The 144,179-nt window shown below is 46.8% G+C and overlaps 1 long non-coding RNA gene across 1 annotated transcript; it reads left to right on the top strand.

Moving 5' to 3' along the window:
• Positions 1-23,895: 23,895 nt before the first annotated feature.
• Positions 23,896-136,815, top strand: LOC146859563 (uncharacterized). Its single transcript, XR_014979036.1, has 3 exons — positions 23,896-23,921; positions 42,634-42,651; positions 136,797-136,815. It is a non-coding gene; the product is annotated as an uncharacterized LOC146859563 (long non-coding RNA).
• Positions 136,816-144,179: the final 7,364 nt, after the last annotated feature.

The raw sequence follows: 144,179 nt of genomic DNA, 5'->3' as shown, positions 1-144,179 counted from the left end.
AATTACCTAAATATTCGGAAAACCAAGTTTAAGAACAGTTGTTAATGTTGATAATTAATAATTTATCTGCTAAAGAAATCAGTCATTTTGCAATAATTTCCACCTATACAATAAATAGCCTAATTTAAAAACAAGTCAACTTTTGGGGCCACCACTTACAAGAATGAGCTTACTAAAGCAAACTTTAAAAAGGAAATCCTGTCAGATATTTTCTCATTACCCTAAATACCGAGCCTCATTTGTCACTCTGTGGTGGCAGTCCTTATTTAAAACAGGCCTTTCAAGAGTTAAGATGCGAGTGCACAGATCATAATCGTTCCTTAATGTCCAATCTGGAAACATATGACCGAGGCTGCCTGTCTATAAGAGAAAGGCAGTTATGTGAAAAATATTTTAGTCTTGCATAGCCTTTTTCTTTTGTTTCATTCATCTCCAACACCAATTAGACATACACTGATAACGTGTTGTCTGCTATTTTGACAGCATGATAATGGTAATATCATGTCTGTGAAATTTAGTAATTGTGAACAAGTTCCAGCCAAGCGCTGTGCAAAGATTGCCGTCGTCACGACCATCTCTGTACTTGCACAGGAGAACTTTGTATTAAACGCTAAACAGACTGGTCAATACAACACAAAAACAAAACATATATAAAATACATATGCCAAGCCATCAGTATACCAAGCACAGAAAGCATAGACAATTGCACTAACATATATAAATGAGCAGCGATGCGCAATTACAGTACCTACAGCTCAAAGGCGAACATTCTGGCCTGCTTAATTTGTCAGGCTTATAATCAATAATTGATTTACCTGCCCTATACAACCCCATCTGGCAGTGGGTCATCCCAATGATGACCGTGACAAGTCTGACACACAGGATCAGCAACAATAATCAAAAATGAAGAACACACGAACCTGTTTGTTTTCTTTTATAAAAATGAGCTATGCATCTTTGTACACAATGTACCCTCATGTCCTAGTCGAAGATGCATCTCCCATCTTTCCTCACAGACCCGTAACCACTGGATCATTTATCCAATGCAACTGGTGGCAGCTTGTGGCCACAATTCAAAAATGTCTGAATTTGAAAATCGTTTTTATATAGGCACATAGCCCTTAAAATTCCAAGCAAGAGCAACATTTTACTTTCTGGCCAGAAGCAATATAACATTTGCTAAAAAATAAAACAAATCTTCTCCATAGACATTTCCTCGGGGCACTTGTTTTGCACAGAATAGAACAAGGGAATCTTTCTCGACTTACATTTCTCAGCTGCCCTGTCTTATCAGAGAAGCTAAAAATAGCCCCTCAGCGCGGCCTGAGCCTGGGCTGCCAGCCATCTTTTTTTGTTTTTCCTACTCCTGGCCCCCAAGGCTCTCCGGCTGCAGGCATTACACAGATGCGATGTCAGAGAAGCTTTCTAAGCAGTGCCTCTGTTCTGCTCCTCTCACCGGCCCCCACCTACACTGGCTACAAGGTCAGAATCTGTCTCCGATTTCTGTATCACATTCTGCTCTACACAGCCCCCACCTTCTCCTCACTCTGAAGCTGTCAAAGACAAAAAGACTACTCAATTCCATAAAAACTGCAATAATTCGCCAAATTGAAAAATTATTTTTACATACAATTTGCACTCAGGGGGTCATAATCTTACCGACTTGACCCAGCACATTGGCTCACTGGACCACCAAGAACACAAACCTGTATTCTTGAACAATTTGCAAATTCGAAATACCCACTATTCTTTTTTCAAGCTAAACTTTTCACTAATTCTTTTTTCGTTAACACTTTGTACATTAGGGGTGTCATCAAATCACAGGTGTTGCTCCTTCTCTAGCTACACCCCTCTCAATTTCCTATTGACAACGTAGTCAAATGTTGGACCATGTAAACACCAGCTATGCGCTGTTCATTTGGTGGGTGGCTCAAGAACCTTTGGGCTACTATATCATTATTATATGTATCGTGGTACTTGCGGCGGCACTCTAACTGGTCTTTCTACTGGGGCCACTCTTGCTAGGTCCTCTGAAAGGACGGGATAAATACCAGCAACGTCGGTATTTCTTTTTCTGTCAGCCTGCGCTCATTTTACCAGCTCCACTTCCTCCTGTAACATCTTTTCCTTGGCTTTTCCAGACTCCAGTCTACTTCTCTCTGCTTCGTGAAACACTTACTCTGTCCTCCTATGTGACTCCTTGCGCCAAAACTCAATGGCATCCTTCCAAGCTGGTCTACATTTTCTCGTTCATAAGAGTGTTTCGTTGTCTGTCTACTTGTTCTGCTTTTACTCGGATACCTTCCTCAACTAATACGTTTTCTCGGGCTTTCTCTGAATCCTCCCTACTTTTCTCTTCTTTTCTGAGCGCTTTCACTGTGCGTCTATGCTATTCTTTACGCCATAATTCAATGGGATCTTTCTGTGGCTGTCTGGCTGTCTTTTTCCATAACTCTTCTTCTACTCTCATGATGCAATCTGCATCCCAGGTCCCAGCTGCGGGCCACCTCTGACTTTCTGGTAAATCCTTGGTGTAGTCCACCCATAAATCAAGAAATAATACGGCATCTAGGCCATGCTTATGATACATAAAGTACCCTGGAGTGTCCCTAGGTGGAATGGGAACAGCTTCTTCGAGTACCCCTTTTCTGGTTTTGATCTGTCTTAATTTTGAAAAGAGCGGCATTTTTAGACCTTATTACTTGAACATACTTAATACAATAAACACAATAATGAACAGTCATTCACACCACAATATGTAGAACGTATTTAAAACATTTAACATTTAACATTTAACGAACAACAATGGCCATTAGGGAACTAATTACTTAGCATAATACTCGACACTAACTAGGTGATTCTGAATTATATACTAGACATACTAGATATACTGCTAAACAGTACAGATACACTGCTGAAACAGTGCAGACCGGATTTGTGTACCCAAACCCGTCTTGACCGGCACAACCTATGTGCACGTCAGAACGCCTCCCCGGCAATGGTACTCACCGGGTAGCTCGGAACGGAAGGCCTCGGAACTGAACTGGACTGGACTGGACCGGACTGGACTGGACAGGACTCGACTCGTGACTTGGATACTTCGGAACTTCGGAATCTGGTGGGCCTCTGTATACCTCGGACACAGCTCTCTCGCAGGTGGGCTCTGGGTAGGACAATCTGCATTCCTCACCGCCTCGTATGGATGCCTGGTCGCAGTCTGTCCCCTTCGTTGGCCTGAGGGAGTTGGCGGGAAGACCCGCGACGTGCGCGCTTGAAGTCCGTCACGGCTGTGGAAGGGGGCAAAACTGGACCTTCATCTCCGGCGTGTGGGGAAAGAGATTAAACTGTTCGGGCGCCATTATGTGGTAAATAAAATATTACGCTCTCAGAATTTTTAAAATATAAATAAGATCATGCATAAAGCAAGAGGCTGAGTCTGTGGTATCAGGTTCTAAAAGGGCTTTATTCCAATAACTCGAGTCAAAGGGAGAATATTACCATCACCAAAAAAGGATCTGGAAGGGACTGAAAAGTATTCTCAATATTCTCAAAACATTATTCACAGAGTACAGTATATATACATTTCTCAATTGTACGTAAGCAAAAGAGCAAGAGAGAATGAGATAAGAGCATGTGGGCGTGTAAGTAGGCGTGAAGGTGGGCGTCCATGTGGGCGTCCACTTGATGATAATAGGTAATTTGTCATAGGTGGGTGGATACCTGGAGGGGGTTGCGTGATCTGCTGGAATTGTACTGGAACTTTGCCTTACTTGTGCTCAACTCGAGCATGACGTGTAACTAGGGGGTGAAGGGGACTTGACATTTAGCTCTACATGTGGAGACAAAAAGTCTGGGGGGTCAAGTCAACCTAATCCCAAATCATATCTAACATCCTATGTTTAAAGAACCATGTTATCCACAAGGAAAGGTCTCTCAAACAAAATCTATTCTATACTGACTGTGAGTGCGTGTACAAGCGTCTAAGTGTCTACATGAGATGCGAGGGGCAGAAATCTTCCATAGTAACAGGGCTATGAATTACTTGCATGAAGACAGAGAAGCCGGGCCCTTAGCTCGGTAGCTGGAAGGATGTTTACTTAAACTACTAGACAGGAATGCATTGGATGAGGAGCGGAGCAGATAATCTTGAAGGTGAAATACAGTTTTTGGCAGGCGGGCAGACAGGCCGAGTCAGGCACCGTTAGCCGCGCAGGGAGTAGGACAAAGTTCATGGATACAGATGCGAGCTCAGACTGGAGCTGTCAGAGGTAGAAAGCAGGGAAAGGCTTGATGGCAGCATTCAGGGCCTACTCGCCTGAACTGCAAAAATGGAGTAACTGAGCCATATAAAGTCGGTGGCCTTTCGTACTTAGGAATCGAATATCCAGCCCATTCATGGCGGATCTGAAAGAGGACATGTTGACGGTGGACGCACATGTGTTTGCGTCTTCATAAATGGAACTGGAGGGAACATACATGTACTTGTAACATATACATGGAACCGTTGGGGTCTAAGATAGGGGACATAACTGATCAGAAAAATCCATATTTCCACAATATCTTGAGTTATTTTAATACCAAGATACCTTATAGAGAACACTACCTCCACCTGCGTATTGGGGGAATTCCAGGCCATAATTTCTGATTTCTCTGAATTTATGTTATTCCCAGAAATTTGCCGAACTCCTCAGCCTTCCTGATCACTGAGGGAAGAGCCAGATCTAGATTTGATGTCATAATGAGGATATAATCGGCATATAGGGCAACCCGCTTTTCCCACCCTCCAAAGCTAAATGATGGTATAGTAGCCTCCTCTCTGAGAATCTGTGCAAAAGGTTCAATATAGAGATTAAAAAGGAGGGGGGAGAGCGGGCAGCCCTGCCTTGTACCCCTCGAAATTTCAAAGGGCTCTGTTAGGGAATTGTTTACATTGAGCCTTACCGTCGGGGCCTTATATATGAGTGAAATCATACGGCAGAAATTTTTGGGCAAATTGAATTTCTTCATGACTGCAGTCAGATAGGGCCAATTCACCCTATCAAAGGCCTTAGTCGCGTCCAGCGTAAAGGCAGCCAAAGGCAAAGAAAAAGTAGTGGCGATATCAATCGCCCCTACCAGATCTTGTGTGAGGTCAGCTAAATGTCTACCCTTTATGAAGCCCTTTTGATCTTCATGAACTAAAGAGCTTATCACCTTCCCCAACCTAGTTGTCATAATAGCAGCAAAGATTTTATAGTCGCTGTTGAGGAGCGAAACCGGGCGATATGACCCACAATCCTTCAGATCTTTCCCTGGTTTAGGTATTAAGACCACCGAAGGGTCTCGGCCCTCCAAAAGGATATTATTAAAAACAGATGCCAAAACCGGAGTGATCTCCTCTGTGAGGGCCCTGTAGAATCCCCCTGATATCCCATCAGGGCCTGCTGCCTTCCCCCGTTTTACCTGCACCAAAGCCTTCCTGATTTCTTCAACGGAGATCTCTTTCTCCAACATCCTACTATGCTCTGGGGATAGCTTTGGCAAGGAAATGGGGTCCAACCAGGCCTCCCTCCCTACCTTATCTTCCCGGGTATCTTCCTTATAGATTTCCTGAAAAAAATCCCGGAAAGCCCCTCCTATTTCGTCCTTGGTGGTACGGGGAGCAATTTCCCCCTCCACCCTAATCTCTCTGATGTCATTTCGAGCTTGGTCGGATTTTGTTTTCCAAGCTAGAATTTTTCAAGCTGCCTCGCCAAACTCAAAATGAGAGATTTTAATCACCTCCCACCTTCTAGAGACCCTAGCTTGTAATAAATTTTCTAGATGCGACTTTAACTCTCTATATCTTTCGTAGTCTGCTCCTGAACTATTTTGGGGGTCCAGAGTGTTTTCAATGGTCTTTATTTCCCTCTCCAAGTTATCAATACATTCCCTATATTTCTTCATTCTATAAGAAGCTCTATGCGTAATACTCCCACTCCAAAAGGCTTTTAAAGCATCCCACATAATGTGGAGTTCTGTAGAATCTAAATTTTCCTCCAAGAAATGATGGGACTCTGATCGTAGAAAATTGACTTCCTCATTATCTAAGAGAATGGTACGATCAAATGACCAGGAAGTATAACTCTGTTTACGCTCAGGCTTCAATACAAATAAGATAGCCGAATGGTCAGAAAGATGTGAGGGAAGGTAAGAAATGTCTATTAATAGATCTCTCAAGCTATAGCTAAAAAAAGCATAATCTATCCTAGACACATGATTATATTATAAAATTTCGAAAAGAAACTCCCAATGTATCCCCCGCCCTTTCCCTCCAGACATCTGCAAGCCCCAGTTGTGACATTGCTATTTGAAGATCGTGTCTAGATCTTGATAGAACGCAGGCTCTAGATTTAGCAGACTTATCAAGATTCGGGTCTAAGACAATGTTAAAGTCACCCATCCAAATAACTGGGTCATGGAAAACCAGTAGGTTATCTCGAATGCTGTTTAGATGAGAGGGATCGTCCTGGTTAGGACCATAATACCCGACCAAAGTAAGAGGAAAGCCGTCCAGCATTACCTTTACAATAAGCCACCTACCGCTCCCATCCTCCCTATACTCCATGATTTGTGCCTTATCTTGTTTTTTAAAGATTAAAAGCACCCCCCTAATATTTGATGATTGATCTGTGCAAATAAATTTATCTACCCACTTTTCCTTTTTCAAAATCTCTGTTGTTTCACCCTTGAGGAGGTGTGACTCCTGAATGACTATGACCTGTGCCGGGGAGTCTTTCAAGTATTGAAAAATCTTTGCTCTCCTACTCTCAGTACGCAGGCCATTGACATTCCAGAATAGAAAACTTAGCTGAGTCATTTCGTCAACCAGTCATCACCCCCCCCCTACCTCTTTCAAGTTCCCTACAACCAAGTTATCATAGCTTTCACTACCTTCTTTAGGGCATAAGACAAAAAATATTAATCGAAATGCTAAGCTATTAAAACTTTTTTTAGGCTTGGACATTTGAGGTTTATTTTTGTTTTTACTCTTGCCACCCTGTGCAGCACCCTCCCCCCCGGAAAACCCTACCCAACCTACACTGGACAGATGAATTGCCAGTTTTGCGCCCTCTTCCTCCTCCGCCCTCCTTTCCCCTCCCCTCCCCTCTCCCACCACGCCCTAAACTGTATAATGAATCATGCACCGATACAAACTTTCAATTAATCAAAAACCATATTTCACTCTTTTCCCTTCATTTCTTTTCCCTCTTATTCTTTCCTATTTTTAAAAAAATAATTTTCACTTACTCTTGAGTGATTTTTTGTAAAAATTATTTTTTTCCTCCCTTACCCCCAATTACAAATCATATCGTACTAATTAGATTTATAACCTGCTAGTGGTTTTACTACCACTTCCTCTTTATCACCCAAGAATGACAGAGGGAAAGCTCTCCTTTTTTTTTTTTTTTCCCCATCCCCCCTCTTCAACCATTCCCTTTTCTCTTTTTTTTTTTTTTTTCCTTTAAGGGATTCCTACACCTTTCCGAGAAAGATCCTTTAACGACTCCAGCATTTCATCCGCCTCAAGAGGAGATCTAATGTTGTGCATTTTGTTCTTAAACATGACACGCAAAAAAGCAGGAAATCTCATCTGCACTGTTGCACCTAGGGCCCGAAATTTTTCCATCCTCTGACCTAATTCCCACTGCCGATCTAAAGTGGTTTTGGACAGGTCAGAATGGATCTCAAAAGGAAAGTCAGGACCGCTTAAAGTCTTGTTTTTTAGGGCCAAAGTTAAGATTTTTTCTTTGATTGAGTAGGTAAGAAAGTTGACAAAATTCTCCTAGGCTTTTCTCTGCCAGGTTTCAAACGAAAGGGGTCCCTATGGATCCTTTGGATGTCACTCCCCAAGATGTCTAATGGCTCTTCTAAATTTAGTGAATCTTTAAGCAGGTTTACAACAAAGGTTTTCATGTCACTCCCCTCCTTCCCCTCAGGAATCTTCCAAAGACGGAGATTATTTCTTCTTGAAAAGTTTTCCAAAGATTCAACCCTCTCACGAAACACATCCCCCTCTCTTTGCAAATTGTGGATTTTGGATTGAGCAGATCCTAAGTTGTTTTTAAGCTCTTCTACTGTGCCTTCAAGGGTTTCTGTCCTCTCATTGAGCCGATCTACTTTTCGCTCCAAAACATCACAAACAGCCCTAATCTCCGATTGATTCTCTGCAGAAATCATAAAACCCTGTTTTATGTCTACTTTTAAGGAGTTTAGCAAAGATTCTATTGAAGAACAGGCTGTGTCCGCTCCACCATCCCCAAACTCTCGCCCATCTAAAGACACAGAGGTTTGATCAGAACATGGTGTTTGTTTCACAGGTACCTCAATAGATGTTGGTTTCTCTATCAATGGACCACCTTGTGAGTCTTGGACAGATTGTGAACTAACACCCCCGTTAGACTTCGTTATCTCCTGTGTCCTAACATCTTCTGCCGTCTGATCATCACGACCTGACCCAGCCGCTGATAGAGTTATGTCCACTGGAGGAGAAACTGCCCCTTGAGAAGCCATTTTCTCATGGAGACCTACACATTCAGAGTTGCAGTCTTGATCGGATAGGTGGGGTTTTGGGATGGTCAAAACTTGGGGCAAAACTTTAAAGAAAGAGCGTAAAGAGGGGGTAATGCGGGAGGGTTTAAGCTCTCATTGTCTCCCTTTGACTGCAGCTCTCACAGGCCCTCTCTGGAGCCCTATTAGATCAACAGCATTCCCCTCCTGCAAATCGCTCTTGCTACCACAGTCAGCCAGAAATGTCTGGGTGCCGTGCTTGCCCCTCGTCCCCCCTCCTCTACCCCTTCCCCTTCCCTTCCGTGATTTGCTCTTGGCTTCTTTCTTCTTACAGGGATTTGGGATCTTAAAACATACAGACTCAGCACCACCCAAGCCCCCCCGCAAACACTTTGACCGTGTCCTGCAGCCTTGACCAAATCACCGTCACATACCCCCGAAGTTTTTAGAGGCTCCAACAAGGGGGTCGCCTGGGTGAAGAAATTGCCAGTCCCTTTACCCCCGTCACCTTACCGCGAACTTCGCTGCTGCCTCCCTGCACTACTCTCCCCCGAAGAAAACCTCGAGCCGCTGCGCTGTGGCCACGTCTTAACTCCACGGCTGCAGTCTACCAGCACCGCGGCATGGAGAGCCCGGAAACAGAAACGAATGCGGGGGCAGGAGCCCGATCCAGAACTCTCAGGCACATCCGCTGGACATTCAGGCCAATCCAGAAAGGCAAAGATCCCTCCAACTAAAGGGCACCGTAACACGCCGCAAAACCCAACACGTTAACAGGAGAGAGAGAGGAGCGGAGAGCTTCTCCGAGGACGCGCACTACCGCTCAACTTGCGGGCGCCATGTTTTCCCCCCTGTAAATTCAAAAAGCTGTATATTAATGTTAGCGTGCATGCGGTAAAAGCCCACATGATACGTAGAGCGCTTAGCGCTATTTGAGACTGAAATCATTTGTAGTAAAAGTGACACGCAAATATGCATGTGCGCAGTGAGGCAGATGCCAAGTATGACACCGGGCATTAAAAGGGAGCTTCTGGTTATATATGAGCGGCAGCAGGGGGAGAATGGAGGAGTCTGCCCCGGAGGCAGCACAGCCAGCACTCACGGTTCACTGTGCTCGGCTCAGGCTGCCTCGGAGGTGCTCCCCAGCACTCACGGTTCACTGTGCTGGGCTCAGGCTGCCTCGGAGGTGCTCCCCAGCACTCACGGTTCACTGTGCTCGGCTCAGGCTGCTTCGGAGGTGCTCCCCAGCACTCACGGTTCACTGTGCTCGGCTCAGGCTGCCTCGGAGGTGCTCCCCAGCACTCACGGTTCACTGTGCTCGGCTCAGGCTGAATCAGAGGTGCTCCCCAGCACTCACGGTTCGCTGAGCTCGGCTCAGGCTGTCTCGCAGGTGCTCCCCAGCACTCACAGTTCGCTGAGCTCGGCTCAGGCTGCCTCGGAGGTGCTCTCCCAGCACTCACGGTTCACTGTGCTCGGCTCAGGCTGCCTCGAAGGTGCTCCCCAGCACTCACGGTTCGCTGTGCTCGGCTCAGGCTGCCTGGGAGGTGCTCCCCAGCCCTCACGGTTCACTGTGCTCAGCTCAGGCTGCCTCGGAGGTGCTCCCCAGCACTCACGGTTCACTGTGCTTGGCTCAGGCTGCCTCGGAGGTGCTCCCCAGCACTCACGGTTCACTGTGCTCGGCTCAGGCTGCCTCGAAGTGCTCCCCAGCACTCACGGTTCACTGTGCTTGGCTCAGGCTGCCTCGGAGGTGCTTCCCAGCACTCACGGTTCACTGTGCTTGGCTTAGGCTGCCTCGGAGGTGCTCCCCAGCACTCACGGTTCACTGTGCTCGGCTCAGGCTGCCTCGGAGGTGCTCCCCAGCACTCACGGTTCGCTATGTTCGGCTCAGACTGCCTCGGAAGTGCTCCCCAGCACTCACGGTTCGCTGTGCTCGGCTCAGGCTGCCTCGGAGGTTCTCCCCAGCACTCACGGTTCACTGTGCTCGGCTCAGGCTGCCTCGAAATGCTCCCCAGCACTCACGGTTCACTGTGCTCGGCTCACGCTGTCTCGCAGGTGCTCCCCAGCACTCACGGTTCACTGTGCTCGGCTCAGGCTGCCTCGGAGGTGCTCCCCAGCACTCACGGTTCACTGTGCTGGGCACAGGCTGCCTTGGAGGTGCTCTCCCAGCAATCATGGTTCACTGTGCTCGGCTCAGGCTGCCTCGGAGGTGCTCCCCAGCACTCACGGTTCGCTGTGCTTGGCTCAGGCTGCCTCGGAGGTGCTCTCCCAGCACTCACGGTTCGCTGTGCTGGGCTCACGCTGCCTCGGAGGTGCTCCCCAGCACTCACGGTTCACTGTGCTCAGCTCAGGCTGCCTCGGAGGTGCTCCCAAGCACTCACGGTTCACTGTGCTCGGCTCAGGCTGCCTCGGAGGTGCTCCTCCGGCACTCACGGTTCACTGTGCTCTGCTCAGGCTGCCTCGGAGGTGCTCCCCAGCACTCACGGTTCACTGTGCTTGGCTCAGCCTGACTCGGAGGTGCTCCCCAGCACTCACGGTTTGCTGTATTTGGCTCAGGCTGCCTCGGAGGTGCTCTCCCAGCACTCACGGTTCACTGTGCTTGGCTCACGCTGTCTCGCAGGTGCTCCCCAGCACTCACGGTTCACTGTGCTCTGCTCAGGCTGCCTCGGAGGTGCTCCCCAGCACTCACGGTTCACTGTGCTGGGCACAGGCTGCCTCGGAGGTGCTCTCCCAGCACTCACGGTTCACTGTGCTCGGCTCAGGCTGCTTCGCAGGTGCTCTCCCAGCACTCACGGTTCGCTGAGCTCGGCTCAGGCTGCCTCGGAGGTGCTCCCCAGCACTCACGGTTCACTGTGCTCAGCTCAGGCTGCCTCGGAGGTGCTCCCCAGCACTCACGGTTCACTGTGCTCGGCTCAGGCTGCCTCGGAGGTGCTCCTCCGGCACTCACGGTTCACTGTGCTCTGCTCAGGCTGCCTCGGAGGTGCTCCCCAGCACTCACGGTTCACTGTGCTTGGCTCAGCCTGACTCGGAGTTGCTCCCCAGCACTCACGGTTTGCTGTATTTGGCTCAGGCTGCCTCGGAGGTGCTCTCCCAGCACTCACGGTTCACTGTGCTTGGCTCACGCTGTCTCGCAGGTGCTCCCCAGCACTCACGGTTCACTGTGCTCTGCTCAGGCTGCCTCGGAGGTGCTCCCCAGCACTCACGGTTCACTGTGCTGGGCACAGGCTGCCTCGGAGGTGCTCTCCCAGCACTCACGGTTCACTGTGCTCGGCTCAGGCTGCTTCGCAGGTGCTCTCCCAGCACTCACGGTTCGCTGAGCTCGGCTCAGGCTGCCTCGGAGATGCTCCCCAGCACTCACGGTTCACTGTGCTGGGCACAGGCTGCCTCGAAGGTGCTCCCCAGCACTCACGGTTCACTGTGCTCAGGTCAGGCTGCCTCGGAGGTGCTCCCCAGCACTCACGGTTCACTGTGCTCGGCTCAGCCTGACTCGGAGGTGCTCCCCAGCACTCACGGTTTGCTGTATTTGGCTCACGCTGCCTCGGAGATGCTCTCCCAGCACTCACGGTTCACTGTGCTTGGCTCAGGCTGCTTCGGAGGTGCTCCCCAGCACTCACAGTTCGCTGAGCTCGGCTCAGGCTGAATCGAATGTGCTCTCCCAGCACTCACGGTTCACTGTGCTCGGCTCAGGCTGCCTCGGAGGTGCTCCCCCAGCACTCACGGTTCACTGTGCTCGGCTCAGGCTGCCTCGGAGGTGCTCCCCAGCACTCACGGTTCACTGTGCTCGGCTCAGGCTGCCTCGGAGGTGCTCCCCAGCACTCACGGTTCACTGTGCTCTGCTCAGGCTGCCTCGGAGGTGCTCCCCAGCACTCACGGTTCACTGTGCTGGGCACAGGCTGCCTCGGAGGTGCTCCCCAGCACACACGGTTCACTGTGCTCGGCTCAGGCTGCCTGGGAGGTGCTCCCCAGCACTCAATGTTCACTGTGCTCGGCTCAGGCTACCTCGGAGGTGCTCCCCAGCACTCACGGTTCACTGTGCGTGGCTCAGGCTGCCTCGGAGGTGCTCCCCAGCACTCACGGTTCACTGTGCTCAGCACAGGCTGCCTCAGAGGTGCTCCCCAGCACTCACGGTTCGCTGTGCTTGGCTCAGGCTGCCTCGGAGATGCTCCCCAGCACTCACGGTTCACTATGTTCGGCTCAGGCTGCCTCGGAAGTGCTCCCCAGCACTCACGGTTTACTGTGCTTGGCTCAGGCTGCCTCGGAGGTGCTCCCCAGCACTCACGGTTCACTGTGCTCGGCTCAGGCTGCCTCGGAGGCGCTCCCCAGCACTCACTGTTCACTGTGCTCGGCTCAGGCTGCTTCGGAGGTGCTCCCCAGCACTCACGGTTCACTGTGCTCGGCTCAGGCTGCCTCGGAGGTGCTCCCCAGCACTCACGGATCACTGTGCTTGGCTTAGGCTGCCTCGGAGAAGCTCCCCAGCACTCACGGTTCACTGTGCTTAGCTCAGGCTGCCTCGGAGAAGCTCCCCACTACTCACGGTTCACTGTGCTCGGCTCAGGCTGCCTCGGAGGTGCTCCCCAGCACACACGGTTCACTGTGCTCGGCTCAGGCTGCCTGGGAGGTGCGCCCCAGCACTCACGGTTCACTGTGCTTGGCTCAGGCTGCCTCGGAGAAGCTCCCCAGCAATCAACGTTCACTAATCTCGGCTCAGGCTGCCTGGGAGGTGCTCCCCAGCACTCAATGTTCACTGTGCTAGAAATGCTTTTGAAGCAGGTCCAGCAGAGAGTGCCATATTTTACTCAAAGGCTGCTAACCTGTCTGGCATACAGTATGTACAAGAAGCCTTTTTATTATTTATTTTTTTATTTGTTAGTGGGTTTTTTACCCCCACCACCACCAGGCGCGCAACACCCATAGGGCTCAAAGGGCTTCAGCCCTCCCCCCACTCCGTCGTGTGTTAGCCCGGGCTGAGACAGCTTCCTGGGCACACACACAGCCGCACTCGAGTACTTCACAGGTCTTTAAAAGACCAGTCACTTGTTAATCAGGCTTTTGTTGCTTTTTCACCCCTTCTTAGAGCCCCTGCATCCACTCTTCCTCTTGCTGGAAGAATTACCCCCCCCACCCCTAAATTTTATCGCCCCCCCCAAATGTACCTCTAGTTGCGCCTCTGACCGCCACCACCACCACAAATTCACAAAGATTAACAATGGCTTTTTATTTTTGTACTAAGCCTAACAAAATCAACGCCCATTTACTTTTTAGCACACCCAGACTACCATTAAGCTCTTCCAGGAGAGCTTCTCTCATTCAACTGATCGCGATCATCTAATCGGGCGAAAACCTGACAATGCCCTTTATGTGCAAGACCTGCAAGCGGTGCGTAAACACAACCTTTGTACTCATAGACCTTGATTACCAGAAGAGGCGCAGTTACTGCCAGCCATGCTTCTCGTAAGCAAAATAAGTGTTTATGCACCCCTTGCAGATATTCAAACATATCAATAAATGGCATTACCATTTGCAATGCCAATACCTCAAACTTGCAAATGCAAGACAGATTGCATTGCAAATGCTTGTTTGTAGCTATGTTGTCACTGTGAATCTCACTTTCACCTTCAGATCCTCTTGTTGCCCCTCACTTCATGAAAGTGGACCTTTCACGTCTGGGTAATATTGATGCATCACAAGACGGGCAGGAAGGGCCACACTCAGTCCACATCTTCTGGTGTAACCGCAGACACCATCCATCTGAGGGCAACAATACAACGGGCAGAGTAAAAACCAGGGTGAAGAATGTTTTCTTAGATGTATGTAACTATAGCATCAAAACAGACAAAAATGAGGTAATGCAAATGTGTAGAACAAGCAGACATTGCGTAACATTGAATAACACATTGATTTGACTTTCCTCTGAGCTGATGCTTTTGTGACATGCCAGGGGTGTTGAGCGCACAGTGGTCACACCTACTTAGGGCTCTCAGTTTAATGGTATTTATTATTTTAACATTACCGTCTGTATTGATCACCATTTATTTTTTGCCCCTCTTATCAGTATTTATCTAGATTTATTTTGGGTTTTGTGAATAAATTAAATAATAAAATTGTATATTTCCACATTTATTAAACTAAGGAACCAGCACTCATACTTTAACGCCGCTCATGTTTTAGCAGATTAAGCAGCCAAATATAACTAAACAATGCACTCACAGGTACATATTAGTGTTATACTACAAATATATGTTAACATATTCTTGAATGTACGTAGATGTTATCCTGTTTTTTAGCTCACCATGCTTTCTATCAGCTCAGCTGGTGGTCTGGCAGTCATGAAAGATACTATAGAGAGTCACTCACACGAAGTAAATTTTTCACTATTTTTCTGCAATTAAAAAGAAATGCAGATGAAAAACACCCTGTTTTTTTTGTCTGCTTTATCTGTAAAAGTCAGTAAAAAAAAACAGAAAACTGGGAGCCTTACACATAGTCCACTGTGTCACTTCCATGCCCACAGTCCCAGCCAGCTCCAAGGGTGCAGAGCCCAGCCCTGTGTTTGCTCCCTATGTTCACCTTGAAACATGTTTCTATGACTGTTATATCTATTGTTTACTTCTGGCACCTTACTGGGCAAGGAAGGTCGGGAAAGTGCTCCATGCTCGCTCCTGCCCTGTCTCCAGTGTACCATACCTGTTGATTGGCGTCAGTGTCCGTTCAAGTCCTGGATAGGGAAGTAGCTGCATCTCGGTCAGTTGAACTAAACAAGTTAAGTTTAAATCAAGTGTCTACCTGACTCTTTACTGCATCTCTACCATACTCCTGGGCCATCACGTAGCAACAAAAGTGTGAGTTTGTGAGACATGATGCAACACATTTTCCAGAATATGTAACAAATAAACCAATATGCATGAAATAACCTTTGCTAAGTATGGTTTCAAGTACTTGAAATTGACAATAAAGTGTAAAAGCTAGTGAGTGTGTTAAAATATCATTTTAAGGGGTACAATTTTGGATCAAGAGGCTCAACACACTGTATCCGTATGGGCTGAATGAAATACCTGAGATGCATTGGTTGCTATAAAACATGCTTTGCCTACAATAGTTAGAGAAGTGAAATGGTGAACTGCAATGAACAAGGACAAATGAACATAGTAACATTGCTGCTGTAATCGAAATTAAGTTACGACGCAAACACGCTGTTGTGTTTGGATTAAAAAACAGTTTAGGCTAATTTCGGTACACGTCATAGATTCTCATAGATGAGAGTTAAAAACATTAACTTATATAGTTACAGAATTGTTTTGAGAAAAAAGTCAAATGCATTGTGTGAAGGCAAACTAAAAGTGTTTTAAATTCATTGAGAAATGCTGTTTAATCCATTAATTTGACCTATTTTTTATTCTTTGATGATTGTAACGGGTTGGTATCATAGATAAATACAATGGGCGTGCAGAAAGAAAGCCAATAATCGTCTCTGGCAGTACTGTGGAACCTGGGTGAATCAACCCACATTCCCTGTTGATAACAAGTTGTTCTGATAGGTCTTCAGCTATTGTGGGAGGAAGATCACACTTTAAAAACTGTAATGTAATGTTTTATTTATACTGTTATTGTCTTCATACTAAGGTTCTCCTTTTCTTCTCCTCTTTGCTTTTCTCTTGCTCCTTTTCTGCCTCTTCCAGGGTGGACTTCTGGTAAGTACAGTCTTTATTTCTGTCAACTGTGATTTAACGCATGACTTAATTGTGATTTGGAACATGACTACAGCCCAAACCGTTAGACAGAATTTCAACAAAATTGTCAAAAAGCCGATTTATGCATATCTGATTCGAAAGATCTCAGGATGAGATCTGATTGGCTGTCTCTACTACAACCAGAAAGTGGTGGAAGCTATCATGGGACTCGGGACTCACCCTGCGCCCAAAACACACACATAAAAAAACAGAAGGGGGCAGAGTAGGAATACCCTGACCCCCTAGGCCTGATTGTTGGGTCCCACAGGGATCCCACCTGGGCCAAAACTGTTTAACAAAGGTTTTAGCAGCAAATCCGCAGCTATATTAAAAAATACAAAAAAACAAGCACAATCACCTGCATTTTTTTTAATGCCCCTCAGATGGGCCATGTCCTGGGGGATTATAACAAATAGATTTGGGGGAGGGGGTGCACCTGGCCGCATTCCCCTGGCTGATTTGGCCACGGAGACCCCATCACACAGGGCCCAGACTTTCAAATTATTTGGGCGGGGGCATGCAGCAGAAGCACAGCAGAGCTCATCTCACACCAGGCCTCGTGAAAAGCACAGCAGAGCTCATCTCACTCCAGGCCTCATGAGAAGCACAGCAGCGCTCATCTCACTCCAGGCCTTTAAAGGAGCACAGCAGAGCTCAGCTCACTCCAGGACTCACAAGCAGCACAGCAGAGCTCATCTCACTCCCGGCCTCATGAGAAGCACAGCAGAGCTCATCTCACTCCAGGCCTCATCAGAAGCACAGCAGAGCTCAGCTCACTCCAGGACTCACAAGAAGCACAGCAGAGCTCATCTCACTCCAGGCCTCGTGAGAAGCACAGCAGAGCTCCTCTCACTCCAGGCCTCGTGAGAAGCACAGCAGAGCTCGCCTTACTCGAGGACGTATGAACAACACAGCAGAGTTCATCTCACTCCATGGCTTACGAGAAGCACAACAGATCTCAGCTCACTCCAGCACTCATGAGAAGCACAGCAGAACACTTCTCACTCCAGGGCTAATGAGAAGCAAAGCAGAGCTCATCTCTCTCTAGGCCTCATGAGCAGCACAGCAGAGCTCATCTCACTCCAGGCCTCATGAGCAGCACAGCAGAGCTCATCTCACACCAGGCCTCGTGAAAAGCACAGCAGAGCTCATCTCACTCCAGGCCTCATGAGAAGCACAGCAGCGCTCATCTCACTCCAGGCCTTTAAAGGAGCACAGCAGAGCTCAGCTCACTCCAGGACTCACAAGCAGCACAGCAGAGCTCATCTCACTCCCGGCCTCATGAGAAGCACAGCAGAGCTCATCTCACTCCAGGCCTCATCAGAAGCACAGCAGAGCTCAGCTCACTCCAGGACTCACAAGAAGCACAGCAGAGCTCATCTCACTCCAGGCCTCGTGAGAAGCACAGCAGAGCTCCTCTCACTCCAGGCCTCGTGAGAAGCACAGCAGAGCTCGCCTTACTCGAGGACGTATGAACAACACAGCAGAGTTCATCTCACTCCATGGCTTACGAGAAGCACAACAGATCTCAGCTCACTCCAGCACTCATGAGAAGCACAGCAGAACACTTCTCACTCCAGGCCTCATGAGCAGCACAGCAGGGCTCATCTCACTCCAGGACTCATGAGACACCAAAGCAGAGCTCATCTCACTCCAATCTTCATGAAAAGCACAGCAGAGCTCATCTCACTTCAGACCTCATGAGAAGCACAGCAGAGCTCCTCTCACTCCAGGATTCATGAGAAGCACAGCAGATCTCATCTCACTTCAGACCTCATGAGAAGCACAGCAGATCTCATCTCACTCCATAACTCATGAGAAGCACAGCAGAACACATCTCACTCCAGGCCTCATGAGAAGCACAGCAGAGCTCATCACACTCCAGGCCTCATGAGAAGTACAGCAGAGCTCATCTCTCTCTAGGACTCACCAGAAGCACAGCAGAGCTCATCTCACTCTAGGATCGCATGAGGAGCACAGCAGAGCTCAGCTCACTACAGGCCTCACGAGAAGCACAGCAGAGCTCAGCTCACTCCAGGACTCACAAGAAGCACAGCAGAGCTCATCTCACTCCAGGTCTCATCAGAAGCACAGCAGAGCTCAACTCACTCCAAGACTCTCAAGAAGCACAGCAGAGCTCATCTCACTCCAGGCCTCGTGAGAAGCACAGCGGAGCTCGTCTCACTCCAGGTCTTATGAGCAACACAGGAGAGTTCATCTCACTCCATGTCTTACGAGAAGCACAGCAGAGCTCAGCTCACTACAGGACTTATGAGAAGCACAGCAGAACACTTCTCACTCCAGGCCTCATGAGAAGCACAGCAGAGCTCATCACAGTCCAGGCCTCATGAGCAGCACAGCAGAGCTCATCTCACTCCAGGACACATGAGCAGCACAGCAGGGCTCATCTCACTCCAGGACACATGAGCAGCACAGCAGGGCTCATCTCACTCCAGGACACATGAGCAGCACAGCAGGGCTCATCTCACTCCAGACCTCCTGAGCAGCACAGCAGAGCTCATCTCACTCCAGACTTCATGAGAAGCACAGCAGAGCTCATCTCTAACTAGGCCTCATGAGAAGCACAGCAGAGCTCATCTCTAACTAGGCCTCATGAGAAGCACAGCAAAGCTCATCCTACTCCAGGACTCATGAGAAGCACAGCAGAGCTCGTCTCACTCGAGGACTTATGAACAACACAGCAGAGTTCATCTCACTCCATGGCTTACGAGAAGCACAGCAGAGCTCAGCTCACTCCAGGACTCATGAGAACCTTTTTACCTCTCAGGATTAACATTTCTTTACATTATACACATTATGTACATCTGCACCTATGGAATCCTGACCTTAACATCAAGGTACTCCACCATTTGGTCGACGGACCAATTAGTTGGACTGGTTGATGGTGATTCAGAACCAGCTAAAACATAATTAAAGCCTTGGAAACATTTGATTAATTTTCAGTACTCCATTAAAGAATCACAAACTCATTTCTTATTAATCCAAATTTGTTTATCTAATATTAATTTGTTCTGCATTAGCATTTAGACGCTACAGATTATAACATAATTCAGTTTATTTCTAGAAGAAAACCAAATCTTTGGATCATAAGCATAGATTTAGAAATGCAATTGATAGTTACCAGGTAGCAAACGTTGGAGACCCTCCGATCACACAGAGGATTATTCAAAGTCTCTGCTACAATCTCCAGGATAAATTGTCCAACCCACAGCAATGAACAAACCATCAGATGAAATAACTTCCCGAAAATCAAAGAAACCCAAGGTGAACCTTGGAAATCCTCATCAGCTCAATGTAGACCCAACGCCACGGAAGATCAGCCCAGAGAACCACCCCTTTCGGCGGGTGAGGGATTTTTATACCCTTTTTCTCTCTTACTTCGGATCAATAATGCAACAATTTAGGGGTAGAAAGTGTTCTGATTGGTCAGTCCAATTCAATTTGCAAGTTATTAAAAGATTCCCAGGACCAACTGGTTTTCCATGAGACTTGGCACAGCAAAGCGCAAAATGTCCTGTATCCTTCGGTTCACAGGCGAAAGTTCAGAAGTAATAACAAGCCATTGTCCCCTTGGTAGTTCACACCGTTCATCACTTGGCAACCCTCCATGCTCCTATCCTTGACAAGGAACACGATGGTACAGGGGCTGAAGTCACTTGGAGATCTCCAGAGCCATCCGATTCTGCGCAGGAGTCATCGCGCTCACATGACGACGGCACCACCGGAGCTCCATTTTAAGTACTGCGGCCTAGCAGGCCTGAATGCCAACTTCAGCGAAAACAGACATAACAGTAATTAGAATATAGAAATGAAGATTCTAATGTTTAATCCCACTCTAATCCCAATGTATATTAGTATTTTCCTAGCTTGTAGCAATATTTAAATCAATAATACTCACCCTTCTGCATTGCTGAAAGCACAAACCATCACAAAAGCAACATAAATCATGCGATTCTCTATTTCACCACAATCTAAAGTTAGTTTGCGTACCACACTTAATTAATGAGTTGTTCTGCCATGCAATTAGCAATTTAGTCCCACGTGTATCTTGTGTTTATCAAGGTGTAAGGGTTGGTTAATAGATTTTAATTTCAAACTAATTAGTACGAGTTAATTCTTAGAATGATTACGTAATTAATTTCATGCAAAATTGAGGAGGTTTGCAAAATGTTGTTTTACCTGCTCCATCAATCCCCCCTTTGGTGATTTTTAACATCACCACTAATCACTAACATTTTCTACATTTTTCTACGGAAATGGTTTTACTCAGTTCCCTTGCATATGTTAGGTTACATCATAGTGTTTCCCATATCATTCTCTCTTGTTTTCTTGTACATGTTTTCTTTCAACTCTTCTAATTCTATATCTCTTTCTCTTATTTCCTTCTCTTTTCTTTTCTTAATTTCTCTTTTTATCTTATTTTGTAATTTTCTTCTTTTTATGCACACACATCCTAGTTTCAATATTAACACTAATATAATCACAAAGGTCACAGGTATCAGTATTTTACCCACAAATGAACTACCTAATTTTGTTAATAAATTCTTAATAGTAGAAAAACTTTTACCAAGTTTATCCCAAACGTTTTCATCCTCCAGTGGAACAATTTCTTCATGCAAATCAGTTATATTCTTAATGTATTTCCTTAGGTTCTGACTTTAGTCGGGATTGTAAGTACAACAATGTTGCACTTTCAGCATTCCACAGACTCCTCCCTCTTTAGCCAATATAATGTCAAGGGCAAGTCGATTTTGCATAATCATATCTCTCATGGCAACCATTTCGGTATTCACCATTAAGAACCCTCCAGCTATGCTGGATGACAAATGATCCACAACCGTAGACAGTTTTCTCATTTTATGCGCATTCAGAGATATGCCGACTGCTGGTATCAGTGCTCCAAAAATATCCCCTATAATTTCTGACCAACTCTCCCTCCTTCTATGTGTTAGTTGTCTAGCTATTTCGTGCAAACCGTCCTCTCCCCTTCCCACATGAAATATTTTTGGGAAGACCAGGCCAAGTTAGGATTTTGTCTTAAGTCTGTCTTAAGTCTGTCTTAAGTCTGTTTTAAGGTTGTCTTAAGTTTATTTTAAGACAAATTTAAGACAAAATCCTAACTTCTGTGAATACCAAAAGTAGTAAGTTTAGGATTTTGTCTTAAATTAGTTCTGTGAATCGGCCCCCTGGAAATGAAGATTCTAATGTTTAATCCCACTCTAATCCCAATGTATATTAGTATTTCCATAGCTTGTAGCAACATTTAAAGCAATAATACTCACCCTTCTGCATTGCTGAAAGCACAAACCATCACAAAAGCAACACGAATCATGGAATTCTCTATTTCACCACAATCTAAAGTTAGTTTGCGTACTACAGTTAATTAATGAGTTGTTCTGCCATGCAATTAGCAATTTATGTGTATATTGTGTTTACCAAGGTGTAAGGGTTGGTTAATACTTTTCACTTCAAACTAATTAGTATGAGTTAATTCTTAGAATGATTATGTCATTAATTTCATGCAAAATAGAGGAGGTATACAAAATTTTGTTTTACCTGCTCCATCACAGTTTAATAGCACAGTGCAAACAAAAGCAGAGTTCAGAACTCTGTTTTTTATACACTTTGTACATTTTCCCCCAAAAAAATGTGGATGCTGTCAACCCTTCTAATCTCCCCTCCAAGAATTGAGGCCAAAGCCCTTTGATGTCAGAGGTCATTGTTGGAGGATATGTCATAGGCATCAACATGTCACTTCTGCCTTGTTTCCAGCAGATCCTGATTGGCCATTCGAATCAGGTTTCTGCAGGAATTGGGAGGCGGGAGACTAACCTTGAAATCGGTACTCTCCCGCCCAAGCCGGGAGGGTTGGCATCTAAAAATGCATATGTTTAAAATTACTGCAGATTATAACAAGCATTTGCAATGCAATAGGTCTCGCAGCTACACGAGTTTAAGCTATTGGCATTGTAAATGACAATGCCTTTTATGTATGTTTTTAAAACGAAAACAAAAGTAAAAGGCATTGTTATTTGCAATGTCAATAGCTCAAACTCGCGTAAATGCGAGACCTATTGCATTGCAAATGCTTGTTTACTCTGACGAGGCTTACTCTCCTATAGGAAAGCACTCCTATAGGAAAGAACTGTGGTTCAAGGATTCAAATGAATAGTAATTTAAAATCCAAAGTGATTGTAAATCAGATTTGAAATGACTATTTTTAAAATGGCAATTATAGAAAGTTGAATTTTTTTTACCTAAAGTCTCCATTAGTCCTTTCAGAGATAACCCTGCTGGGAGGTGTAAATGTTTCAAAGGAAAGGGAACAAAAGGGCCTTGACTGGGGGCCTCCTGACAGAATGGTTTGAGGGATGTGGCCACATACTGTATCAGCTTCAAAAGGGCAGCCCCTGTCACAGGCAGATGTGACTCACACCTAGGTCTGCCCCTGTCATTGTTTAAGTAGTCAGAGTGGCACTAATGCCAGTAGGAGGAAACACTGTCCCAGAACTGATTTTACAGGGGAAGTTCAACATTTGAGGGGAACAACCCCTATGTATTGCTGGAAGAATATGCTCATCTGATAGATGACAGACAGACTCTCTAGACCATGATTTTAGGGGGGAATCCTTTGATGGGAATCCTATGGGCTACAGTTTCAAACACCACAGATGGACCTTGGAGGATCTGAGCTTTTGTACCACAAAAGTGGACCTTATCACAAAGTTCTACTATGCGAGGACCCAGCCCAAAACCTGAACAAACATATCTCAAGATATGTGTTTCTGCAAAGTTTATTGAAATATAATCAGAGTAATACAATTGTTTTACCTCACAATTCAGTTAATTTAGTATACCTCTTAATCGTGCCTCCCCCTCCCACATGCATCTGGGACATTTTACATTTGAATCATCCTCCTCACATGTAGTATTATAGCTTGGGCAGCAAGTCCACCTAGGTCATGAGTTCATTACATATATAAATTCAGTAAAACAAACAAAGGTTAAAGTAATGTTATAGATAGGTGAAATGTTCAGTAACAGCATTACATTTTAAACATAAAGAAAATACAGAAATTCAGCCGTTATAGTTATACTTATCTTAGGCAACTACAACTCATGCCCTAAGGTAACTTGTGCCACCACCATGCACAGTTTTCTCATCAATAATTCCACTGCAAATGTGCAGTGATATAATCAATGATGTCATAGAAGATGTCGTGAGTGATGTAATATGTGGGATAATTAGTACTGCACGGCGAACATGTGAGGGCTCTGGTCTCATGCAAGGAAATGCTGGCATGCAGAAATGTCCAGACGATGGTGTGTCATGATAAGGTGTGTGAAACTCACAACTAAATTAAATGTGATTGGTGAGTTTCCGTTTTGTGTAACTGTCTTGTTTGTGGCTGGTTTACATTTATTTATCAGTCTGGCATCTAAAACTAAGTTGCTCAGAGGCTTCATGTACCTGGGCAAGCAGAGGTCATAGGTCATCCCTTTGGACCATGTCTTGTTTGAGCCCAATGTTTTTGGCTTCTGTGGTTTCTCCACTGCTTTTTGTGTTCATATTGTGTTGTCCTTCCATATTTAAGCCTTTAGCTAACACTGTTCTCTTTCTGTCCTCAGGGTGGAGCCAGTAGTGTGGTAAGCCGGACTTTACAGCTCTCCTACTTTACTATATGTACAGCTATAAACAATACGTTTTGGTGGACGTTAAATTAATAAAAATGCCACCTGCAGTGAATATGAAAGTTATCAAACTCACAAAAAGTACCCTAATGGAATTATTAGAGATGTGATTCAAAATGTACACGAAAAGCACCTAAAAGTGTATGAAAAAGCATTTAGTTTTAAAGACGAGAACCCTCACTCACCATAAAGGTGACATGCTTCATCATTGGGTTCCCTCTTACACACAGTGTCCGCAAGGTACACTGTGTGGGCTGCAACTCTCCCTTTGGAGAGGAGCTTGAGGTGTTCTACACTCCAATGTGAGTTGTGAATGAGGGGCAGAGTGCAAAATAATATCAAAAGTGTGTTAAAACCATCGCAAGCGGGATTTTTTTTTTAATAACTATCCCTCACGGATGGAATTAAAATAAGTAGTGTGACGATAGGAGCAAGGATGTTTCCTATCTGACTAGGTCAACATGTTTCAGCCGGATGACCAAAAGTTCATGGCATTCTTCAGGACCATTGTCTTGTCGCTCTGCTTAAAAGTGAAAAACAAAAACCATACTTATGTTATGTAGGTGTCGTCAATGACCAACTTCAATCTGGTCTTCTTACTGTAACACATGAAAAACAATCCTCAATATTTCACATATTCAACTTGTAATAAGTGCCTACTACCAATGTGTATGTGAGATTTGTGCCAAACAACACCATAGTGAAGTACACACAAATAAATCAATATTCTCACCAGGAAGCAGATCAATTATCTGCCTATACCTTTCATTGGTCCTTTAATTATAAGCGGGTACCTGAAGGTAAAATACAAATTATTGCACACATTATTCTAAAGCACCAGTTCGGGTCAGCATATAAAAATATAAGATTTAAAATGAAACAAAACGCTCAGGATGGAATGTAATCCATTATATTCCTCCCTTTTAGCGTCATTAGTATTGTAATGGCCGAGCGTGGTCTCGCACCAGGAAGAAAGTATAAAACTATGTAGAGCTAGAGGGGCAGATGTTGTTCAAGTCTCAACCGCCATTCGCTAAATGTCTAAAGACAGAACAACCACGGGTTCAATTATGGCTTCTGATGATGCTCAGACTTGCTGGGAGCTCTGCGTCTGATGATGCCCAGACTCACTCAGATCTCTGCGTCTGATGATGCCCAGACTCACTCAGATCTCTGCGTCTGATGATGCCCAGACTCAATCAGATCTCTGCGTCTGATGATGCCCAGACTCACTCAGATCTCTGCGTCTGATGATGCCCAGACTCAGACAGACCTCTGCTTCCGATGATGTTCAGACTCACTCGGGGCTCTGCTTCTGATAATGCACAGACTCACTCAGAGCTCTGCTTCTGATAATGCCCAGACTCACTCAGATCTCTGCGTCTGATGATGCCCAGACTCAATCAGATCTCTGCTTCTGATAATGCCCAGACTCACTCAGATCTCTGCTTCCATAATCAGACTCACTCAGAGCTCTGCTTCTGATAATGGCTAGACTCACTCAGAGCTCTGCTTCTGATAATGCCCAGACTCACTCAGATCTCTGCGTCTGATGATGCCCAGACTCAATCAGATCTCTGCTTCTGATAATGCCCAGACTCACTCAGATCTCTGCTTCCATAATCAGACTCACTCAGAGCTCTGCTTCTGATAATGGCTAGACTCACTCAGAGCTCTGCTTCCATGATCAGACTCACTCAGATCTCTGCGTCTGATGATGCCCAGACTCAATCAGATCTCTGCGTCTGATGATGCCCAGACTCACTCAGATCTCTGCGTCTGATGATGCCCAGACTCAGACAGACCTCTGCTTCCGATGATGTTCAGACTCACTCGGGGCTCTGCTTCTGATAATGCACAGACTCACTCAGATCTCTGCTCCTGATGATGCCCAGACTCAGACAGACCTCTGCTTCTAATGATAATTAGTATTGTAAAAAGGTCTCCTGGTGAGAATATCCAAGCTCACTCTCAGTGTTGCTCCAGTAACAGACACTCACTCAGGTATCTGTTCCTCATTATGCTCAGACTACGGCCAATTATAATGCAATGTCACTCAGATCTGTGCATTTGATTAAAGCACGAATCATTCAGAGCACATCGAATCTACAGTCTCCATGGCTGCTACATTGGATATTCCATCCAGCTCTATCCAAGCTTTAAAATTGGCTTTTCAAAGGATTGCCTTAGTTGTTCAGGCTAGTAATTTACAGTATCCTTAGAGTGCAGGACAGAAGTCAGTTTTCTCCTGGACTGCTAATAAGGGTTGGACTAAACTACTTCCCATGTTAGGAAGGAGAAGGGCACAACCTAGCAACTGCCATTGTTGAAGAAGAAGAGATTTCCCCACAGAAGTAGAAAAAGGATAGATAACGTGTGTGTACCATCGATCAGCAGATTTTTGCATCAACAATTATACACCTTTATATTTGAAAATAGAATTCACAACATATTTCCAGGAGAAAACCTGCAAACCTTCTTCCCTCGCAGATTTCTGGATGTAACGTAAACCTGTTTGTGAAACCCAAATAAGGAACTCCACCCATGTGAGGTCACAAGCCTCTAGGAGACAATGAAACACCTGGAAAGCACGCCATATCACCTGTAGAGTTTAACCCTCTAGAGGCCCAGGAGACGATAAAAAAACTAGACACCATGCATTACACTTGTAGAGTTTAACTTTTTAGAGGCCGAGGTGGCAATGGAAACACCTTGACCATGCCATATCAATTGTATAGTTTAAGTCTCTAGAGGCCCAGGTGACAATGAAACACTAGGAAAGCACGCCATATCACTTCTAGCGTTCAATCCTCTAGAAGCCCAGGACCTGGAAACCACGCCATATCACTTGTAGAGTTTAACTCTCTATAGGTCCAGGTGACAATGGAAACACCTGGAAACCACGCCATATCACTTGTAGAGTTTAACTCTCTATAGGTCCAGGTGACAATGGAAACACCTGGAAACCACGCCATATCACTTGTAGAGTTTAACTCTCTATAGGTCCAGGTGACAATGGAAACACCTGGAAACCATGCTATATCACTTGTAGAGTTTAACGCTTTAGAGCACCAAATGGCCTGTTCTTGCTCTCCTCAGATAGGTTCACTCTCCCTGGCTCCCTCTAATAGTACTAGGCAATGCCACTACCATAACCCTCTCCCTCACTCAAAGCATTTTTTACCTATGCTCCCTCTAAACACACATGACAATGACTCAACTCAAACCATGGTCACAATGGGGCAGATATATGTCTCCTGGCGCATCTCTGCAAATCAGCAGGGATGCGCAAGGAAAGATGCGCCACGCAAGTTTACCCTTGCGCCACCACAGATGCGCCGCATTTACAATGCAGCGCATCATGGCGCAAGGATAAACAGATGCGTGACGCATCTGATGGCATAAGGGCGGCGCATTACTGGAGTTGTGTCGCAAGCACGACGCAACTCCAGCAATGCTCAGGGGCTGCCCATACCGAACATGCTGCGTCATGCCTTACGCCTGCTTCAAGCAGGCGCAGGGTTTTGACGCAGCAGCGTCAGAAAAGTGACTCAGTGAAATCTTGTAGATTTCACTGCGTCACTTTTCCGAGGCTTTTTCCGACGGAACGCCCACAGTGCATACATTAAACCTGACGCAGGTTTAATGTAGCGCAGGGCTTTACAACGTGACGCATCTCCCTAGATGCGTCACGTTGTAAATAAGGCGCAACATGGCGCATGGTTTACGCCGCCGCTGCGTCACAGAAGTGACGCAACGGCTTAAATGTCTCGCAAGGGGCTTGTAAATCTGCCCCAATGTTTCTAGCAAACTGATTAGAAAGGAGCATTTCTTCTGCCTTCCTTATACCCCACACCATAACTTGCAAGACTCACCGTCACTGAGGATCATACACTGGAAACCTTTATACTCCCTCCTCTCATCTAATACTCGCGACATAACCCCTCACCAGCATGCCCCCTCTGCTCAGCTCAGACTGGACTCCAGACTCAAGAAGTTAGGTACGAATAGCCACACAATTAATTACCTGCCCAACATCTCCAAAAACTGGATTATGTCTCTAAAACATAGACTACTCAAAGCTAACCCAGAAACCCTTATCTCTGACCTCTAATTCTGTCTAAAAAAGGTGCGATTACTAGCGACCTGATCTTTCATACCAAAGAAGAGCTCAGTGGAGACTGGCGTTCCACTCTTTACTCAGAATCGCCTCGGCCAAGAAATTTCCTCATGGTCTTAGACTATTGGCTGTGACCTCACCCGCATTTAGAGGAAATGCTACTATTTCCATCTATAGCAATGGGACTATACTAATTCAGTCCACCAATCGCAACCTGGCCATCTTTGATGAAAGATTCGACTGCATTAAAAAGTCGCTGGACCATAGTGACACCCCTATTCACCCGAGGAACGACCTTCCACTAACTCCAACTCAAGGCCAACTCAATCCCTCTCTATTGTCCCACACCCACTGGTCGACTGCCCCTCATACTTCCAACAACACTCATAGGGCTCCGGTTCCACCATACCTAGGCTCCACATACTCATCCACCGTGCCCCGACCACCCAGAATTGACCAACTCCCTTCCCGTTATGTTGAAGGATTTGCTATCCCTAGCCTCGGTCACCTCTCCCACACCTCCCACTCTCTCTTTCCTCCAAACTCTCTCCTATATAATTCCCTTTCCCCACAGCTGGTGCATCCACTCTCCACCAGGAAAGCAATGCCACCTAACCCCCCTCTAGCGTCCAAACACCATGTTCTCCTTTCCATCTGAGACGGAAATCCTCCTTGGAGATTGTCCCTCCTCCCCCTCGTCCCCTTTCTGTGAACTCACCTACGTCCTCCACCATAGTGAACCTCACTTCTCCTCCCATCCACACGAACCATGAACCACAAGCGGATCCGGCTGCTAACCTCAGGGAAATAAACCAGGAACTTCTTAATCTCAAAACTGCGATTCAAAATCTCATCAACACCACTGCTGTCCTGGCCCTTGATTTCACTTCCAACATGACCTCGCAGGAGTTTCTGCATTTGATCTAGCACCACCATATTCCACTTTCCTCTTCCACAATGCTACCGTCTGACCCCGGGCCAGAGCTCGAATACCACCACCTAATCTAACGACCCATCAAGACCCGCCAGATCCAAAAATCCGAGCATACATGTTCCTCATACGGCTATATTAGCCCTTCTGGATCTTCACAAACCATCCCTTTAAATCCCCTGAAACGAAAAATCCCAAACAAGACAACACGGAGACTATACAATGCATCACACCTAACCTGCATAGAGCCCCCAGATTCAACGGCAATACCTTAAACTTCAATAACCTCATGTAGATCCCTATTACGCAGCCCTCGCCCATTGAATACAAAACACACCTGAAATTCTTGCTACTTAACTGTAGATCAGCGGTGAAACATGTCATGGAACTTGCAGATCTCATCCTTGCTCAAGAGCTTGACCTCCTTATCCTCACCGAAACTTGGCTCACTGACTCCTCAGGCCCCATCCTTGACATTCTAGTCCTGCCCAGCCACAACATTATCAGACTCGATCGAGTTAAGAAAATGGGTGGTGGCATAGCCTGTATCTACCACAGCGCTCTCCTAACTTTAGTACTCCTAAATGCCTCCTGTGAATACTGAAAGTCTTAAAGTTAGGATTCTTCTTAGTTTAGGAGTAGTAAAGTTAGGAGTTCTAACTTCTGTGAATACCAAAATGAGTAAGTGCCTTCTGTGAATACCAAAAGGAGTAAGTGCCTTCTGTGAATACCAACATGGTCGTAAGTTTAGGATTTTGTCTTAAGTTAGTTCTGTGAATTGGGCCCGTAGAGTTTAACTTTCTAGAGGCCCAGATGTCAATGGAAACACCTGGAAACCATGCCATATCACTTGTAGAGTTTAACTCTTTAAAAGCTGAGGTGACAATGGAAACACCTGGAAATCAGGCCATGTCACTTGTAGAGTTTAACTCTCTAGAGACCCAGGTGACAATGGAAACACCTTGAAGCCGTGCCACATCACTTATAGGGTTTAACTCTCTAGAGTCCCAGGGGAAAATAAAAACACTAGGAACTCATGCCATACCACTTGTAGAGTTTAACTCTCTAGAGGCCCAGGTGACAATGAGCCACGAGGAAACCACGCCGTATAATTTGTAGAGTTTAACTATCTAGAGGCCCAGGTGACTATAAAACACTAGATACCAAGACATATCACTTGTAGAATTTAACTCTCTGGATGCCCAGGTGACAATGGGAACACCTCAAAACCGTGCCATTTCACTTGTAGAGGTAAACTCTTGAGAGGCCAAGGTGTCAATGAAACAAGAGGAAAACACGCTGTATCACTTGAAGAGTTTAAGTCTCTGGAGGCCACATTGACAATGAAAACACTTTAAAACCGTACCACATCACTTGTAGATTTTAACTCTCTAGAGGCCCAGGACCTGGTAACCTCGCCATATCACTTGTAGATTTTAACTCTCTAGAGGCCAGTGGAAACCATGCAGTATCATTTGTTAGAGTTTAACTTTCTAGAGGCCCAAGTGACAATGGAAACACCTGGAAACCATGCCAAATCACTTGTAGAGTGTAACTTTCTAGAGGCCGAGGTGACAATCGAAACACCTGGAAACCCTGCCATATCACTTAAGTTTAACCCTCCAGAGGCACAGGATCTGGGTAATCACCCCATATCACTTGTAGAGTTTAACTCTCTAGAGGCCAGTGGAAACCATGCGGTATCACTTGTAGAGGTTAACTCTCTATAGGCCAATGTGACAACGGAAACGCCTGGAAACCACGCCACATCATTTGTAGAGTTTAACTCTCCGGAGGCCAATGTGACAATGGAAACACCTGGAGACCGTGCCATGGCACTTGTAGAGTCTAACTCTCTGAAAGCCCATGTGACAATGGAAACATGTGCTCACACTCTTGTTGTTGATCAGTTTGGTCCTTGAGCCTGCCATGAGGGGAACGGCCAGCGTTGGGGGCACTCTTGACTTTTCACCCTACCTCTGACATCGCCGTCGTGAGGGGAACGGCCCTGGGAAGTCTACATCCCTCATCACGCAGTGCCCGGGACCCATTTAAGGCTTCCAGCAGTCTCGCAGTGCGGGACGCGTGCGGGACGCGCGCGGGCAGCGCCCGGGCGAAGCCCGGGCCAAGGGCGGGCCTGTCCTTGCCCGTCAGTGGCCGACTGTGGCCGGGCTGGGCACTCCCGCTTGGTTTTGGGCTGTGTTATTTGTGTGCAGGGTATTGTCAGTTCATACGTAGAGATTTGGTGATTAGTGAGGCCATACTTGCCTTATTGGGAGTAGGGGTAGTCTAACCATTGTATAAGTGCACTAGTGTCAAATCAACAGGCATTATGAGTAAGAGGACAGCCGAAGGAAGACTGGTGGGGACCCTGGATGATTACCTGACTAGGGCAGAGTCGGTAATCAATAATAAGATTCAAGCTGTGGAGAGAAGATTATCTCTAGACCCACTTACGGTGCTATTAGCTCCTCAGCCTGTGGATGCACTGGTTACTATTGTGGAGAAGTGTGGCTCAATGGTTAGAGCAGGCAGACCTTGATGCGGAGCTCTGGCCAGGGACCAGGGTTCGATTCCTGCCTCAGCGGGTCTCGGGCTCATAAATTCCTCTGACCGGATATTCTCGCCTCAGTGCCTATTCTGATCATGGGTCCCACGCTGCAACTCTGGGCAATAGCTTGCTAAGTCTCCACAACGGCCCCCACAGCGCGAGGGATGCCTGGTTTCACCATGGGGGTGCCCAGGAGTGGACACTTCAAAAGGAAAACCAGGAAGGGTTCCCTTGCGGTATTCGTAGAAGCGCCGGGAAACCCACTGCGGGTAGCTGTGCGCTATACAAGTACAAAAACATTTACATTTACATTTACTATTACAAATACTGGGCCTGTTAATTGTCCCATGGCAGACCTAGCTCGTTTATCTCCCAGGTCAGGTATTACCGATACCCTGTCACTTGTAGATAGCTCCCCTATGGTAACAACAAGGGCAAAACAGAAAGTTATTGACCCCAAGCCTAGAGAACCACCTTGCAAGAAACGGAAAGGTAGAGGTCCCTGCAAGCTAAGTGCCCCAAAGGTACCTGTGGGAAATAGAGGGGCTCAACCTTGTGGGAATCCAACTGTGCTTGAAAATATCCCCTCCATGCAACCCCCGATTCAGCAGCTTCTTGAGCCATTAAGCTCATTTCTCAAGGATCAGCTGACATCCCTTATTCAACCTTTTTTGGGAAAACTAGATCTAGTGGTGACAAGGTTAAACCGTATTGAAGATACCTTGTTAAATAAAATCCCTTCAGCTGTAAATCCTCCTGTACCTACATCTAACTCTATGGCTAGTACTGTAGGTGAAGTGGCTCCTGCCGTTCATTCTGACTCAAGATCTCAAGGCATTAACCCTCACGATAAAGCTGTAAGTAGAGTAACTTTAAATCGGTCTATGGTCCCCTCTCCTTTCCTGGAAAGGCCTTTACATGCCCAGCAGCTCAGGAAGAATACACAAGGATCTACTGACCAGGCAACAGAGGATCCCGATGAATTAATAAGCCTACATCTTCCCCAGGAGGCCACCCCCTACACAGTCATTTTAGCTAATGTTCCACCACTCCCAGCAGGGACAAGGGAGCACCGGTCCAACTTAAAAAATAAGGCCCTTCACTACCTAGGGAACAAACTGGGGGCTAGCAATAGCTTGTTTGAAGAATTCAAAATGGTTAGAAGGGTCAAATGGATTGGCCACTCCCAAAAGTCCCTGTGAGGAGATTGTGTGGTACTTAGCTTTAGGTCTCCTCTCCTGGTAGAACAAATCTTGGAGAGAGCCTGCTTCCTCGCTTTAAACCCAAACGCGATTATGATCCTCCCTCTTGGCTATTTTTATAGACCAGTAAGGGAGCCTTTATTTGGCCAGTCCAGAGTTAAGATTAATGCACCACAGCAGTATTTACAGCCCCATGTTCCCATCCCGCTACAAAATCGTTTTACCGCTCTTTCTTCATTGGAGGAAAACGACTGACTGGGGGAAACCCTAGTCCATTATGAGATTGGGTCAACAGGGGCTACTGACTCTCTAAGTTTGGCGCACTCTGTAAAAAATCCATCACTGGCTAAAGATGACGAATTAATTGCACCTGGTTTACTTAGTATCCACTCTCTTTCTCATTATAAAGTGGTAAATCGGGAACTGTCTAAAGAGTCTGATCCTTCTAATATTAACATCTCCTCTTGGAATATAGCAGGCTTATTCTCTAGATTAGCAGTACCTGATTGGCTGGCTTTTATAGACCAGGCAGATGTTTGGTGTTTTCAGGAGACCTGGTCGTTAGTTCCCTTATTTCGCACAGGGTTTTTGAACTTTTTTAAACCAGCATCTAAGGGTCCTAGAGGCAGACCGGTGGGAGGTTTGGCTATCTGGGTCCGGCAATGTGCAGGAGTTACAGCAGTGGAGGTTCCGCTTGATAATCCTGATATTTTGGCTATCAGGCTTACCTCCACAATGGGTCTCAATATTCTTATTATAAACATCTATGCTAGAGGTCTCCCAGGTGGCAAATGCTCCCCCACGGTTTTCCTCTTGGACCAACTACTTTCTTCAGTGCCAAATGATGGCCACAGGGTGGTGGCGGGTGATTTTAATACATGTTTTGAGCCCCTAGGAGCTGATGACGGGAAATTGTCCGAAACAGAGGACTCTGTATGGGGAATCCCCCAACTGGAATTAATCCCGATTGGGAAATGGATCCAAGCAAACTTATATGTGAAGGGTCTATGTCTTGATAAAGGCCTGAGGGCTACCAATGGCAGAACAACATCAGATAGGGCAGGGAAGTCGACCTTTAATAATGGTAGAAGCGGGAGCCGAATTGATTATATTTTGGTTAATTGCGAGTTGTGGCCACTAGTTATTGATGTGGTGGTGACAGATAGAATTGAAAGCGATCACAATCCCCTGTCGCTAACTTTACTAGACAATAGTTTCAATACCCCAACAATAGATGTTGGGTGTGTTGTTCAAACGCAGACTATTTTGTCTAATGACCAGAGAAGGGTCCGCTGGCCTAAGATTGCAACTAATACCAAGGCACGGGAAACTATTAGGAATCTGGTTAACACAGCCATGGATAAAATAACTAGCCGTGAGTCAGAAGAAAGGGTTAAGTCTAGTATCCCGGCCATTCATAGCGAATTATTTATGGATCTTAAATCCCTGTTTGTCAAGAGTCTGCCAGCCCGTGGTAAAATTCAACCCACCAGGGGGTTTACCTGGTTTGATGCTAGCTGTAAAGACACGCGTAGAGCACTCTCTATAGCTCTCAAATCCAGATTACCTGATAGTATTAGATCCTGTAGAATTGCGTACAAAACTGCACAATTAAAAGCTAAGAAAACATGGGACGAAAACCGCTGGAGTGAGTTGTTTGAGGCCTGCAAGGGTAGGAACATGAGCCAATTTTGGCATCTCCTCAAATGGGGGAAGATTCCTCATGATATGACTCCGTCAAATCATGTCGAACCTGCTCAGTGGGTCAGCTATTTTGCTAATCAGTTTAAGTCCAGGAACAGGCCCGAAGGAGTCTTGTTGTATGACTCTAATATAGAAGAATTAAGGTTCGCCCCTAGTGAGGTGAAGGCTATTTTGAAATCCCTTCCATGTGGTAAAGCTCCTGGCCCGGACTGCATTCCTGTCGACTTATTTAAACAGGACCAGGACGTTTGGATTCCTTATTTGACTACCTTCGCTAATGCACTGGCTCGTGGAGCATCGGTCCCGGATTCTTGGTTCGGGGCAGAGATTTTGCCTATCTATAAGAAAGGTGATCGCTCTGCCCCGTCCAATTACCGTCCGATTAGTCTCATAGATGCTGCCCAAAAGATAGTTGCTTGCCTTCTCTTGGGTCGTATCCAATCTTGGATCTCTGAAAATGATATTTTAACGTCTCTGCAGGCCGGGTTTCGGTCCCATGTTGGTACTATCGACCAAGCTTTTAGGCTCACTTTACTGTATTGGAAGGAAGTTTTCTTAGGGGGTGGAATGCTTTTTGCCGCCTTCGTAGACCTAAAGGCAGCATTCGACTCGGTCCCAAGATGGGAGTTATGGGAAGTTCTTGGAGCAATGGCCTTCCCTCCTGAGCTACTTAGGCTTCTGATTAGACTTCATGAGCATACATATGCCCAGGTTCGTTGGGGTAAACCAGGGGAGGTGACACCAAGATTTGAGGTATCTAAGGGGGTAAGACAGGGGTGTGTACTGGCTCCCACACTTTTTTCCCTGTTTATCAATGGGGTCACCAACTACTATTCAAGTTTTCCAACTGATGCTCCCTCCCTAGCTGGCATGAAGGTCCCACTTCTCATGTTCGCGGACGATACACTCTTAATATCCAAAACGCGCCAGGGGCTTCAGTTAGCACTGTCCCGTTTTGAATTGTTTTGTCGCGAACATGAGCTTTAGGTAAATGTGGGGAAGACCAAATTTATGGTTCTTCGGGGAGCCAGACCAGTTAAGGCAAGGGTCGTAATGGAAGGTGCAACACTAGAATAGACTTCTACTTTTACTTATTTGGGTGTCACCTTTTCTGATAACCTAAGTTGGAAGCCCCAGATTGATACTTTTGCCCTCAAACATATTCAACTAGGTGGAGCATTGCTTTAGGAACATAGCCTTTCGCTCACTAAACCCATGGCTCCCCTGATTAAAATTTACGGCTCCAAGATTCTTCCTGCGGTCATGTATGGTGCTGAACTATGGGGGTTTGGTAAAATAGATTCCCTGAGGGTGGCTCAAAATAAATTTCTTAGGTCAGCGGTTGGGTTACCTCAATCTTCCCCTTGCATACCCCTCCTTTATGACCTAGGTTGCCACCCTGTGGAGGATCTGTTGTGCTATAGGCCTTTGGCATTCTGGCGACGCCTATGGACTACACCCGAATTGTCCTCTTATGCCAAGGCACTATTGGAAGTCAAAAATCTTGGGGGATCCCTTAGAATCAGCTGGTTGTCAGAAATTAAATCTATCCTGACTAATATGGGGTTGGGTGATCTGTGGTCTAACCCTGTGGCGGCTGTTTTCCCTCCGAAAAAGATATTTAGGGATACTTATTGGCAATGGGTCAAAGCTAAGCGCTTTGCATCTCTAACTGCAGGCCCCTTGACTTTAACATTCCTGACCGTTAAGGACGTTCCCTACTTAGAGTCATACTGGGATATAATTGCTAAACCACTGGACCGTAAACTTTATCATCAGTTTAGACTCGGAACCTTACCACTACGTTGTTTTACCAAAAACTGGTCTACCCCGGGTAACGATAAATGCCCCCATTGTGAGGACAAGATAGAAACTGTTGATCATTTTTTATACGTTTGCCCGGAGTATATTCGCCCACGACGGTTGTGGTTACGTCCTGTCTGTCGTAAACTAGGAGTCAGATCTGTATTAATTGCCAGTAGAATGCTGAAATCCGATACCATCAGTTTTGTTATCATCGGTGTGGCGAAATATTTCAGTTGGGCATGGCTTTTACGAAATCGGTCTATTAGCCCCTAAATATTGTCCTGGCATTTATGTAGCCTGTGATGATATAGATCTTATTAACTCAAGTCATGTAAATCTTGCACATTTATTACTTTTTTATCATTGATGTTTTAGCATATGAATTATATTTATTGGTTTTAAGTATATTTGTCTATATATATCTGTGTTTTAATCTATGCATGATGATTTTTAGAATGTCTTTTATGATGAAATAATCGCAATAAAGACTTTTTGACTTGACTTGACTTGACTAGTAAACACACCATATCAATTTGAGAGTTTACCTTTCTGGAGGCCGAGGTGACAATGGAAACACCGGGAAACCACGCCATATCACTTGTAGAGTTTAACCCTCTAGAGGCCCAGGACCTGGAAACCATGCCATACAACTTGTAGAGTTTAAATCTCCATTGGTCCAGATGACTTTGTAAACTCCTGGAGACCATGCTGTATCACTTGTAGAGTTTAACCCTCTAAAGGCCCAGGACCTGGAAACCATGCCAAACAACTTGTAGAGTTTAACTTTCTAGAGGACGAGTTGCCAATGGAAACACCTGGAAATCAGGTCATTTCACTTGTAGAGTTTAACTCTCTAGAGACCCAGGGGAAAATAAAAACACTAGGAACTCATGCCAAATCACTTGCAGAGTTTAACTCTTTAGAGGCCCTGGGGACATGGAAACAATAGGAAACCATGCCATATCACTTGTAGAGTTTAACTCTCTAGAGACCCAGGTGACAGTGAAACACGAGGAAACCACGCCGTATAATTTGTAGAGTTTAACTCCCTAGAGGCCAGTGGAAACCATGCGGTATCTCTTGTAGATTTTAACTTTCTAGAGGCCAAGTGAAAACCATGCTCTGTAACTTGTAGAGTTTAACTCTCTATAGGCCAATGTGACAATGGAAACACCTGGAAACCCCGCCACATTATTTGTAGAATTTAACTCGCTAAAGGCCCAGGTGACAATGGAAACACCTGGAAACCTCGCCACATAATGTGTAGAGTTTAACTCTCCAGAGGCCAATGTGACAATGTAAACACCTGGAAAACATGCTGTATCACTTGTAGGGTTTAACTCTCTAGAAGTCCAGGTGATAGAGGAAGACTAACACACCATGCTGTATCACTTCAAGAGTTTAACTCTTTAAAAGCTGAGGTGACAATGGAAACACTAGGAAACATGGAAACACCTGGAAATCAGGTCATATCACTTGTAGAGTTTAACTCTCTAGAGACCCAGGTGACAATGGAAACACCTCGAAGCCGTGCCACATCACTTATAGAGTTTAACTCTCTAGAGTTAAGGGGAAAATAAAAACACTAGGAACTCATGCCAAATCACGTGTAGAGTTTAACTCTCTAGAGGATGAGCTGACAATGGAAACAATAGGAAGCCATGCTATATCATGCGTTTACTGCTCTGTCAAGGTCAGCATATCAGACCAATTCAATAACCTTAGACAAACATGGGAGCAGGACATTGAGCCAGCTGAGGATAATGAAGGGGTGGAGGCCAGACTAGCACCTCACGACCTGGCCATTGTTCCCAGGGCTTGCCTCATCCAAATTCAATATTTATACAAATTGCACTGTTCCTCATTTGAACTGCACTCATTTCCCACATCTACCCACGATGCAAGGCACATAACAAGAATTGGTTGCACGTGGGCTGGCAGTGCCCTCAAATCAAAGACACGGGTCCCAAATAGGCGCATTTCTATTGCAAGTCCATGGAATTCCTTTAGTGAATCTTCCAAATGTATGTCTGCATGAACTGATGAGCGATTGGGAAGGTTCAAGTCATGGACAACCCCTGTTGGGGAGGAGCTTCCTACTCCCCAAAAGAGACACTGGACGGAAATGAAAGGTTCCACACTCCCCAAACATGCAACTATGATCGAATGGGCAGGGAGCACAGATCAATCTGTGATAGCAGAGAGAATGTGGGGTCCCTGCGGGGGTTAGTCTGGTCTCAGCATAGGATGGACGAGGGACATAGATCAGTGTTTGACAGGCAAGGGCATGTGGGGTCCCCGGGGGAGTTACTCTCGACTCAGTGGAGGATGGACGAGGGGCATGGATCCGTGTGTGACAGGCAAGGGCATGTGGGGTCCCAGGGGGAGTTACTCTGGACTCAGTGGAGGATGGACGAGGGACATAGATCAGTGTGTGACAGGCAAGGGCATGTGGGGTCCCTGGCGGAGTTACTCTGGACTCGGTTATGTTATGTTATGTTATAGAGCGCGTCAAATTCCCGGAGGTGTCCTGGAGCTATCTACTTCCTCTGAGACTACTGGAGAGTGGAAAGGGCGTTTACTCATTGAGAGAAGAGCCACGTCTTTAGTTCTTTACGAAAAGACCAATGATCCGTCATGGACCTGAGATGGAGAGACAACTCGTTCCATGCTTTTGCTGCACCGTAAATAAAACTTTTGCCTCCCCATCGGGCTTTCTTTATATATGGCACCCGAGCCAACTTGGCTTCTTTAGACCGCAAGGTTCTTTCCGGGACATACCAACGTAGTCTAAGCTTTAGTAAATCTGGACCCATGCCGTGTAAAGCCTTAAATGCCAGGCAAAGAGCCTTGAAGCGTACTCGGCTTTTGACTGGAAGCCAATGTAGAGCTTTCCTCTCATTAGAGACAGAGGAACATCTTGAGGAGCCTGTGAGCAGTCTAACTGCCACAGTCTGAAATATCTGCAGTTTATTTAACACTCTTTGGTGTGCATTGAGGTAAAGTCGATTGCAATAGTCAATTCTGGCCATCACAAGAGCTCTGACCACCGTTTGCCTGCTTTCCCAAGGCAGCGAGGGCAGCACTTTCCTCAACGGTCTGATGACATACATCATTTTGGATATTACCGCGTACACTTGAGGCTCTAAAGTAAGTCTGTCATCAAGTATTATGCCCAAGTTTTTTACCTTTCTGGTTGGGACTGGGAGAGTGCCCATTGAGTCGGGCCACCGGGCGGGAGTCCAGAAATTAGTGCTGTTGCCAAACAGTATCACCTCCGTTTTGTGCGAATTCAACTTAAGGCAATTCTTAGCCATCCAACTGCCCACTGCTAACATGCACTCCCGAAAACGGCTTTCCGTACCAGCCTCTCCACCTGGTGTCAGAGATACCACAATTTGTGTATCATCCGCATAGGAAGTGAGGCCAAAACCGAAGGCATCTATAACAGGGGCCAGAGCACTGACATAAATGTTAAAAAGGGTTGGGCTAAGGGATGATCCCTGAGGGACCCCACAAGGTGATGTAAAAGGTTTAGACTGGAAGTCCCCCAGGGCCACAATTTGTTTTCTGTCCGCCAGGAAAGATCTTAAAAGGTCCCATGCTTTCCCACGAATACCACACGAATTTAGGCGGCTCAGCAGTAACGTGTGGTGAACCGTGTCGAAAGCCGCGGACAAGTCCAACAAGATCAGTGCTGCCCTACCTCCCTGATCCACAGCTTCCTTGATCTCTTCCGTGGCTTTAATAAGTGCAGACTCCGTGCTGTGCCCCGGCCTAAAGCCATATTGAGTGGGGTCAAGCACTTGTGTCTCATCCAGGAAGTGACTAAGTTGTCTATTCATAATTTTCTCGACCAGTTTCTCTGGTAAGGGGAGTCTGGAAATTGGATGAAAACTATTTGGGTCCTTAGTGGAAAGGTTTTTTTTTTTTAAAAGGGGCAAAATAGATGGCAGTTTCCACTGTCTAGGCAAATGTCCTGATTCAAACATTGAATTAAATATTACCGTTAAAAGATCCGCTATAGGACCCGGGGCCAGTTTAGCCACCTTGCGGGGCAGGGATCATACGGAGATCCAGAATAAACCTCCATGAGGATCTTTTGTGTGTCACAGGGAGATACTGACAAAAATGTATCAAACATCGGGCAATAAGCCCCATTTGACGTGGGAATCTCACTGATCGTACCCATGTTGCCCATGCTTACTTTGCTGAATACCGTGAAGATAGCTTCCACCTTGGACAGGAAGAATTTCGCCAATTCTTCACAGAGCACTTGGCTAGGTTGGACTATCACTGGCTTGGGCGAGGCCAGCGTGACGACCGTCTTAAACAGTTCTTTAACTGAGTTTTTAGATTCTGTGATCTGTGCGGCGAAGTATTTTTGTTTAGCTGCCACAATTACCTGTTTGTAGGTCCGCAAGCCGGCTTTATAATCTTGTGGAGGATGGACGAGGGGCATGGATCCGTGTGTGACAGTCGAGAGAATGTGGGGTCTCTGGGGGACTCATTGGGGTCTCAGTGTAGGATGGACACACTCCGCTTAGACCAATGTAGTATGAACATTGTGCAATGCAATGTTATACTTGAATCATGCCTTCATATAGGGTCAGTGTAGATCAGCACCAGGATACTCTGCCAGGTGATAGTGCCCTCTACAAAGCCACATAACATAGCATGATATGAAATAACATGACATGGCATAACATAGCATAACATGACATATCATGGCGTGACATAGCATAAGATGAGATAAAATGACACGGCAAAACATAGCATGACATGACGTGGCATAACATAGCATGACATATCATGACATACCATACCATAACATAGCATGACTTGACTTGACATGACATAGCATAAGATGACATGACATGCCAAATCATGGCATGACATGGCATAGCATAGCATGACATGATGTGACATAACATAGCATGACATACCATACCATAACATAGCATGACTTGACTTGACATGACATAGCATAAGATGACATGACATGCCAAATCATGGCATGACATGGCATAGCATAGCATGACATGACGTGGCATAACATAGCATGACATACCATACCATAACATAGCATGACTTGACTTGACATGACATAGCATAAGATGACATGACAAATCATGACATGACATGGCATAGCATAGCATGACATGACGTGACATGACACAACATCTCTCAACTATGTAGAAACAATAAAAATGTTCTTTAAACGAAGCAGGGGCATTCCTACACTTGTTCCAACACATGATGCAGAGCCCGAGAACCCTTGTATCTCGAAACTCCTAACAAACACTATTGGAAACTTCCAGACACTGGATCAAGGCAGAAACCACAGGCACACATTACCAAATGCGTTCGACCTCGAAGCTGGAAAACCGTGTTTGAGTCTCGGCTATGACGCTCAACATACTGTGATTCTAGGCAAATCCGTAATCTCCCCATGCCTAATATAAATGAATGTATCCTTATGTACCGCAACTGGTGCTCATGTTATGTTATGTTATGTTAAAAGCTGTTTGTAGAGCGCAGTTATCACTCCCAGGAGCATCATGGCGCTAAGCGGATCACTTGACAGACATGGTGACTGTGGCTGGAGAAATGGTTTAGATGAGTGCTCTGCATAGTGCATCAGGGGCCATAAAAATCCAGGTTTTCAGGGTCTTCCTGAAAAGAGTTTCTGATTGGATGAAGCAAAGGTTGCTGGGGAGTGGGTTCCAGGCCTTGGACCCAATCATTGCAATTGATTTTCCCCCTTTTGAGACACATCTTAAGGTGGGGGGGGGGTTTAGTAGATTTGCGTTAGATGATCTGAGAGTACGGCGTGGTACATAGCGACAAACCTAGGCCGAAGGTAGTGAGGGCCTGAGGAATGAAAGATAAAGCGCTCTGATACCTGATACCTTCGGGTCAAGTTTGCGCTATATAAAACTCCGGTCAAAGAAATGCACCACCTCACGGGCCCTTGCACTCCTGTTGATGCGCTGTCCATGGAGCACATTAGTAGCTTATATTTCTCACCCTGCACTGCCTGTCTTTAAGTCAAGATGGCAGGCGCTGCAGAGCCTCTACCAGGGATTTAAATACCTATTACTGCACCCTCAGATGCTAAAACAGAGATAAGACAAGTAGAAGTGAGCACCAGTACCTCCGCGGAGGCCTCTGGGGGCCAGGGCAGAAGAGATGTGTGTGGGTGGGTGTAAGGCTGTCTATGGTTAGCCATAAAGGTGGCTGATCCTGAGTTTGCCTCCCTGTAAGGGGTCACCGTCCTCCAAAGCAGATGCTGTACTCTGTGTGATATGATGGTCTTTTCTGAAACTCTCTCCTCTTATTTCTACTCCTAGGGTGGAATTCCAGCAGCGGTGAGTGAACCCTCAATCCCTCTTATTTTATCTTGTGGTCACATTTAGGCCCGAGTAGGGACACCACCATTTCCATGCTCCTGTTTTAAAGTTACCATCTTTTCTTAAATGCTGACATTTGAGGTTTGGCTGCCACAATATCAATTCAGGTCCATTGTATTACTGGAATAACTTGTGCGATTGTTTCAGGTGTCATTTGCATCTTTTTTCAGAAACTATTATTTTATATTGCAATCGGTGAAAGGATCGTTTTATATAGTCACAGGGCTTTATTTGCTGGAAACGAACGTATAACCTAAATTCTGTTATCCTGCATTAGAAAATGATTATTACTAACACTGCACCTCTTCTGCATCTTCTCTGCTCATATGTTCTTCTCCGACTTCTTCTCTCCTTTGCTGCCTTTCTGCTGCTCCTCTCCTGCTCTTCTGCTGCGTCTCTTGTACATCTTCACTCAACTTCTGCTCCTGTTCTGCTCTTCTTTTGATCCTCTCTTGTTCCTCATCTGTGTATCTTGCATATACTCTGTTTATCCTCCAGGGTGGCCTTCTGGTGAGTATAAGCTAATATCTAAGTCAAGGTATAATCAATAATATTCCATCAATACCTCTTAATGCAGAGATAGCACTCAGGTTTTGTAAGACCTGTCAGGCTAAGGGTGGTCTGCCCCCCAAACCCTTCGCATTCACTCCTCCTTGTCTGCTGGAATTCATTTTGTTGCCCTTCGGACTCAGTGCACTTTACCACTGCTCACTCCCCTAAACCGAGTAAAAGTGGCTTATATCCAATTGGCACTTTTAATTTACTTATAAGTCCCTAGTATAGTGGTAATACATTCACCCAAGGCCTCTAAATTAAATGCTACGATTGGGCCTGCGGCACCTATTGTGCCACCCACTTAGGTAGCCCAGTAAAGCATGTGTCAGGCCTGCCACTGCAGCTTGTGTGCAGCTAAAAACTACCAATTCGACTTCGCATGATAACCCCTTTGCCAGGTCTAAACCTTCTTTTTTACTACATATAAGGCAACTATAGGGTTGGCCCTATACAGCCCTTAAAACAGGGTGCAGTGTATAGAAAAAGTTGGATTTGAGATCCATTATTACTACTAGAAGGCCTACCTCTCTCATGTGATAGCATTAGGTTACCTTATTGCATTTAATAAGCAATAGCTTTTGCCTGGGAGTGGGTAGAAATGTCATGTTTGCTCTCTAAGGAATTTACTACCATTTTAGTATTCACAGAAGGCACTTACTCATTTTGGTATTCACAGAAGTTAGAACTCCTAATTTTACTACTCCTAAACTGAGAAGAATCCTAACTTTAAGACTTTCGATATTCACAGAAGGCATTTAGGAGTCCTAAAGTTAGGACTTCTAACTTCTGTGAATACCAAAATGAGTAAGTGCCTTCTGTGAATACCAAAATGGTAGTAAGTTTAGGATTTTGTCTTAAGTTAGTTCTATGAATCGGGCCCACAGGAGCGTATTATCAAGGGTTTGCATCACGCTTTGACCACGCAATGTTATGCATGGCGATGCAACCCTAAAATGCAGATACTCAAGCCATGCAAGGCTACTTTGCGGGGCCCTGAGTGGCTTGATAAATTAGGAGTAACGCAGTGCATTGCGCTGCATTGCTCTACTGTGGCCCAGGGAAGCGTTCCATGGGCGTTGCATGGATGCCCATAGATTTTGATGCATTCCCAGAATTACCATTACTGATAGACCTGGGAGTGCGCCAAAATGGTTCGCCTTCCCAGGGGACGCGTAACGAGGAGAAATATCTTTATTTCTGCTTGTTACTTCCTGCAGCACACATGGAAAGAAGAATATGCCTGAGTGGATTGTTTTTGTGCAGGAAGGTGTCCCTTTCTTCACAAAAACATTCCTGCATGCAACGCACGTACCCTTTCACCATGGTGCAAGGTTGCCTGCGTTGGCGCTAGGCATCTTAGGCAGCCTTTTGGGCACCGGTGCTGGGGAAAAAGCAGGAAATCGCCGTATTGTGTTAAACAGGGCACCTTCCTGCCCTTTTCCGGTAACACAGCCCAGCAAGGGGACTTGCTGTGCTGCATTACCTTTCCATAAATCTACCACTATATACATTGCTTCTACGTGAAGGCTGAATGCATTGGGCTAAGCTACCACTGGGTAAACACAGGCTAATTTAATGACTTGTGTGGCTCATCCTGACAAGGATTGTAGCTCAATGGCTGTAAATATTAAAATCAGTTGTTCCCTTTTACTTATTGCTTTTATCCTTTTATGATTATGATGGTTTTATTTTTAAAGTGAAGGGTTCAACCTAGAGTTTGCGGAGCAGTCATATATTCTCTAGCACTGTGTGATCTTGCACCTCTATCACACCGACAGAGGAAAGGCCTCAATAGGTAAACATCAGCAGACCAGAGGTAAACACACCAGTGGCATTTCTGGGAAATAGGACCATTTTCATCCAACTATGACTGGGTACCTCAGAAGTCCACTCATTGAATTTCCATCACTGACAAGCCTTGGCAAGGACATTTTGTCCAATCCCTGCAGGCACTGTGAGTGTTTCCCTGATAAGCAGGTACTTTGTCTGCAGACCCTGAGTCCATCCTAGAGGTGTACTGTGAAAGCATACCTCCGTGACTGTAAAACGAGAGAGCTGCCTTGTATTCCTTCGAGATCCCGGTTAATTAGGATGCAGCAAAAAGCAAAGGCTTCATCAGAAAAAGTGAAAATATGCTTCAGAGATCACTTGAGAAATAGTTACATTAGAAATTCATGGGATTACAAAGTAAATACAGTTGTATTGTGCCATAACAAAAATGTGGGTGGCACCATGGGCAGTGCCCATGTGACAAGTGAAAGAAATCCTCTAGAGAATTTAAAATATAATGACATAGGTTCATAAGCAAATGGTGAAAGCATGAGATAGTAGGGCAGTCCAACGGCCACCTCTGCTTGTTGCTGTGAAAGAAGTGAGATTGCTGCCAGTCTGTTTAGTGCCATTCTAAAAAGCACATGCAAAAGAAACACTTGATGGATGGAATGCTGGACAATGCAAACATTCCTCCCAGTCACAAGAATCTGGGTTAAATCCATCATTCTTTTGCTCACCTCACCACCCTAGTTTGAACCCAGCCGTATGCAAATCAGTCTTGACCCTGTTCTTTGTGGGAACAGTCCAGCCCGAACTGCCAAGCCAGGTCCTCCCTGGAACAGAAACAAGCATCCTTGGACTGGTTTCAGGGCATCCCCCTTTATCAGCCAGGCTAGCTTGAATCGAGTGGTGTAGTGAGCACGGGACCCAAGTCTGGGCATACCCTTCCCACTAGGGTGACATATGCAAAAGAAACACTTGATGGACGGAATGCTGGATAATGTAAATATTCACCCCCAGTTACAAGGATCTGGGTTAAATCCATCATTCTTTTGCTCACCACACCACCCCAGTTTGGACCCATCCATATGCAAATCAGTCTTGACCCTGTTCCTTCCGGGAACAGTCCAGCCCGGACTGCCAAGCTTGGTCCTGCCTAGACCAGAAACAAGCATCGTGGGACCGGTTTCAGAAATCATCACCCTTCATCAGCCAGGCTAGCTTGAGTGGTGTAGTAAGCACAGGGCCCACGTCTGAGCATACCCTTCCCACTTAGGGCGACATATGCAAAAGAAACAATTGATGGATGGAATGCTGGACAATGCAAATATTCACCCCAGTCACAAGGATCTGGGTTAAATCCATTATTCTTTTGCTCTCCACACCACCACAGTTTGGACCCAGCTATATGTAAATCAGTCTTGACCCTGTTCCTTGTGGGTACAGTCCAGCCTGAACTGCCAAGCCAGGTCCTCCATGGACCGGAAACAAGCATCCTGGGACCGGTTTCAGGGCATCACCCTTCATCAGCCAGGCTAGCTTGAATCCAGTGGTGTAGTGAGCACGGGACCTACATCTGGGTATACACATCCCACTTAGGGCGACATATGCAAAAGAAACACTTGATGGATGGAATGCTGGACAATACAGGGTAAAGACTGATTTGTATATGGCTGGGTCCAAACTGCAATGGCATGGTGATCAAAAAAACAATGGATATAGGTCCAGATCTCTGTACTGGGGTGAATGTATGACATTGTTCTGCATTCTGTCCTTCATTTGTTCTTTTTGCATTTGTCACCCCGAGTGGGACGGGTATGCCCAGACGTGGGTCCCGTGATCTCCATGCCACTGGAGTCAAGCTAGCCTGGCTGTTTAGGGATGAAACCGTGAAACCGGTCCTAGGATGCTTGTTTCCAGTCCAGGGAGAACCTGCCCTGGAAGTTCAGGCTGGACTGTTCCCATTGGGCACAGGGTCAAGACTGATTTGCATATGGCTGGGTTCAAACTGGAATGTCATGGTGAGCAAAAAAACGATGGATTTAGGCCCAGATCTCTGTACTGGGGTGAATGTATGACATTGTTCTGCATTCCAGTCCATTAATAGTTCTTTTTGCATTCTAAAAAGCACAGCAAGGCGGGCTCTGTTGGATGGTACAGACTTAAAGGGGCAATTTAAATCGATTTTCACACAAAAGAGAGAGCCAACAGAAACATTTGTGGATGACCACACTCAATATAGGACAAATGCTTGTAGGTCTAAGTTTTTGGTGTAGTACTTTTCTTTATTGCGTTTTTTAAAACGTCTCAACCAACGCGTTTCACCTTACAAAGGCTTCATCAGAGCAAGAGATGTGATCCACTGGGAATCTCAGAGATCTTCTAAATGTAAAATCAAAAGGTATCAGAATCTAGAAATACAGTAGATTCAACTTTAAATCCTGATGACTAATTTGAGCGTTCAGGGGCCAATGTGTAAGCCTTCTTATTACAGCAATCTCGGCGTAAATTCAGGTAGATTTAATACACCACGATCCCGTGCTCCACACAAAAGTCACTTCTCAACGGTTCATATCCAGTGCATGTTCCTCAAAACCTGGAACCAGGAACCCACGAGAAAGTATCTACAGGCGCCTCACTTCAAGGTTCATTGTCGTCCAGTTTGTGCCGTGCAATGCACCATACACAGCGTTGCGCTCCATCATCCGCGGTATTGTCGGTCAGTGAAGGCTTTGCCCTGCACTCCCCTGGCTGCGGAGAGACCACAATATACCATTTTGTGGATCCCACCTTACTGGGTAGGGTCTTACTCTCTACTGTGTACCTGCCGCTGGTGTGGATGAATAGAAGACAGGACACTTTGTTAGGTGGTACCATGTAGTTTTGGCTCCTCTTGGTATACATTTTTGTTTTTTAGAAAAATACAACAATCTGATCCTGGCATGCTGGGGGGTTTCTTGCAGTGTCTGGGAACTGCTTGTGTTGCTTCCTGTTTCCCCTTCCAGTCCGCCTTTGTCTGGGGGGGGGACACACACCTCATTTTATAAATACTGAGACAAGGAAGGCTCATCAGAATGATAGAGATACAGAAAGTAATCTTCTCATCACATCCTCAACCCTACTCTGTCCCAGCCCTCACAACATGAGGAAATACCTTAGTATATACATAGTATATTCACAACTTGATGCAAACAAATACACCAACCTCTCAGTAATGCAACACATACACATATTGAAGCCGGCACATTACAAGAAGCAGGAGATATGTAGGACCAGCAGCAGCAAGGACTGTCTTGAGAAAATCCAAAGAAATTACATCTCCAGGGGATCCTCCCTGAATAAACCAGGTAGAAAACCCAAGCTCCAGGAACTAATGCAATGCTTGTTTGATCTAAAGATGTTTGTTTCCGAAAATCAAGGAGACTGTTCTAGTGTCTATATGTACGAACGTTTGGCTTTCCTATTTCCAAATAGTGAATCTGTAGAAATCGCTATTAGGGAATCTCAAAATGACATTGTTGTAAAGTGCCTTTTTGGATGGTTATTCCCCTACGTTTTGCTGCTAGATGCTGTGGTAATTGATCTGTGAGTGTGATAGGTCAGGCTAATCAGGCCCACGCACCAGTGCTCGTTCCCTTAAACTGTAAATGTGGATTGGTAGTCCCACTTGGCAAGCGTTTTTACACCCCTGTAAGGCCCTAGTACATGGTCAGAGTGGTACCCAGGGCTGGGATGTAAAAGAGACACCAGGGTTGCAGCACTTATTGTGCCACCTTGAGTTACCCGAGGAAAACCAAAGGCTGTAGGCCTGCCATGTCAGCCCTGCACAAGCAGCTTGCCTGCTTGAGTTCGACCCTACACATAACATGTGTGACAGGGTACCTCACTGCATTTAATATATGTCAGTCCCCACTAAGGTAGGCCTCCTATTGCCTAGGAGTCACGGTGCATTATATTATATGTGTGGAAATATATGTGCAAGCATTTATTGCCCTGTAGTAGCATTCTGAACGTAATTCTATTGCAAGGGACTGGAGGTCCATAGGATAACATAGTCAAGTCAAGTCAAAGAATCTTGTATAGCGCGCATATCACTGCTAGGTCTCAAGGCGCTTGCAGAAACTCCAGAGCCGGGAGACAAAACCAATAACATTAATTTTGGTCAAACAACCATGTTTTCAGTTCTTTACAGAAACGCTGATGGTCCACCATGGAAAGGAGATGAGGCGGCAGCTTGTTCCAGAGATAGGGAGCAAGAAAGGAAAACGCTCATAGGCTGGCATTGCCTGTATGTCCAGCTCCATGATGACGCTGCTGATTTCTTTCATGTTTGGTGTTAAACACCGTACTCTTTAACCCCTGACATGATGGTGGGGTCAAGGTTTAACCAGCATGTGCCTAGATGGCACTTTGGACAGTGTCCTCCAAGTTAAGCCAGCGTTCTCGGGCCTTAGCAGTCCGACATCTGAGGTGCCTGTTCTTTCCAACTTTCTTTTTTGTTTTTTATTAAAAAAAATATTGAGCAGAGTAAAAAGGATACTTATACACACAACAGATTTCATAATTCTACAATCGATGCCATTAATAAAAATATTCTTCTAGCAAACACTATTACATTGCAAGATTTTTCTTAAATAATGAAGTGCAAGTGCAGCGCGCAAAATCTCTAAATTTTCCTTACTTCATCTCTAATACATTATGAATACTTCGATCTAATACATTGACTTATCTTCTAGATGATACTTTTCAAAGTGCACACGTACTTAGATAGGTTACTAAAAAGCTTGTTATGTGTATTCGCCCTTGGAGGTTTTTTTTTATCTTGTCCATATGCTTCCATACGGAGATATATCTTTTACTTGCTCCAATCCTTTTCGCATAAACCCTTCTTACTCAACTCAATTTTGTATACCAATCTAGAAATGTTGGAACTTTAATTGTCTTCCATTTCTAGAGGATCCGAGAGCGTGCCACCAAGGAAGAAATTGCTAAAAACATTTCCTCCCCTCTTGCTATTGGCTGGGTTTGTCTCATTTTTAATAAACCAAAGAGTGCTAACTCAGCCTCCGGTTCCACCCTTCTCTGCAGGCCGTAGCTCAGCTCAACACAAATTTTCTCCCAAAACGTTCTTACCATTGGGCATGTAAAACAGACATGCAACCAGGATCCCTCTTCCACCTGCTGACACCGGAAACATCTGTTCTCCTGAAGTACTGGGAATTTAAAGCCCAGCGGTGCAGGGGAACACACCCTAAGACTTCGGGTTCTTCCTGTTTCAGACCTACAGAAACACAGAGTCTTCTGGGTGAAGTTAAAGACCAGTTTATTGGCTGCAGACCAATTACAGGTATCCGAGAAGTACAACAGCATGTATGTTCTCTTCCAGGGGATCCTCATCAATAGTCATAAGCACTGAATATTCCCGCCCATGTGCGGGGACCCCGGAAATAATAAAATTATATATGTAAAAACACATATATATACAGCTCTGTATATGTATAAACATATATCATTTTTTCCAAGCAAATGCAGCTCCCATAAAAGGCTAGGCAATGTAAATATATACATCTAATAACACACATATATATATATATATATATATATATAAAGGTATAATAATACACCTAAATCTCTTTTTTTTTTTTTTTTTTTTTTTTTTTTAATGAGGTAAACACTCATGAGAAAGCAAAAAATAAAGAGAACAAAGTGTGGAAACACACAGATGTACAACACATTGCCAGCCTGCAGGCTGCATTGCAATACAATACCATAGAGACTAAAAAGCCCTGTATAGGTAAAAACTGGCACCGTGCCTTTAAGGCAGCCCTGACTTCCACATCCCATCATGCCTCAGGGGTGACAGTTAGGTCAGTTGTTCTTTCCGGCTCCTTCAGTCAGGACCCTGGAATTCAGCTCTCTTCTTTTTTTGACTCTTTAGTCAAGAATTATTACAACTTTAAGATTTTTTGGGCTTCTTCTTACAACTTCTGTGAGGAAGTCAGTATCCTGTGTTTTTCTGACTAATTTTTTTGCAGTTTTGTCAGAAAAATGCCTTCTTTATTTGTTCCATGCCCATCTTGTGGAAAAAAGAAGGCTGCGTCAGACACACATGAGGTGTGTATTATCTGTCTGCCGGACTCTCACTCTCCAGCAACATGTCGTCATTGTGAAGACCTTTCCAAAAGGACTTTAAAGGAGAGGGAGAGGATTAGGCTGTATGGCCTAGCAGAACGGTCGACGTCGAAGCAGTTGGTCCCTGTTTGCTCTCCATCGACGTCGGGCTCGGCGTCGAAGACTCCAGCGGCGGGATCGTCGCTGAGAGGTGAGGAGTCAAGGGGAAGTCATGCTGCAAAGAGAAAATCGTCGTCGACTTTAGATTCAGCGTCGAAGCGGATGCGTTCGACGTCGACGGCGTCTAAAAGCTCGGCGTCGAGGACTCGGCGCCATAGTTCAACGTCGAAGAAGCATCTGTCGACGTCGAGAGAAGATCGATCGACATCTGCACAGAGATATCGTTCGTCGTCGAAAGAAGGACATCGTTCGACGTCGAGGTCGGCGAGACATCATTCGACGTCGCGAGAAGTACGTAGACGATCTCCACAGTCGACGTCGAGACCAAGATCGCCGTCAAGATCAAGATCGCCGTCGAGGAAACATCGTTCGACGGCGAAGAGGCTTTCGACGTCGTCGGAGCATTCGACGTCGAGACAAAAGTCTCCGTCAGGAGTGACGTCGAGGCAGACGCCTCCGTCAGGGCCGACGTCGAGGCAGGAGCCTCCGTCGGAGTCGACGTCGAGGCAGAGGCCTCCGTCGGAGTCGACGTCGAGGCAGAGGCCTCCGTCGGAGTCGACGTCGAGGCAAAGGCCTCCGTCGGAGTCGACGTCGAGGCAGGTGCCTCCGTCCTCACAGGTCTCCAAAGCTTTGGTGAGGTACATGAAGCCTCCGTCGAAGATAATCTCGACGTCGAGACAAGAAGCTCGGAGCCTTGAAGATTCGAGTCATAGATCTCCGGGGATAGGCCTATCTCCGTCGAGGCAGCCCTCTGTTGAAGGTACGCAGGAGGTGTCGCATGTTCGCCTCACGATTCGACCAGTCTCAAGGCGAAAATCTCCTCATAGACTGATATATACAGCTCCTGAGTCACCGCGTCTCATTTCTATCTCGCCTTCAGGATCAGAGGGCTCAGGTTCAAGATCAGAATCACCAGAGCTTGTGCATCAATCTCCAGTTCCTGCAAGAGAAAGTTCGCAGGAGGAGGACAATGCTGTGCCTCAAAGTCCCGTAAGGGAGATGCCTCAGGACCCTGCTATGCCAGACGCAATAAAGGCATCGCTAACAAGAATAAAGGGCGTGGTATTCCCAGCGACACCGATCAGACCAAGATCTCGAGAAAGAGAATCCCGAAGTCACTCTCGAGCACCAAGAAGGCGATCCAGGTCTTCCTCCCTCAGAAGAGAGTCGACCAGATCAGAGAGAAGGCGCCGTAGGACCCCTTCTACCTCCCCTTCTTCCAGATCATCCAAAAGGGATTATTCACCGACACTCTCGGAGACGCCACCCTCTCGGGTATCTCCGGTAGATGATATTTCTACATTTCAAGAAGTGTTGTGTAGAGGAGCTACAAAATTAAATATCCCTATGCCGGTTCAGGAGACCACTGCATCCATAATTTTTGAAACTCTTCATGAACGCACAGTGTCACGCCCGTTATTGCCATTAGTCCCCGGTTTGCTACAACCGGTTATGGATATCTTTCTCACGCCAGCAACCACCAAAACGGCGCCGGCGAGAATTCTAAAAAAGTACCGTCCAGCTCCGGAGGATCCGCTATTCCTTAAATCAGATCCTCCACCGGACTCTGTCATCACCGCCGCTGCCAGGAAGACGCATGCAGTAGCTGGATCTTCAACGGTACCACCAGATAAGGACAGTAAAACGCAAGACTCCTGGGGGAGGAAAGTTTGCGGCTCAGCATCCTCAAGCTTAAAGGTGGCGAGTGCCTCGGCGCTTCTGGGGCGCTATGATAGGTCACTATGGGACTCTCTTCAGAGGTTCATTGACAAAGTTCCATCAGAGGACAGACGGGACTTTGAAGAGATTTTGCATGAGGGGAGTCTGGTTTCTAACCAGATCATAAGTGCAGCGGCGGATGGGGCAACACTGGCAGCGCATGAATATGCACATGGAGTCACAGCCAGAAGATCATCCTGGCTTAGATTGACGGCTTTGAAACCGGAAGCACAGGCAAGAATTTTAAATCTGCCTTTCTCCGGTAGTTCTCTTTTTGGGTCCCATGCAGACGAAGAAATGGCTCGTATGAAAGCAGAGCTGGAGACCATGAAAGCAGTCGGACTTGAAAAGAGAAAAGAGTTTCGACGCCGCAAGGGAAATGACAGGCGCAATTACCAACAGAGGGTTCAAACCCCTCATTGGCAAAAGAACCAGGACCAGCAAGGTCAAAAGAAACAGCAATACCAGTCCCGCAAGCCATCCAGGGGACGAGGTAACAACAGGCAGTCTAATGCTGGAAACAAAGCTCCGGGGAAGCAATGAGAAGCCGCTTCCTCCGATGCTGTCCACCGCTCCGGTGGGAGGAAGTGTTGCGCATCATCTTCCAGAGTGGCAGTCCATCACAAAGGACAAGTGGGTACTCAATATACTGCGTCATGGGTACTCGCTTCGTTTCAGAAGTCACCCCCCATCGATTCCTCCTGTCAAGTCATCCCAGCATCTAAAGCAGCTCAGAGAAGAGGTAGCGACGCTACTTCTCAAATCTGCAATAGAGAAAGTGCCCATAAACCAGAGAGGAAAGGGAGTTTACTCCAGATACTTTCTCATCCAAAAGAGGAGTGTAAAGGTGGAGTTCAGACCCATTTTAGACCTACGGATACTGAACAAGCACATAAGAAAGGAAAAATTTCGCATGCTGGCGCTCCACCAAATATATCCTCTTCTCCGGATGGGCGATTGGATGTGTTCACTGGACCTTCAGGATGCATATTTCCATATTCCCATCCTAAGGAATCATCGAAAATTTCTCAGGTTTGTGGTAGGCAACTCTCACTATCAGTTCAAAGTCCTCCCATTTGGCCTGAAGTCAGCTCCTCGAGTATTCACAAAATGCGTGGCAGTAGTAGCGGCTGCTCTGAGGCGCGCAGGAGTCTTCGTCTATCCCTACCTAGACGACTGGCTAATAAAGGGCTCATCACCACAGAATGTGCGGTCACAGCTGTCGCTATGCCTGAACTTATGTCGCAGGTTGGGTCTCAGAGTGAATGTCAAAAAGTCCAATTTTTCACCAACGCAGAGGATCCACTACCTGGGTGCAACTATAGACTCCGTAGTAGGAAAAGTGTTTCCTTCGGAGGAAAGACAGTCATCCATTATGCTAAAAGGCAGACAGATTATAACCAACAATCTGTCGTCGGCAAGGCAAATCTCATCTCTACTAGGAGCCATGGCATCCTGCATCTTCCTAGTGCCCAATGCCAGGCTAAGGATGCGTCCTCTCCAGCAAGATCTCGAGGACAAATGGGATCAAAGGAAATCCCTGTGGGAAGAAAAGGTTTGCATCTCCTCTGCAGCCAAACAGTCAATCAAGTGGTGGCTGAAGCCAAGGAATCTGCAAGTGGGGATCCCCTTCCATCAAGAGCCACCAATTCAGACCTTAATCACCGACGCATCCCTTCAGGGATGGGGTGCGCATTTTGGGACTCTGCAAACTCAAGGACGGTGGTCCAGCAGCGAGCAGTTATACCACATCAACATGCTGGAGCTCAGGGCAGTCCACCTAGCCCTCAAAGCGTTCCTACCTGCGATAACGACGAGTACCATTCTAGTGCAGACGGACAATACCACCACAATGTACTACCTGAACAAGCAGGGGGGTACTCGATCCAGAACGCTCTCGCTGGAAGCTCAGTCCCTGTGGCACTGGATCCTAGCAAGGAACATCTCATTGAAAGCGGTGCACCTACCAGGAGAACTCAACGTGCAAGCAGACTTGCTCAGTCGGCATTTTCAAGAGCCAGAGGACTGGGTAATCAACGACGAAGTGTTAGAAGACATCTTCGGGGAATGGGGGCGCCCGCAAGTGGACCTCTTCGCGGACGAGCAAAACACAAAATGCCGAGGCTTCGCCTCAAGATACCATCGACCAGGATCCCTAGGGAAAGCCCTTTTGATCAATTGGTCAATGACATTTGTGTACGCTTTTCCGCCTCTCCCACTAATTCCCAAGGTGGTGACCAAGCTACAGAATTCATCTGCCAAGATGATACTCATAGCACCGGACTGGCCGAGGCAGTGGTGGTACACGGATCTCCTACACATGTCGATCCGCCCCCACAAGCGGCTGCCGTGCAGGCCGGACTTGTTATCCAAGATGCAGGGGAAGATTTACCATCCCAGCCTTCCCTCGCTGAGCTTAACAGCATGGCTCCTGAAGTCCTCCAGTATGGCCATCTGAACCTCCCTCAAGAGTGTATGTCCATACTGAAGGAAGCCAGGAGGCCCTCGACAAGACACTCCTACTTCTGTAAGTGGAAAAGATTTTATATATGGTGTGCTCAGCATCATTATGATCCCACTAAATGCCAGGAGGATGTAATTTTGCCCTATCTTCTACATTTAGCAAGGGCAGGGTTGAAATTTTCATCCATAAAGGTTCACCTAGCAGCCATAACAGCATACAGGCGTTCGCCTTCACAGCAGTCATTTTTTAAAGTGCAGGTAGTGAAGGATTTCTTGCAAGGACTTAAGAAAGTCTATCCCCCTGTTAGACCTCCCTCTCCTTCCTGGGAGCTAAACTTGGTTCTGTCAAAGCTCATGGGTTCGCCTTTCGAGCCTATTCATAAGGCTACCCCACAGCACCTCACATGGAAGACAGCATTTTTAATAGCCATCACTTCAGCACGGAGGGTCAGTGAGATACAGGCCCTCTGTTCTAAAGAACCCTACACTATTTTTCATCTAAATAGGGTGGTGATGAGAACTCATCCTTCGTTCCTACCCAAGGTGGTATCGGAATTTCATGTAAACCAAGCCATCTCCTTACCAACCTTTTTTCCCAACCCCTCCTCTCCGGCAGAGAGGGCGTTGCATTCTCTGGATGTCAGAAGGGTCCTAAAATTCTACCTAGATAGGACTAAGAATGTCAGGAAATCTGACCAATTGTTTGTGAACTATGGGGTTGTCCGTATGGGCTTTGCTGCATCCAAACGTTCCATTGCTAGGTGGATTGTTTCGAGTATTACATTGGCCTACCAACTGGCTCAGAAACCATTGGGGGCGCGCCCTAAAGCGCATTCGACAAGAGGAAAAGCGGCTACCGCGGCTTTTCTCAATAATGTCCCACTCTCCGAGATCTGCAAGGCAGCCACTTGGAGGTCTGTCCACACTTTTACCAGGCATTATTGTCTGGATTCGGACACCAGAGCAGACACTCAAGTAGGACAAGCCTCCTTGAGGAATCTGTTCCAAACATAATCATTTTCATGATTCTCTTTCTCCATGGGTGATACAACCTTAGTTTCATTTGCCTGCTGGTGGAAGGGGAGCTTGCTACTCTATTCAGTGCTTATGACTATTGATGAGAATCCCCTGGAAGAGAAGGGTAAGTTACTTACCTGTAATCCTAGTTCTCTTCCAGGGGTATCCTCATCAAAGTCATAAGCAACCCACCCACCTCCCCAGGCAAATGAGAAGAAATGTATTATTCATTATGGAAAGGATATATCTTTGTGTTTAGGACTACGGTCCCGCAAAGAACAACTGACCTAACTGTCACCCCTGAGGCATGATGGGATGTGGAAGTCAGGGCTGCCTTAAAGGCACGGTGCCAGTTTTTACCTATACAGGGCTTTTTAGTCTCTATGGTATTGTATTGCAATGCAGCCTGCAGGCTGGCAATGTGTTGTACATCTGTGTGTTTCCACACTTTGTTCTCTTTATTTTTTGCTTTCTCATGAGTGTTTACCTCATTAAAAAAAAAAAAAAAAAAAAAAAAAAAGAGATTTAGGTGTATTATTATACCTTTATATATATATATATATATGTGTGTTATTAGATGTATATATTTACATTGCCTAGCCTTTTATGGGAGCTGCATTTGCTTGGAAAAAATGATATATGTTTATACATATACAGAGCTGTATATATATATGTGTTTTTACATATATAATTTTATTATTTCCGGGGTCCCCGCACATGGGCGGGAATATTCAGTGCTTATGACTATTGATGAGGATACCCCTGGAAGAGAACTAGGATTACAGGTAAGTAACTTACCCTTCTCAGGAGACTGCTTAAAGTTACAGAAACGGGCTTCTCCTTAAATACAAAATATCATGCTTCAGGCACACATTCCTTGTTTTATGGTATGGTCATTCACATGTATACATTAAAAACGAAAAGGCAGAGTCATGATGACCATCCCACATTCCAGTTAAGCCAGCCCACAATTATTTACCCAGCAAGGCTCAGATCCCACATCAGATATCAATAGGCCCCAATAAACACGGGCATCTCCTGTTTGGAAAACAAGCCATAAAGCAGGAAGAGTCAGGTGTGAAAGAGATTAGCCGGAGGCTTGTGTGGGATGAAAAGGCTTTATGGTGTGTCAAACCCTGATGCTAATCACAGGTGGCCGTAGGACGGGGAGCTCGTGAGACCGGACTGACCTGGGGCAGCGGAGCCAAGCTGCACAGGTCACAGAGAAGTCAAAGGAAGGCACATGTGTTCTAAAGGCCCGTATTTGTTCGGAATGTGTAACCTATGTGAGGGCAACCATAAGATGGCCACCGCTCTAAGATGGAACCCACGTAGTTACTGTATCATATCGTATACATAGTGCATTTATAGCTAAAACGTTATACAAAGCACTTGTACATACCGCATTGACCATTCGCGGTTCGCTAATACCCGAATAGACAGGGGTAGGGCCCTGCCTCCCACGCGGTCCCAAATTTCAAAGTACCACAGACCCTCCTTTTGCCCTTACATAGGCAATAACTATACTCACATCAGTCCGAGTCTAGGTCAATATTCACGAAGTCATGGAGATGTTGCTGTAGCATCATCCTATTACTTAGCTCGTCCCTCGATACAGGTTTCTTACACATAATGTAGCACAGAGGCCACATATCGCAGGAGCACACTGTATGCACAGACAGAACAGGAAAAGAATGGCTAAGATCAGTCCAATGACCATCAGAATCTTCCAACCCCAGGCAGATATCAGTTCCCAGAACCACCCCATTAGTGACCAATCTCCTTTATCCACGTGTATGGATTCAGATATTCTATGCAGTTTGATGATGGCTTGATAAACTGTTGGAGCGTTATCTGGTATGAAAATCCAACAGCTAGATTGGATAACCTTACACACCCCACCGCGGTCTGCAAGTATAACGTCTAGAACCATGCGGTTCTGCAAAGTCATGAGGCGATCCGCTTGGAGCTCAGCTGTCAAATTACCAAGGGCACCAGCCGTAACATTAACAGTGGATTCAACCACACGAGTCAGTTGTCTCAGTTTCCTACTATTGACCATCGGTCCCCAAAACGGCAGGAAACCCAAAAAGAAGTCTCCCGCTTCCTGACCGGCAGTATCCTCCTTACTAATCACGCCTCTCACAACTCTGGTCTTGTGATAGTCAGAGGCAGCAGTAAATGTTGGCGGTAGCAAATTTGCAATATAACATGTGCCCGAGAAATCAGGGGGCAACCATGTATATGCTCGGTCATTGCAGACAAAATATGTACCCTTGGCAGCCAAAAACGCAGGGGAAAACTGTGATGGAAAAGTGTACGTTTCAGTACAGTCACTTCTCCCCAGTTGAGCTCTTGGATTCTGACCATTACCTTGTAAACAGAACCGACCTATGTGGGGTACGACCCAGATTGGGGATGACATTTTTCGCTGTCTTTCACCCAGACTAATACTATACCCTGTCGCGTTCCACCCTACATAAGCTCTCAATTCATCCTTGGGTATAGATGAGTATGCGTCGATATCTCTGCTCATATCGGCAACTCCTTTCATTAAAGCCTTATTATTTGTGCTAGGTCTGATGGAAAGCGGTTGTCGCGGGGAGTAGGCATCTAATGCAAAAAGAAACATGGTCTGGAATGCCCATGACGATCCATTGTAACTAAACGGCAGCACTAGATAAGGAATACCCTTGTTAATGGTATGTGGCATTAAACCACACACCCAGCAATTGGTTGTATTCATGACTAGTTGGTGCTGGTGAAGGAGCTGAATAAACGAGTTGTTTACAAACTCTGATTGTCTAGCTTGTTCGTGTTCAGGCAGAGGGTGGAAAGAGTGTGAGGAGACAGTAGGAGGAGGTATAGGCTGTACAGTGGGTGCAATGGGCTCTTGAGAGGAGAAGAATACAAATCCTACGGTAAACACTATCATACTACATAGTATAAACAGACATAATAATACAAAACGTTTGCTCTTCATTATTTTACATATTTTTGCTTTAAAGTTCATTTCCTCAGAGAGTCTCTCCATCTTGAAAAACTCCATCCTCTCATCGTGCCGCTCGCGGCGGGTGAGTATCTTCTGCTAAGGAGTACGCCTGTCGGTCCAGGGAACGCCCTAGACCAACCAGAACCGTTGACCTAACATCTTCGGCCTGTACCCCAAAGTCTTGGCACCGCGACCCTGCGGCTGAACCCGGATGGTGGTTCGAAAAACAAAAAATCAAAAAGTTCTTCAGATGGGAGAGCTATAATATCAAAAAATAGTAAGGGAAAGGAAATTTTATTTGTCCATAGGCCTTGGTCTCAAGTCGTAGCGGTTTCTGCCAGGTACTGACTGGTCTTGAAACAAGAGTTCAGGCTCTGTGGTGTCCAATCGAATTGACGGTGGCACAGCTTCTTGCAAAATATCGTCACTCTCTTGTTCTGAAGTTGTGCCTCTTACGCGTGCATCACTAAACGGTACAAAACGGGGTACAGTGTCTGTTTCAGAATCAGCGATACCCTCCTGGACCCACTGGTCGTATGGTAGAGGCAAAGGGATCCGTTTACAGTGGGCGCCGTGAATCCAATTCTTTTTCCCTTTTACTCGAACCGCTGATCTTGTCGATAGAAGTACGAGGTGAGGGCCAATCCAACGGGGCTCATCGTTGCTCTTTCGCTGGAAGTTCTTCACGAGAACCCACGTGCCAGGGTCGATAGGGTGTCCTGAAGCTTCAGAGGCCTGGGGGAGAGTATCATGCACCTGTTGGTGTAAAACACGCAATTTAGCCGTCAATTCGTACAAATAATCAAGCAGTACTGGATGTTCGATTTCGCTGAATTTCGTCGGTCTTGGCAGACCCCATACATTGGCCGGGCGGCCAAAAATTATTTCATATGGGCTAAGTCCCACTCGTGAATGCACGGTCATTCTGGTGGATAGGAGTGCTAAAGGCAGAGCGTCAGGCCATTTAAGACCGGAGCTCGCCTGGATTTTGGCTAGTTTGAGTTTTAGAGTGCCATTGTAGCGCTCTACTAATCCAGCTGATTGGGGGTGATTTGCAGCGTGAAACTTTTGCTTGATCCCTAACCCCTCACACACATTCTTCATCACTCGACCCACAAATTCACTCCCATTATCACTCCACACCATTCTTGGCATTCCAAACCTAGGGAAGAACTCTTTCACAAGGGCTTTGGCTGTGGATAAAGCAGTGTTGTCTTTAAGGGGATATGCTTCTATCCATTTTGAAAAACGCAAACAACAACCAATACATATTTCAAGTTGTTGCACCTTTCCATGTGGATAAAATCTAGCTGCAAAACTTCAAATGGATATGATGGAGGCGCAAAATGACCAGCTGGAGTTGGGGTTCCCCTACCAGGGTTGTACTTCAAACATACCATACAATTCTTGACCACATTCTCTGCACACTTGGGAATTCCAGCGTTCTGCCATACTGGAGCCAACAACTTACAGATTCCTTTCATACTGATATGTGCCATTCCATGTGCCATAGTAACCACTGGAAGCACATATGCATCAGGTAACAACCATCGCCGATGTTCTGACAAATCAATCCAACAGCCATTCTCATCCAATTTACCCGTACTTTCTCTCCACTTGCTCAACTCTTTCTCTGTGGCTTCAGCTTGAAGGGACTTCACACTCTCTATCGTGTTTTCACACATTCCAACATCACCAATCCATCTTGCAGGGCCTGCAACATACATTCGAGTCTTCACATCTTTTGCTGTTTATTTCGCGATTTTGTCAGCAAACGCATTACCACGACCAACATCATCAGTGATTTTCTTGTGCGCACTGCATTTCATAATCGCAACTTGTAACGGTAGGGTCAGTGACTCAAGGAGATCATTCACCAACTTGCCATTCTGAATCTTAGCTCCATGCGAAGTCAGGAACCCACGTTCTTTCCACAATCGTCCAAAACTATGAGCCACGCCAAAGGCGTACTGGCTGTCAGTATATATGTTCACTTTCATTCCTTCAGACAAGACGCATGCTCTTGTAAGGGCAATCAATTCTGCTGCTTGAGACGAATTTTGTGGCACACGTGCAGTTTCAACAATCGTGTGCAAAGTCGTGATAGCATATGCAGCAGTCGTATCACCATTCGGAAGCTTGAAACACGAACCATCCACCCATAAAGTACCATCACACTCAGTCAGGGGAGTATCTTTGAGATCCACTCTCCCTTTCGTCTCTTCTTCTGTTCTGAACAGACAATCATGTTGCTCAATCTCATCTAGGTCTGCTGGAATCGGCAATAGTGTAGCTGGATTCAACGCGTTGCATCTCTTTATGTGTATGTGATTTGCTAACAGTGTCAACTCATATCCTGACAATCGCGCACTAGTTAAGTGCTGTGTCTTGGTCCTGTTTAACAATGTGTCCACATCATGTGGAACCATAACAATCAATGTATTATCCATTACCAGTCCAGCAGACTGTCGAATAGACATAGCTGCTGCAGCTGTAGCTCTCAAACAACTTGGCAATGCCCTAGCTACCGGGTCCAAGGTTGACGAAAAATATGCGCATGGACGCGGTCTGTCGCCAAAAGGCTGTGTTAACACTGATAATGCGCAACCATCTTTTTCATGAACATACAATGTAAAAGGCTTGCTGTAGTCAGGGGTACCCAACACAGGAGCTGAACATAATGCATTACGCAATTCCCAAAAACTTTTCTGACACTCTTCAGACCATGGGATAGGATTCGGTGTGTCTTTACATGTTAGTGCTAACAAAGGTTTTGCCAGCAAAGAAAAATTTGGTATCCAGTGCCTACAGTATGAAGTAATGCCCAAGAAAGCACGCACTTCTCTCTGTGTTCTTGGCACACTCAACTGTGCAATGGCTTGAATTCTTTCTGGGGTCAGTTTCCTTCCCTCCTTCGATAAGAGATGACCTAAGTAGGTCACTTCTTGTTGACAATATTGCATTTTTGAGAGGGACACTTTGTGATGGAAGGCAGACAAATGACGCAACAATGACAATGTAGCTTCTTTGCAAATCCTTTCAGTATCCGCGGCGATTAGCAAATCGTCAACGTACTGAATGAGGATAGCGCCACTAGGTAAAACAAGTGCATCAAGCTGCGCTTTTAAAGCTTGACTGTATATTGATGGACTTTCACAGTAGCCCTGGGGAGCGCGTTTAAAGCGGAAGCTTCGACCTCCTAAACTGAAGCCAAAAATGTCTCTGCTCTCCTCTGCAATTGGGATGCTAAAGAAAGCATTCTTTAGATCGATCACTGAGAACCATGCAGCGGAGGCTGGAATCATAGTTAACAAGGCAGTTATATCAGGGACAACTGGAACCTGTGGCACAACAATCTTATTAACCTCTCTAAGATCAATCACAAATCTGTAAACAGGTGGCTGTGAAGGGTCCGTTCGTTTTAAGACAGGTAAAACAGGACTACTGCAAACGTTGCCTCTTGTCTCTTCAATTACACCCTTTTTAACCAAATCGCTGACAATTGCTAACAACGCTTTCTGACCTTCATTGGAGATCTTATACTGGGGAATGCGTGGCAATCTGACATTGGCCTTTAAAGTGACCACGTATGGCGGTATTTCCAGGAGACCCACATCATTGGGACCAGTAGCCCAAAGGACATCCGGTAGGGATGACAATTCAGGTGGCATTGCATTCTTAGACAAATACATTGGGGAAATCACTTCCTTACCTAATGTAAGTTGTACTCCCGAGGGAGAACAATATAGCGTTGCATGCAATCTTTTTAACAAGTCCAACCCTAACAAATTCTCACCACAACCTGTTGTTAGGATGAGGGGTGCTTTTAGCTCACAAGGTCCAACAGAAAGTGACATAGGACTAGAAATCGGGTTCCTAACTGGGGCGCCAGAAAAACCTACTGAAACATTCATTTCGCCAGACAAAGGCGCGCCAGGGAGTTTTGAATGCATAATTGAACTCTTTGCAGCACCAGTGTCCAGCAAAAAGAGCTCTGTTACACCCGCTGTAGTCACTTTAACATATGGCCCACTCTGATCCACTGGCACTGAAATAACTCCCTCTCTCTGTCTACGGCTGTCCTAGTAATCATTACCTTCCACATTGTCGTCCTCTGCATAATAATCATTATTGTAGTACTGAGCTGTATTACCAGTTGCATTGGCTTGCTGGTCAAAGCTATTTATGGTATTTTGAGGCGGAAGAGGACGCGCGTTCTGGGGAACATTTCCACGCCCCCTACCTCTAGGAGCTTGCTGACCACCTCTACCTCTTGCGCCATACGCATTACTAGTACGCTGCATTAATTTAGGACAACTATACTTGAAATGACCTTCCTCTTTGCAATATGAACATTGGTTGGGACCTACAGGGATTCGTGGTTGATAATACCCATTCATTTGCTGATTATTCTGGAACTGTTGGGGCTGCTGATAGATACCTTGGGTTTGCCTATAATTATTCTGTCCTCCACGTGGCGGATAGGCCTGCTGCAAAAGGACCTTTGTTTTCAGTTCTTTCGTTTTCTTATCTGTTCTATCCTTCTCATCTTTATCTCTATTTTTATAATACTGTGCAGTAGCCAGTATTTGCGCTGAAGAGGAAACAGCCCAAGAACTTTCGGAATCTTTTAATTTCTTACACAACTCGGGAAGTAGATTCTGTACAAATTTATCCACAAATAACCGTTGGCCACCTTCAGTACTCATGTCTTGACCACTGTGGTCGATAAACGTTTCTTCAAACCTGGTAAAGAAATCAGACACTGTCTCATCTTTCTTCTGCTTACATGCGGATAGTTTATCCCAATTTACGCGCATCGCGGGCATTAAAGTTTTCATGTAGCTAATAATTCTACCAGGGAGGTCTGCTACTAAAGGGTCAGGCTTCGCGCCACCAACTTGTCCAGCATCTGCAGCAATAATATTAGCCCATGTGTTACCCAATTCTGCAGCGTGATCTACATTACGAAGGGATCCCCATAAAGGCTGTGGAACCACATTCCCAAACAACATATCTATGTCAGCCAGATTCATGACACACGATTCTGCAGTTTGTGATAACTCCTTATAATATCCTGTAGGGTTTTTACGGGGGTCAGGCAATGTCTGCTTAAGCGCTAGCACCTCAGAACGCTTCCATGGGACATGTACCCAAACACGCTGAAAATGTGCTGGAGCAGCAACAATACCTCGAGCGGCATCAGCCGCAACGGCTTCCTTCCATACTGGAGGGACTTCTCTCATAGGGTAATGTCGTGCTTTTCCCTTTTTCCCCACAGGGAATTCCTGTTCGAACAATGATTGCTGACAACCGCCATTTCTGAAGGACAGTAAAGTCGCAACTGCTTTATCTACATTGGGAACCACAATTGTACCTGTTCCAAAATCAAATCGCACTCGACACAATTCCTGTGGGTTTGGGTTTGAACCATTATCCTCCAATTCCTCACAGAGGAATTCACACATTTTGTCAAAGACATACCTCTGTGTTGGGGCATCCCATTGGTGGAAAACGTTAACAACTGATTCCACATTATAGAGTGAAGGGAAACCAATCCACCTACGCGCCAGATGATCTAACACCTCTTTCTCGTCGGGACCAGGCAGCTGACTGCGCAATTGCTTACGTTGTAACCCAGGGGTTGCACTAGATGACCCAAAGAGAGGCGACCTTAAACTAGTAACTACATTAGCTAGTCGTTGTCGTGCTGAAGGAGAAGTTGAGGCGAAAACGGGGGGATAGACAGAGGGAAGAAAAGCGGATTCAGATACAGGTACCTGGGTAGTGTAAGAAGGAGCGCCAGGGGAGGCAGCTGATGTGCTAGGCAAAGTCGCAGGAAGCGCAGGGGCAACAGGTAGCAAAACTGGCGGCCCTTGAGAGGGCTGCACTGTAGGGATAGGAGCCAACTGAGGAGGAGCTGGCGGCTGTGGGAAGGCTTGCGGCATATTTACTGGAGGCTGCACATTTACAAGCTGTGGAGGTGCTGTGGCATTTTGCGCATACGGGGGTGGCGAACTTAGCAAATGGGACATTAGGGAATCTTTCTCTTCTGTTTCATTTTGCACAAGGGGTGACAAAACAGGGTAACATTTATCGATCCCTAGTTTGCGCTGTCTATGTAACTGCTCATTCATTTGTTCCTCCTCATTATCTTTAAATTGCACAGCTGCTTGCATCATTGACATACCTCTTTCTTTCTTATTCCTTTTCGCTAGCTATATTTCCTCCTGATTGGCTTCCTTTCGCCATAGGCGGAAAGAATCAAACATCGCCGGCCGGGCTTCTTTTTAAACAATTTAACTTCCAAATTATCTAAGATATCTGTATCGAAACTACCATTTTGGGGCCACTTTAAAACACCGTCCTTTCTGGTGTATCGTATCCATACTTCATTATATGCAATAGGGCCCACGCCATGTTTTACATAAAGCTCATAAGTTGGAGTTCCAATTGGAGGAACCGGACATGAATCCTCTAACTGGAAATCCCTTCCACAACCCAAACAAAACAATCTACCAAATACACTAGAACCAGGCATCTTCGCTCACTAGTCTAGTTTCAAACTTCAAAGGATTATCGATTACGATAGTCTCGTGAATACACGAGTCCTCTGGCTTTGGGACTTGCAAGCTCCAAATCAAAGCGATCCCGAAGGATACCAAAAATCCCGAAGGATACCAAACAAACTGGGAGACGCTCCACTTATACTTAACTGAATATCGATGATCGATGGCGTCACCAGAAGACTCTCTCGGTTGTTTCGCTCTACCAAAATCGTCAAGGGTCCAAAACAGGGCAATTAATCAGGGCAGCAGTCCTTCGTAGCCGTCGGGACGCGGAGAACCTCGCAGAAAAGACTTTCGGACCACGTCGACATGCAGGGGTCGATGAAGTGGCGGCCTTCCTCCAGAATTTCCACACGAAGCTCCTCACGAACCTCTGGCTTGGACTGGTACCGCTGAAATCATCCCGAGTTGGGCGCCAACTGAAGTACTGGGAATTTAAAGCCCATCGGTGCAGGGGAACACACCCTAAGACTTCGGGTTCTTCCTGTTTCAGACCTACAGAAACACAGAGTCTTCTGGGTGAAGTCAAAGATCAGTTTATTGGCTGCAGACCAATTACAGGTATCCGAGAAGTACAACAGCATGTATGTTCTCAGGAGACTGCTTAAAGTTACAGAAACGGGCTTCTCCTTAAATACAAAATATCATGCTTCAGGCACACATTCCTTGTTTTATGGTATGGTCATTCACATGTATACATTACAAACGAAAAGGCAGAGTCATGATGACCATCCCACATTCCAGTTAAGCCAGCCCACAATTATTTACCCAGCAAGGCTCAGATCCCACATCAGATATCAATAGGCCCCAATAAACACGGGCATCTCCTGTTTGGAAAACAAGCCATAAAGCAGGAAGAGTCAGGTGTGAAAGAGATTAGCCGGAGGCTTGTGTGGGATGAAAAGGCTTTATGGTGTGTCAAACCCTGATGCTAATCACAGGTGGCCGTAGGACGGGGAGCTCGTGAGACCGGACTGACCTGGGGCAGCGGAGCCAAGCTGCACAGGTCACAGAGAAGTCAAAGGAAGGCACATGTGTTCTAAAGGCCCGTATTTGTTCGTAATGTGTAGCCTATGTGAGGGCAACCATAAGATGGCCACCGCTCTAAGATGGAACCCACGTAGTTACTGTATCATATCGTATACATAGTGCATTTATAGCTAAAACGTTATACAAAGCACTTGTACATACCACATTGACCATTCGCGGTTCGCTAATACCCGAATAGACAGGGGTAGGGCCCTGCCTCCCACGCGGTCCCAAATTTCAAAGTACCACACTCCACCTCGGGATACATCTTATGGAGTGCTTTGGGAATGTAGTAAGCCATCCAGCAAGATAAAAATGCCCTTCTTTTTGAAATTTGCAGCTCTCAATTAATCAATCAATCAATCAATCATTTGTAGAGCGCACTACTCACCCGTGAGGGTCTCAAGGCGCTATGGAAGGGGAGTGGGAGGGAAAGGTGCTGCTACTGCTCGAACAGCCAGGTCTTGAGAAGTTTCCTGAAGGTCAGCAGGTCCTGGGTTTGTCGCAGCTGGATGGGGAGGGTGTTCCATGTCTTGGCGGCGAGGTGAGAGAATGATCTGCCGCCGGTGGTCGTTCGGTGGATGCGTGGAACGGTGGCGAGGTCAGTGGAGCACAGCTGGCTGTTCGGGATGTAGAAGGTGAGTCGTTTGTTGAGGTATGCTGGTCTGGCGTTGTGGAGTGCTTTGCGAGCGTGGGTGAGGAGCTTGAATGTGACCCTCTTGTTGATGTGGAGCCAGTGCAGGTCTCTCAGGTGGGCAATGATGTGGCTGTGGCGGGGGATGTCGAGGATAAGGCGTGCGAAGGCGTTCTGTATGCGTTGAAGTATTTTCTGGAGTTTGGCTGTGGTTCCTGCATAGTGGGCGTTGTCGTAGTCCAGTCTGCTGCTGACGAGGGCCTGGGTGACCGTCCTTCTGGTTCCAGTGGGGATCCATCTGTAGATCTTGCAAAGCATGCGGAGGGTGTTGAAGCAGGAGGAGGAGACAGCGGATGGAGTGGAGCCAAGGATGAGGACCTCCGTCTTGTCTGAGTTCAGGTACAGGCGATTGTTCTTTATCCATTCGGCGACAGCCTTCATTCCTTCGTGAGGTTGGTTTTGGCAACGGCGGGGTCCTTGGTGAGAGAGAGGATCAGCTGGGTGTCATTGGGGTATGAGATGATGTTGAGGTCGTGCGATCGGACAATGTTGGCGAGCGATGCCATGTAGATGTTAAAAAGGGTCGGGCTGAGGGATGATCTGCGATAAGATTACAAAACATGCGATAAGGTGTGTTAGAAGCAGGAAACTAACACCTGCTCTGACTTGGTGCAAAGGGGGAATAGCCATTACAACGCGGTTTTTACCACGCAGTGCAGTTACATCACATGCGTTACAACTCATGCGATGTTACAACGCTATGCCATTACAACGCAAGTCTGTACATCGACTTGCGCTAGATGGCGTGCTAACATTACAAATAGTGTAGTTTACTATCCCAACACCTTCCCTACTGTTAAGTGGACTGGAGTTGGAATAGTAAATTACACTTTTTTAATGTTAGCACGCCATCTAGCGCAAGTCGATGTAAAGACTTGCGTTGGAATGGCATAGCGTTGTAACATCGCATGCGTTGTAACGCATGCGATGTAACTGCACGCGTGGTAAAAACCCACGTTGTAATGTCATACATCCGGAGCTACTCATCATGCATCTCGGAACCCCCCCACTCCCCCCCAGGGCCCTACCCCTGGCGCCACCCACACCCCAGGACCAAGAGATTGCACATCAACGTCACAAAATCATGAACAAAATCATTCACCTGATGCCGCGGAATCACAACAGCGAACAGTCATACGAGTACAGAAAAAGCAGAATCAATCATTCACCATTGAAAGTCCAAACTAAATATCACAACCAAATTCCTCCCCAAACAACTATTTGGAAGAGTCATGGAAGGTCATCCCTGGTCAATCTGAAAGTGACAGCCTGTAAGACAACATCCAAGATAAGAAGGTGTGTCAGGCACTCATCAAAGGACAGAGATAGAGAGAAAGAAAGAGAGAGAGAGAGACTGAACAAGGACAATCGGGCCCTTGGCTCATAAATGCCTACTGTTGCATGTGTTTTGCAATTGCTGCACCTTAAATCTAAGGCCTGGCAACAATTTCAGCACAAAGGCCACATCACATTTCAGAAATGCAGGCAGTAGTCAGACAAAAATTAGGCATGAAAGCTCCTTTGTCTCAAAACACAAGGCGGAAGGACATCCGAACCTCCGACCTTGGTCTTCAATGCTCCCGGCACCCCCTGAGTGAGATGCCATACCAGACTCTGCCGACTCCCACACCACGAACTGCGCTAATGAAAGACCAATGTGTCCACACCCCACACACACTTGTCCCTGCACGAGCTACACCTGTATGGCATGCCCCCATCATATATGTTAAAAAAAAACATGCAACACAACGCTGAACACACATACGACTCATTGCTCTGAGCTGTGGCATATCGTCCACAGAACTGCTGCCGGTCTGAGGAGTGCCGGTAGTACGAGACCAACAAACGCAATGGCAGGCAATCCCGGGCACATGCAGAACCCCTGTCAAATGGAACTGTACCGTGCACGAATGCTGCATCTGTTGGGAGCTCTGCCAATGGCAGTTTTGCGAATCTGTACCGTCTGAGTGTCCGGCTTGCGTACGTCACATGCGTCCAGCCCTGGTTCCACTGTCAATCATGCACATTCGAGTGGCCCATGGAGGTCTGCCTATCCAACACAATGTTAAATGAACTGGATTATGACTTGTGTGTGTGCCCCCTGTTGGCCCATGAACAGGAGTGCTACCAGGATACCCATGCATGGGACGCCCTGATCTGTGGCATATGTGCTGGTAGTAGTGGATGGGAGATGTGCACATTGTGGCACTCCCCTATTGGGCTGTGTTGCGGATTGGTGAAACGTCATGGACGGAGCATATCTGTCCGGATCAGTTAATGGATTGGCTCTCACTCGTGTTCCTTGAACTCGAGAACAATGTACTCCTGGAACTGATTGCCTATGAAGCTATGCTCGCATTCATGGACGAGTAACTACCTTCCTGAGGCCATAACTGATTGACACCCAGAGCCACAGATCCCAACACCGTGTTGCATCGTGGAGGAATGGTCACACATCCCAGGACAACAGTAGACATGTCTGCATTCACCCCGACTCAGAATGCATGTGCGTGCACCTACGCGTGTTGTCACACACCTGTGCAAGGTGATGCAGCCCCATGGGCGGAGCCGCACAGCGTCGTTAGGCAATGTTCCTAAATCTGACATACTGTTGGAGGGAGACCACACACATGGCAATGGAATGGTTAAAGTCCTCTCTATTTAACCGCAGTTTTCAGGTGTCGCAGAAACCTTTCCTCTCCAAAAGCGTCAAGCTGGACAAAGGGGTCCCTCAGGGCTCCATACTTAGCCCGACTCTCTTAAATCTCTACATTACCCCCCTGGCAGAGATTGTAGGGAAGTTTGGAGTCAGTGTGGTGTCATACACTGACGACACACATCTTGTGGTGACTCTTGCTCAAGACTCTGAGGAGGCAGCCATTAATTTTTCAACGTGTCTTCAAGAACTGGCGTCATGGAAAGCCTCTAATTGCCTTAAACTTAATGGCAATAAAACAGAGGTTCTAGTGATCGGTAAGGCTACCTTGATTTGGTCCTCTGCATGGTTGCCTCAGACGCTGGGTCCTACCTCATCACCTAGGGATCAGGTAAAGAACCTGGGGATATGGCTAGATACCAAACTATCTTTTGAAACTCATACCAGGCGAGTGACTGGAAACTGTTTTAGGGACCTGCGCATTCTCCGGATGACCTTAGATGTACTCCCTGTGTCAGCGAGGAAAACGATGGTCCACGCCCTTGTGACATCTCAATTGGACTACGGGAACGTTCTTTACTTGGGAGCAAATACTAAATGTGTTCAGAGACTCTAGCGCATCCAGAATGCGACACGTTCTAATGCTTCCGAGGAGAGCCTCATCTAGCAAGGCCCTGGCTTTCCTGCATTGGCTCCCGGTGAGGGAACGTGTTCTTTTTAAAGCTATGTGTGTTAGTCACCGCATTCTGCAGAAGAAGGGCCCCTCATATCTGCATGACCTTCTTACCCCACATGTCCCCATGCGGTGTTTAAGATCTAGTGGGACGGGTCAAGTCAGAATTCTGACCATCAGAAGAGCCAGGATGGATGGGCGCTCCTTCCGCTTTTTAGCGGCCACACACTGGAACAAACTTCCGATAGGGCTCCGGCTGGAATCATCGAAGACTATCTTCCGTAGAAAGCTCAAGACGTGGCTTTTCCCATCTGGGAATTCCCCTGTCTGATCCCTTTTTTTGCCTCACCCTACTTGCCTGGAACGGGCTCTTGTTGCAGCGCGGGGACACACTAACTAGTGTAGCCATGCGCTTTACAAATTTGCTTATTATTATTATTTTTATTATTATTCTTATGTAGCATGACATGTGACCTTGTTGGTCCCTTTCACCTGCTCACTGTCAGCATCGCACACAGTCGGTGCAGTCCTGTGGTACAGCTCCATGCAGATCCAATGGGCTGTGAGTCGTGTCCCCAGACACGGGGCAATGAGCAGATGCCAAACATCACATGACTCGACCAGCAAGGCAAGGTGGGCTGAGACCGTTGCCATCTGTTAGGATATGTGTTCATTTTTGCTTCCCCATTACTAGCAACTCGACACGTTCCCATTCTGCCTGTAAGTGTCTTTAGCATTAGTCTGCCTGTTGTGGCCCATTCCTTACCCGTACTGACAGCACATGCTAATAAAGTCAACACAACTTCACCAGTGTACAACTGTGATGAGTGTTGATTAGTATGACAAATCCTGTGCCTCAATGAGCATTGTCCGTACACTGTGAGGGACAGACTGCCGCATGTACACTGGTGGTCAATCCATATTGGCAGCTCCACCTCTGTGAGCCAGACATTGTGTTTGGGATAGTTGCTGCTAGACCTGTGCTCTTACACGTCTTCAGCAATGTGAGTATGGTGTCCAACTTCTTGCCATGTGCATCAATGTGATCCATTAAAACTGACTGTGTCCACACTGATGTGTGTGAGTAGGTCATGCGAACAGATGTTCTGTAGCCACATGCGATGTGGGACACTACTGCAGGCGTGCGACCGATTTTGACATTTCCACACACAGCCGTTTATGACACCTGGATGTGAGGCTACGTTGGGGGGTTGTGAGATTGTTGTTCATGTGCAATGAGGCCACAGCTAGTTCACACCTTCACAGTCATCTAATTGGCCATGTGGGTCAGAGTCAAACATGCTCATACATGACATTTACCAGGGTGTGTCTTTTTGTGCAATCAATGTCCCTACATTCATCCATACTTGTATACGTGAGTGAACATAGACATGACACATCTGTGTGATTTGGAATGTTTTATTCACATTCTGGGGAGTGTCAGAGCTGGAGGGGTACATGGCCAGTTCAAGCCCACATAATGTGGTTGCCCAGTGGTGGACTGAAGAGGAAGAGTTCAGTCCGCAGCCGGATTGCTGTGTAATTGGTACCAGAGCAGATATGGTAGGCCATGTCGGGGTCCAGGTGAATGTCGCTGAGTGTTTCGGGGGACAGTGGGGGGTGTTGTTCCAGGCCATGATGCATTGGGCTGAACCAGGCAGGGACAGGCCATGTGGCGGATACTGATGCTACTGCCTCCTTCCTCACACAGCGGTACAAAAGGGGGTGATGATGGACGGGGCATCAGAACCAATCAAACACTCACACCCAGTCAACAGATCTGGGTTTGATCCATCACCGTTCTTTAGCCCACTCTGCCACCCCAGTTCAGACATGGCCATATGCAAATCAGCCTGATCCTGTGCCTCATGGGAACAGTCTAGCCCGAACTGCCAAGCCATGCCTTCCCTGGACCGGAAACAAGCCTCCTAGGACCGGTTTCTGGCATTTCAGCTGTCTTCAGCCAGGCTTGCTTGAATCCAGTGGCAAAGTGAGCAAGGGACTCACGTCTGAGCATACCCTGCCAACTTATGGCGAACAAAGTGGTACAAAAGGGGGTGGTGATGGACAGAGCATCAGAACCAAACACTCACACCCAGTCAACAGATCTGGGTTTGATCCATCACCGTTCTTTAGCCCACTCTGCCACCCCAATTCAGACATGGCCATATGCAAATCAGTCTGACTCTGTGCCTCATGGGAACAGTCCAGCCCAAACTGCCAAGCCATGTCTTCCCTGGAACGGAAACAAGCTTCCTAGGACCGGTTTCTGGCATTTCAGCCGTCTTCAGCCAGGCTTGCTTGAATCCAGTGGCAAAGTGAGCAAGGGACTCACGTCTGAGCATACCCTGCCAACTTATGGCGAACAAAGAAGTAAAAAAGGGGGTGGTGATGGACGGAGCATCAGAACCAATCAAACACTCACACCCAGTCAACAGATCTGGGTTTGATCCATCACCATTCTTTAGCCCACTCTGCCACCCCAGTTCAGACATGGCCATATGCAAATCAGTCTCACCCTGTGCCTCATGGGAACAGTTCAGCCCGAACTGCCAAGCCATGCCTTCCCTGGACCGGAAACAAGCTTCCTAGGACCGGTTTCTGGCATTTTAGCCGTCTTCAGCCAGGCTTGCTTGAATCCAGTGGCAAAGTGAGCAAGGGACTCACGTCTGAGAATACCCTGCCAACTTATGGGGACAAAGCGGTACAAAAGGGGGTGGTGATGGACGGAGCATCAGAACCAATCAAACACTCACACCCAGTCAACAGATCTGGGTTTGATCCATCACCGTTCTTTAGCCCACTCTGCCACCCCAGTTCAGACATGGCCATATGCAAATCAGTCTGACCCTGTGCCCCATGGGAACAGTCCAGCCCGAACTGCCAAGCCATGCCTTCCCTGGACCGGAAACAAGCTTCCTAAGACCGGTTTCTGGCATTTCAGCCGTCTTCAGCCAGACTTGCTTGAATCCAGTGGCAAAGTGAGCAAGGGACTCCCGTCTGAGCATACCCTGCCAACTTATGGCGAACAAAGCGATACAAAAAGGGGTGGTGATGGACGGAGCATCAGAACCAATCAAACACTCACACCCAGTCAACAGATCTGGGTTTGATCCATCACCGTTCTTTAGCCCACTCTGCCACCCCAGTTCAGACATGGCCATATGCAAATCAGTCTGACCCTGTGCCTCATGGGAACAGTCCAGCCCGAACTGCCAAGCCATGCCTTCCCTGGACCGGAAACAAGCTTCCTAGGACCGGTTTCTGGCATTTCAGCTGTCTTCAGCCAGGCTTGCTTGAATCCAGTGGCAAAGTGAGCAAGGGACTCACGTCTGAGCATACCCTGCCAACTTCACACAGTCATTACTCTCCACATCTTACTCCTCTGAGACGTCTTCTGTGTCCGGTGTATCAGGTGTGTGTGGTGGTGTTATGGCTGCATCACCGTGGGGCGCTGACACATTAGGGTGCGAAGGTGATGGGAATGCATCACTGTGTGCCAATGACAAATCAGGGGGCGGAGATGTGTGTGCCGAAGTTACAGCAGCAGTTATCTGGATCAGGCTCTGGCAAGATTAGGATCTGCAAGGCATGGAAGTTCCCAGCTACATCTCGCTGGTGTTCAGCCGTGGCAGCCCTACTTCCAGCCTGCATCGGCACCATGGTCTCTGTTGTCCTCCGCATCCGTGCCAACTCTGTGCTGTCATCTCTGGAGCCTGTCTGACTAGACAGTTTTTGTATCCGAGTAATGGCCCCAGCGAGGTCAGCCAAGGATTGTTGGTGAGCATGGTGTGGACAGTGGGTGTCCGTTAGGGACTGTAAGTGGTCCCTGATTGGACTCAGACACCCATGTATGGCATCGAGTTTGGATGCGATGCGGTCGAACCCCAACCGCAGCTGATCAGCCATCTTCTCATGGCACCCTAACACACGGCGTTGGAATTCCATGTGTTGGTCGTGGGGGTCTTGTAAGCCAGCCGTGGCTTCCTGCTGTGTGGTCTGTGCAGGGTGTGGTCTCACCGTGATGCAGCTGGGCTGCCCTGCTCCTGGGGGTGGTGTACAGATGCTGTCCACGAGCCGTTGGAGGGTGTCTGGGCAAATGTGCAGGATGTCCTCTTCATCATCACTGTAGAGATGTGTGGTCTGCTCTGCAGGAGGTGTTGATTGTCCCTCTGCAATGTAGCGGGGATATGCAGGTTAACAGTGTGTTCCATGTATGTTCACGCATTGGAGATGTTACATTCAGACTGCCTGACAGTATACATTTTGGCTGTTTTGGTGAAGCTGGCTATTTGATGGCAGACAGTGGACATTTCGACTTCATGACGAATGTGAGGTTGTACTCGTACATTATCATCTCACAGTGTCATGCAATGCCAGATGTGATTGGCCAGTTACTATGCACGGGCGGTACCAGTTGTGTCCTCTGTCCAGTGGTGTAAGGGTTGCACTTTGTACGACATTGTCGTCAATGTTGGTGTACTATGCTTGCTATGTGTGTGTGCTGCATTGTTGGTGAGTCTGCCCTGCAGCTCTGATTTTTCGGCCCCTTATTCCTTTTAGTCAGTGTGCCTTTGGCTTGTGTGCTTTTCGGGTGCTGGAATGTTTGCGTCTTGGGTCATTTGTGCTCTTGTACGTTTTTTGTACTCTTGTGCATTGTTTGTCTGCAGATGTGTTTTTGACATCATGGATTGTAGTTGCACGTGGACGTGTCAGAGTGTGACCTGCTCCTTTACGGATGTGGTCCACACTCAGCCACCTCAATGTCGTCTCATGCACCTTGTCATGTATTGTGACTGCAGCCATTCTATCTGTCATGCAGTGCACTTGCATTGTCCATGTGGCTCACAGAGCCGCTGCTTTTCGGGATTCAGCACATGTGCATGGGTAGGTTGTGGCATTGATGATATGGAGGGGACCCATTTGTGCACATTGTGGACGGGGGCCTACTTGGTGTTTCTATGTGTGCTGCAGTGTGCCAAGGGTATCAGGGACATGTTCCACACTCATTGTGGGTGTGCAGTGTCCTGCTTATTATTGTTCATGTGTGCCATTGGGCCCATCTCCTTCCGTCCCCCCAGTTCCTGGTCGTTACTCACCCTGTTGCTGTTGGGTCAGGTCATATCGAGCTGTGTCCAGACCCCCATTTCCTGCCACCGTCTCCACACTGATGACTGTGGCCACCATTTCCATCCAGCTCTTCCTGTGGCGCAGGACTCCCACCTCCAGTCGCCTTTGCTTAAAATGGAAGTTCGAGGCGGCGTGAGAAGAGTGACTCCATTTAAAGAAAAGTTTCTCCAACTGAAAGGAACACAAAGTTGGATCTCACTCATATAAAGATCACAGTGAGAGGCCCCGTGCGGATTCGAAATAAAAAGTAGGAGTCGTGCCATGATTCATGAGACACAAGAACTTTGATTGCATTCCAGCCTCCATTCTAATGAATTCAGTTAAAGACAAGCAGGGATCAGCTGATATCGAAATTATAGATTATGGTTCTGAGGAGCACCCAAAAGCAGCAAACTCGGGGTTCGAAACGCGTCGACCTTTATTTTTAGCCAAACAAGTGTAAAAATTAGCCTCTTGATGGTGCAGTATAGAGATGAATTGTTTAGTTTTTTAAGGCTGCACCTTGGAGTAAATTAGAAATTATTTCCTGTTTGGATTTCTGTTGTACATGATTTTGTTGTGTTATTAAGTGTAAACACTGAGAAGTGTTTGTTTTTTGGAATATTGGAGTGTGAGTGGTCTGAATGAACCGTAGTGGTGACACGTGTGAATGGGATTGAGAGAGGCTGAAAGTTGGAGTATAAAGAGGTTATAATTATGAAGTGTATTGTTGTCATAAAAAATAGGTTCTTCACTTTGTTGCTTTAAAACCTTTTTTTAAATTGTTCAAACAATTCTCTCACTTGATTAAATTATGTGAAGTTTGAATTCATTTGGATTCAAAGCGATTGGAATTAAGTACCCAGGCGGACATTTATTCAATTCTATGTGCCAGTTGAAGTACAGGGAAATAGGTATCAGTATTGGCATTGTGATTTGTTTATTTAACTTTTATAAAGTTGGCATTTTATTGTCCTAATCAATTGGTGCCTGCAGTCTGTTCATGGGTCACATGTCTAGGTGTAGTTAGCAGTTGCTCTTTGTATATTTCTCCCAGGCAGCGACACAATAGAGGGACTAGGTGTGGCTGGATAGTCAATCTCAGGCAGGATGGAGGGGGGAACTATGCACAGCCCTACTTAAACATCAATATGCTTTGATCTGTTCACACACAAAAAACTTCACTCTAGTATTATGCGTGTAGCCAACATGGAGACAGGACAGGGAGGCAGGACATTCTGGGAGGAGGAGAACTCGAGAAGCTTCTTTCAATTCAAAGCTAGCACCAAGGATAAATAGTAGACCTTCATTACCAACTCGTCAAGTCACATCTGGTCCTAGGGAAGACTCAGAAGAAGGACTGCTCTGACGATGTGCTGCAAAAAGGACTGCTCTGTTGTGCTGCTACTCTGCTGCCCTGCTGTCGGAGTAAGAAAGGACTTGACCTGCATCTTGAACCCAGGACCACCAAATTGACTTCAGGGGCTAGTTGGTTGGCCTGCTGATCAGGGCCTCAAGGACAGAAAAGGCTCCAACGTTCTTGAACCCAGTCTGGTGTGAGCACCCACCAAGTAGTACCCCTCTAGTCCTGGACCCTTGGAATTGGGATACAGGTACCTTACCAGCTATCCTGTGGTCACTTGTAAATCGAGTGCTAAGCAGCACGAAGCCCCACAAACCCTAGCCTCACAGCTGCAAGCTTCAACAGAGCCGACACCATGCACCGTAAAGCCCTGCAAAGCCTCACTACACAGTTGTCAGCCTCAGTGGAATCAGCAGCGCAAAGCCTCACCGTACAACTGCCAGTTGCATTAGAACTGATGCGGAGTGATGTGAGGTCAGCCAAAACCGAGCTGCCGAGGCTCATCGGAATGACGCATAGTGACACAACTCAACAGAGTTCAGCTTGAATGTGTTCATGCCAAGCTACCGAAGGGTCGAGCACAGGTTAATTTGGGGTTTGCTTCTGTTTCACGCTGACAAGAATTGTGGTTGCTGTTGAGTAGGGTTTCATCCCCCTCAACCAGTAACCCAGTTTCCTACACGTGTAACTGCAACACCAGTATATCTGGAAGAAGTGCAAGGGCCTCAGACCTGCTGTAGTTAATCAAGTTGTTACTAGAGGTCACTCTGAACTCAGATACAGTTCCTCGAAATGTCAATCATAAAGCTGAGGGGTTGTGTCTTCACCCTCGATTTTTGCATATACACTCTTGCTATTCTAGTGCCTTTGCTTGTTTTTCCAAAAGATACATAAATATATCTACAGTGGTTGATAGTTACAAGTGAACATTGCAACTTACACTAGCTTGAGTGTAATGGGAATAGAAGATTACACCCTACTATACATATGCCCCAGCATCAACAGGAAGTACAATGACTAAAATTCTCTATTGTTTTTGGAGCTATTTTGTGGGTGTATGGATACTTGTGCAAAGTCAAATGCAGTCTCTTACTAAATTTGAAGGAATTCAATCGCTGAGGTGGGCTGTTCCAATGACCTATATTTCGTTCTGAAAGGGGAGGGAGTATTATTTGAGCGATACTAGAATAAATAAATGTCAAATGAATGTTGACTGAAAGCCTCTGTATGTAAACATTTTTTACTTATATTTTTGGGAAACCGTGGGACTATCAACTAAAGCTATCTTTAGGCCAGACATTAAAAAGACTACGTGAGGGAACGAAGCATCCTGTGTGAGTCCATTAAGGGGCAGATCTAATTGGGAGTCTGTATGGAGGCCTGGACATGTTTGTACTTTTGGCAAGTCACCGGGTGGCAGTAGAGGGGTGGTGCCCCCCTTCTTTTGTAAGGACTGTCAGTACGGGGAAGGCGGCAGGCTCTCAAGTGCTTGTCATTGTGTAGTACGTCCATGGAAACACCCCCCGTGAGGGGCATTGATGAACTTTCATGTACTTCTTTTGGGTGGTTTCCATAGGAGGTGATTGACATTTTCGAATACTTGCAGAGTTTGTCAGTATGAATCTGAGGTGAGTACCTACAGTGGAAGAGGTGTGGCGCAGCGGCCAGGGTGCCTGACTCTGGTCTACGGGGTTCACGGTTCGATCGCCGGCGGCAGGTTAGCCCAGCACCATGTGACTCTGGGCAATAGCTCGCTCAATCTTCTCGATGGCCCCCAGCGCCTGGACGCCTCTCCGGAGGTAGCTCTGCGCTTTACATACGCCTGTATTTCTATTTCTACAGTAATCAGCACATTACTCAGAGATTGTCCGGAACACCACAAGTGCCCAGGCACATTGCCCTTCAAAACTTTGACTTAGGGCCTAATTTAAATCTTGGTGTAGGGTTTATTCTGTTACAACTGTGACAGATACCCCGTCCGCTGAAATATAAATTCCATAGGATATAATGGGATTTATATTTTGGCAGATGGATATCTGTCACCATTGTGTCTAAGTAACCCGTCTGCCAAGATTTACATCAGACCCCTAGTGTTTTCTTTTCTTGGCTTTTTTAGTTAATTTAGATTAATTGAGGTATAAAAAAAGAAGCTTTTAGAAAGTACAAATATAATAAAATATAGCGTGATTTAAGTGTGCTATTTACAGAACTCTTTTTCTAATCTTTCTCTCATCTCCTTTTTCTCTCCGAATCCAGGGTGGTGTTCTGGTACGTACCTGTCAGTTGTGGTTTACAAAGTATTTTAATTACGCACCTCAATCCTAAGCATGTTATGTGTTTAACCTCCTTCTAAGGTGCCATGAAGGAGCTCACATGTGTAGGCTGGGCTGCCCCTTGTCCTAATAGATAGGGTCAGATCGGGCTGCCTCTTGTCTGGATAGTAAGAGTCAGGTAGGGCTGTCTCATATCTGGATAGTCATGGTCAGGTAGGGCTGTCTCATGTCTGAATAGACAGGGTCTGGTAGGGATGTCTCATGTCCGGATAGTCAAGGTCAGGTAGGACTGTCTCATGTCTGGATAGTCAGGCTCAGGTAGGGCTGTCTCATGTCTGGATAGTCAGGGTGAGGTAGGACTGCCTCATGTCTGAATAGTCAGGGTCAGGCAGGGCTGTCTCATGTCTGAATAGAGAGGGTCTGGTAGGGCTGTCTCATGTCTGGATAGTTAGAGTCAGGTAGTGCTGTCTCATGTCTGGATAGTCATGGTCAGGTAGGGCTGTCTCATGTCTAAATAGAGAGGATCTGGAAGGGCTGTCTCATGTCTGGATAGTAAGAGTCAGGAAGTCTGCCCCATGTCTGGATAGTCAGGGTCAGGAAGGGCTGTCTCATGTCTCATGTCCAGATAGTCATAGTCAGTAGGACTGTCTCATGTCTGGATAGAAAGGGTCAGGTAGGTCTGCCTCATGCCCAGATAGTCAGGCTCAGGAAGGGGGCTGTCTCATGTGTGGATAAGTCAGGCTCCGGTAGGACTGTCTCATGTCTGGATAAGTCAGGCTCCGGTAGGGCTGCCTCATAGAGTCAGGTAGGGCTGTCTCGTGTCTGGATAGTAAGGCTCAGGTAAGGCTGCCTCATGTCTGGATAATCATGGTGAGGTAGGACTGCCTCATGTCTGGATAGTCAGGGCGAGGTAGGACTGTCTCATGTCTGGATAGAAAGAGTCAGGTAGGGCTGTCTCATGTTCGGATAGTAAGGGTCAGATAGAGCTGCCTCATGTTTGGATATTCAGGCTCAGGTATGGCTGTCTCATGCCTGGATATTCAGGGTCTGGTAGGACTGCCTCATGTCTGGATAGTTAGGGTCAGGTAGGGCTGTCTCATTTCTGGATAGTTAGGGTCAGGTAGGGCATTCTCATATCTGGATGTTCAGGCTCAGGTAGGACTGTCTTATGTCCGGAGAGTCAAGCTCAGGTACGGCTGTCTCATGTACGGACAGTCAGGGTCTGGTAGGACTGTCTCATGTCTGGATAGTTAGGGTCAAGTAGGGCTGTCTCATATCTGGATAGTAAGGGTCAGGTAGGGCTATCTCATGTCTGAATAGTCAGGGTCTGGTAGGGCTGTCTCATGTCAGGATAGTAATGGTCAGGTAGGGCTATCTCATGTCTGAATAGACAGGGTCTGGTAGGGCTGTCTCATGTCAGAATAGTAATGGTCAGGTAGGGCTATCTCATATCTGAATAGACAGAGCCTGGTAGGGCTGTCTCATGTCCGTATAGTCAAGGTCGGGTAGGGCTGTCTTATGTCTGGATAGTCAGGGTCAGGTAGTGCTGTCTCATATCTCGATATTCAGGGTCAGGCAGGGCTGTCTCATATCTGGATAGTCAGGGTTAGGTCAGACTGTCTCAGGTCTAAATTGTCAGTGTCAGGTACTTATTTTTCCTACAGTCAGGATGTCCAGTTAGATGATTTATTTTTTGAGTATCTATCAGAAAGGGGGATTGAACTACATAAGTCTCAATAACAGAGTCTCAGAACTTTTTGTCTCAGAGACCCTCAACCACACGTTCACAGACTGCGGTGTATGTAATCTCCGCCTAGTGTGGTTTGGTGGATAGCGTCATCATGGGGTCGTGTCCCGTTCTACAAGTGACAGCAAAACCCTCACCAGGAGGGAGACTGTCTGGATGTTGACAGTGGCGAGTAGAATAAAATTATCTCCGATCCTATAGGTGAATCTTTATTGGGGGAAAAGAGTAGGATAGGGATAAGTCTAAAAACGGTGTTTAGTGGATGAGTCCACGACACCTAGTGGTTGGGTTGACATGTTTCGGCGTGGAACAGCCCCTACGGGTCTATGGCCTTTGTCAGGAACAAAGAAACATATATAGAGTAATATATATGGAGGCCTTACACTTCAGGGCTTCCCGAATAGTGTATTATTAGTGAGAGGAAGCACTCACCGTCTTCGTCAGTGAGGACACATTGATCTAGACAGAACATGGTTTACAGTTACGGTCATTAGGCCTATAACTGTGAGGGAAACAAAGTAAAATTAAATGCATGACAAAACTAACATTACCATTTTCCCAATTCACCCAGTGTGACACTGAATAAACCATGAGCAGCGATGTCGCTGGTGAGGGTGTGATTATCATCCTATGGATATGAATTAGTGAAAGACACAGCCAGGGGGAACAGGGACACTGCCTTGCTCTCACTCTTGGATATGTGTATAAAGAACTGTGAGGTAAAGAACAGCGCTCTCACTGTTAAATAATAATAATATGGCATAGATAAATCATCGCTGCGTTCAATATTGGCAAACATGCTGGCAGAATTAGGGGTCAAAAATGTCTCTTAGTAATTTAAACAAGTGAAATGATAATTCTGGATTTTTTGAGGAACCCAGATGGGGGGCTTTTGTACTGTGTTTGAGCGCTTACAGTATTTCCCTGACCTTGAGGAAAATTAGTCCTTCAACCCCCTTCCCTGTCCCTTGCAGTCCTTTCTCTTCAGTGACAAACCTGCCTCAAGCTGTGCTTTATTTTAGTTATTTATTTATTTGTTTATTTATTAATTTATGTTTACTTTTAAATACCAGCTGTGTATTTTGGCTACACTTTGGGTGTCCAGTTTGATGGTGATTTATTTTTTGTGTCTTTTGTACCTGTTGTCAAGTGTTTTAGTGACATTTTGACGTTGTCGCTTGTGCGATTTGAGTGAGTGTTTAGGTGGAGATTTAATATTGTTTCCTTCACCGAGAATAATAATAATATTAAAATTCAAGGCGGACTAAAAGCCTTGGCATTTAAAAAGCATCACTGGTAACATGCAGTGGCGGCTTGCCGAGAGAGTTCTGCGGGGGGAGGGGTGGTGAGGCGGGCGGGGGAGGGGCAGGGTGGGGGGTAGTGGACTCCGACATACGACAGATAGGAATAAGGTAAGTAATGAAAAAAATAAAACAATTTACCTTGCGCACGCTGCATTGCCGAGTTGGTGATGCAGCGCGCGCATGGTAAATTTGTTTTATTTATTTAATTACTTATATTACTTCTGTCCATCGTATGTCGGAGTCCACTACCCCCCCCACCCTGCCCTCCCCAGCCCCGCCTCACCACCCCGCAGCACATTAGTAGCTTATATTTCTCACCCTGCACTGCCTGTCTTTAAGTCAAGATGGCAGGCGCTGCAGAGCCTCTACCAGGGATTTAAATACCTATTACTGCACCCTCAGATGCTAAAACAGAGATAAGACAAGTAGAAGTGAGCACCAGTACCTCCGCGGAGGCCTCTGGGGGCCAGGGCAGAAGAGATGTGTGTGGGTTGGGGTAAGGCTGTCTATGGTTAGCCATAAAGGTGGCTGATCCTGAGTTTGCCTCCCTGTAAGGGGTCACCGTCCTCCAAGGCAGATGCTGTACTCTGTCTGATATGATGGTCTTTTCTGAAACTCTCTCCTCTTATTTCTACTCCTAGGGTGGAGTTCCAGCAGCGGTGAGTGAACCCTCAATCCCTCTTATTTTATCTTGTGGTCACATTTAGGCCCGAGTAGAGACACCACCATTTCCATGCTCCTGTTTTAAAGTTACCATCTTTTCTTAAATGCTGACATTTGAGGTTTGGCTGCCACAATATCAATTCAGGTCCATTGTATTACTGGAATAACTTGTGCGATTGTTTCAGGTTTCATTTGCATCTTTTTTCAGAAACTATTATTTTATATTGCAATCGGTGAAAGGATCGTTTTATATAGTCACAGGGCTTTATTTGCTGGAAACGAACGTATAACTTAAATTCTGTTATCCGGCATTAGAACTAGATTATTACTAACACTGCTCCTCTTCTGCGTCTTCTCTGCTCATATGTTCTTCTCCGACTTCTTCTCTCCTTTGCTGCCTTTCTGCTGCTCCTCTCCTGCTCTTCTGCTGCGTCTCTTGTACATCTTCACTCCACTTCTGCTCCTGTTCTGCTCTTCTTTTGATCCTCTCTTGTTCCTCATCTGTGTATCTTGCATATACTCTGTTTATCCTCCAGGGTGGCCTTCTGGTGAGTATAAGCTAATATCTAAGTCAAGGTATAATCAATAATATTCCATCAATACCTCTTAATGCAGAGATAGCACTCAGGTTTTGTAAGACCTGTCAGGCTAAGGGTGGTCTGCCCCAAACCCTTCGCATTCACTCCTCCTAGTCTGCTGGAATTCATTTTGTTGCCCTTCGGACTCAGTGCACTTTACCACTGCTCACTCCCCTAAACCGAGTAAAAGTGGCTTATATCCAATTGGCACTTTTAATTTACTTATAAGTCCCTAGTATAGTGGTAATACATTCACCCAAGGCCTCTAAATTAAATGCTACGATTGGGCCTGCGGCACCTATTGTGCCACCCACTTAGGTAGCCCAGTAAAGCATGTGTCAGGCCTGCCACTGCAGCTTGTGTGCAGTTAAAAACTACCAATTCGACTTCGCATGATAACCCCTTTGCCAGGTCTAAACCTTCTTTTTTACTACATATAAGGCAACTATAGGGTTGGCCCTATACAGCCCTTAAAACAGGGTGCAGTGTATAGAAAAAGTTGGATTTGAGATCCATTATTACTACTAGAAGGCCTACCTCTCTCATGTGATAGCATTAGGTTACCTTATTGCATTTAATAAGCAATAACTTTTGCCTGGGAGTGGGTGGAAATGTCATGTTTGCTCTCTAAGGAATTTGAATTTACATTTCTCTTTAATGGTAAAATTGGACATTAAGGGGTTGATTAGGATGTAGGGCCGATCGCCACCGCCTGCATGGCAGTGGCGATCCGCCCTACAACACACGCCACCCGCCACCCATTTCCCCCCGCCATATTAGTTTGGCGAGGGGACCCCGGCGGACGGAAAGACCGTCCACTGGTTTTCCACCGGTCACACAGGTGACCGGGTGGAAAAGGGGCCTGATATGGAGGGCAGCGGGAAGCAGCCTTTCCGTGGCGGTGGCGCCGCCATTGAAAGGCATGCGGATTGTGCTTACGGGGGCCCATTGCGGGCCCCCAGGGTATCATGGGGGTGCACATGGTGGGTATGGTACCCCCCCTATATTGTCATGGACAAGGTGGCAGGCACCGCGCAGTGCCTGTCACCTTGTGCATGACAATGCACACAGTGCATTCCCAGCACTGTGGCGGGCAGTGCTGTGAGCACCGCCCTCCACAATGCTGGGAATGGAGGATGCCTCCGCCACGGTGGCGGTGGCATCCTAATTGCAGGTGCGGGACCGCCGCACCACTGGCGGCCGATCCCAGCATCCTAATCGGCCCCAAAGTTCAAGTTCTTAACATTTTTAGAAAGTTGCCATTTTCCTGAGGTTGGCGCTTTGATCTTTTTGGTGCTATTTTTGACTATAAATTTTAAACATTCACAACTACTGTTCTACTGATTGGATTTTTGTTGCTTTGTAGTAATTTTATTTATAAATTTTTTTTAAATGAAATTGGTGGGAGAGTGTTCTTGTGCTGTGTTTTCACTTTGTTACTGTTCGAGTGCTGTATAAATACCTTGGGGCGTATTATCAAGGGTTTGCATCATGCTTTGACCACGCAACCCTAAGATGCAGATACTCAAGCCATGCAAGGCTACTTTGCGGGGCCCTGAGTGGCTTGATGAATTATGAGTAACGCAACGTAGCACATAGCACTGCATTGCTCTACTGTGGCCCAGGGAAGCGTTCCATGGGCGTTGCATGGATGCCCATAGATTTTGATGCATTCCCAGAATTACCATTACTGATGGACCTGGGAGTGCGCCAAAATGTTACGCCTTCCCAGGGGACGCGTACCGAGGAGAAATATCTTTATTTCTGCTTGTTACTTCCTGCAGCACACATGGAAAGAAGAATATGCCTGAGTGGATTGTTTTTGTGCAGGAAGGTGTCCCTTTTTTCACAAAAACATTCCTGCATGCAACGCACGCACCCTTTCACCATGGTGCAAGGGTGCCTGCGTTGGCGCTAGGCAGCTTAGGCAGCCTTTTGGGCACCGGTGCTGGGGAAAAAGCAGGAAAGCTCCGTATTGCGTTAAATATGGCACCTTCCTGCCCTTTTCCGGTAACTCAGCCCAGCAAGGGGACTTGCTGTGCTGCATTACCTTTTCATAAATTTACCCCTATATACATTGCTTCTACGTGAAGCCTGAATGCATTCGGCTAAGCTACCACTGGGTAAACACAGGCTAATTTAATGACTTGTGTGGCTCATCCTGACAAGGATTGTGGCTCACACCCCTCCCCCTCAATCACAACCAACCACCCAATTTCTCACAGTGTTACAAAGCTATGTAAATAGTAAAAACAGTTGTTCCCTTTTACTTATTGCTATTATCCTTTTATGATTATGATGGTTTTATTTTTAAAGTGAAGGGTTCAACCTAGAGTTTGCGGAGCAGTCATATATTCTCTAGCACTGTGTGATCTTGCACCTCTATCACACCGACAGAGGAAAGGCCTCAATAGGTAAACATCAGCAGACCAGAGGTAAACACACCAGTGGCATTTCTGGGAAATAGGACCATTTTCATCCAACTATGACTGGGTACCTCAGAAGTCCACTCATTGAATTTCCATCAATAACAAGCCTTGGCAAGGACACTTTGTCCAATCACTGCAGGCACTGTGAGTGTTTCCCTGATAAGCAGGTACTCTGCCTGCAGACACTGAGTCCATCCTAGAGGTGTACTGTGAAGGCATACCTCCGTGACTGTAAAACGAGAGAGCTGCCTTGTATTCCTTCGAGATCCCGGTTAGTTAGGATGCAGAAAGCAAAGGCTTCATCAGAAAAAGTGAAAATATGCTTCAGAGATCACTTGAGAAATAGTGACATTAGAAATTCATGGGATTGCAAAATAAATACAGTTGAATTGTGCCATAACAAAAATGTGGGTGGCACCATGGGCAGTGCCCATGTGATAAGTGAAAGAAATCCTCTAGAGAATTTAAAATATGATAACATAGGTTCATAAGCAAATGGTGAAAACATGAGTTGGTAGGGCAGTCCAACGGCCACCTCTGCTTGTTGCTGTGAAAGAAGTGAGATTGCTGCCAGTCTGTTTAGTGCCATTCTAAAAAGCACATGCAAAAGAAACACTTGATGGACGGAATGCTGGACAATGCAAACATTCCCCCCAGTCACAAGGATCTGGGTTAAATCCATCATTCGTTTGCTCACCACACCACCCTAGTTTGAACCCAGCCGCATGCAAATTGCGATTCTCCTATTACCATGACCAGAGAATCTGGATTTCATTAAAGACACGGAGGCTGACATTATGCATTATCGTTTAATGCAACCTCAAGTACAGCCACTTAAAAGTTACATCATAAAGTAAAAGTTCTAGAATAAACAAGTGTAACTAGGCAACAACAACACAGAGATCAGCCTCTTTTAAATGCAATGAAAGCCAAAAAAAGGTCTTATGAAGGTAACGAAGTCCAAAAGCTGGAGTCATGCGGTGAAGGTCACTCCTTTGGAAGAAGGAAGACGAGGAGTCGGGTACTGTTTCCAACAGATCGTGAAAAGAAGCAGTCAAGATGAATTATCTGAAAAAGGACAAAGTATTAGCAAATTGAACTTAGCACCCTATGTAAAGGGAAAAGAAACGGTAGTAAATGATATTAGACATTAAAAATGCAAAATACAGTGATAAAAACGGAATAATAATGTAATCAAATCAAAGCATTACACATGCAAGATGTTAAAATCCGCTCCGGGAGGGAGGGATGGGATAATGTCAGCCTCCGTGTCTTTATTGAAATCCAGATTCTCTGGTCATGGTAATATGAGAATCACAATTTCATTACAAGACCGGAGGCTGCCATAATGCATGTTGGTAGTCAAGAAGAACTACATCAGACATGTGTTCGACAGGTTTGCAGTAATGTTTTGCACAGGTATAGGAATGTGACCAGTCTGCTGCTTTGAGGATGTCATTCAACTTACCTCCTTTCCAAAAGGACTGACTAGCCATAGCCCCTCTTAAAGAATGAGCTTGAAATCTATGGAGATCAATGCCTGACAATTGCATCAATAGCTTAACTCATCTAGCTAGAGTAGAAGAAGAGACAGGTCTGAAGGGCTTAACAAATGATATAAGGAGTTGGTCACTACCAGTGGTGCGACGGGGGTCCATCCTCGAATCATATTCCTTCATGCAATCCACCACACACAATTTTTTACAAGCGTCAAACCTAGGGTAAAAAATCATATCAGACATAGTTTTAGTTCTCTTGATAATTTCGAATGTGACGCCGAATGCATCATAGGATCTGTTGGATATCTCCAACCCTTTAACGTCCGAAGCTCTACAGCAGGATATTAGACAAAGGAGAGAAGCTAGTTTGATGGAGAGTGACTTATTATCTCACAAGTTATTATTCGGCCAGTTACAAAATAGATTAAGAAGCAACTTAGCGTCCCCAAGGGTGTCATATTTAGGTTTGGGAGGTCTTTTAAGCCTGATACTCTTCATAATTCTGCAAATTATAGCGTTTTTTCCAATAGTTCTACCATTAAAAAGAGAGTGACCCGCAGAAATGGCAGATCTATAACAGTTAATTGATCTATAGGAAAGACCTCTTTCAAACTGTTCGACAAGAAAATTGGCTAAATGGACGATAGGAGCCTCCACGGAATCCAGGTTCCTTTCCAGGCACCAACTAACCCATCTTTTCCAGATGTCGTTGTATCTATAGTGTGTACCGGGGGCCCAAGATTCTTGGAGGAGAGAAGAAGCCTACGACGAAAGCCCAGAGATTTCGTTGGATCACCTGACACCTTCCATGCAAAAAGGTTCAAGGTCCCGTTCAGAAGGAGTGGGTGATCCGAACCGTCTATGTCTTTTAGGAGGCCTGGTGAAGCTGGAAGTAGAAAGGGAATTTTGTATGCTAATTCCAAAGTCGTTGGGAACCAGGCTTGGGACGGCCAAAATGGGGTCACTAGGACTATTGAAGAATGTTCTGTCCTCAACTTCTGAAGGACGCGTTGGATCATCGCAAAGGGGTGTAGGAGAGTAGGATCTGCACTTGTGTTGCCCCCACTTTTTTTCTGATGTATACACTGGTTTCTGGCTATAGTCTGGCTGGGTCCCTGCTAATCAGGGCCCCAGTCTACCTGATCTCTCTAAACAACTTGATGTGCATACTAGATGCACTAGTGATTGGATACTGTGGTACCTTGTGGGCCCCTAGTATATGGTACCTTAGGTACCTAGGGCATTGGTACTTCACAGGCCTACCAGGGGCTGCAGCATGTATTATGCCACCCCTGGGAAGCATTCTCAATCTGACACCACAGGCCTGCTACTGCAGCCTGTGTGAGGTAGTGTTAGCACTCCTCACAGAGGTATAGGTTTCTATATCTCACCATACACACACATATGAACCTATCAGTCACCCCTATGGTAGGCCCTATCAATCCCAAGGGCAGGGTGCACGGTTTACTATGTGAGGGGGTGCTTCTGCCTGAGCAGGACCCCCCTGCAGCTGGCAGAGTCTATTCTCTGCTGCTGTTTGTGGATGCGGTTAAACCATATACTCTTAAGTGCATTATAACCTCCCGGTTAATGCTAACTTTGGAATGACTGCATCAAAACATGTCGTGTTTGGTGTCAAACGTTTTGGAATCATACCCCCACACCAGTAACTGGTGTGGGAGTATGATCCCACCCTACTAGAGGGGACGACATGTACCCACTGTACCAAACGGTAGAAATCTTCTAGAGCCCTGGCATCACAAAATGGATGCCACCAGCACAGACACCGGGCTGCCCTCCTGCTGCTGACCGAAACTCGCAGTGGAGGGAGCTCAACAAAGGGTTTCCTGTCACAGGGAGGTGTCACAACCTTCCAGACAGGATTTAGTGTATTGGAGCTGGGTGGGTGCACTCTTAGAGTGCCTTTGAAGTCCTGCACTGGGGGAGCAGTAGGCTCCTCTGTGCATATGCCAGCTCAAACCGGTTCAGGGGCCTCTGCCCCTGTCCTGGCGCGAAACTGGACAAAGGGAAGTGGGTGTAACCACCCCCTACCCTGGCCCTCCTAGAGGAGTGGCCATAGAGCTAGTCCCTCCCATCTTTACAGTATAAGATACCAAATATTGCCAATGCAATTCAGATTACACCTGGACGACGCTCTACGAAGAAGAATCCGGTCCCTTCAACGTTCTACTACCTTTAGAAGACCGAAGGATCTCCCTTGGAGCCAAGGAGTGGCTCCCCTGCTTTGCAGGCACCTTAAGGACTGAACAACGGTTGCAAACTTTCCCGCTCCCGCCGGAGCCCGAAGTCCCTGCGTCCCCTGAAGTCGATTTCCTGACCTCTCTACGGCCATTTTGAGTCCCCAGCGAAGCTGTGGCGTCTGGACCCCACGAGTGACGAGGAACGACAATTCCAGGGAACCGTGCACTGATTTTGAGTGCAAGCCCTGAACGACGAACTACAAACCTGTGCTTTGGACCACCTAATGTCCAAGTCCTGAGCAGGTACTGAACCAAAGATCAGCCGCCTACCCCGTCCCGAGTGACCGTGGGCTGTTGCTGAAGTTTTCCTGCAAAGGCGTCTTTGCGGTTGCTTGCCCGTTGGCTAGTAGCCCTCCTGAAGACATCCTCGACTATTCCAAGGGCTGGCCTGCTTGCTCTGGGCCTACCCTCACTTACCCTTGCTGGGTAAGTCTCTCGGACCTTGCTGGTCTGAGCTATCCACTATCTTCACTCTCCCCGAGACTTGCAGTTGCTAAGGTTTGTTGGCTCCAATCCGAGTGCCGACACCGCCAACAGCTGCAGACGTTGTGGGACCCTCCAACTTCAGCTGCTGGTCATCATCGATCCCTCCTGGACGGCGTGGGCGAAGAGACAAAACACCATCAGCGACGAAAGCGATGCGACAGTTGTGGTCATCTATCCTGAAGGCCACCGGTCACTGGCAAGTGACTCTGAACTCTGTCCCCTCAATTTCCAGGTCGCCTGCAACTCCAATCCATCGTTGGAACCGAACGGACACCTCTCTCGACGACACAAGCAGCAAGAACACCTCGATTCCCATTGAAAACAGCATCGCGACCCGACACCAAAGGACACCTGTGCACCCGGACTCCCTGGGTGAGGTAACTCTGGCATTACGGTGCCCAAGTGTGCATTGGCTATCGAAATACTTACCCTGTAAGTTGTGTGCTTGTTGTCCACTCAGAAGTGCCCTAAAACTTTAAAATACAAATCGCGACATTTTTGCATTGAAGTCTATGAGAAACTCGCGTGCGTGTTTAGACACTGCACGCGTCCCCTGTGGGCTAGTTACTTACCTGAAAACACTACAGCAGTGAAGCCCCAGCGATTCCCAAGGCCCTAGGCCTCTTCATTTTGCTTGTCGAATTTGTTATACCATTTACTTAGTATATGGTCTGGTACGCCCCTAGGGCTACAGTGATTTATGTGCTTAATTTGTTGAGAAATGTTGATCTTTTAAATGTTTACCTGGGACTAATCTCATAAAGAGATTAGTAGAGTATATTTAGTAATAAATACATATATATTTCATATATATACCTGTGTGGTGTCTTTTCATTTGGTAATTCAAGAGATTATAAGGTAAAACAAGCTGCTTTACATTCCTCAGAGACTTAGCCTGAAGGCTGCTCTCCACAGCTACCACTAGGATAGCTTTCTTTTAAAAGGTTGTCTTTAAACCTATCTACCAAGAGTCGAATTGGACTGGTGCAAGGTGGCCACTAGAACTAGTGACCAGCATATGCTAGGCCAACTTCTCACATTGGTGGGCAGCGTGTGGGATTACAGCTTGCCATTGTTTTACCAGAAAATCTCAATTTGAATTACTAACTGAAAACCACTTAAGGTACTCAAGGTACATATAAAGTCAAGCTAGTATCAATAAGTTCTACTGAACTTAGAGCTGTGTGTAAAGGGATAAGCACACCCTTGCTACAGCTCAAGCTAGGTTTAGTAGGCCACAACTAGTGTAGGTAGTACAACACTGCACAACACTAGTATGCCTCACCAGGATGGAGCCAGTGGGTCCATCCCAGCTCAGTACAAAGACCTGGCCTACACTGACCTGAAGGCCTTATGCTTTGAAAGAGGACTGAGGGTGGGCAGGAGTCCCTCATCACAGCACCTGATAGATCTGCTAGTAGCAGATGACCTGAAACAAGCTCTAGGAGCAAGTGGGTCTGGATCAGGGGGTGGGTCAAACATAGTCTCTGGGTCTGATGATGAAAATCAAGATGACCTGGAGTCTGTGATTGAAGGGCCAGACTCAGAAGAGTCTGAAAGGAACAGAGGAATTCTCCCTAAGAGAACTGACAGAGTGGGAGAGAGGCCTAGGTCCCCCTCAAGGGAATCTGACCATTCATACCACTCTGGAAGAGAATCTGTCCCACAGAAGAACTCCAACTTTCCCAGGGAGACCTCTTCTGAGAGAAGGTACAAGTTGCTACAGTATGAGGAAGCTAGGCTTGCTCTCAGAGCCAAGCAACTGGCCTTAGATAGGGAAGCCTTCGAGCTCCAAAGAGCTTCAAAGAAGGAGGGGTTAGATACCCCTGGTGGCAGCAACAGTGTCCCTAGAAACAGAGATTATACTCCTGACCATAGGAACCTGTCCAAGGTTGTTCCTCCCTACCAGAGTGGGGATGATATCCACAAATGGATAACTGCTATGGAGAGGGCCTGTAAAGTTCAACAGGTCCCCCAGAAACAGTGGGCAGCAATCTTGTGGCTCTCCTTTTCAGATAAAGGTAGAGACAAGCTCCTCACTGTTAGAGAAGAGGATGCTAATGACTATGAAGCCCTGAAGAGTGTTTTGATAGATGGGTTTGGCTTAACCACTGAACAGTACAGGTTGAAGTTCAGGGATACCCAGAAAACACAGACTCAGGATTGGACTGACTTTGTTGATTGTGCAACCAAGGCTCTAGAAGGTTGGCTGGTTGGTAGTAGAGTAACTGACTTTAAGGGATTGTATAATCTTATAATGAGAGAACAGATCCTTAATAATTGCCAGAACCAGTTGTTGCATCAGTACCTGGTGGACTCTGATCTGACCTCTCCCCAAGAATTGGGAAAGAAGGCGGATAAATGGGTCAGAACCAGGGTGAAGCAGAAAAACCAGAACCAGGGCGGTGACACTAAGAAGCAAGATCCTAAAGGCTCAGAAAAAGGTGGGGATAAGTCTAAAGACCAGAAGTCTTCACAAGGGCCCCAAAAATCTGCATCTGGTGGGGAGTCACAATCTAACAAGAAAAAAGGCCAAAAGAAGCCCTGGTGCAACTACTGTAAACAGAAGGGGCACTGGACTTCTGATTGTACCAAGTCCAAAGAACAATCCACCACCACTTCAGCCCCTAAGGCACCTGTTCCCCCTAGTACAGCCAGTGGTGGAGGTAATGCACAGAATAAGGGTGTAGTAGGGTTGACCCTGGGTTCTGATGTGGACTCTGGCCTAGTCAGAGTACCCACACAGGCATTGCTTGTTTGTGAGGGAGACCTTGATATGTCATTCCTAGTGAGCCCCAGTAACCTGGGCAAATACAAACAGCAGCCTATTATAAATGGCAAACAGGCTTTGGCATTTAGGGACACAGGTGCTAGTGTCACCATGGTGGCAGAGGACCTAGTGGATCCTACACAGATCATCCTGGGGGAAATGTACCAGGTAACCAATGCTAGCAACACCAGGACCAACCATAGCCTGGCAGTTGTTAATTTCTCCTGGGGAGGGGTAACTGGCCTTAAAAAGGTTGTAGTCAATGCAGACCTCCCTGTCGAATGTCTGTTGGGCAATGATCTGGAGACTTCAGCCTGGTCTGAAGTAGAATTACGGACTCATGCTGAGATGTTGGGCATACCTGCAGAGGTATTTGCTGTGACCAGGTCACAAGCCAAGATGCATAAAACTGAACCAGCTCTGGATCCTGAAACTATGGACCAGGTGCTACCCAAGAGGAGGAGCAGTAGGGTTAAGGCTGGGCCTTCCCCTCTGTCTCAGATCACAGATTCCCCTCCAGAGGGAGGAGAAGCAGAGCCTGAAGAAGGAACTGCCCCAGAGGGACTTGAGCCTGGACAGGTTGAGTTCTTGGGGGCAGGGGGCCCTTCCAGGGAAGATCTGAGCAAAGAGCAACAGTGCTGCCCCACTCTTGAACCCCTCAGAAAGCAAGCTGCTGCTGAGGCTGCTGGGAGTGCTAGTGGGTCCCATAAGATTTATTGGGATGAGGGGCTCCTTTATTCTGAGGCTAGGGAACCAACTCCTTGCGCCACCAGGAGGCTGGTGATTCCTCAGAAGTTTAGGGGGTTCCTCTTGACCCTAGCACATGACATCCCATTGGCAGGTCACTTGGGCCAAAACAAGACCTGGGACAGGCTTGTTCCACATTTTCATTGGCCACACATGTCTGAAGACACAAAGGAGTTTTGTCGCTCCTGTGTCACCTGTCAGGCCAGTGGCAAGACAGGTGGCACTACAAAGGCCCCCCTGATACCACTGCCTGTGGTGGGGGTCCCCTTTGAAAGGGTAGGGATTGATATAGTCGGTCCCCTTGACCCTCCAACAGCATCTGGGCACAGATTCATACTGGTGATAGTGGACCATGCCACCAGGTATCCAGAAGCTATTCCCCTCAGGACTACTACAGCCCCTGTGGTAGCCAGAGCCCTCATTGGAGTATTCTCCAGAGTGGGCTTTCCTAAGGAGGTTATCTCTGACAGAGGGTCCAACTTTATGTCAGGATATTTGACTGCAATGTGGAAGGAGTGTGGTGTAAACTACAAATTCACCACTCCCTATCACCCACAATGCAATGGGTTAGTTGAGAGATTCAACAAAACCCTGAAAGGAATGATTAAGGGCCTCCCAGAAAAGCTTAGGCGAAAATGGGACCTTTTACTTCCTTGCCTTCTATTTGCATACAGGGAGGTTCCTCAGAAGGGGGTTGGCTACAGCCCCTTTGAACTTCTGTTTGGGCACCCTGTGAGAGGACCATTATGTCTAGTGAAGGAGGGATGGGAGTTACCTCTCAAACCTCCCAAACAGGATGTAGTGGACTATGTACTTGGTCTCCGCTCCAGGATGGCTGAGTACATGAAGAAGGCCACAAAAAACCTTGAGGCAAGCCAAGAACTACAAAAAGCTTGGCATGACCAAAAGGCTGTACTGACTGTTTACCAGCCAGGCCAGAAAGTGTGGGTGTTGGAGCCAGTGGCCCCAGCAGCTCTCCAGGACAAATGGAGTGGCCCCCATACAATTGTTGAAAAGAAGGGAGAGGTCACCTACCTGGTAGACCTTGGTACTCCCAGGAGCCCTCTTAGAGTGCTCCATGTCAACAGACTTAAAGCATATGTGGACAGGGCTGACATGAGCTTGCTCATGGCAACTGATGAGGACCAGGAGGAGGAGAGTGACCCTCTCCCTGACCTCCTCTCTCAGAACCCTGAGGATGGATCAGTGGATGGCGTTGCTTTGGCAGGCAGCCTCACTGAACATCAACAAACTGAATGTAGACAAGTACTACAGCAGTTCAGACATATGTTCAGTCTGACCCCAAGTCAGACTTCCTGGTGCACCCATGAGGTGGACACTGGAGACAGTCTGCCTGTGAAGAGTAAAATCTACAGGCAACCTGACCATGTCAGGGACTGTATCAGGACTGAAGTCCAGAAAATGTTGGAGCTAGGTGTTATTGAGCCCTCAGATAGCCCTTGGGCTAGCCCAGTAGTCCTTGTCCCAAAGCCTCACACCCAGGGCGGTAAGAAAGAGATGAGGTTTTGTGTTGACTACAGGGGCCTCAATGCAGTCACAAGGACTGATGCCTACCCAATACCCAGGGCAGATGAACTAATAGATACCTTGGCCTCAGCCAAGTATCTAAGTACATTTGACCTTACAGCAGGCTATTGGCAAATCAAGTTAGCTGATGAAGCCAAGGCCAAAACTGCATTTTCGACCCCTGGTGGGCACTATCACTTTGTGGTAATGCCCTTTGGTTTGAAGAATGCACCTGCCACATTCCAGAGGTTGGTGAATAAAGTTCTGACTGGTATGGAAACTTACTGCTCAGCATATCTAGATGATATTGCTGTATTTAGTTCTACCTGGCAGGATCACCTGGTCCACCTCAAGAATGTACTGGAGGCCCTGCAGAAAGCAGGCCTCACTATCAAGGCCACTAAGTGCCAGATAGGGCAGAGTCAGGTTGTGTACCTGGGCCACCTTGTAGGTGGGGGCCAGGTTCAACCATTGCAGAGCAAGATCCAAACCATAAAGGATTTGGGAGCTCCAACCACCCAGACACAGGTGAGAGCCTTCTTGGGCCTGACTGGGTACTATAGGAGGTTTGTTAAGGGATATGGATCTATAGTGACCCCCTTGAATGACCTAACCTCCAAGAAAATGCCAAAAAAGGTTCAGTGGACAGCTAGCTGTCAAAAGGCATTTGATGACCTCAAGCAGGCAATGTGCACTGCCCCCATCTTACAGAGTCCAGATTACAAAAAGAAGTTCATTGTTCAAACAGATGCTTCAGAGCTGGGTGTGGGAGCTGTACTGTCTCAACTTAATGATGAAGGTCAAGACCAGCCAGTAGCTTTTATAAGCAGAAGGCTGACCCCTAGAGAGAAACGTTGGTCAGCTATTGAGAGGGAGGCCTTTGCTGTGGTTTGGGCCCTGAAGAAGTTGAGGCCATACTTGTTTGGCACTCACTTCATTGTTCAGACTGACCATAAGCCCCTCCTATGGCTCAAACAGATGAAAGGTGAAAATCCTAAACTGCTCAGGTGGTCCATTTCCCTACAGGGGATGGACTATACAGTGGAACATAGACCTGGGACCCAACATGCCAATGCAGATGGACTCTCGAGGTATTTCCACTTAGAACATGAAGACTCAACTGGTCAAGGTTAGTTTAATGTCCCTGCGTTTGGGGGGGGGGGAGGTTGTGTAGGAGAGTAGGATCTGCACTTGTGTTGCCCCCACTTTTTTTCTGATGTATACACTGGTTTCTGGCTATAGTCTGGCTGGGTCCCTGCTAATCAGGGCCCCAGTCTACCTGATCTCTCTAAACAACTTGATGTGCATACTAGATGCACTAGTGATTGGATACTGTGGTACCTTGTGGGCCCCTAGTATATGGTACCTTAGGTACCTAGGGCATTGGTACTTCACAGGCCTACCAGGGGCTGCAGCATGTATTATGCCACCCCTGGGAAGCATTCTCAATCTGACACCACAGGCCTGCTACTGCAGCCTGTGTGAGGTAGTGTTAGCACTCCTCACAGAGGTATAGGTTTCTATATCTCACCATACACACACATATGAACCTATCAGTCACCCCTATGGTAGGCCCTATCAATCCCAAGGGCAGGGTGCACGGTTTACTATGTGAGGGGGTGCTTCTGCCTGAGCAGGACCCCCCTGCAGCTGGCAGAGTCTATTCTCTGCTGCTGTTTGTGGATGCGGTTAAACCATATACTCTTAAGTGCATTATAACCTCCCGGTTAATGCTAACTTTGGAATGACTGCATCAAAACATGTCGTGTTTGGTGTCAAACGTTTTGGAATCATACCCCCACACCAGTAACTGGTGTGGGAGTATGATCCCACCCTACTAGAGGGGACGACATGTACCCACTGTACCAAACGGTAGAAATCTTCTAGAGCCCTGGCATCACAAAATGGATGCCACCAGCACAGACACCGGGCTGCCCTCCTGCTGCTGACCGAAACTCGCAGTGGAGGGAGCTCAACAAAGGGTTTCCTGTCACAGGGAGGTGTCACAACCTTCCAGACAGGATTTAGTGTATTGGAGCTGGGTGGGTGCACTCTTAGAGTGCCTTTGAAGTCCTGCACTGGGGGAGCAGTAGGCTCCTCTGTGCATATGCCAGCTCAAACCGGTTCAGGGGCCTCTGCCCTTGTCCTGGCGCGAAACTGGACAAAGGGAAGTGGGTGTAACCACCCCCTACCCTGGCCCTCCTAGAGGAGTGGCCATAGAGCTAGTCCCTCCCATCTTTACAGTATAAGATACCAAATATTGCCAATGCAATTCAGATTACACCTGGACTACGCTCTACGAAGAAGAATCCGGTCCCTTCAACGTTCTACTACCTTTAGAAGACCGAAGGATCTCCCTTGGAGCCAAGGAGTGGCTCCCCTGCTTTGCAGGCACCTTAAGGACTGAACAACGGTTGCAAACTTTCCCGCTCCCGCCGGAGCCCGAAGTCCCTGCGTCCCCTGAAGTCGATTTCCTGACCTCTCTATGGCCATTTTGAGTCCCCAGTGAAGCTGTGGTGTCTGGACCCCACGAGTGACGAGGAACGACAATACCAGGGAACCGTGCACTGATTTCGAGTGCAAGCCCTGAACGACAAACTACAAACCTGTGCTTTGGACCACTTAATGTCCAAGTCCTGAGCAGGTACTGAACCAAAGATCAGCGGCCTACCCCATCCCGAGTGACCGTGGGCTGTTGCTGAAGTTTTCCTGCAAAGGCGTCTTTGCGGTTGCTTGCCCGTTGGCTAGTAGCCCTCCTGAAGACATCCTCGACTATTCCAAGGGCTGGCCTGCTTGCTCTGGGCCTACCCTCACTTACCCTTGCTGGGTAAGTCTCTCGGACCTTGCTGGTCTGAGCTATCCACCATCTTCACTCTCCCCGAGACTTGCAGTTGCCAAGGTTTGTTGGCTCCAATCCGAGTGCCGACACCGCCAACAGCTGCAGACGTCGTGCGACCCTCCAACTCCAGCTGCTGGTCATCATCGATTCCTCCTGGACGGCGTGGGCGAAGAGACAAAACACCATCAGCGACGAAAGCGACGCGACAGTTGTGGTCATCTATCCTGAAGGCCACCGGTCACTGGCAAGTGACTCTGAACTCTGTCCCCTCAATTTCCAGGTCGCCTGCAACTCCAATCCATCGTTGGAACCGAACGGACACCTCTCTCGACGACACAAGCAGCAAGAACACCTCGATTCCCATTGAAAACAGCATCGCGACCCGACACCAAAGGACACCTGTGCACCCGGACTCCTTGGGTGAGGTAACTCTGGCATTACGGTGCCCAAGTGTGCATTGGCTATCGAAATACTTACCCTGTAAGTTGTGTGCTTGTTGTCCACTCAGAAGTGCCCTAAAACTTTAAAATACAAATCGCGACATTTTTGCATTGAAGTCTATGAGAAACTCGCGTGCGTGTGGAGACACTGCACGCGTCCCCTGTGGGCTAGTTACTTACCTGAAAACACTACAGCAGTGAAGCCCCAGCGATTCCCAAGGCCCTAGATCTCTTCATTTTGCTTGTCGAATTAGTTATACCATTTACTTAGTATATGGTCTGGTACGCCCCTAGGGCTACAGTGATTTATGTGCTTAATTTGTTGAGAAATGTTGATCTTTTAAATGTTTACCTGGGACTAATCTCATAAAGAGATTAGTAGAGTATATTTAGTAATAAATACATATATATTTCATATATATACCTGTGTGGTGTCTTTTCATTTGGTAATTCAAGAGATTATAAGGTAAAACAAGCTGCTTTACATTCCTCAGAGACTTAGCCTGAAGGCTGCTCTCCACAGCTACCACTAGGATAGCTTTCTTTTAAAAGGTTGTCTTTAAACCTATCTACCAAGAGTCGAATTGGACTGGTGCAAGGTGGCCACTAGAACTAGTGACCAGCATATGCTAGGCCAACTTCTCACAAGGGGGGAAAAGCGTATCACTGAATGTTTTTCCAAAGCACGAGAAAGGCGTTCACTGCCAGAGCACCTGGGTCGTGCATCCAGCTGAAGTATCTGGGAAGTTGGGAAGTGAGTCTGTTCGCAAAGAGGTCTACTTCTAATGGACCCCAAAGATAGTCTAGACTGTTGAACACGTTTGCGTTTAATTTCCAATCGGTGTGATCTACGAGGAACCCTGAATTCCAATCCGCACAGACATTTTTTAGACCTGGAAGGTATTCTGCTCTTAGGGAAATTTGGTGTTCCAAGCAGAACATCCACAGTTTCTTGGCTAGATTGGAGAGGTCCGGTGACTTCGTGCCGCCTAGGCGATTTATATATGCGGCACCTGACATATTGTCCATCTTGAGTAGGACTGATTTCCCTTGCAGGGAATGCTTGAAGCTCATTAAGGCGTAAAGCCCGGCGGTTAACTCTAGAAAGTTTATGTGCTGTAAACTCTCGGAATAAGACCATAAACCTCCCATGTTCTGATTTTAAAAACAAGCACCCCAGCCATGAAGGCTGGCATCCGATTCCAGTACGTAATCTGGGGAAGTCCCAAAGATGGCTTTCCCGTTCCATGCGTCTAGATTCTCTAACCACCAAGTCAGTTCCGCCTTCGCTTCCGTGTCTAGGTGAATGTTATCTCCATACCAAAGGCCGGAGCGGAGGGCCCTGCCCTTGATTCTTTGAAGGGCTCGGTAGTGTAGAGGACCGGGAAAGATAACCTGGATGGGAGAAGAAAGGAGGCCCAGAAGTCAGGCTAGTTCCCGTAAGGTTAGGAGATCTAATTTCAGAACATGACGTATCTCTTTCCGAATCTTGGAAATCTACTTTGGGTGAAGTAAAAGCATTGATTTTACGGTGTCGACCGTGAAGCCTAGGAACTCTAGAGACCTCGATGGAGTCAAGATGGATTTCTCCCTGTTTATAATAAAACCCGTACTCTAATAATTCCACCGTGGTGTTCAAGTCTTTCAGAATTTGAGAATGGTCTTGGGACATGATGAGGATGTCGTCTAAATAGATTATGAGTCGGACACCCCTTTCTTGAAGGACCGTGGTAATGGCCTTCATTACTTTGATGAAACACGAGGGGGCTGAAGATAGGCCGAAGGGAAGGGCTTGAAACTGATAGAGGTGGTTGTTTCACGCAAATTGAAGGAAGGATTGGGACTCCTCTGCCATAGGAATGGTGAAATAGGCATCTTTTAGATCTATTTTCACTAGCCAGTCTTTCTCTAAGAGCATGTCCCTGAGGAGATGTTTAATTCTCTTAGATTTATTACCGGTCTCCACCCTTTGTCCTTTTTTCCACTAGGAAAATATTGCTCAGAAAATTCTTGTGTTGCCAAGGAACTTCTACGATTGCACCCTTCGTTAACATAGAATTTACCTCCTCCGCGATGATAGAGTGCTGTTCTAGTGTCAGGTTTAAAACTTGGGGAGTTGAAACTTGAAGGGGTTTTTCCTTGAAATCTATTCTGAATCCCTGTACGGTCTCTAAAACACAAGGATCGTGTGTGATTCGTTTCCAAGCGTGTAGGAAATGTTTTAGGCGACCTCCTACTCTCTGTGTTAAAGAGAAAGGATGAGGAGGAAGGGTACTTACTTGAGGTGTTGGAGGGATTGGCTCCTCTGATCCTGAAACCTCTTTAGCGGGAAGATCGTCCTCGTTGAGGAAAGATTGAATTGCTGGGTTGAAACGGGCGAACAAAGCCTCTTTGTCTTGAGAAGGGTCTTTGGAAGAATCGGCCGGCAGAACGACCCCTTCTGCCGGCCCTGGCGAAAACACTTGGGTTGAAAACTCTGCGCATGTTGGTTTGCGCTCTATCTAGGGCAGTAAAGGTTGCAACATATTTTCCTAAACCTTTGATCATATCTTCTCCAAAGAGGAGGCCATTGGGGTTAGATGAAGATTCTTTTTCTGCCATGTTGCAGAGTTTAGGATCGATTTTAGACAAAACCACTTTCCTTCTCTCGGTATTCAAGGCTGTGTTGGTGTTACCAAGGAGGAATAGTGTCCTTTGGCTCCATCCTCGAAGGAGGTCAATGTTAGGTTGCGAACCATTGGTATAGCTCTCCTCGATTAAGTCGATCAAACGACACAATTGGCCGAGCATGTCAAGCATGCGGTCTTGACAGCTTTTGAGTGAGCGTTCCATACCTTTCCTTGGATCCCTGCCCAATTTGAATAAGAACTTGATGAGTTTGGGGTCCAAGTTGGGAGTTAAGCAGTATTTATCTTGTATGATAGGACGAGGGCATTCTGCCCTCAGGATATTTCTTGTCTCTTTCTCCAAGGGGTTCTTGATCCACTTCTTAATATACTTAGCCAAGTGTTTTTGTGGCCACCACTGGGATCTCCTCGGGTGTTGTAAGTTGTCGGGGAAAAACATTTCCCCGCCAAGGGGATCAAAAATAATTTGCTTAGAGGAGGAGGGAAGTTCTTCATCCGAGAAGTCAAGGTTAATATTGTCGTCAATCTGGTCTAAGTCCAAAATATATTCATCCAGGGATTCATTGGAGGTATCCACTTCGTTGGATAAGAGGGGATCTGAAGCACTTTGATATTGTGAGCCGCTTAAGGCATCCAAATGAGATGTGCCATTATTGGCACATGGTCTTTTTGGGGCGCGTAGGCCTCCCGTATTAGTTGAGGAGCTTAGTCCTTCTTCAGTAGTTGAGGCGCGTAGACCTCCCAATATGTTGGAGGTGCGTGAACCTCCCATAGTGCTTTCGTTTTTTAAATTGTTGCATTTCTTGATTCTTTTACCCTCACTTTTGTTTAGTTGATCAGAGTGTCCTTCATGTTGAGTAGAGTAGATAGTGGGGTCGGAAAGAGGCCTCTTTCCTGCAACAATTTTGCTTATCGTTTCGCTCATACAGGAGTGTAACTCCTTATGTATTATTTTTTTAATAAACTCCTCATTTGAATTAGGGGCGGGTACCTGGGTTTGAGATTCATCTGAGTCAACATCAGACATGGTGAAAAGGCCAGGTAAAATTGGGTTAAGGGTATTAATGATAGAATAATTGTTAAATTTTCACCAATCAATTTAAGAATACTGGATGGAGACAGGAAAGTTGCTAAATATAAGTCAAAATGTCGAAAAATGGTGAGAAAAAATGAAGAAATCCTTGCATCTGCCAACCGACATAGGGATCAGCTGTTACAGGAGCACGTTGCTAGGCAACTTGAAAAGCCTAGCCGTACGTCGGGCGCGGATCCCTCTGTTGCTAAGGGTCTCTCTTCTAAGTACGAGAGCCCTTGTTGTTTCCTCTTCCCTTTTATTTTAATTTTTTATAAGTAGTCCGATGCGCGCCTAAGGTGAGGGGGAAGGAGGATGTGGTAGACGGGGGAAAAAGCCAAGGGAAAGCCGAAGGCACGATGATGGTGCAGCGCGGCCTGCAGACCGTACATTGGAAATGCGAGGAGCGGCCGCGCCGTACCAAAAACGCGAAGTAGAAAGGCGATTTTACCGTGTCCCGAAAGGGATCAAGGAGGGATGCGTGTTAGAGCGGCAACGGTATGACGCGAAAAAGGGGAGATTCACGTGGGGGCATCTTGCGCAAGGTGATATTTCCCAAGAGTCTAAATTAGGTTACAAGGCAATCTTAAAAAACATGTTAAGGCAAAGATAATAAAACGTCGGAAGGGTCATGTATTAGAACAGAAAAGGTGAAGGAGGGACAGTAGAGTCCAAGTCGGGGGAAAAGGAATTAGATGGGACTTAAGTGCTCCAATAAGTAATTAGGGTTAACAATAGTTTGAGAAGATAATCAAGGTATAATAATTAGGGTATAAGTAGGTAATAGTGTAAGAAAGGTAGTACAGTGGCAGAAAGAAAAAAGGCACAACTTATATGTCTTGAAGCCGCATTTAAAAGAGGCTGATCTCTGTGCTGTTGTTGCTTTTGTCTGGCTAATCAGGCCCACGCACCAGTGCTCGTTCCCTTAAACTGTAAATGTGGATTGGTAGTCCCACTTGGCAAGCGTTTTTACACCCCTGTAAGGCCCTAGTACATGGTCAGAGTGGTACCCAGGGCTGGGATGTAAAAGAGGCACCAGGGTTGCAGCACTTATTATGCCACCTTGAGTTACCCGAGTAAAACCAAAGGCTGCAGGCCTGCCATGTCAGCCCTGCACAAGCAGCTTGCATGCTTGAGTTCGCCCTTACACATACCATGTGTGAGAGGGAACTTCACTGCATTTAATATATGCCAGATCCCACTAAGGTAGGCCTCCTATTGCCTAGGAGTCACGGTGCATTATATTATATGTGTGGAAATATATGTGCAAGCATATATTGCCCTGTAGTAGCATTCTGAACGTAATTCTATTGCAAGGGACTGGAGGTCCATAGGATAACATAGTCAAGTCAAGTCAAAGAATCTTGTATAGCGCGCATATCACTGCTAGGTCTCAAGGCGCTTGCAGAAACTCCAGAGCCGGGAGACAAAACCAATAACATTGATTTTGGTCAAACAACCATGTTTTCAGTTCTTTACAGAAACGCTGATGGTCCACCATGGAAAGGAGATGAGGCGGCAGCTTGTTCCAGAGATAGGGAGCAAGAAAGGAAAACGCTCATAGGCTGGCATTGCCTGTATGTCCAGCTCCATGATGACTCTGCTGATTTCTTTCATGTTTGGTGTTAAACACCGTACTTTTTAACCCCTGACATGATGGTTGGGTCAAGGTTTAACCAGCATGTGCCTAGATGGCACTTTGGACAGTGTCCTCCAAGTTAAGCCAGCGTTCTCGGGCCTTAGCAGTCCGACATCTGAGGCGCCTGTTCTTTCCAACTTTCTTTTTTGTTTTTTATTAAAAAAAATATTGAGCAGAGTAAAAAGGATACTTATACACACAACAGATTTCACAATTCTACAATCAACGCCATTATTAAAAATATGCTTCCATACAGAGATATATCTTTTACAAGCTCCAACCCTTTTCGCATAAACCTCTTCAACCTTTCTTACTCAACTCATTTTTGTATACCATTCTAGAAATGCTGGAACTTTAATTGTCTTTCATTTCTAGAGGATCAGAGTGCGTGCCACCAAGGAAGAAATTGCTAAAAACATTTCCTCCCCTCTTGCTATTGGCTGGGTTTGTCTCTTTTTTAATAAACCAAAGAGTTCTAACTCAGCCACTGGTTCCACTCTTCTCTGCAGGCCATAGCTAAGCTCAATACAAATTTTCTCCCAAAACTTTCTGTGAGAAGTTGGCCTGGTAATGGTATATGATGTTCACTAATTAAAGTGACCACATTGTACCATGCCAAGCAACCCTTATGGTGTGGCTGTCAACCTTTTCGGACCAGCTGCCCTAGTGGTAGCGTAGGCTAAGCAGTCTTTCAGGCTAAACTCGTTTAGGCATGTAAAGCAAGCTGTTTTACCATATGTAACCCCCTTTTATACCAATGAAAGGACACCACACAGATATATATTCAAAATATGTATGTATTTATTATTCAAAGTATCCCCTAGACTCTTTATGAGCACAGGAGCACAAATCGTTAAACAAGAAAGTATCACAATATACAGAAGTTGCACTTTATATGGATAGGCCCTGGTGGCCGCTCAAACCATATACTAAAATAGTGGTATAAGTACCACGAACAGGAAAGGTAGAAGGCCTAGGGCCTCTAGAATCGCTGGGCCTACAAGGAGCTAACTTTAGTTAGTGACCAGGAGGTCCACGGGTCGCGTGTGCAGTGAGGAAAGTTACACGCGGGCTCCCATAGGTTTTCAATGGGTGCGTAAAAGTTCAAAAGCTACTGCTAGAAGGGTCTTCTGGTTGGACTACGAAATCAAGACTTCAAACCTAGACATTAGAGATGTTACTCTACACTTGTGCACCGGAGTGCCAGCTTTACCTCACCCACAGGAAGCGGGTGCATAGGGCTCGAAGTGCGTCGAGTTTCGTCTATCTGTTCAATGGAGCCTGATGACAAAGATGCTGCAGGCGGTCGGTCCAGAAGAGATGCGGTGGATCCAAGGATGGATCGGAGTTGTAGAAGACCTGTAAGCAGAGGGGACAGTGTTCACAGTCACTAGCCAGTGACCGGCGTGGCACCAGGTAGGTACCAGGAGATGTCGGGTGCAAACAGGTGAAGAGGTGTAGCTTGTCTCTGCAGCCACGTGGTCCCTGAAGGTCGACGACATCCAGGAGTCGGTTCACGAGCTGTCCCACGCAGGCTCTCGCTGTCGGCGGTGTCGGCGACTCAGAAAAAGCAAACAAGCCTTGGCAAAAGCAGGAGTCGCAGGAATCGAAGAAAGCTGTTGGCTCTGACCAGCAAAGTCAGAGGGGCTGCTCCTTTGCAGGGAAGCAGGGGTCAGTCTGGAGCAACCAAACCAGCATCGTAGTTTTCAAAAAGGTTCGCCAAGATGGCCACTAGCCAACGGGCCAGGGACCGGGCAGGCGCGTCGAGTCGCAAAGTGCAGAGGGGCCCCACGCAGATCGTGGAGATGCTGGAGGGCTCACCTTTGGTGCAGATGCTGCTCGGATGTTGGGCTTCTCAGGACCCAAAGCACAACTCGGAGGGAGCCTCTGTTGTCGCGCTTGCAGCTTGTCGAGTGTCTTCCGAAATGGCTAACTCCACGTGTCTCGGTGCCTCCACGGGTTCCTTCTTTGCAGGGACTGTGGATCGGGCTGTGAGAGGTCTGGAGGTCCAGTTCTTGTTGGTCTCTGGGCTTGGGCTCTGGCGGGAGGCGGCGGCAAAGCAGACGTTGATTCGCTGGTTGGTGCTTGCGTTAGCAAGATGGTCACTCCCTGACCATAGGGGAGAATTCCTTCAGTCTTCTGTGCAGCAGAACGTCGAAGTTCCCGTCTTCTTCTTTGTGTTAAGTTGATTCCAGGATGTCTGAAGTCTTAGGACACAGCTCCTACCTTTAAGCGGATTCTAGGGGCCGGACTACCTGCTAGGTCCCTCCCTAAGGGTGGGACCAGGAAGGGGGGTGGTTACACCCCCAATCCTTTGTCCAGCTCGCCCCAGGTCTGGTGTGCCCCAGGACCGGTTTGAACTGGCATATGCACCGAGGCTCCTTGTGAGCCTCAGGCATGTCTGATTCTATTCAAGCCCTACCTGACCAATACACAAAATCCTGTCTGGGGTGGTGCTCGCACCTCCCCTGGCAGGAAACCCTTTGTCCACGTCTCCCAAGCTGGAAGGACTCCCAGCAGCAGGAGGGCAGACTTGTGTCTGTGGTGGCAGCGTCCATTTTGTGGAGCTGAGGCTATCTCTGATTTTACCCAGGTTTCAGGTTCTTTTTTTTTTTTTTTTTTTTTTTTTTTTAATAATTTTTATTGAACAGGCTGATGAGAAAAACGTACAGTAATACATATGTTTGTTCACAGAAAGGGAGGAAAAGGAAATCCAGACAAATAAGCGCAATTAAACTCAGAAAAAATAAAAAAAATAAAAATAAAAGGAAAAGCAACACTATTCCATAAATTCACCCCATATCTTTTCAAATTTCATCAAGGAACGGGTCCCCCTAAGATTAGCTAGTGAAGCCTCCATTGAATAGATCTCGATTACTAGTGACCACCAGTCCCACACCGATGGTGGATCGGGGCAGATCCAAGCTCTGGCAAGAGTTAGTTTAGCACAAGACATGAGAATTGAAGCCAGAGCATCCTGAAATAGAGAGGTGGGATTGATATCTAATAAAACGAAGGAGGCAGAAAGTGAGGGGAGCTGGATTGATCTAGTTCCAAGAACTTTACGGATATCTGACCAGTAATCCTTAAGAGTGGGACAAGAGAACAGCATGTGTGCCAAATCAACTGCGTGGGCCGAGCATTTGGGGCATTTAGTATGAACATTCGTGGCGTTGTTGGGGTACCACCTGGAGATGATTTCTGGTGTATAATATAGCATGCAAGTCGTTCTAAATTGCTGTAGCCTCAAGCTGGAGGAGTGAACACTGCTGTTAATATTAGATAGGGAACGTTCTATATCTTTCGGAGTGACATTTGTGTCTAAGACCCTGCTCCATTTGGCGGCTAATTTAGAGCAATCATTTTGTTTGAAGATGATTAAAAAGCTATAAGTATCACTTATTGCTGATTTGATTGTTGAGGAGTGGAAGTGGGTCCAGATATCGGAGTCTGTGGTTTTGGAAATTCGTTTTTTGTTCACCAGGTAGTCGTGTATCTGTCTATGCTTATATCTCATAGATTCAGAGAGGCCATAAAGCAATTTAAGTGTATTAAAGTCCAGAAAGCCTTGCGTGCCATATAGGTCCCCTAGAAGCCTGATGCCCCGTCTAGACCAGCTTTGAGCACTATGCTCATTGAAAATTTCCGGAAGACCCGGATTCCCCCACAACAATAGTTTTGAGTGGTAAAAAGTAGTTTTACAAAATGTAAGAATATTAGCCCATATCTTTGCAGTATCTCTTGCGGTCTTGAATTTTACTCTTTTGAAGTAGTTGGGGTCGTTCACTCGTAATAAGAATAGGTTAGCGTCTTGCTTTAGCATAAAGGAGTGAAAAAAAGTTGTTCCGCCTTGGTTTAATAACGAACGAAAGCGGAAAACAAAAGCAGACCAAAAATATAGTTTAAAATCAGGGAAATTAAGCCCTCCCATATTTATGTGATTTTTCAAAGAATTTAGTGACCTCCTCGCTTTTTTATAGCCCCATATAAAGCTACTGAATGCTCCGTCTAGTTGTTTAAAGAACAGGTTGTTTAGGGCCAACGGAATTGAACGAAATAGGTACATGAATTTGGGCAGCACCTTCATCTTGATTAAGTTAATTCTGCCGATGATATTCAATGGTAGTCTGTGCCATTTTTTTAGAAGTGAAATGGTAGATTTAACTAGTTCATTGTAATTAATGTTGTTAATTTCTTGGATTTTAGCCGATAACTTGACACCTAAGTAAGTAGCATTTTTACAGATCTCCGGAACCGGAACAGCGGGAGTATAGTTAGATATAATTTGGGTCTTCTGTAAGTTAAGCCTATAGCCGGAAACGGTCCCAAATTTTTCGGCCTCAGTAACTATGCCTTGGAGAGCTGCCACAATGTCCTGTGAGTATACCGCGATGTCGTCGGCATATGCAGTTATTTTTAGTGTTTGGCTGCCGGACCTGAAAGGAATGATTTGGGTTTGTAGCTGGAGAGCGTGCAGGAATGGCTCCAGTGAGAGGGCAAATAGAAGAGGCGAGAGAGGGCAGCCCTGGCGAGTGCCTCGTAAGATTAGAAACTCTTTGGATGACAGACCCCCATAAGATGTATAGGCTGTTGGGTTGTCATACAAGGCCTGTATAGCTCGTAGAAATTGCCCCCCGAAGCCCAACTTAGATAAGACACACCAGAGGTAGTCCCAGCCCACTCGGTCAAAAGCCTTCTCGGCGTCTAATAGGATCATGCCGAGTGGGGTGGATTCTGTCTCTGCTACGTCAAATGCCGTGATAGCCATATTTACGTGTGCTGTTGTGTCCCTCCCTATTATGAACCCATGTTGTTGGGGGTTAACAATTAAGGGCAGGAAGGGAGACAGTCTTATAGCTAATATTTTAGCGAATATTTTTGCATCGGTATTGATCAGAGATATAGGTCGGTATGACCCTCTCTCCTCTTTTGGTTTGTTCTTCTTTGGGAAAAATATTATTTTTGCCCTATTCCATGATTTTGGTGCCTTTCCAATACGCCCAACTGATTGTATAACCTCCAGTAGCAGAGGCCCCAATTCAGCTGTGCAGATTTTATAAATCTCCAAAGGGATTGTGTCCTCCCCTGCAGCCTTCCCTGCTGGTAATAGTTCTATTGCCTGATGTAATTCAGCTTCTGTGATGATGTCTGACATCGATTCTTGCATAGTGTTAGACTCTCAGGTTCTATACATGTCGTGTCCCTCTAGAAGGGTGGAATGCTAACCCCGTTGCCAGAATTGGCGAGGGGTTAGTATTCCAGTTCGTATGACACCTTACTTGACATGTTTTGATAAAGCCAAACCAAAGATAGCATTTAACCGCGAGGTTCATAATGCACTTAACCCCTTCGATGCTGCGCAGATTCCGCCGCTGTGCTGGCGGAATCTTGCGCGGGCGGGGTCATGACGGAATGGTTCCGTCATGAGCACAGCTCAACCGTGGGTCATGACGGAACCATTCCGTCATGAGCACGGAAGGGGTTAAGAGTATATGGTATGGCGATATCTGGAAACGGTAGAAGGAAGTTGTTCCGACCACTGCAGACAGGCTCAGCTCATGCCAGAGCAGCATCTCACATGGAACCAAGCACTCTGCCTTCAGGATTGTCAAGGCCTGCTATAGGAGTGACTTATAGGTTACCAGGTGTCCCATTTAAGGTTAGGTGTAGGTATACTACACCTAAGTAAGAGGTGGATACACCAACTTAACCCAGCTGAGTGATCAGCCAGTTGTGTCAAATTGTTAGGCCAGGCCAGGGGTGGCACAATACATGCTTCAGCCCCTGGTAGGCCTTAGATACACCAATGCCCTGGGTACCTAGTCTACACTGGTACAGGGGCTCACAGGGTGATCCAGTTCCAATTGGTTATGCACCTGAAGTGCATAGTGTCAATTTAGTAGAGAGAACAGCAGGCTGGGGGTCTGATTAGCAGGCCCACAGCCTCAATATTTCAAAAACCAGTGAAGCAAAAAGCAAAAGTTTGGGGTGACCATAGGATAGCAGACCCTACTCTCCTACACAACCCCCCCCCCCCAACGCAGGGACATTAAACTAGCCTTGACCAGTCTCGTCTTCATGTCCTAAGTGGAAGTACCTGGAGAGACCATCTGCATTCCCATGGTCTGTACCTGGCCGGTGCTCCACTGTAAAGTCCATCCCCTGTAGGGAAATGGACCACCTAAGCAGTTTGGGGTTTTCACCCTTCATCTGATTTAGCCACAAGAGGGGCTTATGGTCGGTCTGAATCTTGAAGTGAGTGCCAAACAAGTATGGCCTCAGCTTCTTCAGGGCCCACACCACAGCAAAGGCCTCCCTCTCAATAGATGACCAACTCTTCTCTCTGGGGGTCAACCTTCTGCTAATAAAAGCAATGGGTTGGTCTTGACCATCTACATTAAGTTGTGACAGCACAGCTTCCACACCCAACTCAGAAGCATCTGTTTGGACAATAAACTCTTTGGAGTAGTCAGGACTTTTCAGGATAGGTGCAGAGCACATGGCCTTCTTCAGGTCATCAAATGCCTTTTGACAGCTTACTGTCCACTGAACCTTTTTGGGCATCTTCTTGGATGTCAGATCATTAAGGGGAGACACAATGGACCCATAGTTCTTAACAAACTTCCTGTAGTACCCAGTCAAGCCCAAGAAAGCTCGGACTTGAGTCTGGGTGGTGGGAGGAGACCAGTCCTTGATGGATTGTATCTTACTGTCCAGTGGTTGAACTTGGCCTCCACCTACAAGGTGGCCCAGGTACACAACCTTACTCTGCCCTATCTGGCACTTAGTAGCCTTGATAGTGAGGCCTGCCTTTTGCAGAGCCTCAAGTACCTTCTTCAGGTGGATCAGGTGATCCTCCCAGGTGGAGATAAAGACAGCAATGTCATCAAGATATGCTGCACAAAAGTCATCCAACCCAGTAAGGACTTGATTCACCAACCTTTGGAAGGTGGCAGGTGCATTCTTCAGACCAAAGGGCATCACCAAAAATTGGTAGTGTCCTCCTGGGGTTGAAAATGCTGTTTTGGCCTTAGACTCCTCAGCTAACCTGATTTGCCAATAGCCAGCTGTCAAATCAAATGTGCTCAAAAACTTAGCAGTAGCCAGTTTATTTATGAGCTCATCTGCCCTTGGAGTAGGATGTGCGTCTGTCCTAGTGACAGCATTGGGTCCTCTGTAATCCACACAGAACCTCATCTCTCTCTTGCCATCTTTGGTGTGAGGTTTGGGGACCAGAACCACTGGGCTAGCCCAGGGGCTCTCTGAGGGCTCAATGACACCCAGTTCCAGCATTTTGTGTACCTCAGCCTTTATACAGTCCCTGACATGGTCAGGTTGTCTGTAAAGTTTGTTCTTCACAGGAAGACTGTCACCAGTGTCCACCACATGGGTACACCAATCAGTTTGACTAGGTATCAGTGAGAACATATGCTGAAATGATTGTAGAACTTGTCTACATTCAATCTGCTGATGCTCAGTGAGGTTGCCTCCAAGGGTCACTCCTTCAACTGAACCATCTTCAGGGTTCTGAGACAACAGGTCTAGGAGAGGGTCACTCTCTTCCTCCTGTCCCTCATCTGTAGCCATGAGCAAGCCCATGTCTGCCCTGTCAACATATGCTTTTAACCTGTTAACATGGAGTACCCTGTGGGGACTCCTGGGAGTGCCTAGGTCCACCAAGTAGGTAACCTCTCCCTTCTTTTCCAGGATTGTATGGGGTCCAGACCATTTGTCTTGGAGTGCTGCTGGGGCCACTGGCTCAAACACCCATACCTTCTGTCCTGGCTGAAACTCAACCAAGACAGCCTTTTGGTCATGCCAAGCTTTCTGTAAGGCCTGGCTTGCCTCAAGGTTTTTGGATGCCTTCTCCATGTACTCAGCCATCCTGGAGCGGAGACCAAGTACATAGTCCACTATGTCTTGTTTAGGCTTTTTGAGAGGTAACTCCCATCCTTCCCTCACCAGACATAGGGGGCCTCTTACGGGGTGCCCAAACAACAATTCAAAGGGGCTGTAGCCAACTCCTTTTTGTGGGACCTCTCTGTAAGCAAACAGAAGGCAGGGTAGAAGGATGTCCCATCTTCGCCTGAGCTTTTCAGGTAATCCTTTGATCATACCCTTTAGGGTCTTGTTGAATCTCTCAACAAGCCCATTGCATTGTGGGTGATAAGGAGTGGTGAACTTGTAGTTGACACCACATTCCTTCCACATAGCTGTCAAATATCCTGACATGAAGTTGGTACCTCTGTCAGAAACTACCTCATTAGGAAACCCCACTCTGGAGAATACTCCCAGTAAGGCCCTGGCCACAACAGGAGCTGTTGTGGTCCTAAGGGGAATTGCCTCTGGATACCTGGTGGCATGATCCACTACCACCAGTATAAATCTGTGCCCAGATGCAGTGGGGGGATCCATGGGACCCACTATATCTATTCCCACTCTTTCAAAGGGAACCCCCACCACAGGTAGTGGTATTAGGGGGGCCTTTGTTGTGCCACCTGATTTGCCACTGGCTTGGCAGGTCACACAGGAGCGACAAAACTCCTTGGTATCTTCATTCATGCGAGGCCAGTGAAAGTGAGGGACAAGCCTGTCCCAAGTCTTGTTCGGGCCTAAGTGTCCTGCTGGAGGAATATCATGGGCCAAGGTAAGAAGGAAGCCCCTAAATTGCAGAGGTATAACCAACCTCCTGGTTGCACCAGGTTTTGGGTCTCTAGCCTCTGAATAAAGGAGCCCATCATCCAAATACACTTTATGGGTACCTTGAGCATTCCCAGCAGCCTCAGCAGCAGCCAGCTGTCTGAGGGGTTCAAGAGATGGACAGGATAACTGAGCCTGCCCCAAGTCAGCCCTAGAAGGTCCCCCTGTCCCCAGAAACTCAACCTGGTCAGGTTCAAGCTCTTCAGGGACAGTTCCTTCAGGGTTCTCGAGATCATCCTCCTGGGAAGACTGATCATCACTTGGAGGCAGGGGGAAGGCACAGCCTTAACCCTCCTGTTCTTCTTCTTGGAAGGTGCTTGGTCCATTGTTCCAGGATCCAAGACCTGAGGTTCAGTAAGGCACTTTTTGGCCTGTGACCTGGTCACAGCAAGGACATGTGGTGATATACCTAACATCTCTGCATGTGTCCTGTACTCCACTTCTGACAATAGAGAACTCTCTAGGTCATTGCCCAACAAACATTCTACTGGGAGGTCTGCACTAACCACAACCCTTTTGAGGCCAGTTACCCCTCCCCATGAGAAGTTCACAATAGCCACACTATGGGAAGTAGTGGTATTGCTGGCATTGGTCACCAGGTAATTCTCACCTGGTATGTACTGTCCAGGATCCACAAAGCCTGGTGTCACCATAGTGACACTGGCTCATGTGTCCCTGTATGCTCGAGCCACTTTTGTATTTATCAATGGAGTCTGTCTGTACTTGCCCAGATTACTGGGGCTCACAGTCAGGGACAAATCCATGTCCCCATCACAGATCAAGACTGCCTGTGTAAGGGTTCTGTCTAAGTCAGAATCTCCTTCAGTTCCCATAGTGATTCCCACTACACCCTTTGTCTGGGGACCAACACTGCTAACAGTACTACTGGGAGCAGGTGCCTTAGGGGCAACAGTGTTGGGGGCTCCACCCTTCTTACAATCACTAGTCCAGTGAGTTGTATTCTTGCAAGATTTGCACGAGGGTTTCTTTGGACCTTCTTTCTTCTTTCCTTTAGATTGCTGGGACCCACCCTCATTAGTACTAGTTCGGGGCCCTGTTGAAGACTTCTGGTCTTTGGATTTCTGGTCATTACCCTTTTGGTCTGTTTTCTTCTGATCACCCCCTTGGCCCTGGTTCTGGTTCTTTTGCTTAACCCTGGTTCTGACACATTTGTCTGCCATCTTTCCCAATTCTTGGGGAGAGGTCAGATCTGAGTCAACCAAGTGTTGATGCAGTTGCTGGTATTGACAGTTATTTAAAATCTGTTCTCTCATCATCAAATTGTACAATCCTGTATAATCAGAAACCTTACTTCCCAGCAACTAACCCTCCAAAGCCTTAGTAGCACATTCAATGTATTCAGACCAGTCCTGAGTCTCTGTCTTCTGGGTATCTCTGAACATTAACCTGTACTGTTCAGTGGTTAAGCCTAACCCATCAACCAGGACACTCTTCAGGGCTCTGTAGTTTCTGACATTCTCCTCTCTAACAGTGAGGAGTCTATCTCTGCCTCTACCTTCAAAGGAGAGCCATAAGATTGCTGCCCACTGATCCTCAGGAACCTGCTGTACTTTGCAGGCTCTCTCAAGAGCAGTCATCCACTTGTGGATATCATCCCCACTTTTGTAGGGGGGCACAACCTTGGACAGGTTCCTATTATCAAAGACCCTATCTTTGTCCCTCGGGACAATGCTGCCACCAGTGGGTATAGACCCACTCTCTCTAGGTTGCCTAGCCATGCTCAGTTTCTCTTCCATCAATGCTACTTCTAGCTCCTGTTTCCTGATCCTCAGCTGGGCTTCCTGCATTCTGGCCTAATGCTCCCTCCTCTGAGGGCTGGTCATCCTTCTTCTGGAGTGACCCTGAGAGCCTCTAGAGGCATGAGAGGCATTAGAGTCACCTGAGTGATTCCTCTGTCTCCCAAACCCCTGGTTAAGTCCACTAGGGAGATTAAATGGGGGGAACCCATTGTCATTCCCAAATAGTCTTAAGTTAGCTAAGCCAAGTATAGCACCTGGCACTGGGCTATTTCTCCCATCAGAATTACTACTACTATCAGACTCATCCCCCTTGTCATCCTTGTCCCTATGCTGATCCTCATCATCTGTAGTCTGATTCTCAACTAAGGGGCGACTGTTAGGAAGGGGTGCTTCAGTAGCATCTTCAGAAGGAGGGCCTCCTGTTCCAGTCCCTAAGGGGCCTAACTGGGAGGCTTTCTTGAGAGCTCTCTGATTTTCATCAGTTTGCAAGAGTTCTCTGAGTTCAGCAGAGGTAGGGTTCCTGGGCTGTTTAAGGCCCCTGATATTAGCCAACTGCCTGAGCTCATTTTGGTTTAGGGTAGCAAAGATGGTTCTCTTCCAGGGGATCCTCATCAAAGTCATAAGCACTGAATATTCCCGCCCATGTGCGGGGACCCCGGAAATAATAAAATTATATATGTAAAAAACATACATATATACAGCTCTGTATATGTATAAACATATATCATTTTTTCCAAGCAAATGCAGCTCCCATAAAAGGCTAGGCAATGTAAATATACACATCCAATAACACACATATATATATATATATATATAAAGGTATAACAATACACCTAAATCTCTTTTTTTTTTTTTTTTTTAATGAGGTAAACACTCATGAGAAAGCAAAAAATAAAGAGAACAAACTGTGGAAAAACACAGATGTACAACACATTGCCAGCCTGCAGGCTGCATTGCAATACAATACCATAGAGACTAAAAAGCCCTGTACAGGTAAAAACTGGCACCGTGCCTTTAAGGCAGCCCTGACTTCCATATCCCATCATGCCTCAGGGGTGACAGTTAGGTCAGTTGTTCTTTCCGGCTCCTTCAGTCAGGACCCTGGAATTCAGCTCTCTTCTTTTTTGACTCTTTAGTCAAGAATTATTACAACTTTAAGATTTTTTTTGGACTTCTTCTTACAACTTCTGTGAGGAAGTCAGTATCCTGTGTTTTTCTGACTGATTTTTCAGCCGTTTTTGTCAGAAAAATGCCTTCTTTATTTGTTCCATGCCCATCTTGTGGAAAGAAGAAGGCTGCGTCAGACACACATGAGGTGTGTATCATCTGTCTGCCGGACTCTCACTCTCCAGCAACATGTCGTCATTGTGAAGACCTTTCCAAAAGGACTTTAAAGGAGAGGGAGAGGATTAGGCTGTATGGCCTAGCAGAACGGTCGACGTCGAGGCAGTTGGTCCCTGTTTGCTCCCCATCGACGTCGGGCTCGGCGTCGAAGACTCCAGCGGCGGGATCGTCGCGGAGAGGTGAGGAGTCAAGGGGAAGTCATGCTGCAAAGAGAAAATCGTCGTCGACTTTAGATTCAGCGTCGAAGCGGATGCGTTCGACGTCGACGGCATCTAAAAGCTCGGCGTCGAGGTCTCGGCGCCACAGTTCAACGTCGAAAAAGCATCTGTCGACGTCAAGAGAAGATCGATCGACGTCTGCACAGAGATATCGTTCGTCGTCGAAGGAAAGACATCGTTCGACGTCGAGGTCGGCGAGACATCATTCGACGTCGCGAGAAGTACGTAGGCGATCTCCACAGTCGACGTCGAGACCAAGATCGCCGTCAAGATCAAGATCGCCGTCGAGGAAACATCGTTCGACGGCGAAGAGGCTTTCGACGTCGTCTGAGCATTCGACGTCGAGACAAAAGTCTCCGTCAGGAGTGACGTCGAGGCAGACGCCTCCGTCAGGGCCGACGTCGAGGCAGGAGCCTCCGTCGGAGTCGACGTCGAGGCAGAGGCCTCCGTCGGAGTCGACGTCGAGGCAGAGGCCTCCGTCGGAGTCGACGTCGAGGCAGGTGCCTCCGTCGGAGTCGACGTCGAGGCAGGTGCCTCCGTCGGAGTCGACGTCGAGGCAGGTGCCTCCGTCCTCACAGGTCTCCAAAGCTTTGGTGAGGTACATGAAGCCTCCGTCGAAGATAATCTCGACGTCGAGACAAGAAGCTCGGAGCCTCGAAGATTCGAGTCAAAGATCTCCGGTGATAGGCCTATCACCGTCGAGGCAGCCCTCTGTTGAGGGTACGCAGGAGGTGTCGCATATTCGCCTCACGATTCGACCAGTCTCAAGGCGAAAATCTCCTCATAGACTGATATATACGACTCCTGAGTCACCGCGTCTCATATCTATCTCGCCTTCAGGATCAGAGGGCTCAGGTTCAAGATCAGAATCACCAGAGCTTGTGCATCAATCTCCAGTACCTGCAAGAGAAAGTTCGCAGGAGGAGGACAATGCTGTACCTCAGAGTCCCGTAAGGGAGATGCCTCAGAACCCTGCTGTACCAGACGCAATAAAGGCATCGCTAACAAGAATAAGGGGCGTGGTATTCCCAGCGACACCGATCAGACCAAGATCTCGAGAAAGAGAATCCCGAAGTCACTCTCGAGCACCAAGAAGGCGATCCAGGTCTGCCTCCCTCAGAAGAGAGTCGACCAGATCAGAGAGAAGGCGCCGTAGGACCCCTTCTACCTCCCCTTCTTCCAGATCATCCAAAAGGGATTATTCACCGACACTCTCGGAGACGCCACCCTCTCGGGTATCTCCGGTAGATGATATTTCTACATTTCAAGAAGTGTTGTGTAGAGGAGCTACAAAATTAAATATCCCTATGCCGGTTCAGGAGACCACCGCATCCATAATTTTTGAAACTCTTCATGAACGCACGGTGACACGCCCGTTATTGCCACTAGTCCCCGGTTTGCTACAACCGGTAATGGATATCTTTCTCACGCCAGCAACCACCAAAACGGCGCCGGCGAGAATTCTAAAAAAGTACCGTCCAGCTCCGGAGGATCCGCTATTCCTTAAAACAGATCCTCCACCGGACTCTGTCATCACCGCCGCTGCCAGAAAGACGCATGCAGTAGCTGGATCTTCAACGGTGCCACCAGATAAGGACAGTAAAACGCAAGACTCCTGGGGGAGGAAAGTTTGCGGCTCAGCATCCTCAAGCTTGAAGGTGGCAAGTGCCTCGGCGCTTCTGGGGCGCTATGATAGGTCACTATGGGACTCTCTTCAGAGGTTCATTGAAAAAGTTCCATCAGAGGACAGACGGGACTTTGAAGAGATTTTGCATGAGGGGAGTCTGGTTTCTAACCAGATCATAAGTGCAGCGGCGGATGGGGCAACACTGGCAGCGCATGAATATGCACATGGAGTCACAGCCAGAAGAACATCCTGGCTTAGATTGACGGCCTTGAAACCGGAAGCGCAGGCAAGAATTTTAAATCTGCCTTTCTCCGGTAGTTCTCTTTTTGGGTCCCATGCAGACGAGGAAATGGCCCGTATGAAAGCAGAGCTGGAGACCATGAAAGCAGTCGGGCTTGAAAAGAGGAAAGAGTTTCGACGCCGCAAGGGAAATGACAGGCGCAATTACCAACAGAGGGTTCAAACCCCTCATTGGCAAAAGAACCAGGACCAGCAAGGTCAAAAGAAACAGCAATACCAGTCCCGCAAGCCATCCAGGGGACGAGGTAACAACAGGCAGTCTAATGCTGGAAACAAAGCACCGGGGAAGCAATGAGAAACCGCTTCCTCCGATGCTGTCCACCGCTCCGGTGGGAGGAAGTGTTGCGCATCATCTTCCAGAGTGGCAGACAATCACAAAGGACAAGTGGGTACTCAATATACTGCGTCATGGGTACTCGCTTCGTTTCAGAAGTCACCCCCCATCTATTCCTCCTGTCAAGTCATCCCAGCATCTAAAGCAGCTCAGAGAAGAGGTAGCGACGCTACTACTCAAATCTGCAATAGAGAAAGTGCCCATAAACCAGAGAGGAAAGGGAGTTTACTCCAGATATTTTCTCATCCAAAAGAGGAGTGTGAAGGTGGAGTTCAGACCCATTTTAGACCTACGGATACTGAACAAGCACATAAGAAAGGAAAAATTTCGCATGCTGGCGCTCCACCAAATATATCCTCTTCTCCGGATGGGCGATTGGATGTGTTCACTGGACCTTCAGGATGCATATTTCCATATTCCCATCCTAAGGAATCATCGAAAATTTCTCAGGTTTGTGGTAGGCAACGCTCACTATCAGTTCAAAGTCCTCCCATTTGGCCTGAAGTCAGCTCCTCGAGTATTCACAAAATGCGTGGCAGTAGTAGCGGCTGCTCTGAGGCGCGCAGGAGTCTTCGTCTATCCCTACCTAGACGACTGGCTAATAAAGGGCTCATCCCCACAGAATGTGCGGACACAGCTGTCGCTATGCCTGAACTTATGTCGCAGGTTGGGTCTCAGAGTGAATGTCAAAAAGTCCAATTTTTCACCAACGCAGAGGATCCACTACCTGGGTGCAACTATAGACTCCGTAGTAGGAAAAGTGTTTCCTTCGGAGGAAAGACAGTCATCCATTATGCTAAAAGGCAGACAGATTATGACCAGCAATCTGTCGTCGGCAAGGCAAATCTCATCTCTGCTAGGGGCCATGGCATCCTGCATCTTCCTAGTGCCCAATGCCAGGCTAAGGATGCGTCCTCTCCAGCAAGATCTCGAGGACAAATGGGATCAAAGGAACTCCCTGTGGGAAGAAAAGGTTTGCCTCTCCTCTGCAGCCAAACAGTCAATCAAGTGGTGGCTGAAGCCAAGGAATCTGCAAGTGGGGATTCCCTTCCATCAAGAGCCCCCAACTCAGACCTTAATCACCGACGCATCCCTTCAGGGATGGGGTGCGCATTTTGGGACTCTGCAAACTCAAGGTCGGTGGTCCAGCAGCGAGCAGTTGTACCACATCAACATGCTGGAGCTCAGGGCGGTCCACCTAGCCCTCAAAGCGTTCCTACCTGCGATAACGACGAGTACCATTCTAGTACAGACGGACAATACCACCACAATGTACTACCTGAACAAGCAGGGGGGTACTCGATCCAGAACGCTCTCGCTGGAAGCTCAGTCCCTGTGGCACTGGATCCTAGCAAGGAACATCTCATTGAAAGCGGTGCACCTACCAGGAGAACTCAACGTGCAAGCAGACTTGCTCAGTCGGCATTTTCAAGAGCCAGAGGACTGGGTAATCAACGACGAAGTGTTAGAAGACATCTTCGGGGAATGGGGGCGCCCGCAAGTGGACCTCTTCGCGGACGAGCTAAACACAAAATGCCGAGGCTTCGCCTCAAGATACCATCGACCAGGATCCCTAGGGAATGCCCTTTTGATCAATTGGTCAATGACATTTGTGTACGCTTTTCCTCCTCTCCCACTAATTCCCAAGGTGGTGACCAAGCTACAGAATTCATCTGCCAAGATGATACTCATAGCACCGGACTGGCCGAGGCAGTGGTGGTACACGGATCTCCTACACATGTCGATCCGCCCCCACAAGCGGCTGCCGTGCAGGCCGGACTTGTTATCCAAGATGCAGGGGAAGATTTACCATCCCAGCCTTCCCTCGCTGAGCTTAACAGCATGGCTCCTGAAGTCCTCCAGTATGGCCATCTGAACCTCCCTCAAGAGTGTATGTCCATACTGAAGGAAGCCAGGAGGCCTTCGACAAGACACTCCTACTTCTGTAAGTGGAAAAGATTTTATATATGGTGTGCTCAGCATCATTATGATCCCACTAAATGCCAGGAGGATGTAATTTTGCCCTATCTTCTACATTTAGCAAGGGCAGGGTTGAAATTTTCTTCCATAAAGGTTCACCTAGCAGCCATAACAGCATACAGGCGTTCGCCTTCACAGCAGTCATTTTTTAAAGTGCAGGTAGTGAAGGATTTCTTGCAAGGGCTCAAGAAAGTCTATCCCCCTGTTAGACCTCCCTCTCCTTCCTGGGAGCTAAACTTGGTTCTGTCGAAGCTCATGGGTTCGCCTTTTGAGCCTATTCATAAGGCTACCCTACAGCACCTCACATGGAAGACAGCATTTTTAATAGCCATCACTTCAGCACGGAGGGTCAGTGAGATACAGGCCCTCTGTTCTAAAGAACCCTACACTGTTTTTCATCTAAATAGGGTGGTGATGAGAACTCACCCTTCGTTCCTACCCAAGGTGGTATCGGAGTTTCATGTAAACCAAGCCATCTCCTTACCAACCTTTTTTCCCAACCCCTCCTCTCCGGCAGAGAGGGCGTTGCATTCACTAGATGTCAGAAGGGTCCTAAAATTCTACCTAGATAGGACTAAGAATATCAGGAAATCTGACCAATTGTTTGTGAACTATGGGATTGTCCGTATGGGCTTTGCTGCATCCAAACGTTCCATTGCTAGGTGGATTGTTTCTAGTATTACTTTGGCCTACCAACTGGCTCAGAAACCATTGGGGGCGCGCCCTAAAGCGCATTCGACAAGAGGAAAAGCGGCTACCGCGGCTTTTCTCAATAATGTCCCACTCTCCGAGATCTGCAAGGCAGCCACTTGGAGATCTGTCCACACTTTTACCAGGCATTATTGTCTGGATTCGGACTCCAGAGCAGACACTCAAGTAGGACAAGCCTCCTTGAGGAATCTGTTCCAAACATAATCATTTTCATGATTCTTTTTCTCCATGGGTGATGCAACCTTAGTTTCATTTGCCTGCTGGTGGAAGGGGAGCTTGCTACTCTATTCAGTGCTTATGACTATTGATGAGGATCCCCTGGAAGAGAAGGGTAAGTTACTTACCTGTAATCCTAGTTCTCTTCCAGGGGTATCCTCATCAAAGTCATAAGCAACCCACCCACCTCCCCAGGCAAATGAGAAGAGGTGTATTATTCATTATGGAAAGGATATATCTTTGTGTTTAGGACTACGGTCCCGCAAAGAACAACTGACCTAACTGTCACCCCTGAGGCATGATGGGATATGGAAGTCAGGGCTGCCTTAAAGGCACGGTGCCAGTTTTTACCTGTACAGGGCTTTTTAGTCTCTATGGTATTGTATTGCAATGCAGCCTGCAGGCTGGCAATGTGTTGTACATCTGTGTTTTTCCACAGTTTGTTCTCTTTATTTTTTGCTTTCTCATGAGTGTTTACCTCATTAAAAAAAAAAAAAAAAAGAGATTTAGGTGTATTGTTATACCTTTATATATATATATATATATATGTGTGTTATTGGATGTGTATATTTACATTGCCTAGCCTTTTATGGGAGCTGCATTTGCTTGGAAAAAATGATATATGTTTATACATATACAGAGCTGTATATATGTATGTTTTTTACATATATAATTTTATTATTTCCGGGGTCCCCGCACATGGGCGGGAATATTCAGTGCTTATGACTTTGATGAGGATACCCCTGGAAGAGAACTAGGATTACAGGTAAGTAACTTACCCATGGTGCCCTCTGGGGGTCACTCTCGAAAGAGATGGGTACGTTGGAACCCTCTGCCCCAGCCGTTGCTCTTAAGTGTGGGTGGATGTGTTGCAACTACCTACACTTGGGTTTTCCTACTAAACCTATCTAGTAGTTGTAGTCAGGGTGTGCTACTCCCTTTGCTCTACAACAACTAAGTTCAGTAGAACTTAAGTATATAACTAACTTGTTTTATATGTACCTAAAGGTACCTGTATGATCTTTCAATTGGTAACAAAGAGATTACAGAGGTAAAACACAGCGAGCTCAAATCCCAACCGCTGCTCACCAATGTGAGAAGTTGGCCTGGTATATGATGTTCACTAATTAAAGTGACCACCTTGTACCATGCCAAGCAACCCTTATGGTGTGGTTGTAAGTCAACCTTTTCGGACTAGCTGCCCTAGTGGTAGCGTAGGCTAAGCAGTCTTTCAGGCTAAACTCGTTTAGGCATGTAAAGCAAGCTGTTTTACCATATGTAACCCCCTTTTATACCAATGAAAGGACACCACACAGATATATATTCAAAATATATATGTATTTATTATTCAAAGTATCCCCTAGACTCTTTATGAGCACAGGAGCACAAATCGTTAAACAAGAAAGTATGACAATATACAGAAGTTGCACTTTATATGGATAGGCCCTGGTGGCCGCTCAAACCATATACTAAAATAGTGGTATAAGTACCACGGACAGGAAAGGGAGAAGGCCTAGGGCCTCTAGAATCGCTGGGCCTACAAGGAGCTAACTTTCGTTAGTGACCAGGAGGTCCACAGGTCGCGTGTGCAGTGAGGAAAGTTACACGCGGGCTCCCATAGGTTTTCAATGGGTGCGTAAAAGTTCAAAAGTTACTGCTAGAAGGGTCTTCTGGTTGGACTACGAAATCAAGACTTCAAACCTAGACATTAGAGATGTTACTCTACACTTGTGCACCGGAGTGCCAGCTTTACCTCACCCACAGGAAGCGGGTGCATAGGGATCGAAGTGCGTCGGGTTTCGTCTATCTGTTCAATGGAGCCTGATGACAAAGATGCTGCAGGCGGTCGGTCCAGAAGAGATGCGGTGGATCCAAGGATGGATCGGAGTTGTAGAAGACCTGTAAGCAGAGGGGACAGTGTTCACAGTCACTAGCCAGTGACCGGCGTGGCACCAGGTAGGTACCAGGCGATGTCGGGTGCAAACAGGTGAAGAGGTGTAGCTTGTCTCTGCAGCCACGTGGTCCCTGAAGGTCGACGACGTCCAGGAGTCGGTTCATGAGCTGTCCCACGCAGGCTCTCGCTGTCGGCGACTCAGAAGAAGCAAACAAGCCTTGGCAAAAGCAGGAGTCGCAGGAATCGAAGAAAGCTGTTGGCTCTGACCAGCAAGGTCAGAGGGGCTGCTCCTCTGGAGGGAAGCAGGGGCCAGTCTGGAGCAACCAGACCAGCATCGTAGTTTTCAAAAAGGTTCGCCAAGATGGCCACTAGCCAACGGGCCAGGGACCAGGCAGGCGCGTCTCGTCGCAAAGTGCAGAGGGGCCCCACGCAGATCGTGGAGATGCTGGAGGGCTCACCTTTGGTGCAGATGCTGCTCGGATGTTGGGCTTCTCAGGACCCAAAGCACAACTCGGAGGGAGCCTCTGTTGTCGCGCTTGCAGCTTGTCGAGTGTCTTCCAAGATGGCTGGCTCCACGTGTCTCGGTGCCTCCACGGGTTCCTTCTTTGCAGGGACTGTGGATCGGGCTGTGAGAGGTCTGGAGGTCCAGTTCTTGTCGGTCTCTGGGCTCGGGCTCCGGCGGGAGGCGGCGGCAAAGCAGACGTCGATTCGCTGGTTGGTGCTTGCGTTAGCAAGATGGTCAATCCCTGACCATAAGGGAGAATTCATTCAGTCTTCTGTGCAGCAGAACGTCGAAGTTCCAGTCTTCTTCTTAGTGTTAAGTTGATTCCAGGATGTCTGAAGTCTTAGGACACAGCTCCTACCTTTAAGCGGATTTTAGGGGCCGGACTACCTGCTAGGTCCCTCCCTAAGGGTGGGACCAGGAAGGGGGGTGGTTACACCCCCTGTCCTTTGTCCAGCTCGCCCCAGGTCTGGGGCTGGTGTGCCCCAGGACCGGTTTGAACTGGCATATGCACCGAGGCTCCTTGTGAGCCTCAGGCATGTCTGATTCTATTCAAGCCCTACCTGACCAATACACAAAATCCTGTCTGGGGTGGTGCTCGCACCTCCCCTGGCAGGAAACCCTTTGTCCACGTCTCCCAAGCTGGAAGGACTCCCAGCAGCAGGAGGGCAGACTTGTGTCTGTGGTGGCAGCGTCCATTTTGTGGAGCTGAGGCTATGTCTGATTTTACCCGGGTTTCAGGTTCTGTACATGTCGTGTCCCTCTAGAAGGGTGGAATGCTAACCCCGTTGCCAGAATTGGCGAGGGGTTAGTATTCCAATTCGTATGACACCTTACTCGACATTTTTTGATAAAGCCAAACCAAAGATAGCATTTAACCGCGAGGTTCATAATGCACTTAAGAGTATATGGTATGGCGATATCTGGAAACGGTAGAAGGAAGTTGTGCCGACCACTGCAGACAGGCTCAGCTCATGCCAGAGCACCATCTCACATGAAACCAAGCACTCTGCCTTCAGGATTGTCAAGGCCTGCTATAGGAGTGACTTATAGGTTACCAGGTGTCCCATTTAAGGTTAGGTGTAGGTATACTACACCTAAGTAAGAGGTGGATACACCAACTTAACCCAGCTGAGTGATCAGCCAGTTGTGTCAAATTGTTAGGCCAGGCCAGGGGTGGCACAATACATGCTTCAGCCCCTGGTAGGCCTTAGATACACCAATGCCCTGGGTACCTAGTGTACACTGGTACAGGGGCTCACAGGGTGATCCAGTTCCAATTGGTTATGCACCTGAAGTGCATAGTGTCAATTTAGTAGAGAGAACAGCAGGCTGGGGGTCTGATTAGCAGGCCCACAGCCTCAATATTTCAAAAACCAGTGAAGCAAAAAGCAAAAGTTTGGGGTGACCATAGGATAGCAGACCCTACTCTCCTACACTTTCTTACCATTGGGCATGTAAAACAGACATGCAACCAGGATCCCTCTTCCACCTGCTGACACCGGAAACATTTGTTCTCCACCTCGGGATACATCTTATGGAGTGCTTTGGGAATGTAGTAAGCCATCCAGCAAGATAAAAATGCCATTCTTTTTCAAATTTGCAGCTCTCAATCAATCAATCAATCAATAATTTGTAGAGTGCACTACTCACCCGTGAGGGTCTCAAGGCGCTATGGAGGGGGAGTGGGAGGGCAAGGTGTTGCTACTGCTTGAACAGCCAGGTCTTGAGAAGTCTCCTGAAGGCCAGCAGGTCCTGGGTCTGTCGCAGGTGGATGGGGATGGTGTTCCATGTCTTGGCGGCGAGGTGGGAGAATGATCTGCCGCCGGTGGTTGTTCGGTGGATGCGTGGAACGGTGGCGAAGGCGAGGTCAGTGGAGCGCAGCTGGCTGTTCGGGGTGTAGAAGGTGAGTCGTTTGTTGAGGTATGCTGTTCCGGCGTTGTGGAGTGCTTTGTGAGTGTGGGTGAGGAGCTTGAATGTGACCCTCTTGTTGACGGGGAGCCAGTGCAGGTCTCTCAGGTGGGTAATGATGTGGCTGTGGCAGGGGATGTCGAGGATAAGGCGTGCAGAGGCGTTCTGTATGCGTTGAAGTCTTTTCTGGAGTTTGTCTGTGGTTCCTGCGTAGAGGGCGTTGCCGTAGTCCAGCCTGCTGCTGACGAGGGCCTGGGTGACTGACCTTCTGGTTCCAGTGAGGATCCATCTGTAGATCTTGCAAAGCATGCGGAGGGTGTTGAAGCAGGAGGAGGAGACAGCGTTGGCTTGCTAGGTCATTGAGAGTGATGAGTCCAGGATGAACTGCAGGTTGCGTGCGTGGTCGCTGGGAGTTGGGGCAGCTCCCAGCTCGGCCGGCCACCAGGAGTTGTCCCAGGCAGATGGGGTGGAGCCAAGGATGAGGACCTCCGTCTTGTCTGAGTTCAGGTTCAGGCGACAGCCTTCATTCCTTCGTGAAGGTTGGTTTTGGCGACGGCGGGGTCTTTGGTGAGAGAGAGGATCAGCTGGGTGTCGTTGGGGTATGAGATGATGTTGAGGTCGTGCGATCGGACATGGTTGGCGAGCGGTGCCATGTAGATGTTAAAAAGGGTCGGGCTGAGGGATGATCCTTGGGGTACCCCGCAGGTGATCTTGGTGGCTTCGGATCGGAATGGGGGGAGATGGACTCTCTGGGTTCTGCCGGTGAGGAAGGAGGTCGTCCAGTTCAGGGCTTTGTCGTGGATCCCTGCGTCATGGAGGCATGTGCGTAGGGTGTGGTGGCAGACGGTGTTGAAGGCAGCCGAGAGGTCTAGGAGGATGAGGGCCGCGGTTTTGCCATTGTCCAGCAGGGCCTTGATGTCGTCGGTGGCGACAATGAGGGCGGTTTCGGTGCTGTGGTTGCTGTGGAATCCAGATTGCGACGAGACAGGATGTTGTTCTCCTCGAGGAAGCGGGTCAATTGCCTGTTGACAGTCTTCTCGATGACTTTCGTGGTCAAGGGAGAAGGGAGATGGGCCGAAAGTTCTTGAGGTCATTTGGGTCCGCATTGGGTTTCTTGAGAAGGGCATTGATCGCGGCGTGTTTCCAGCTCTCCGGGAGAAGGTGGCTGTCTCGAAGGAGCTGTTTATGATCTTCCGTAGTTGGGGTGCGATGATGGAGCTCGCTTTGTTAAAGATGCGGCAGTCGGATGGTGAGCCCGAGTGGATGATGTTCATGATTTTGATGGTGTTGTCGTCGTGTTTCCTGGAGAGCAGGAGGCCGGTGTGGTTGGGGGGTGGTGGGTCTGAAGTGTCGGCGGCTGTCGGGGGTCTTGGTGTTGAAGCTGTTGTGGATGTCTGCGATTTTGCGGTGGACGTAGGTGGCTAGGAAGTCGCAGAGGTCTTGCGTGCGCTTTGTTGTTGATGCGTTCCTTGAAGAAGGTCCTTTTGGCGGTTTGAATGAGTTGATGGTGCATGCGGCTGGCGTTCTTGAGGGCTGCGTGGTTGTTGGCTTCATTGCGCCACTTCTCAAGACTTCGGCAAGTCTGATTGGATGCCTGGAGGTCGGTGGTAAACCAAATGGCCCTCCTGTCAGAGCGTCTGTTTGAGGCTTTCCTGATCGGGGCGAGAGTGTTGGCACAGTCGTCGATCCATTGTCTGAAGTTGCGGGCTGCTGTGTCGGTGTCGGTAGGGTCGGTTGGTGAGTCTCGGGCGAGGGTGGTGATTAGTTGGTTTTCGGTGACCTTGTTCCAGCTGCAGTGGGGGATTTGTTGCGGGTGGTCGTGCGTGGTGTGTTTCTTGAAGGAGAAGTAGATGCAGCGGTGGTCGGTCCAGTGGAGTTCGGTGGTGTGGCTGAAGGTGATGTGGCTGATGGCGGAAAAGATGGGGTTGAGCGTGTGTCTGGCAGAGTGGGTGGGTGTCGTGACGAGCTGTTTGAGTTCGAGGTTGGCGAGATCGTAGAGCAGGGTGGTGGAGTTGCTGTCGTTGGTGTTCTCCTGGTGGAAGTTCAGGTCTCCGAGGAGGATGTAGTCTGTGGAGGCGAGGGCGTTGGTGCTGACAACGTCGGTGATGGAGTCGCTGAACTGTGGTCGGGATCCGGGGGGTCTGTAGACGAGAGTTCCTCTGAGGGTGGTGTTGGGATCGATGTGGATCTGGAAGTGCAGGTGTTCGGCAGTGCTGAGGGTGTCTTCGGTGCTGGTCGAAATTCTAAGGGTATTTCTGTGGACGATGGCGATTCCTCCTCCCGGCTTGTTAGTGTGGTCCTTGCAGGTGATCTTGTAGCCGTCCGGCATGGCCATGGCAATGTTGTGCTCCAAGGAGGGGTTCATCCAGGTCTCCGTTAGGAAGGCAACGTCCGGGGAGGATGAGTCGAGTAGGTCACAGAGTTCGATGGCGTTCTTGTGGATGGAGTAGGTGTTGAGTAGTATGCATCTGAGATGGTTGTGACCTGCCCTGGTGGGAGGGGCAGGATGTGCCGATGTTCGGTGGCTGGTGAAGCTGCAGCTACGGCAGGTGAAGGTTCCGTGGGTGAGCTTCGGATTGGCCTGGAAGCAGGTGGATGATCGGCCGGCATTGAGTTTGTGGAGGAAGTTGGCATCGTAGCGGCATCGGGTGTCGTGGCGCTTGCGGGGGCCTAGGGTTCTGGCACTGGGTGCGGTCCAGGCACGGACGGGCGCAGGCGGGCTTGCCTTAGGCGGGCCTTTGGCACGCCTAAGGCACGCCCGCTGCGAGCGGCTGCACAGTGGCCGCCATTAAGAAGGGGAGGTAGGGGGGAGAAGCAGCTGGGAGGCAAGAGTGGGGAACGAATGGGCGAGCGAGGGGGGCGGGACCACAGGGGACACAACGGCAGGGAGGGAAATTGGCAGGATGCCAAAATCTGCGGAGAGTCTCAAAAAAGGAGCAATAAGCAATAAGAGCCAAAATAAGCAATAGAGTTGAAAGGAACGGCAGACAGGCAAAAAACAGGCAAAAATGGGGAAAGCAGGCAAGCTGAGACAGAAGGACTGGCGTGAACTCGCGGCAGCAGTGAGGGCAGGAGCACTGGCTCAATCAGGTGGCGCTGTGCGGCGTGGGGAGCAACCTGCCTGGCAACAATGCCTTACTACCATATTGCGAAATGGCTTGCCACTCCCCATCTGAAAAATTACATTGTGTGTCCTGTTTTATCTTTTCAAGAAAATTGTTAACCAGAGAGGGATTTTGTAGTAGTCGATACCAATTCCCTATGCCACTTAATTTAGTTCTTAATAAAGCAGCTAAAACCGGAGAGGTACCTGTCTTGCCTGGAAGTGCATATTTATTCAGTAGTTGTCTAACCTGAAGGTCGCCAAAAAAGAAAAGCTTACTCCGATTTCCACATCTAGCTTGAATCTCCTGCCAATTAATACATCTCCCTCCAATTAAAAAGTGGCCCAGTTCTTTAAATCTCTTTGTTTCCCAAAATCTTAAATGGCTGTTCTAGATTTTAAGACCCAAACTTCTGCATTCTGTGAGCCGCAAATATTCATACCCTGCAAAAGGAGCCTTTAGAGAATAAGGGGCAAATTCTCAAGGATCTATAGCCGAGTTCTCTGTACTTTATCTCAGCCAAAGTCACGATAAACTCATCGACCCATTCACAAGCTGGTGCTAACAGTCGATAACACCAGTTTACCTGCGATCGCAGTCGCAAAAGTCATCACCAAGGATGACCCCGGCAACTATCGCTAATGAGATGCAGAGTAGGCGTTCCTGAACAAAAAGCCGCGACAACACCACTCCGCAACATTCTCAACAACCAACCAGATCTGCGATAAGATTACAAAACAGGCGATAAGGCGTGTTAGCAGCAGGAAACTAACACCTGCTCTGACTTGGTGCAAAGTCGGACTACAACCGACACCAGAAAAGGGAGCACAGCCCACAGCCACACCTGAAGAACAACAGATGCCATGGAGCTACTCATCATGCATCTCGGACCACCCCCCATCCCCCCAGGGCCCTACCCCGGGCGCCCCCCATACCCCAAGACCAAGAGATTGCACATCAACGTCACAAAATTATGAACAAAATTATGAACAAAATCATTCACCTGATGCCACGGAATCACAACAACGAACAGTCATGTGCGTACAGAAAAAGCAGAATCAATCATTCACCATTGAAAGTCCAAACTAAATATCACAACCACATTTCTCCCCAAATAACTATTTGGAAGAGTCATGGCAGGTCATCCCTGGTCAATCTGAAAGTGACTGCCTGTAAGACAACATCCAAGATAAGAAGGTGTGTCAGGCACTCATCAAAGGACAGAGATAGAGAGAAAGAGAGAGAGAGAGAGACTGAACAAGGACAATCGGGCCCTTGGCTCATACATGCCTACTGTGCGTGTGTTTCGCAATTGGTGCACCCTAAATCTAAGGCCTGGCAACAATTTCAGCACAAAAGCCACATCACATTTCAGAAATGCAAGCAGTAGTCAGACAAAATTTAGGCATGAAAGCTCCTTTGTCTCAATGCACAAGGCGGAAGGACATCCAACCCTCCGACCTTGGTCTTCAATGCGCCCGGCAGCCCCTGAGTGAGATGCCATACCAGACTCCGCCGACTCCCACACCACGAACTTCGCTAATGAAAGACCAATGTGTCCACACCCCACACACACTTGTCCCTGCACGAGCTACACCTGTATGGCATGCCCCCATCATATATGTTAAAAAAAAACATACGACACAACGCTGAACACACATACGACTCATTGCTCTGAGCTGTGGCATATCGTCCACAGAACTGCTGCCGGTCTGAGGAGTGCCGGTAGTACGAGACCAACAAACGCAATGGCAGGCAATCCCGGGCACATGCAGAACCCCTGTCAAATGGAACTGTACCGTGCACGATTGCTGCATCTGTTGGGAGCTCTGCCAATGGCAGTTTTGCGAATCAGTACTGTCTGAGTTTCCGGCTTGCGTACGTCACATGCGTCCAGCCCTGGTTCCACTGTCAATCATGCACATTCGAGTGGCCCATGGAGGTCTGCCTATCCAACACAATGTTAAATGAACTGGATTATGACTTGTGTATGTGCCCCCTGTTGGCCCACAAACAGGAGTGCTACCGGGATACCCATGCATGGGATGCCCTGATCTGTGGCGTATGTGCTGGGAGTAGTGGATGGGAGATTGCACAAGTCATCGTGTGCAGTGACCAGATTGTGGCGCTCCCCTATTGGGCTGTGTTGCGGATTGGTGAAACGTCATGGACGGAGCACATCTGTCCGGACCAGTTAATGGATTGGCTCTCACTCGTGTTCCTTGAACTTGAGAACGATATACTCCTGGAACTGATTGCCTATGAAGCTACGCTCGCATTCATGGACGAGTAACTACCTTCTTGCAGCCATAACTGATTGACACCCAGAGCCACAGGTCGAAACACTGTGTTGCATCATGGAGGTATGGACACACATCCCAGGTCAACAGTAGACATGTCTGCATTCGCCCGGACTCAGAATGCATGTGCTTGCACCTACGCGTGTTGTCACACACCTGTGCAAGGTGATGCAGCCCCATGGGTGGAGCTGCACAACGTCGTTAGGCAACGTTCCTAAATCTGACATACTGTTGGAGGGTGACCACACACATGGCAATGGAATGGTTAAGGTCCTTTCTACTTGACAAAATACAAATAATGGTTTGACAACCAGAGGGTCTGAGGGAAAATATTTACGAAGACCACACAGGGTTTGTTCCCCCAAGAAACACTGAATCAAAAACCAAGTGAAACCCTGGGGTCTGATCTAAAGTTTAAAAAATGTAAGAAACTACTATATCATAGATGGATCAAAAGATCCCAAATGTACAAGTGAAACAACGCCTAGAAACACCAGTGGGCATATCCTTTAACAGGACGAAATCCCTCACTCACCAGAGGTGACATGCTTCATCATTGGGATTCTCTATCCCAGAGGAAACCCCTAGTTCCTCTGGGGGCTACAACTCCCTCTCTATGAGGGAGGAGCTCAAGGATGTTTTGTTGTTCAAATAAGTGGGATGTACTAAATCCACAATGGCTTCAGGCTCACTCGGGCTTCGGTGTACCGACGGACAGAGCGGTGCACTTTTCCTGAGCAGTTGCCAGTGAGAGGTTGGTTGACTTACCCAGTATTCACGGGTGGTCTTTACTTATGATGCACTTGACTTAAGAAATTGGACCCAGAGTATCCTTTTTCTGTTTTTTTGCACACAGCAGCTGTTTCGAGTCCTGACGAAAGCCGTGCCATATTTGTAGGCTTTAAGGCGGAAACATGTTCCCTCACTTATACTACTAGCTCGCCATTGTGGATTTAGTACACTGACTAAAATTCTCTATTGTTTTTGGAGCTATTTTGTGGGTGTATGGATACTTGTGCAAAGTCAAATGCAGTCTCTTACTAAATTTGAAGGAATTCAATGGCTGAGGTGGGCTGATCCAATGACCTATATTTCGTTCTGACAGGGGAGGGAGTATTATTTGAGTGATACTAGAATAAATAAATGGCAAAAGAATGTTGACTGAAAGCCTCACTTTGTAAACCCTTGCGCTACATTATACCTGCGTCAGATATAATGGGATTTATAATTCGGCAGATGGGATATCTGTCACCATTGTGTCTAAGTAACCCGTCTGCCAAGATTTACATCAGACCTCTAGTGTTTTCTTTTCTTGGCTTTTTTCGTTAATTTAGATTAATTGAGGTATAAAAAAAGAAGCTTTTAGAAAGTAAAAATATAATAAAATATTAGCGTGATTTAAGTATGCTATTTACAGAACTCTTGTTCTAATCTTTCTATCATCTCCTTTTTCTCTCCGAATCCAGGGTGGTGTTCTGGTACGTACCTGTCAGTTGTGGTTTACAAAGTATTTTAATTACGCACCTCAATCCTAAGCATGTTGTGTGTTTACCCTCCATCTAAGGTGCCATGAAGGAGCTTACATGTGTAGGCTGGGCTGCCCCTTGTCCTAATAGATAGGGTCAGATCAGGCTGCCTCATGTCTGGATAGTAAGAGTCAGGTAGGGCTGTCTCATATCTGGATAGTCATGGTCAGGTAGGGCTGTCTCATGTCTGAATAGACAGGGTCTGGTAGGGCTGTCTCATGTCCGGATAGTCAGGGTCAGGTAGGGATGTCTCATGTCCGGATAGTCAGGATCAGGTAGGACAGTCTCATGTCTGGATAGTCAGGCTCAGGTAGGGCTGTCTCCTGTCTGGATAGTTAGGGTGAGGTAGGAGTGCCTCATGTCTGGATAGTCAGGGTGAGGTAGGACTGCCTCATGTCCGAATAGTCAGGCAGGGCAGTCTCATGTCTGGATAGTCATGGTCAGGTAGGGCTGTCTCATGTCTGAATAGAGAGGGTCTGGTAGGGCTGTCTCATGTCTGGATAGTAAGAGTCAGGAAGTCTGCCCCATGTCTGGATAGTCAGGGTCAGGCAGGGCTGTCTTATGGCTCATGTCCAGATAGTCATAGTCAGTAGGACTGTCTCATATCTAGATAGAAAGGGTCAGGTAGGGCTGTCTCATGTCCAGATAGTCAGGCTCAGGAAGAGGGCTGTCTCATGTGTGGATAGTGAGGCTCACATAGGGCTGTCTCATGTCTGGATAAGTCAGGCTCCGGTAGGACTGTCTCATGTCTGGCTAAGTCAGGCTCCGGTAGGGCTGCCTCCTGTCCGGATAGTCAGAGTCAGGTAGGGCTGTCTCGTGTCTGGATAGTAAGGCTCAGGTAAGGCTGCCTCACGTCTGGATAATCAGAGTGAGTTAGGACTACCTCATGTCTGGATAGTCAGGGTGAGGTAGGACTGTCTCATGTCTGGATAGAAAGAGTCAGGTAGGGCTGTCTCATGTTCGGATAGTAAGGGTCAGATAGGGCTGCCTCATGTCTAGATAGTCAGGCTCAGGTATGGCTGTCTCATGCCTGGATATTCATGGTCTGGTAGGACTGCCTCATGTCTGGATAGTTAGGGTCAGGTAGGGCTGTCTCATGTCTGGATAGTTAGGGTCAGGTAGGGCTGTCTCATGTCAGGATAGTAATGGTCAAGTAGGGCTAAAAGAGTAGGATAAGGATAAGTCTAAAAACAAAATGGTGTTTAGTGGATGAGTCACTGGTCCACGACACCTAGTGGTTGGGTTGACATGTTTCGGCGTGGAACAGCCCCTAAGGGTCTATGGCCTTTGTCAGGAACAAAGAAATATAGATGGAGTAATATTTATGGAGGCCTTACACTTCAGGGCTTCCCGGATAGTGTATTATTAGTGAGAGGAAGCACTCACCCGTCTTCGTCAGAGAGGAAACATTGATCTAGACAGAACATGGTTTACAAGTACGGTCTTTAGGCCTATAACTGTGAGGGAAACAAAGTAAAATTAAATGCATGACAAAACTAACATTACCATTTTCCCAATTCACCCAGTGTGACACTGAATAAACCATGAGCAGCGATGTCGCTGGTGAGGGTGTGATTATCGTCCTATAGATATGAGTTAGTGAAAGAAAGACACAGCCAAGGGGAACAGGGACACTGCCTTGCTCTCACTCTTGGAAAATGTGTATAAAGAACTGTGAGGTAAAGAACAGCGCTCTCACCGTTAAATAATAATGATAGTCTATAGCTAAATCATCCCTACGTTCAATATTGGCAAACATGCTGGCAGAATTAGGGGACAAAAATGTATCTTAGTAATTTAAACAAGTGAAATGATAATTCTGGATTTTTTGAGGAACCCAAATGGGGGGATTTTGTTTAAAAAACAAAACAAATGTACTGTGTTTGAGCGCTTAGAGTATTTCCCTGACCTTGTGGAAACCCCGTCCTTCAACCCCCTTCCCTGTCCCTTGCAGTCCTTTCTCTCCAGTGACAAACCTGCCTCAAGCTGTGCTTTATTTTATTTATTTATGTTTACTTTTAAATACCAGCTGTGTATTTTGGCTACACTTTGGGTGTTCAGTTTGATGGTGATTTATTGTTTGTGTCTTTTGTACCTGTTGTCAAGTGTTTTAGTGACGTTTTGACGTTGTCGCTTGTGCGATTTGAGTGAGTGTTTAGGTGGAGATTTAATATTGTTTCCTTCACCAAGAATAATAATAATATTAAAATTCAAGGCACGACTAAAAGCCTTGGCATTTAAAAAGCATCACTAGTAACATGCAGTGGCGGCTTGCCGAGAGAGTTCTGCGGGGGGAGGGGTGGTGAGGCGGGCGGGAGAGGGGCAGGGTGGGTGGGGTAGTGGACTCCGATATATGACGGATAGGAGTACGTTAAGTAGTTAAATAAATAAAACAATTTACCTTGCGCACGCTGCATTGCCGAGGTGGCGATGCAGCGCGCGCAAGGTATTATTAAAAAAATGTATTTAATTACTTACCTTACTTCTTTCCGTCGTATGTCGGAGTCCACTACCCCCCCACCCTGCCACTCCCCAGCCCCGCCTCACCGCCCCGCCGCACTCCCTTGGCGAGCCGCCACTGGTAACATGGTAACATTAGTGAATATTTTCTAATCTTACATTTTTGTTGCAAACAAATGGTGGCCATGTCTTGTTCACAACATCATGTTTTCTATTAATTGTTGTGGCATTTGCTTTACGATAAAAAGTATTAAAAAACATAACCATAGCCCAAGCCTGCCAGGTCCAGACCTTTTGATTTTGACAATGCTTGTTCTTTCTTTCTTAATGTGTTTGGCACTGCAAGAATAGGTTTCGTAGTTTCCACCCCACCTCATGTTCACTTTGTATTTGCAAAGGGCCAGAAAACCGTTCTATTCTATCAATGTGTCCCCTAATTTGATGACATTTTAGAGAGATTTTTTATACGTAATGTATTTATTAAAGATATTTAGAGAAGCTTACATCCCATTTGAGGCAGGAATGCATATACATTCTAGTGGCACACCCTCCCTTCATTAAATATAGTTCTAAGATTCTCTGCAGTGCTTTTCAGGTGAAGCTTGCCTTTGGACGCAAAGGTCCCAGTTGGTTCCATCAACGGAGGACGGTTTGAGCCCTTCTCCAGAAGAGCTTGAACCCTTCTCCAGAAGAGCTTGAACCCTTCTCCAGGAGAGCTTGAACCCTTCTCCAAATTAGTTTTTCTTCTGTTGATTCCGAGCTGCGGCCTATGGGGCATATTATCAAGAGACATATCGCCGCTTTTTCGGCACATAGCGCCGAATAAGCGTCGATTTTTTTAACTCACTATTTACAAGGACTTGCTAACAAGCTTTAGCGCGAGTTTCCCTGAGTTAGCTGCCTTTTTCTTTCTACTTTGCATGTCAGCGATATTTATCGCTAATGACATGCAAAATAGGCGTTCCTCACCTAATCCTCATGGAATCCGTCGCCACCACAACATCGCCCTATTATCAATGCGGGTCAAGCGATAAGAAAAGCAACGCTAACCGCGGTTATTGCCGGAATTTAACACTTGCTTTAAACTTGACTAAGCTATATTCACAACGGGAGGTGGATTGACATGTTAAGTCCACACTCCCCTATCAGCAAGGTTTTCAATAGCGCACTAACATTATCGCCGCTTTTCTCACGCAAATGCCAATTATCGCCATCTATCGCTGGAGTGTACATCACCATTGTGCAAAGCGTTGCTAATACGCCACTAACACTGCGATGTACTCCAGCGATAGACGGCGATAATGAAAATCGATAATTATCGCATGTCCTTGATAATATGCCCCTATGTGTCTTTTGTTCCATCATTCAATATTGAGGCCTGTACCTAACACTGTTCTCTTTTGTCCTGTTAGGGTGGAGCCAACGATGCTGTAAGTATGACTTTACAATTCTCTGAGTTAACAATTAGTGCAGCTCCGGAAATCAAGCTTTGAAGGATGTTGACAAGTGAATAATAATGAAATAAATAAGCTTCTTGCTGTAAAGATGTAACACTTGTAATTCAAAACACGGACATTGACGATGCTCAGACTCACATTTGCACCTCCCTTTGATCTCTGTTCCACATAGTAAAGCTCTGCTCTTGCTAATGTTGATTACTGACTCAGAGCTCTTCTCCTAATGATACACATGCTAACTCAAAGCTTACCCCAAACTACAGCCACTCAAAGCTCAGCTCACTCAGAGCTCTGTTTCAAATAAGAACTAGACTCACTCAGGGTCCTGTTCCATATAATGAAGACAGCTGTGCTACTGATAGTAGAGAGACTCTATCGGAGATTTGCTCCTGTTCATGCAGACTCACTCAGAGCTCTGCATCTGAGGATATTCATACTCTCTCAGAGCTCTTCTTCTGATGTCCATACTCACTCAGAGCTCAGCTTGTGATGATATCCATACTCACTCAGAGCTCTGCTTCTGATGATATCCTTACTCTCTCAGAGCTCTGCTTCTGATGATATCCATACTCACTCAGAGCTCAGCTTGTGATGATATCCATACTCACTCAGAGCTCTGCTTCTGATGATATTCATACTCACTCAGAGCTCAGCTTGTGATGATATCCATTCTCACTCAGAGATCTGCTTCGGATGATATTCATACTCACTCAGAGCTCTCCTTCTGATGATATCCATACTCACTCAGAGCTCATATTCTGATGATATCCATACTCACTCTGAACTCCGCTTCCGATGATATCCATAATCACTGAGAGCTCTGCATCTGATTATATCAATATTCACTCCGAGCTCTGCTTCCGATGATATCCATAACCACTGAGAGCTCTGCATCTGATTATATCAATATTCACTCAGAGCTCTGCTGCTGATGATGTCCATACTCACTCCGAGCTCTGCATCTGAGGAGATACATACAGTCTCACAGCTCTGCTACTGATGATATCCATACACACTCCGAACTTTGCTTCTGATCATATTCCTACTCACTCAGAGCTCTGCATCTGAGGATATACATACTCTCTCAGAGCTCTGCTTATGATGATATCCATACTAACTCAGAGCTCATCTTCTGATGATATCCATACTCACTCAGAGCTCTGCATCTGAGGATATACTCACTCAGAGCTCAGCTTGTGATGATATTCATACTCACTCAGAGCTCAGCTTGTGATGATATCCATACTCACTCAGAGCTCTGCTTCTGATGATATCCATACTCACTGAGAGCTCGTCTTCTTATGATATCCATACTCACTAAAAGATCTACTTCTGATGATATCTATACTCACTCCGAGCTCTGCTTCCGATGATATCCATAATCACTGAGAGCTCTGCATCTGCTTATATCAAAAATCACTCAGAGCACTGCTTCTGATGATGTCCATACTCACTCCGAGCTCTGCACCTGAGGATATACATACAGTCTCAGAGCTCTGCTACTGATGATATCCATACTCACGCCAAACTTTGCTTCTGGTGAAATCCCTACTCACTCAGAGCTCTGCATCTGAGGATGTATGTACTCTCTCAGAGCTCTGCTTCTGAGGATATACATACTCACTCAGAGCTCATCTTCTGATGATATCCATACTCACTCAGAGTTCTGCTTCTGATGATATCTATACTCACTCAGAGCTCATCTTCTGATGATATTCATACTAACTCAGAGCTCTGATTCCGAGGATATACATACTCACTCAGAGCTCAGCTTGTGAAGATATCCATACTCACTCAGAGCTCAGCTTGTGATGATATCCATACTCACTCAGAGCTCGTCTTCTGATGATATCCATACTCACTCAAAGCTCTGCTTCTGATGACATCCATACTCAGAGCTCTGCTTCCGATGATATGCATAATCACTGAGAGCTCTGCATCTGATTATATCAATAATCACTCAGAACTCTGCTTCTGATGATGTCCATACTCACTCAGAGCTCTGCACCTGAGGATATACATACTGCCTCAGAGCTCTGCTACTGATGATATCCATACTCACTCCGAACTTTGCTTCTGGTGATATCCCTATTCACTCAGAGCTCTGCATCTGAGGATATACATATTCTCTCAGAGCTCTGCTTCTGATGATATCCATACTCACTCAGTACTCTGCATCTGAGGATATACATACTATCTCAGAGCTCTGCTGCTGATGATATCCATACTCACTCCAAACTTTGCTTCTGGTGAAATCCCTACTCACTCAGAGCTCTGCATCTGAGGATATACATACTCACTCAGAGCTCAGCTTGTGATGATATCCATACTCACTGAGAGCTCGTCTTCTGATGATATCCATACTCACTCAAAGCTCTGCTTCTGATGATATCCATACTCACTCCGAGCTTTGCTTCCGATGATATCCATAATCACTGAGAGTTCTGCATCTGCTTATATCTATAATCACTCAGAGCTCTGCTTCTGATGATGTCCATATTAACTCCGAGCTCTGCACCTGAGGATATACATACTGTCTCAGAGCTCTGCTACTGATGATATCCATACTCACTCCGAACTTTGCCTCTGGTGATATCCCTATTCACTCAGAGCTCTGAATCTGAGGATATACATACTCTCTCAGAGCTCTGCTACTGATGATATCCATACTCACTCCAAATTTTGCTTCTGGTGAAATCCCTACTCACTCAGAGCTCTGCATCTGAGGATATATGTACTCTCTCAGAGCTCTGCTTCTGAGGATATACATACTCACTCAGAGCTCATCTTCTGATGATATCCATACTCACTCAGAGTTCTGCTTCTGATGATATCCATACTCACTCAGAGCTCATCTTCTGATGATATTCATACTCACTCAGAGCTCTGCATCTGAGGATATACATACTCACTCAGAGCTCAGCTTGTGATGATATCCATACTCACTGAGAGCTCGTCTTCTGATGATATCCATACTCACTGAAAGCTCTGCTTCTGATGATATCCATACTCACTCCGAGCTCTGCTTCCGATGATATTCATAATCACTGAGAGTTCTGCATCTGCTTATATCTATAATCACTCAGAGCTCTGCTTCTGATGATGTCCATACTCACTCCGAGCTCTGCACCTGAGGATATACATACTGTCTCAGAGCTCTGCTACTGATGATATCCATACTCACTCCGAACTTTGCCTCTGGTGATATCCCTATTCACTCAGAGCTCTGAATCTGAGGATATACCTACTCTCTCAGAGCTCTGCTTCTGATGATATCCATACTCACTCAATACTCTGCAGCGGAGGATATACATACTATCTCAGAGCTCTGCTACTGATGATATCCATACTCACTCCAAATTTTGCTTCTGGTGAAATCCCTACTCACTCAGAGCTCTGCATCTGAGGATATATGTACTCACTCAGAGCTCTGCATCTGAGGATATACATACTCTCTCAGAGCTCTGCTTCTGATGATATCCATACTCACTCAATACTCTGCAGCGGAGAATATACATACTATCTCAGAGCTCTGCTACTGATGATATCCATACTCACTCCAAACTTTGCTTCTGGTGAAATCCCTACTCACTCAGAGCTCTGCATCTGAGGATATATGTACTCTCTCAGAGCTCTGCTTCTGAGGATATACATACTCACTCAGAGCTCATCTTCTGATGATATCCATACTCACTCAGAGTTCTGCTTCTGATGATATCCATACTCACTCAGAGCTCATCTTCTGATGATATTCATAATAACTCAGAGCTCTGATTCTGAGGATATACATACTCACTCAGAGCTCAGCTTGTGAAAATATCCATACTCACTCAGAGCTCAGCTTGTGATGATATCCATACTCACTCAGAGCTCGTCTTCTGATGATATCCATACTCACTCAAAGCTCTGCTTCTGATGATACCCATACTCACTCCGAGCTCTGCTTCCGATGATATCCATAATCACTGAGAGTTCTGCATCTGCTTATATCTATAATCACTCAGAGCTCTGCTTCTGATGATGTCCATACTCACTCCGAGCTCTGCACCTGAGGATATACATACTGTCTCAGAGCTCTGCTACTGATGATATCCATACTCACTCCGAACTTTGCCTCTGGTGATATCCCTATTCACTCAGAGCTCTGAATCTGAGGATATACATACTCTCTCAGAGCTCTGCTTCTGATGATATCCATACTCACTCAATACTCTGCAGCGGAGGATATACATACTATCTCAGAGCTCTGCTACTGATGATATCCATACTCACTCCAAATTTTGCTTCTGGTGAAATCCCTACTCACTCAGAGCTCTGCATCTGAGGATATATGTACTCACTCAGAGCTCTGCATCTGAGGATATACATACTCTCTCAGAGCTCTGCTTCTGATGATATCCATACTCACTCAATACTCTGCAGCGGAGAATATACATACTATCTCAGAGCTCTGCTACTGATGATATCCATACTCACTCCAAACTTTGCTTCTGGTGAAATCCCTACTCACTCAGAGCTCTGCATCTGAGGATATATGTACTCTCTCAGAGCTCTGCTTCTGAGGATATACATACTCACTCAGAGCTCATCTTCTGATGATATCCATACTCACTCAGAGTTCTGCTTCTGATGATATCCATACTCACTCAGAGCTCATCTTCTGATGATATTCATAATAACTCAGAGCTCTGATTCTGAGGATATACATACTCACTCAGAGCTCAGCTTGTGAAAATATCCATACTCACTCAGAGCTCAGCTTGTGATGATATCCATACTCACTCAGAGCTCGTCTTCTGATGATTTCCATACTCACTCAAAGCTCTGCTTCTGATGACATCCATACTCACTCTGAGCTCTGCTTCCGATGATATCCATAATCACTGAGAGCTCTGCATCTGATTATATCAATAATCACTCAGAGCTCTGCTTCTGATGATGTCCATACTCACTCAGAGCTCTGCATCTGAGGATATACATACTGCCTCAGAGCTCTGCTACTGATGATATCCATACTCACTCCGAACTTTGCTTCTGGTGATATCCCTATTCACTCAGAGCTCTGCATCTGAGGATATACATACTCTCTCAGAGCTCTGCTTCTGATGATATCCATACTCACTCAGTACTCTGCATCTGAGGATATACATACTATCTCAGAGCTCTGCTGCTGATGATATCCATACTCACTCCAAACTTTGCTTCTGGTGAAATCCCTACTCACTCAGAGCTCTGCATCTGAGGATATACATACTCACTCAGAGCTCAGCTTGTGATGATATCCATACTCACTGAGAGCTCGTCTTCTGATGATATCCATACTCACTAAAAGCTCTGCTTCTGATGATATCCATACTCACTCCGAGCTCTGCTTCCGATGATATCCATAATCACTGAGAGTTCTGCATCTGCTTATATCTATAATCACTCAGAGCTCTGCTTCTGATGATGTCCATACTCACTCCGAGCTTTGCACCTGAGGATATACATACTGTCTCAGAGCTCTGCTACTGATGATATCCATACTCACTCCGAACTTTGCCTCTGGTGATATCCCTATTCACTCAGAGCTCTGAATCTGAGGATATACATACTCTCTCAGAGCTCTGTTTCTGATGATATCCATACTCACTCAATACTCTGCAGCGGAGAATATACATACTATCTCAGAGCTCTGCTACTGATGATATCCATACTCACTCCAAACTTTGCTTCTGGTGAAATCCCTACTCACTCAGAGCTCTGCATCTGAGGATATATGTACTCTCTCAGAGCTCTGCTTCTGAGGATATACATACTCACTCAGAGCTCATCTTCTGATGATATCCATACTCACTCAGAGTTCTGCTTCTGATGATATCCATACTCACTCAGAGCTCATCTTCTGATGATATTCATAATAACTCAGAGCTCTGATTCTGAGGATATACATACTCACTCAGAGCTTAGCTTGTGAAGATATCCATACTCACTCAGATCTCAGCTTGTGATGATATCCATACTCACTCAGAGCTCGTCTTCTGATGATATCCATACTCACTCAAAGCTCTGCTTCTGATGACATCCATACTCACTCCGAGCTCTGCTTCCGATGATATCCATAATCACTGAGAGCTCTGCATCTGATTATATCAATAATCACTCAGAGCTCTGCTTCTGACGATGTCCATACTCACTCAGAGCTCTGCACCTGAGGATATACATACTGTCTCAGAGCTCTGCACCTGAGGATATACATACTGTCTCAGAGCTCTGCTACTGATGATATCCATACACACTCCGAACTTTGCTTCTGGTGATATCCCTATTCACTCAGAGCTCTGCATCTGAGGATATACATACTCACTCAGTACTCTGCATCTGAGGATATACATACTATCTCAGAGCTCTGCTGCTGAGGATATACATACTATCTCAGAGCTCTGCTGCTGATGATATCCATACTCACTCCAAACTTTGCTTCTGGTGAAATCCCTACTCACTCAGAGCTCTGCATCTGAGGATATACATACTCACTCAGAGCTCAGCTTGTGATGAAATCCATACTCACTGAGAGCTCGTCTTCTGATGATATCCATACTCACTCAAAGCTCTGCTTCTGATGATATCCATACTCACTCCGAGCTCTGCTTCAGAAGATATCCATAATCACTGAGAGCTCTGCATCTGCTTATATCAATAATCACTCAGAGCTCTGCTTCTAATGATGTCCATACTCACTCCGAGCTCTGCACCTGAGGATATACATACTGTCTCAGAGCTCTGCTACTGATGATAGCCATACTCACTCCGAACTTTGCCTCTGGTGATATCCCTATTCACTCAGAGCTCTGAATCTGAGGATATACATACTCTCTCAGAGCTCTGCTTCTATTGATATCCATACTCACTCAAAGATCTGCTTCTGATGATATCCATACTCACTCCGAGCTCTGCTTCCGATGATATCCACAATCACTGAGAGCTCTGTATCTGATTATATCAATAATAACTCAGAGCTCTGCTTCTGATGATGTCCATACTCACTCAGAGCTCTGCACCTGAGGATATACATACTGTCTCAGAGCTCTGCTACTGATGATATCCATACTCACTCCGAACTTTGCTTCTGGTGATATCCCTATTCACTCAGAGCTCTGCATCTGAGGATATACATACTCACTCAGAGCTCAGATTGTGATGATATCCATACTCACTCAGAGCTCATCTTCTGATGATATCCATACTCACTCAGAGTTCTGCATCTGAGGATATACATACTCACTCAGAGCTCAGCTTGTGATTATATCCATACTCACTCAGAGCTCTGATTGTTATGATATCCATACTCACTCAGAG

Source organism: Triturus cristatus, chromosome 3_1 (assembly GCF_964204655.1).
Source record: "Triturus cristatus chromosome 3_1, aTriCri1.1, whole genome shotgun sequence".
In the NCBI taxonomy this organism is placed as follows: domain Eukaryota; kingdom Metazoa; phylum Chordata; class Amphibia; order Caudata; family Salamandridae; genus Triturus; species Triturus cristatus.
This window is presented reverse-complemented; position numbering and strand designations above follow the sequence as displayed.